General features: G+C 40.1%; 4 protein-coding genes across 17 annotated transcripts in view; 2 read left to right on the plus strand and 2 right to left on the minus strand.

Annotated features, from left to right (window-relative positions):
* Window positions 1-8,603: 8,603 nt before the first annotated feature.
* Window positions 8,604-53,239, minus strand: rlf (RLF zinc finger). Its single transcript, XM_048557720.2, has 8 exons — window positions 53,069-53,239; window positions 25,381-25,535; window positions 23,435-23,516; window positions 21,620-21,755; window positions 18,068-18,270; window positions 17,257-17,393; window positions 16,221-16,362; window positions 8,604-15,111 (listed from the first exon to the last, which is right to left on the minus strand). Exons 1-8 carry the CDS (start codon window positions 53,195-53,197, stop codon window positions 9,451-9,453), a joined length of 6,645 nt encoding a protein of 2,214 aa, XP_048413677.2. The 5' UTR covers window positions 53,198-53,239; the 3' UTR covers window positions 8,604-9,450.
* Window positions 53,240-76,683: 23,444 nt separating this feature from the next.
* On the plus strand, window positions 76,684-83,619 carry znf593 (zinc finger protein 593). Of its 3 annotated transcripts, XM_048558412.1 has the most exons (5): window positions 76,768-76,786; window positions 78,138-78,228; window positions 80,277-80,490; window positions 81,163-81,225; window positions 83,237-83,619. In XM_048558412.1, the coding sequence occupies exons 3-5, from the start codon at window positions 80,291-80,293 to the stop codon at window positions 83,367-83,369; spliced, it is 396 nt and encodes a 131-aa protein (XP_048414369.1). In that variant the 5' UTR covers window positions 76,768-76,786; window positions 78,138-78,228; window positions 80,277-80,290; the 3' UTR covers window positions 83,370-83,619. The 3 variants fall into 3 exon arrangements, with proteins under 3 accessions (XP_048414367.1, XP_048414369.1, XP_048414368.1); XM_048558410.1 differs by lacking the exon at window positions 78,138-78,228 and having other exon boundaries at window positions 76,684-76,786; XM_048558411.2 differs by lacking the exon at window positions 76,768-76,786 and having other exon boundaries at window positions 77,989-78,228.
* Window positions 83,620-96,099: 12,480 nt separating this feature from the next.
* On the plus strand, window positions 96,100-130,397 carry selenon (selenoprotein N). The gene is made up of 12 exons (XM_048558276.2): window positions 96,100-96,701; window positions 98,810-98,927; window positions 99,836-99,966; window positions 104,545-104,757; window positions 106,119-106,243; window positions 108,471-108,608; window positions 111,153-111,234; window positions 116,341-116,529; window positions 116,688-116,793; window positions 119,576-119,688; window positions 121,486-121,587; window positions 125,416-130,397. Exons 1-12 carry the CDS (start codon window positions 96,483-96,485, stop codon window positions 125,584-125,586), a joined length of 1,707 nt encoding a protein of 568 aa, XP_048414233.2. The 5' UTR covers window positions 96,100-96,482; the 3' UTR covers window positions 125,587-130,397.
* A 213-nt stretch (window positions 130,398-130,610) lies between these two features.
* The window catches only part of si:ch211-15d5.11 (nuclear receptor coactivator 7), a 342,600-nt gene continuing 329,031 nt past the window's right edge, over window positions 130,611-144,179 (minus strand). For 4 of the 12 annotated variants that reach the window (XM_059654362.1, XM_059654361.1, XM_059654364.1 and 1 more), the window contains 6 exons: window positions 137,222-137,381; window positions 135,168-135,290; window positions 134,386-134,538; window positions 134,199-134,294; window positions 132,114-132,187; window positions 130,618-131,485 (listed from right to left, as the gene is read on the minus strand). In XM_059654362.1, coding sequence (XP_059510345.1) covers window positions 131,353-131,485; window positions 132,114-132,187; window positions 134,199-134,294; window positions 134,386-134,538; window positions 135,168-135,290; window positions 137,222-137,381 — 739 coding nt within the window. In that variant the 3' untranslated portion in view covers window positions 130,618-131,352. Of the gene's footprint in view, window positions 131,486-132,113; window positions 132,188-134,198; window positions 134,295-134,385; window positions 134,539-135,167; window positions 135,291-137,221; window positions 137,382-144,179 lie in introns of all 12 variants that reach the window. The other 8 variants (XM_059654357.1, XM_059654358.1, XM_059654365.1 and 5 more) reach the window with 6 other exon arrangements.

The following is a 144,179-nucleotide window of genomic DNA, read 5'->3' on the forward strand; positions in this document are numbered from 1 at the left end:
CCCCTCTCTTAGGAAGGGTCTAGGCCCGAAATGTCAGCTTTTGTGCTCCTGAGATGCTGCTCAGCCTGCTGTGTTCATCCAGCTTCGCTTTATTATCCTACTTCTGATGCCACCTGACCTGCTGTGTTCCTGTAGTTCCACATTGCATGGACATTGCGTATAGGAGTCGAGAGGTTATGTTGCACCTATATGGGATATTGGTTAGACCACTTTTGGAACACTACATTCAATTCTGGTCACATTGCTATAGGAAAGCTAGTAAAACTTGAAAGCTTTCATAAAGATTTACAGCGATGTTGCCAGGGTTGGAGGTAAGCTATAGGGAGAGGCTGATTAGGCTGGGGCTATTTTCCTTGGAGCATTTCAGGCTGAGGAGTGACCTTATAGAGGTTTACAAAATCATGAAGGCATGGATATGGTAAATAAGCAAAGTCTTTTCACCAGGGTAAGGTGAGTCCAAAACTAGACAGCACAGATTTAAGTTAAGAGGGGAAAGATATAAAACGGAACCTAAGGGGCACTTTTTCACAAAGAAGGTGGTGCATTTATGGAAATGAGCTGCCAGAGGAAGTGTTTGAGGCTGGTACAATTACAATATTTAAAAGTCACCTGGATAAGTATATGAATGGGAGGGTTTGAGGGGGATTTGGGCCAATTGCTAGCAAATGGGACTAGAGATTTATTTCAGATAACTGTTTGGCATGGATAAGTTGAACCGAAGGGCCTGTTTCAGTACTTTAAATCTGACTGCAAATAGGCTGAAAAAGGAGGATAGTAAAAATTGCTTAATTTTGTGACTAATCACCAAGATGTCATTTCTAACTGCATAACCTTCTGGAAGGGATTCAAACCATGGAGTTCCAGCAAAGGTGAACATAAATTTGAGAAATAGCAACATATTCAAGAATCAGAAAGACAACTATGAAGCTGGATATGGGACAAGCATTTGCAGGGATGGTGGGACCAAGGGCTGGTTTTATTTTGAAGTGAAAAATGATGGCAGATTTGAACAGGAAACAGAATTGTAGAATATCTGATGGAAGGGCAAGTTGGCTGATTAATTTAATGGGAAACATTTCTTTTAGACACCTTAGATGATCAAGTCTATAAACTGGTACAAAACCAAACTGCTTTGAAGTTGGAGACTAAATATAAATCACTGTTGTGGAAATACTCAGCAGGTTAGGAATGTCTGAGAAGTGAGAAATAGAAATAGAGATAGAAATAGAAATAATGTTTGAGGTCAATACAGGATCTGATGAAAGGTCAGTGGCCTGTGACCACCCCCAGGCCTCCTACCTTCCCTCGACCTCTTCATCTCTAACTGCCGTCGAGACATTAACCGCCTCAACCTCTCCACCCCCTCACCCACTCCAACCTCTCCCCCACAGAACGGGCAGCCCTCCGCTCCAACCCCAACCTCACCATCAAACCCGCAGACAAGGGTGGCGCAGTGGTAGTATGGCGCACTGACCTCTACATCGCCGAGGCCAGACGCCAACTCTCCGACACCTCCTGCTACCGCCCCCTCGATCATGACCCCACACTCAAGCACCAAACCATCATCTCCAACACCATTCATGACCTCATCACCTCAGGGGACCTCCCACCCACAGCCTCCAACCTCATTGCTCCCCAACCCCGCACGGCCCGTTTCTATCTCCCTCCCAAAATCCACAAACCTGCCTGCCCTGGTAGACCCATTGTCTCAGCCTGCTCCTGCCCCACCCCACGCATCTCCACCTATCTGGACTCCATTTTCTCCAGGAACTCCCTACCTACGTCCGTGACACCACCCACGCCCTCCACCTCCTCCAGGACTTCCAATTCCCTGGCCTCCAACACCTCATTTTCACCATGGACGTCCAGTCCCTAGACACCTGCATTCCACATGCAGATGGCCTCAAGGCCCTCCGCTTCTTCCTGTCCGCAGGCCCGACCAGTCCCCCTCCACCGACACCCTCATCCGCCTAGCCGAACGCGTCCTCACCCTCAACAACTTCTCTTTCGATTCTTCCCACATCCTACAGACTAAGGGGGTGGCCATGGGCACCTGCATGGGCCCCAGCTATGCCTGCCTCTTTGTAGGTTACGTGGAACAGTCCCTCTTCCGCACCTACACTGGCCCCAAACCCCACCTCTTCCTCCGTTACATTGATGACTGTATCGGCGCTGCCTCTTGCTCCCCGGAGGAGCTCGAACAGTTCATCCACTTCATCAACATCTTCCAACCCAACCTTCAGTTCACCTGGGCCACCTCCAGCACATCCCTCACCTTCCTGGATCTCTCAGTCTCCATCTCAGGCAACCAGCTTGTAACTGACGTCCATTTCAAGCCCACCGACTCCCACAGCTACCTAGAATACACCTCCTCCCACCCACCATCCTGCAAAACTTCCATCCCCTATTCCCAATTCCTCCGCCGCATCTGCTCCCACGATGAGGCATTCCACTCCCGCACATCCCAGATGTCCGAGTTCTTCAAGGACCGCAACTTTCCCCCCCCCAGTGGTTGAGAACGCCCTTGACCGCGTCTCCCGCAACACATCCCTCACACCCCACCCCCACCACAACCGCCCCAAGAGGATCCCCCTCGTTCTCTCACACCACCCCACCAACCTCCGGATACAACGAAACATCATCCTCCGACACTTCCGCCATCTACAATCTGACCCCACCACCTAAGACATTTTTCCATCCCCACCCCTGTCTGCTTTCCGGAGAGACCACTCTCTCCGTGACTCCCTTGTTGGCTCCACACTGCCCTCCAACCCCACCACACCCAGCACCTTCCCCTGCAACCGCAGGAAATGCTACACTTGCCCCCACACCACCTCCCTCACCCCTATCCCAGGCCCCAAGATGACTTTCCACATTAAGCAGAGGTTCACCTGCACATCTGCCAAAGTGGTATACTGCATCCACTGTACCCAGTGTGGCTTCCTCTACATTGGGGAAACCAAGCGGAGGCTTGGGGACCACTTTGCAGAACACCTCCGCTCGGTTTGCAATAAACAACTGCACATCCCAGTCGCAAACCATTTCCACTCCCCCTCCCATTCCTTAGAATGACATGTCCATCACGGGCCTCCTGCAGTGCCACAATGATGCCATCAGAAGGTTGCAGGGACAGCAACTCATATTCCGCTTGGGAACCCTGCAGCCCAATGGTATCAATGTGGACTTCACCAGCTTCAAAATCTCCCCTTCCCCCACCGCATCCCAAAACCAGCCCAGTTCGTCCCCTCCACCCACTGCATCCCAAAACCAGTCCAACCTGTCTCTGCCTCCCTAACCTGTTCTTCCTCTCACCCACCCCTTCCTCCCACCCCAAGCCACACCGCCATCTCCTACCTACTAACCTCATCCGACCTCCTTGACCTGTCCGTCTTCCCTGGACTGATCTATCCACTCCCTACCTCCCCAAATATACTCTCCACCTATCTTTTCTCTCCCTCTTCGGTCCGCCTCCCTCTCTCTCCCTATTTATTCCAGAACCCTCACCCCATCCTCCTCTCTGATGAAGGGTCTAGGCCCGAAACGTCAGCTTTTGTGCTCCTGAGATGCTGCTGGGCCTGCTGTGTTCATCCAGCCTCACATTTTATCTTATATTAGCCTGAAACTTGGAAGTGTTTCTTTCTCTGCTTTTCTGAGTAATTCCAGTGTTATACTCCAAGCTGCAATTGAATATTTCATGATCTATTTGGAATACATTGAAGGATAATGGAACAAGGTTAGTAAGGAACCTAGGTTTATTATATATTTGAAGCTGGCTTTGGTAGCCCTGGGAAGCAGCTATCAGTGAATCCTAAACCATTTCAAAAGATCTTTCCTAACGTTTGGTATCCGAAACTGCTGCTGAGTTTGATATCTGCACCTGAGATTCACCCTGAACATCAGTTACTCCTTCAGCTCTTTTTCAGAGTTAACTTCTACGGTTCAGATTAAGCATGCAACACGAAGTATGCTGGAAAATGCTCAACAAACTGAGGTGCTATAGCATCACACAGCAATAGCGAGTTTTGAGAAGATTTGTAGCTCAGGTTGAGGTTCTGGATGTGAGATTGCTCGCTGAGCTGCAAGGTTAGTTTTCAGACGTTTCGTCACCATTCTAGGTAACATCATCAGTGAGCCTCTGACGAAGCGCTGGTGTTATGTCCCGCTTTCTATTTATCTGGTTAGGTTTCCTTGGGTTTGGTGATGTCATTTCCTGTTCTTTTCCTCAGGGGATGGTAGATTGATTTGGAGCCAATGTGTTTGTTGATGGAGTTCCGGTTGGAATGCCATGCTTCTAGGAATTCTCGTGCGTGTCTCTGTTTGGCTTGTCCTAGGATGGATGTGTTGTCCCAATCAAAGTGGTGTCCTTACTCATCCGTATGTAAGGATACGAGTGATAGTGGGTCATGTCGTTTTGTGGCTAGTTGATGTTCATGTATCCTGTGGCTCGCTTTCTGCCTGTTTGTCCAATGTCGTGTTTGTCACAGTTCTTGCAAGGTATTTTGTAGATGATGTTTGTTTTGCTCGTTGTCTGTATAGGGTCTTTTAGGTTCATTAGCTGCTGTTTTAGTATTTTGGTGGGTTTGTGGGCTACCCTGATGCCAAGAGGCGAGAGTAGTCTGGCAGTCATTTCGGAAATGTCTTTGATGCAGGGGAGAGTGGTTATGGTTTCTGGGCCGGTTTTGTCTGTTTGTTTGGGTTTGTTGCTCAGGAATCGGCAGACTGTGTTCATAGGGTACCCGTTCTTTTTGAATACGCTGTATAGGTGATTTTCTTCTGCTCTTCGTAGTTCCTCTGTGCTGCAGTGTGTGGTGGCTCGTTGGAATAATGTTCTAATGCAGCTTCGTTTGTGAGTGTTGGGATGGTTGCTATAGGACACCCACAAACGAAGCTGCATTGGAACATTATTCCAACGAGCCACCACACACTGCAGCACAGAGGAACTACGAAGAGCAGAAGAAAATCACCTATACAGCATATTCAAAAAGAACGGGTACCCTATGAACACAGTCCGCCGATTCCTCAGCAACAAACCCAAACAAACAGACAAAACCGGCCCAGAAACCATAACCACTCTCCCCTACATCAAAGACATTTCCGAAATGACTGCCAGACTACTCTGACCTCTTGGCATCAGGGTAGCCCACAAACCCACCAACACACTAAAACAGCAGCTAATGAACCTAAAAGACCCTATACAGACGAACAAAACAAACGTCATCTACAAAATACCTTGCAAGAACTGTGACAAATACGACATTGGACAAACAGGCAGAAAGCGAGCCACCAGGATACACGAACATCACCTAGCCACAAAACGACATGACCCACTATCACTCGTATCCTTACATACAGATGAGGCAGGACACCACTTTGATTGGGACAACACATCCATCCTAGGACAAGCCAAACAGAGACACGCACGAGAATTCCTAGAAGCATGGCATTCCAACCGGAACTCCATCAACAAACACATTGGCTCCAAATCAATCTACCATCCCCTGAGAAAAAGGACAGGAAATGACACCACCAAACCCAAGGAAACCTAACCAGATAAATAAAAAGCGGGACATAACACCAGCCCTTCATCGGAGGCTCACTGATGTTACCTAGAATGGTGACGAAACGTCTGAAAACTAACCTTCCAGCTCAGCGAGCATCTCACATCCACATCCATCACACAGTAATGTTTGAAAATCTAACTTTTCTCCTAATTCATATAAGTTAAAAACTATGTGTGGTAAAATGACTATGACAATTTGTTCACCTATAGCTCAAGGCAACAATGAATATAAATGACAAAACTATCCTGATTTAATCAACTGAAGCTTTTATCCTCCAATATATCCCTGAAAGTGACATGTCAGTTAAAATCAGAATGCAGATGCTGACTATTTAAATTTTGCTTTCTATGTAAAAATAACAAACAACAAGTCTAGTTTTCTTTTGGTACTTTTAAACTAAAACAGTCGAGTGAGAGCGAAAAGCCCGGTACTACATATCATTTGCAGGGTTCTCACACAGGTAAAGTATCCAGGCAGGAGAAGGAACATTTTCTCAAATTGGCACGCATTACCTTCTTTAGCAGTGAGAAAGATGATTACATTTCTCTGTCTGAAAAATCTGTGAAAGATCCAAGTGTCCCTGTTACTTGGTCAAATTATTTTTTTTCCAATAAAATGAAGGTGATGGATAAATTATCTTCATTATATGCCTGCTATGACTTTGTTTGTCTCTTGGATAAGCCTTTCGAAAGGAAAGATACAAATGTGCATGAGGATGCAGAAAGACAAAACAATTCAGAATATCTCAAAATGGTGCAAGAACGCAAGAGAAGTCCTCCCTTCACTTAACAGATGTCAAAAATAAAAGGGAGTCAGAATGAAAGAACAAGCAAAGGAGGTAAGTGATGGAAAGGAGTGGCAATGTAACATCTGTCTCATTCTACAACCCACACATAGTCTACAGCTACTGCTGTTTTTTTTCTCCCCCCAAGTAAGTGACACCCAATCAAAAAGAAAAGGCAGAGCTGCTGAAGATGACAAAACAAATTGGTGGGAGACAAAGGAGGAAGAGGAGAAACAGACACACACCAAGACAGACCAGCGATCACCTTAAGGCTAACTGTTGTGTAATAGTAGGTGAAATCAAGTATTTAAATTCCATTTAAATCAACTTCCTGTTATTAATCAAATCATGTGTCAAATATTTCCTTAACAGCATGGTGGGTGTACCTACACCACAGACCACAGCTGTTCAAGGCAGTAGCTCACCACCACTTGTTCAAGGGAAGTTAGGACAAGCAATCAATGCGGTCCAGCAAGCATCATTGTCAACAAATGAACAAAAATTTTAAAAAGCTCCAATTGTTAGAAAGTACCAGGAGGTGGAATTTTTTTTTGGGGAGGGGGGTGGTGCGAGTGAGAGAGCGGACTGAAGGAATGATGAGACAGAACGAACAGGAAAGAGAAAATGTGAAAATCGACGTGAACAGAGTAATTTCTTGTTTTATTAGTTTAAATGTCAGCCTCTTGTCCCACCAAGTTGGAGTTATCCTTTTCAAGCAGAGCACTTATGGTTTAAGGACAACGGTTTACGGTTAGGAAATCCAACTACCAAAGTGTTACTATACAAAGGCAGAATGTGGATTTAGTGAATTTTTACAGTCTGCAAGTTTATTAGCAGTAAAATTAGAAAGGCAGACAAGATGATTGACATCTTACAGCAAGGAAATAATTTGACGGCAAAGCTGGACACAGCAAAGACGTGCCTGAAATTTGTTGCAATGACATTTAAGATGCAGTGAAATAAATCACTTCAGTCTTCAGGTAAAAGTTAAAATACTAATTAGTGTCTTATTGTCCATTTGGGAGATTTGAAATTTTCATCTGCATTTTGGTTAAAACTTGGCAAAGCGTATATGATTGCATTTGTTTAAAGCTGGCATTTTAGTACTTAAAGAAATAAGCTATACAACTGGAAACAGAACAAGCATGGTAGGTCAAATAGTGCCCCATTTGTTGGGACAGCCCATCAAAATTTAATACTTTGAACTTACTAGGCTGCATCCCAATAGTTTAATGGATTTCAAAGTATGAGTCAATCCAACATTAACTGTAGTCTTATGAATTTAACAGAAAACTAAAGCTCAGTAGCTCCATCAGCTATCATAAAATTAGGTAAAAAAAACAGAATTCCACTCAAATTTGCATTAAGTAATTTTTTTTATAACTGATATACATGATATTCTGTAATCAAGTTAGCTTGTAAAAATCTTCAGTTTACTTTTTCATTTTGAAACTAGTTATCACAGATTTGATTTCCAGTCACAACTTATTCCTGTACTGCTTAGAATTTCCAGCAATAATCCAGGAAATTCATTTTAAGATTTCAAAGAAACCAAGATATTATTGTAGAAACAAGAGTAGGCTATTCAGCTGAGTCTACCATGCTATTCATTGAGATTGTGACTGATTTTCTACCTCAACGCAACTCTCAAATTCACCAGTTCTAAGCTGCTTGCTGGGAAAGTCCTCAAACATCAACTGGCATTCTGATACTGACTTTTACTTCCAAAAGCTAACAGGTTTACACAGCCAAAAAACAAAGTCATCATCCCCAAAACAAAAACTTCTGGATGAAGGCTCCTAAAAACAGGTGGAAAATACTGTACGCACAGATATGATAGGCAAGTTTGAAAAACTGCAATATATTATTGGCAATTCTGAGGAAGTCTCACCGGACTCGAAGTGTTAACTGTTTCTTCCGTCACAGATGCTGCCAGACCTGCTGAGCTGTTCCAGCAACTCTTTTTGCTCCTGAATATGTTATTGGCAGTATGTAGCATTCTTTATCAAGTTGCAATGTTTTGGAATCACAAAACCCCAAATGGTGCAATGCTTTCCAAGAGCAAAGAACATGTATTCAATAAATTTTGCTGTGCTTTAGGGGTCCACAGGATTAGTCTGATTTATCCATTTAGCATATGAGAAATATTTCAATAGAAGCGGATTAGAATCCCACTGTAAAATCTACACAGTAAGAATTGCAGTATTCAAAATCACTTATTAGGAAGGTAAGGTCCTTCCATTTTCTTACTATCCCCAACACATGTTCAACATATTTCTCTATCAAGACCAATAGCAGCAGGAATGGAATTGAAATACACAAGAAAATGCTGCAGTTGTCTACTGGTGCATTTTATAAGTGGAATCCACAAAAGAAGAGCTTCACATTAGTAAGCTAAGGGAAAATTCCATTTATAGCAATAAAACAACAGAGTCCATTTAAGATCAATTTTAAGTCAACTTCTGTAGAAAATCAAGTAAAAGTTGAACAGGTGGAAATTTACAAAAACAAAGTAAGCCACAGCATTTGTATAAATTGAGAAATTAGTTTCTATATCTTTGCAATAATATTTCAGAGTAAACAACAGATTTAACTTAAAATTGGGTTGATCGAAGCTCTATTGCAGCACAAGATATATCTTCTTTATTGATAACTTAACCATCAAGACTATATTGATCCCCAGAAATCAATTAGGTGACCAATGCGCTTTTTCTCCCCCAAATGCATCAATACAACTCAAAATTATGATAAAATCCATCAATACAATGTCTTGTGAAAAATTGCCATTTAATTGACAGTGTGTACTATCTCAAAACCCATACATAAAGGAGATGTAGTGTACAATATATTACAGAAGAGCACCAGTATGTGCACATTCAAGTCAAGTTCTCTTAATAAGAACTACTAATCCCCAATAAGTACCCTAATACTTGTTCCATATACACACACACACAATCATGCACAAAAACCAGAACAAACCAAGGTTTTGTTTCCCAAATGGAAGTTCCAGGTGTATTCACTTTTTATTCACTGCAGCACTGCTTTCACTGTTCTAAATAGGTTACAGTATAGTGATTTCAGTTTGCACAATAGATACACATAGTTCTATGAACTTCCCACACAGAGTTCATCACTCTTTTTTGTTGGAAACAGTTTTAGTAGGGGAGTGGAAAACTCCGATCTTTCAAGGACTACTACAGGGCGAAGAAAATGAAGTTGCTTTAAGGCTAGATCTCCACAGTCTGTGAGTGCCTTATCCAATATTGTTCGTAAGTTCTCCAAAGATGGAGACTGCCCAGGTGAAATTAGAGGCTCAATTGTTGGAAAACTGTTATGTACAGAGTCATTTTTGCTGCAGTCTGAGCTGTACTCTTTATAGGTTTCCATAGTCGATTCTTTCAATCCAGTGTTAACTGCTGACTCCCTCTTTTGCGAACTATACTTTTTGCAGCGCTTTGGTGGTTCCCAGTGCCACGTTTCATCAACGTCATTTTCAGTGTCTTCACTTTCTTGAATAAACTTCAGGAAAGATGCTTCAAATCCTATAGGCTTATATGTGGTCAAGTCAAACGGTTTCTGCAGAGCGTTCTGGCTCTGTTGGCCATCTTTGGTGCCAAAAATTGAGCCCTGTGTCAAAGTGGTATTTGTTCTCTGTGACTCCATTTCAGATTTTCTTTTCAGAGGCTGCTTCAATTTAGTGAAAACTGAATTATTCTGGCTTCCACTCTGTTTTGCTGAATTTGTAATTAACCCTCCATTTTTAGGCAGAAAAGCCCGATTTGCAACATTTTCTTTGAAGCTTGGACTTCGGTTCGTCATTCCTGTGGCAGAGCTACTACTTAAAGTTTTCCCAGGGAACAGGAGACTTCCACCACTGGAAAGACTATCATTTCCATTTCCTACACTACAGTTATGCAACTGGTGTCCTGCTCCAATTTGCTCATGCTCAATTTTAAACTCAGTTTTCACAGGAATTTCTCCATTTTGTTGCCTGAGAACACTACAACCTGGAGTTTCCTCTGTTTGCTCAGAGACCACTTTTTTGGCGAGTTTTGATGCGTCAGATCCCAATTTTTCACCGTGTGATGGATCAGAGTATTTCTTGCACACTAGGAGTGCATTAATGTTCTGCTCAATATATTTGGCAGTCATCTTGTGCTGTATCTTATAGTGTCTCAAAACACTACGCCGGCTTAGGACAACTGCTTGACAGTCATCAACCATGCATGGAAACTGATCCCTCAAAACTTCCACTTTGCACATGGCAAAACCATGCTCTATACTCTTCAACAAAAAATCTCGACACTTGCTCAATTTCCTGGGATCCTTTTCAGAGTCATTCACAAAAGAATCATCCACAGCCAGACACGATTCATTTCTCTCACTATCCACCTCATGTGGCACTGAGTCACTTGTGTTATCAGAATGATGTTCAGTAATGCTCTTTGCTAAATCAGATTCCAATCCAGCTGCTTTTCTCAACCCTTTGTGTTCAAGATTACCACTACCGTGATTTTCACAGTTAGATTCACGATTTATCGCTGAATTGTACGAGTCAAGGTGCTTCTGGTAACTTTCAAAATCAGGCTCAGCATCAGATTCAGTTTCGCTGCTGCCTTCATCAGAAACACGGTCTGCACTGATTCGTTCCAGGCTAGGCTGACTTAGTAGTGCAGAGCCACAGCTGTCTTCATCAGTGAGATGCTCCTGCCCAAAAAACTTAGCAGATTCAACCATAGATGAGCTATGGGCACCTGTATCAATCAGATGGCTGAGGTCACATCTTTCCAAATTAGGCTTATGATCATACTGAAAGTTCTTGCGAGGCCTCACTAATATTGACTTATAGTGAGCTTTGTGTTGTCTTTGGACATGGCGCAGGTAACTGGAGCGGATAGTATAAGTGCGGCTGCAACCATCTATGCTGCACTTAAACTGTAAATCACCCAGGGTTTCTCTTTTGACTTCAAGATTAATCTCATGAGCTTGCTGCAGATGGCGTCTCAGGTTGCTATACACATTGAAAGAGGCTAGACAGTCTGGTTGATTACAAGCATACTTTCCAGTTTCACTACCTGCAACCTTGTGAATTTCACTGTAGTGTCTCAGAAGTACTCTAGGATATTGAAAGCGTTTGGTGCAACCTTCAAATTTGCATTTGAAGATTTTCTTCACTTTGGTATTGTCTTTCTTGGCATTCCTTTGATCTTCCTCTAAACACATTTGTTCCCGGTTATACTGGTGCACAGTCTGGTAATGGCGTATCAAATTTGGTTGGCCAGTGAAAGCTGCAGAACAGCCCTTATGAATGCAATGATAGGGTTTGTGATATTTATTCAAGATGTAGCACAAGTTACTTTTAGCACCAATTCTTCGGCTTCCTCTACCTTCTTCCTTGGATTCTGAATCGTCTGCACTATCTGGCATCATACTAGATTCCATGCTACCATTCAAACGCATCTCCTCAGATTTTAAAGATTCTGTGGATTCAGAACATTCCCTTTCAGTAGTGAAGGATTCATTCATTGTATTCTCTGAATCGCTTTCTGTGTGGCGCCAACTTCCACTCACTGTGCCAAGGTGTGTATGGGCATCATCTCCAAATGAATTCAAGCTTTTCGTCTGGTGAGAAACATTCACTGGGTAACGGCAGCCCTCTTCATTTTTAATAGGCCCAGGATTCTCAGACAAACCAAGCCTTTCAGTGACATTCTGAGCACGGTTCAAAGTCTCTTCGGTCAAGTGCAAACTGTCATTCTCAGTTTTAATTATGATATTTGGCACATTCAGCTGTGGATTTGTATTGCTAGGAACAGAAACACAGTTTATATAGGAAAACTTTCCTTTCTGCATGTCTTCTTTACTGAATCTATGCATTTGTTTATAGTGAGTTCGAAGATTAGTTTTTCTTGTAAATGTTCTTAGGCAGATGTGGCATTTGAATGGTGCAAACCTGAGTTGAAACCTGCTTAACTGAAGAACCTTCTCCTTAGAATACTTGTGAGTTTTCACATAATGGTTTATGAGGCCATCTTTGGTCATTGCCTTAAAGGCACATCCTTCGTTGTCACAGACAAATGGCTTAATGATTCCAGAATCCTCTTTAGATGAATCACTTTGGAAAAGTTCTTGAGAATGTGGCTGCAACTGAGAATCATTATCCAAAGGTGCCGAAACAGAAGCATCGCTGGTGAGGATCGGTGTAGAAGGCTGCTTTGCCAGAGGTGAAGGTAAAGTGGAAGCACATGTCATCACTTCATTTCTAAACACTTCAGATTTATCTAACTGCAGCTTCTGCAGAGCTCTTACAAGTTCTTCCAGAGTTGGCACTTGAGAAGCACAGCTGGCACCACCTGCAGACTGGCCTTCATACCGCTTCATAGGAGTGGTCCCTGCGTTATTCTCAGCAAGTAATGGGCATTTTATTTTGCGAGCCAGATGGCCACCAAGTGATTTGGGGTTCGAAAACTCTTTAAAACACCTGGAGCACACAAACTTATTATCCTTAAAAATAGCAGGCCATTTGGCATTCCTGTTGTTCTTGGGCTTCTTAGCTCTCTGCGTTTTGAGCAAAGCACTTTGACCTCCAGAAATATCAATTACAGGGGGTACTGACTCACCTTCCAGCCCCTGTGAGGTCGATAATTGAGATGCCTGTGGTCCTGTCTCTGTTTTAATTTTGACTTGATTTGATGCAGAACTTTTCAGAACATCTCTGCGGTGTTTATCAATTCGTTTCTTAGCCTTGTAGTAGTTTGGATGAGCCATTTTGATGTGTTTCCTCAGGTCTTTTGTCAAGGCATACATCATAATACAGCCATCAATCCCACAAGCAAGCTTATTCAAGGCTGAAGAGCTACCTCCAACTCCAGTTGGGACTTTGTCCCTAGCTAGGCTCCTGTTAATTTCTGGATGAAGGGTAGCTGCTTTCATCATATCCTCAATGTCACTCAGTTCTTTAAATGATGCCAACTTTTCCAAGGGTACAAGCAGATTTTCAGAATATGCACTCTGTTGATTACTATCTCCAGATCGATTTTTGCTGACAAAGCCTAAATCTGCACTGTCAGTACCTTGTACCACTGGATAATGCGAATCACTTGGGCTGTATTGTGCTTCATTTTCCTTTTTAACCATTTCTTGGGGCAGAGAATAGCTGCAACTTTCTGAAGATCTTTCTGATATTTCATTCAATGTCTCACTTGCATTTTCCGTAGAACTGTCAGACAGGGGAATGAGTTGTTCCTCCAAAGTCACAAGCTTAGGGCCATCATCGACCAGACCTTCTGTTGCGTCACTCTCTTTTTTCAGAAATTTGGCCTCAAAATCTTCTAGTCTTGTTATGCCATGCGTTTGCAGATGATTTTGAAATTCACTTTTTGAAAAGTAGAATTTCTTACACCCAGATAAATTACAGGAATAGGCTGCTTCCCTGTAATGCTGAGCTTCATGGTGATACAACAAGCAAGATCCACTGAAAACCTTATTGCAACCTTTAAATGTACATCTCGATCGGAATTCTTTATGCTGTTTTCTGTGCTTCACTAGATCAGCAAAGGCCTGAAAGCTTGCATTGCAATCCATCTGAATGCAAATGTACGGCTGCAATCCAGAGTGTACCTTTAAGTGAGCTTTAAGATGGTAGTCACTGACAAAGTGACGCCGACAGTATTTACACAGTGCCTTTCTGTTATTCATTTCAAGGAAATGTTTCACATTTTCATCATTGTCCAAATGATCGTTTTTCAAATGGGCAGTGAGATTTTTGTAGTATTTAAATGATCTCAAGCAATCTGTTCCGGGGCATGGATAACTTTCTGTCCACTGTGATACAACAGTTCCATCTACTTCAGCTTTGGGCACATTGCCTTGACCTTCTTCCACTGAGTCAGTTCCGCTGAAGATTATGTAGTCATTTTCCTCAACTTCTCTTTTGGCCAAACCTTTCACTTCATCCATAGAAGGTTGCTGCTTTGGAGATGTACCTGCACTTAAGACCGGAAGCAAAGATTTTTCAGCTGCTTCTAGTTTCTTTTTCTGTTTCTTCTCTCTCTTCGGTTTTTTTATATGTTCCTTCACATGTGGAGTAAACTGTTCCTTTCTCTTAAACTTTTTGGCACAAACAGGGCAAGAAAATATCCCATCCCTAATATGTGTCTTCGCATGGTGTACAATTCTTGCTACAACATAATCTTTCTTGCACAGCACACAGAAAAACATATTTTGAAGCCATCTGTAATATCTCTCAGACATCACTCTTTCTTTCTTTTTGTTTAGATTTTCTCCATCTTTCTCTCTTCCATCAGTTGTCATCTCTGGAACTTTACTCATCTGATCAAAGAGTTCATTGCCATCCAACTCATCTTCACTGAGTTCATCTTCTGAAATGGCACCAGCCTGGTCTCCCAGATGCCCCCGACAATGACGTTTGAGTGTTTTCCAATCCCAGAACTCTGGATCAAAAGGCCAATGGGATTTCAAAACCAACAGAAGTTCACAGTGTAATGAATTGGGAATAGGGCCATTTTCCTCATCATATTTTTGATCAGGCTGCTTATATAACTTTTCAACTTCACGGTAGGCATCCACTGTAGGTTCCAGCAGGAACTGAGTAAGCTGACAAGCACGTCGGACTTCAAGGTCATCTGGCATTAAGCATGCAATGGTTTTACAGATAGAAATCTTCATCTCTGCATTTTCATTAGACTGAATACGAAGGGCTCCTACACACAGTTCAATAGAAATGGGGAGACCTGCTCCTTCTGCCTGCAAAAACAAACAAAAAACAGTTTCTTGCTTGACTAAAGAGATGTGTACTGTTCTAAAGTCCCCTGACAACACTAAAATGCATTTTACAAACATTATTATGCACTAATCAAGAATATACCAATTGTGACACTACTTTCTTAGTCATCAAGAAAAACAGCGCTTCACATGAGCAACCAGCCACCTTGTGTTTTCCTAACAGGCACTATACAAAGAATGAGAGTATATAATCTGTTGGCTACCTCCACAGCAGATATCCTGTGGGCTAGGAATGTTTTACGTACCATTTTAAAAATAAAACTGAAAATCCCAATATTAGAGACTATTCAATATTTTGGTACACTATTATTGCATACTCTGAAAACTCAGCATTAGGAATCACCCAATCAACTTGGGAAACAGTGTTTGAGAGGAAAACATCCAAATCATATACTTTTGAGTTTTGTTTTGTAGGAAGTCACAGAGAAAGGTGAGATAAGAGCAGGTAAAGGGGGAGGGGCAATGGGTAGGAACAGAAGCACATTGGTGAAATGGAAAGGGTCAGAACTTTTGAAAGAAAAGCGATACTAACAGAAAAAGTTACAGGAATTTTTCTTTTTGCATACGATGCATTCGGAAATGGATTATAAGTAACCATTTTAGCCCGTGTCACTCAACAGTTGCCTGCAGAGTATCTCTGCAACTTCTTCAGCTAGTTCAAGACCCTCTAGTTTCAATTAAGTTCCACAATATGGTAGCCAGCTAGCAGTACACATCGATTTTTTTATTAGGGTGACTGATTACTGAACAGGCTCCGTGCTCTAACATCCAATTTAAGATGCACTGACAACCAATATTTGTAGAAATCTTGGCTCAAGGCAGATCAACAAATCCATACCCAATTTCAGATTTATTGAATCAAAAAAGAGTGGCAACACTGGTTAAAGAACTATCACAAAAGAACTGATAAATATTTAACAGCTTACATTTTTTTTAAAATCAAGTAGATCAAGTCACAGGGACTATAAAGTGAGTGAATTTCAAGACAACAGTTAAGTAAGGCACAACAGAAAAAACCCAATTACCAAACAAATAGCTTCTCAATTTCAAGAAATCAACTGGTTACTTACTTCAGATTGGATAACTTTTATGAGGAAGAATATGTGGTACACTGTTCTTGCAATGATACCAAGCTGCCGGCAGCGTTCTAGAAAGGAATCCAAGGAGGGATCCATTCTTCGCTGCAACTTGCTCCAAAACAGTGTAAGTTCCCTTTACGGAAAAGGATTGAAAACAATTATTTCCTCTTCAAGCACGTTTTCAAATGGGACGTCATTTCTGGCTTTAAAACGTGGCAGCATAGCTAGATTCTATTCTATCATGAGAATTACATGCAGTCAAAACAGTATGCCTGCCTCATGTGGTTTCCTCATCAACACTGTAAAGAATTAAACTTACCTATGAATATAGAGGGCAGTTATTTACCAATTTTGATGTATTTTGGATAGGCATATAACTGAAAACGTGAGACGCTGAATTGTAACAAAGCCGCAAAAACTTTCTTCACGATTTCAGTTGATACCAGTGAGAAGTTAAACAAGCAGATTACACCATACTTGCTTGTACGGAGATAGCTATTCATAAATATTGCAGCAAGAATCATTACATTTGGCTTCAGATTCCCTGGGTTGAAGGAGGGTAAAAGGTCAACTCAAGTTTCTGCTTCGGTCTCTGGACAGCAGACATTAGTGAGGATCTGATTGGACTCAGTTGTGATGCTATGCATTGTGAATACTCCACCTAGCCTGTTTCAATTTTGCCTCAATGCACATTATGTCCAGTTGATAAAGAATCAGAGAGCAGCCATAGAACAAAATCTCAATGAGTTTATAATCGCACAACAGCACAGTCAGGGTGGCAATGAACTATGGTGACAGTTTCAAAACAGAGATTAAACACAAGTACTTAATTTAATCAATTTACAAATACACTTGCAGTCCACCAACCACTCCAAATTGCAGAAACAAAAGGGAAAAACAATCCCTCTACTCACTAGGTATTGTCACCAGGCTAAAATCCAAACAATAATTGTGCTCAATAAGTGTGAGCATAAAGACATGGTCAAATCTGATACTTCAAACAAGTATTAAAATATCTAAAACTTACCAAGAGCAATAGACACTTTCCTGCTGTAGCTGATGTGTAAGGAATGTTGTACACAGGACAAAAGCAGCACTATCCTGGCCATCGGACTCCAAATTACAAATAATATCCAGTACTTCCTTGCAATCAACACGGGCAATCTACCAGAAGCCAAATGTTTCAGATATTAGACAGGGTAATCATTGCAATTTAATTTAGATATACAACTCCAAGCTCATTTCAAAATGTGGTAGACAACTGAAATAGGAATTTGCTGAAACTGACATTATTCCTGGAAGCTCTTCGCACATATTCTCCATATGTAGTAATGTATTTAATCTAAACATTAAGATCACAAGATAGATACAAATGAAGGTCATTTAAGCAATGTTCCAGAATGACCCTTCGATCCAAGACCATAACAGAGGTCCTAAAAATTATTCCAGCTTTTTAACCTCAACATTCAAACTGACATTTACTTTATGCACTTATTGCTTTTTGCAATTCTTTTGAGTCTACCTTAAAGCTTTATGAATTTGCATGTTTCCTTCTTTTCTCCCCAATTATGATTCACAATCAAGTCAAGCTCCAGACTTGGCCCTTCTATACACTGTTTTGTTTGACATAGATATATCAGGACATCTTTCAAATCCAAAAACCTCAAGTTGCTTTTGCCTTCCTTAGTACTCTGTACTTGAACTAGAGGTCAGCCTCAGAGGTTCTCTCAAAATTGCGACCAGAGCTTGAAAGATTCCCTCAAGCCTTGGGAGCATAACACTGGGCTTCAATTTTAACCCACTAAGAGACAATATTGGTAACATGAAGGTTTATCTACCTCTTTTGCTGCCTCCTCATTGGGTCCCATAGCACAGAGACAAGTGAGGTAGATTTGTCGAAAAGCACCTTTGCTGTTAATTTCTGAATTTTCTGCACAACATTTCGCTAGCAGTGTTGCATCAAGCTTACGGTCTGTCTTCATCAGATGTTTAATGCGTATCTCAAGGAACAAAGGCCCCTCCTGGATCAAGTAATTGTTGACTATATTAACAGAGAAGGTCATTTGGTTATCATCTATACCTTGGACAACTGTATTGTGATATCAGATTAAAATAAAGATACATCAGAAATTAGACTACAAAATTAAAAGGCAGCATCTACCGTGCAGGGAAATTAATCCTGTCAGAGTGGTTTATGCTCTGTCACCTACTCAATTCTATTAGACACCTTTTTCTGGGTTGAATTAACTTTCAGTCTAATGTGGACAATAGCTGAATTTAGCAACAAAATTTGAGGGGCTGTAGTTTGAAAGACAGTCAAAAAGATTTTTCAAGCACATCATTTATATTAATTGAACAAGTTTGTGCGCATCAATAATTCCACATTAAACTGCAAAATTACAAGCATCTCAATGATAAATTTTCTTGAAAATTGAGTAAACATTGGTTTTCAAATAGTCCACTTAATTCAAAGTTTGAACATTAACACTTACATCTGACAGATAAGCTCTCATTTCAATTTGTGGTACTGGCTACAGGTAGGAGTTCCAGTACAATTATTCTGCTGGGTGCTTCAAATACATACTACATGCTGGCTAATTATTTCTGAAAGCCATTTCTAGACCCGAGATTGTATTTGACTTTCATTCTACATTGTCATTTTCTGATTGCATCCTATCCCCAAGACACCAGTCAAACTAGTCCTTAAATGGTTCTTCATAACAGCAACCTAGATTGGCATCATCACGTAGTAAACACCATTATCAATTTCACTTACAGGAACTACTCAGTCGAAACAAATTTTCCATTTACCTAAGCATTCCAATAAATTATACAGGGGCAACATGAAATGAAGGGCATAAACAAAATCCAATGAAGTGTTAGCATTACTTCACCATCTACCCAAAAAGATGACCCTGTCATCTGGAAATAGTCACCAAATGTCAAAGCTGCATCAGAAGGCAGTTCCATTTAAACAGGCAAAACACAGCCCTTCCAGAGCTTTCAACAATTGAAACTAAAAGCCCTTTTGTCTAAATTCTAACTTTGATTAGCATTGGGCGGGAAGAAAGCCCAACACGTACAAATATCAATAAGACTTTGTGAGAACAGATTCACTAAATTGAGATAAATCGCTCGACAGAACAGACTTAAGAATGATCTTAATGCAGTTCTATCGCCAGATTATCAGAGCAGTCCTCCAGGAGAAAAACGCAAGTGCCTTGTTTGAATATCAGCAAAGAGGCACATCAACCAAGCACTTACAATTCAATGACTCCTTCTAAAAACGTTGGTTTATACTTCAGTGGTACCAGACCATACCTGGCATCTATGACCACTGCTACCTACGACTGCAGTGTTTTCAAGACAGCAAAAGGCATTTTGTTCCATTAAGATTCTTATCTGTAGCACACCCAAGTTTTAGAAAGGAAATTAAATGCAAGTTAGAAAAGTGGGTAAAAAAGCAATGAAGCAAAGCTACCTGTATATTGTAAAAGACAGTATATTAATTTCAATTTAAACAAGCTGTTTTCTATCAATACAATTTTGCATTACAGAACCTGAAGGATATAGCATGGAAGACCATTCAGCACATTGTGCCTGGGTTAGCTCCAGAGGCCAGATCTCCAATTAATCCCATTCTCTTACTCTTATCACACCCCTAACATTCCTTTTCCTGAACCTTAATCATATTCTTGAATGTTAGTACCAAAGCTGATTTAAATTAGCTTTCAAACAAGATCATTCAGGCCACAACTCACTGCATAAAAATAATTCATATTACCTCTTGATCTTTGGTCAAAAACTAGTCTGTCCACCCTGGCTGCTAAACCTACTGTACTGCTGTTCATTTATCTCTAAATTGAGATTCTCCATTATAACTCCTCTTAACTCCTTTAGTCAATGCAGAACGCTATCTACTTTTGCAGTCAGTACAAATTCAGTTACCATTTATTCCTGGTACCACTTATGCACTCTCTTCAAAGCACAACACCGACCTTCAATTATCTGTGTTGCTGGATTTATCCTCAAACATCCTTTTGATTTTTAAGGCATATTTACTTCTCTCGATGTATGAGGAGGCATCCCGTGCACATGGGGATTATGTTCCACCTCGAACCCTGAACATTTTTAGTACCTCCTTTTCATCTATTTCCATTGAATCCAAAGTCAAATTGCCTCCTCCCTCACTGCTGTTTGGGCAGCATCCTCTTCAGGTGAAGAACAATGAAAAGCACCTCAGTTTCTGCATTCATGGATTTTAGTTTTGACCTTGAATCAGTCCCACCTTTTTACTATGTCGTATTGAGGCAATTTTGGATTCCTTTGTGGTAGCTATTCTATTCTAGTTCATTCAAATCTTTGAAACTTTTACTCCTTTAAAATATTTTTTCAGAATGTTCTATATTCAGATCACCTCTATTGTATCTTTAAAATTGATGCGCATTATTTTTGGCAATGAATCCTTAATCCTGTTTCAGACATTTAACCGTACAATTGAGTGTAACAGACGAGACAGTGAAAGCTGAAGGGTCACTCTGCTTCATCTCTCTGGAAAGACACCAAAGCAACCAAAAACTAGCTCCCTCAGTCTAGATTTTGAATAACAGGTTACGAAGAAAACTTCCCACGGGGTAAAGTCAGGTCCTCATATTTATGGTCAATTAGAGGATGGCATCTTTTCAGCTGAGAGAGATGATGGGCATGTAGTCTGAGAACTTTGGGGCAGTCAAATGAGATCAACTGCTACACCTCTGAAGGCTAAAGCCAATTCTGCAAAGGCAAAATTTGTTGAAAGTGCCATACATGAAACTGTCCCTTGTTAGTGATGCAGGAAGATCTCTACTGACCCCTTACTTGTAGTTTTGGTGCCTGATTTGCAGCTTCAGAAACCGTGTAATTGGGTTAGCAAAATCCTGCCCACAGTTGATGCTGCTAGTTTCAGCGACTACCAGGTAGCTTCTCATTGTTGAGAATACTGTTGATGTTGTTTTTTCATAACATTCTTGAATCAGAGAATGGGCTGTCTCCCATGTAGTATAGCTTGAGAGAGGCAGTCATTTTCCATCATCTGCATAAGAAAGCCAAACCAAGCCTTTTTTGCTTTATTACTGCTAGCATGGTCATCTGGAAAGGACTATTTCAGTGGTGACATTTTTCCTTCTCTGATTCCAAGGATGTTGAAACACTATACAGCCTTTGTTCTTCCTAAACGCAAGTTATCCTGTTCTGCCAAACAGCAATGAGAAGCTTCGCGGTTGTAAGTAACCTAGATTGGCAAGTAACCTAGATTAGCAAGTAACCTAGATGAATGAAGTTTAAATATATACACAGCATGAATTATTTTTGAAAAGGCAGTTAAGAAAATCACAAAACTACATCACGCATACCTTCTTCAATCCCTGCTGGTTGTTTGGAAAGAATGCATTGTAGGGCTGGATTTTTCCATGCTCCACCTTCTCTTGCAATAGCAACAAGGGCCTGCAGTTCATTATGCCCAAATTCCAGCAATGCAATGTGAGAATCCTATCAAAATGATTGTGAAAAGTTTACAAACACAAGATATTGTGAAGCTGTGCTGTTTGGCTTTAGCCCAAAAACAAGGTCGCTGATAAATGTATTCACAAAAACAATGAACATTCATTCTGCTTTTATAATTCACAGCGCATTTCAGTTACATGTTCATTTCAACAATTTCATAAAGCACGAAACCAACAGCAATATTACAACATCACCACCTTCTGCATGACTATATTGAACTTTCAAGCCAATTCTCAGTTCTAAAGTATGGAAGTGTTGCGATTTGGAATACAATGTTCTAATAATCTAAGTAAAACCAACTTCAGAAAACAAATATGTTAAGATGTAAATCAGAAACTATTCCAAATGGACCACTTCAGATTAGGCCCTTCATAGTAAACAGAACTTCCAAAAAAGGTTCATAATAAAATGTATGGTAACATGCAGCAGATTGACTTGTTAATCCATTTAGACAATTTCTTATGGTTACAAATAGCATTTCACTTCAGTGTTTTTTTTCCCTCCGCATATTCCATGGGAACTACACATGATAATGTTTTTCCAGGGATGACACCAGAAAGATCTCTGGGACAGATTTTTTTTTAGAAGGACTTAATGAAATAAAAGTTTGAGAATGACCACTCCTCCCAAAAGCAAACTACACAATTTTACTAATCAATGAAACCATCACTGCGACATTGTACTGCAAAATATTTATGGGAAAAATACCCCCTTCATCTGCCAAACATTACCCTCTTCCTCTAAAGTACAAGTAGTTCCAAAGGTATCTGTTACATCACCCATTATCTCTATGACATTTCATAGCACAGTGCTAATCGAGTATTTGACATCAGGAATTATCACACCCAAGCCAGGTCCTCTCCTCATATTTGCACTTTTTGAACAGTTGATTTCAAATCAGGAGTGGGATCTTCACAACAAATCCAACTGCAATGCTCCCACTGCTACCTTAGTTCAGGTTATTACTGGGGAATCAAATGCAGGAAATAGGTCAGAATCAGGTTTCAGTTCAAAAGAACAGTTCTGTTTCAGAAGAACAGCAGACAGTTTGTGAAGTCTCCAGGCAGGAAAGTAGCCAAGTTTTTTTTAAAAAAAAGATAGTCCCAGCACAAGTGCTGTCAAAACACTAAATTTCTCTTCTGATCCAGAGGAAGGAAATCAGTCAGTAGTTGTGTGCGTCTGGGAGAAACAATAACGGAGAGAATCACACGAAACCTTTGCAACTTGGAGAAATTACATAATTATAAATAGGAATGATATTTTACAGAGAATGAGTACCAGCAAATGATTGAGTTGTAAGAAGTGTTAAATCTTTCTGCCATGTTTAGATATTTCCACTTCACAATAAAACTTTTGTGGTGATAACTTGTTGGGTTTTTTATACAAGATTTATGGGCAGCTTAATGTTCAGGGATTGATGACCATGGTGATCAAACTATAAAGATACACTTTATGATTTATCAAGCTAGGTTTCACTGAGATGGATCTTGCCAATATTACCACTAGCTGGGATCAGAGAAACATCTGTATATTAAAGAATATTTGAGCACTCCAATGAATGAGATCAAGTTTTAGATCATCGCTGACTGGTGGAATTTAGAATCAGAACAAACAAAACTTAGATATTCCAACAAATATTCTGCTACTTCCAACTGATCACTCACCTGCAATGTCTGTTGTAGCTGTTGCCATTCCTCTTGTGGAATCTCATTTTCAGGCAGAGATAACAGAAGTTCGAAACAACTCCTAAAATTTAAACAGGGTTAATAGATGGATTAGCTAGCTCCTTTTGGAAGATTCAGAATTGTCCTACTGAAGATCTGTTGTCAGAAAACAGAAGTGGGCTTCAGGAAAGCCTACATTTATTCTGTTGCCAATAAATTCTAGGAATCTTACAAACGATTTATTCTATAAGCTGGAAGATACCACACAGTATTTCATCAAGGCTGGTCAAAAACCAATTGATAGATGCTTAAGTACTAAGTAACTAGCCAAAATGTTACAAACCATAGTATTTTCGGTCAAGTGACATTAAGATGGCTTTAGACATTGCACCATGATTAGCATGGGTGGTTAAGTTCCCCAAATAGGACTGTGGATTTCCTCCTGAAAGGCATTGAGTGTCTACCTACAAAACATGGACTGCAACAGATCAAGAAGACAGCTCACTATCATTTTTTTCTCTTTATTCATTCACAGAATGCAGGCACTGCTGGCCAGGCAGCATTTATTACCCACCCTAATTGCCCAGGGGGCAGCTCAGAGTCAACCACATTGCTCGGGGTCTGGAGTCACATGTAGGCCAGATCAGTTAAGGATGGCAGCTTCCTTCCCTAAAAGGACATTAGCAAACCAGATAGGTCTGCCCCCTGACAATTAACAATGGATTTATGATCATTAGACTCTTAATGCCAGCTATTTATTGAATTCAATTTCCATCATGGCAAGATTCGAACCCAAGTCCCTAGAACATTATCTGGGTCTTTGGATTAACAGTCCAGTGATAATACCACTAGGCCATTGCCTCCCCTTCTCAACAACAATTAGGGATAGGCAATAAATGCTGGCCTGCCAGTGATGCCTATGCCCCATGAGAGAATTTTAAAAAAACTAACATCCATTTGGTAGTTAATAATGACATTAGTAGTACAGGGCAAATTCTGCTGCAAGACACCAAAACGCTCAGTCCACAATACTAGCTACTCAAGTCAGAGTTATACGGCAGGAAAACTGACCCTTCAGTCCACCTGTCCATGCCGATCAGATACCCTAGACTGATCTAGTCCCATTTGCCAGCGTTTGGCCCATATCACTCTAAATCATTCCTATTTATGCCTTTTAAATATTGTAATTGTACATTCCTCTTGCAGCTCATTCCATACACCCACCACCATCTGTGTGAAAACATTGGCCCTAATGGCCGTTTAAATCTTACCCCTCTCAACTTAAACCTATGACCTAGTTTTGGGCTCTCTTACCCTGGGAAAAAGACCTTGCCTGTTCATCGTATCCATGCCCCTCAAATTTATGAGTCTGTATAAGGTCACCCCTCAGTTTCTGTCAATTTAGGGGGAAAAGCCACACAAGCCTAGTCAGTTTCTCTATAGCTCAAAGCCCAATCCCAGAAATATCCCTGTAATTTTTTTTCTGAACCCTTTTGAGTTTAACAACATTCTTCCTATATAGCAGGGAGACGAAGTGAACGCAGTATTCTAAAAGTGGCCTTACCAATATCCTGCAGAGCCACATGACCTCAACTCCTATACGCAGTCCACTGACCAATGATGGCATGCATGCCAAATACCTTCACCAGCCTGTCCACCTGCGACTCCATTTTCAAGGAACTATGCACCTGCAAACCTGCCGCCACCGCTCCCCCACCTCCCCAATCCAGCACCATCTCTTTGCTCAGCAACATTTCTCCAGGGCCGGAACATTAAGTGTATACATCCTGGTCTGGTCTGCCGTACCAAAATGCAACACCTCATTTACCAAAATTAAACTCCATCTGCCACACTGTCCGAGAAGTCAAAAAACATCCCAAACTTATACTTAAGATACTTGAAGTTCAATTTTCTTAAAGATAGCCATAAAGTTTAGAGACACTTACACTGCTAATCGATTCAGCACAAAATGAATATGGGCACATTCTGCAGTCAGGTAAGGCCTTGCATTTGTGTAACTCTGGATAGAAATCCGATAGACCTCCAATAAAGGTAGGAGTTCTTCAGAAGCTTTGCACTTCTCACCATATTGTACCAAGATCTATAGTGAAAGAAGATAACTCATTATTTCAGAACCCAATCACCAAATCAACTGCTCAAGAGACAGAGCATTTCTGTAATCTGCAGCAAAATGGAAACATTTATAAACCTGCCTTAAACTGACACAGTAAGGTCAAAGAGCAGCAGTGTATTAACTCTTTCCACTGGCAAGATTTAAAGCAATACTGCCTACTCAGGGTGCAGATTTCGTTCAGTGCATTTGGGTCACTATGTAAAGTAACATATCACCGGTGATGCAAGTAATCAAATCAACGTTTCATGTATGCCTCTAATTTTTTCTGAACCAACTTCCCCGATCACCAAAAAGGAAAACAAGCCATGCACTTTTCTTGAGGGCCCACTTTTAAAAACATGACAACTGAAATGCCTCTGACATATTCAAGCCAAAAGCAAAGAATGAAAGTAAAATGAATTATGCACTGAAACTGGCTCGCATTTACTTTTAGTTCACTGCAATTTTCATACCTTCAGGGACTGTTACACACAAACATGTGAATTAAGTACATTTGACCCCTAAAACCTGCTTTGCTATTCAATAACATAAGGCTGATTGAATTGCAGCTTTAACTCCACTTGCCTGCCTCCTGAAATCCTGACTTCTCCTTACTGAAGGAGCTCTATTTCTGCCTTTACAAAATTCAAATTCACTAATCTCTGGGGAAGAAACATCCAGACATTTGATATAAAAAGGGCTCTCATCTGTGCCTTAAATGGGAGAATCCTTATTTTAAATTGTCTCCCTTAGCTCTAGTTTTGCCCAGAAGAGGAAACAGAATCTTTAACGTATTAAAATACTCTAAGGTGCTACACCAGAGTGACAGAAAACAAAACATGACCAAGCTATGAGGAGATATTAGATCAGATAATCTTTAGCTCCAGTAAAGAGCTAGGTTTCATGAAATATCTTAAAGGATGAAAAAGATTAGAGTCACAGAGAGGGATTCAAGCCAAGAGTGCAGCAATTCAAATTGGGGATACTTGAAAGGTCAGAATTAGTTTAAAACATCTTATGTCAGAGGGATGTGGAGCAGGAGACGGCGACAGAGATGGGAAGAGGCAGAGGTCACTTAGGAATTTGAAAATATGGATACTGACTTTAAACTTGAAGCACTCCTTGAACAAGAACCAATGTAGGTCAGCGAGCAAAGGAATGGGTCAGAACTTTGGGTGATCTCAGACTTGAGAGAAAGAATCTTGAAAGCCAGCCAACAATGTCAATCTAGAGGCTAAAATGGCTTGAAATGAGGGATTCAGCAGAGACAGGGGCAAAGTCAGGTGATGTAAGGAGGAAATCTTAGAAATGGCAGTAGCGCGTAGGTGGAAACTGATTTTGGGTTAAATGTTTGTTTAGTCTTGGTCATTTCCCATGGAGTTAAAATTGTGGTGCAATCAAATTAGAACCAAATTAATTTATAGGTAGCCATTACAACATAAGCGAGGCATAAAAAAAGACACAGACATTCAATGCTTAACATTCCGGAAGTTCCAACCTAATATGGGCATCCAGTAAAAGTCATGGCAAAAACGGAATAAAATTCCCTTTAAAAATGGATTGGAAAGCATCCATTAGGCGCAAATTGCCGTTTCCTCTCCCGTCACTTGTGGAAATAAATACAACAAATATCAACCTTAACTTTGAGATGAATGAGTCATTTGGTTCCTTTGGTACTAAGTCACTAAATTTTAAGTGCACTTGACATGTCCCCACTTGCAGAATTTAGTTCATAATAGAAGAGTTCATATTTCTTAAAGTGTTTCCCACCACTAGCTACCCACATCTCAAAACAATTTTCTGTTCAAGAATTATACTTTAGATTCTGTACTGAAGATCACAGCCAACTAAAATGGGGTAGAACTACAAAAGACAGCAATGTAATAGGTTGTGGGCAAAACTTCTCATCAGATTCCATCTTTAATTTTTCCCACTTCTGATGGGAAATCATTGAACTAAAACATCCAGAGATGCTATTTGAGCTAAGAATTTCAGCAGGTTTTAAATCCAAGATTTCTGGAATAAACAGCATTCTGTTTTCTGATTAGAACCAAACTGCACTGACTTTACAAATGGTGACGACTTTGGGCAACCTGCCAGTCCCACAGAGGTGGTAAAATGTCCCAGAACATTTCGCAGGACGACTAACGTATGAAACCAAGCCATGTAAGAAAACATTAGAAGTGATCAACATGGAGCATCATAAAAAGGTAAACAGGTAGACAGGCTGAGTGTTTTGGGACCAGTGTTTCAAAGTTTAAGTAGATGGTATCATAGCTGCCATAAGTGGATTAATTGAAACCAGGAATGATCAAGAGGTCAAAATTAGAGCAATGTAAAATATCTTATTAGTTCTGAAGCAAGGTTACAAAAGGTTACAAAACATTGACGTAAAATTTAAATTTAAGCACCGCTTAACTACCCAATTGAACGCCGGTGTGTTGGTGACAGGAACTTGATAAGAGTTCGCTGCACATACACAGAGCTTCAGATGAGCTAAAATATACGCCAGGTACAATGTAGAGACCACAAAAACAAGCACTGAGTAGTTGTAAAGATAGGTGATACCAAACTCAAATCTGTTGAAACAGCTTCCAAGTTAACAATACAAGATTGAGAGACAAATAACGTACAACTATATGTAGGTTTCCACACCTGCAGCAATAGGTGCAGCAATAGGATACTCTTCTGTACTGCGATCAGTATAGTTGACAATAATGATAGTACTTTCCACGGATATAGCTGTCAGGAATGAATATAAAATACTTTGAGGCTATTTGCTTTTCAATTTAATCACAGGAAAGCACCAGAATTGACTCAACACAGCCCTTATGTTGCTACAGTCTGATCTCTTCACTACTTATGTGGTACAGCATTTCCTTGCTGCATTAGTGTTTATGTGCACACTGAGCAACATGTTTTAAATGCAAGACCACGCAGCCATGCTTCCTTCCAAAAGAGTGGACAGAAACCCTGAGTTGCTTTTCTTGCTTTTGTTAGTGATTTTTCCAAGATCAAAAAAGCAACTCTACAAGATGCAAGAAAAAAGCAATATACATTTTTAGTAATAGAGATTTTTTTCAGAACTGTATCTGCAATCAATGAAAGTAAATTTGAAGCTCACTACAGCAAAGACATTTAGTGCTAAAACCCAACATCTGTGATGCAGAACTTAATGCCAAATTAAAGACATCTGATGTGCAACACATTCAATAGGCATAAAGAAGCATCTTATGCATTTATTTGCAGTTTAATTATAGGAACTTTGCTACAAAGGAGAGTAATTAGTGACAGACAGTTGAATGACTAGTTTCCATTAGATGTACAGACATTAGCTATCTTAAAAATGAACTGCTGACAAAAAAAATCAAACAATGGCACATAAGCATAACTTGTTCATGCTACTTTTGATTCTAAGTGTAATACAACAGGAAATCAGTGAAGTTGCCCATTACATTGAGTAAACTACTGCTTTTCAGATTGGAAAAAGGTCTACACTGGGGTTTCCAAAGGGGAGGTAATAGGACCACAACTTTTGTGATATACATTACTGACTTAGGTGTGCAGGCCATGATTTCAAACTTTTGAGGTGACATAACTTAGGGAAGTGCACAAGCTGAGGAGGACAGTGGTGGACTTATGGTCATCTAGTTCATAACTTTAATACTACATTTTTTAGAAGTACTATTGACGGTCTGGATCTTGCACTCATCAGGACAGAAGGGCAAGAACAGAGAGTTTCAAGAGTGAACAACTGATACTACATAAGAAACATGGTGCTGATTTGGTTGAGATATTGTTGAGGAGAATGCTCATGCTATTTCTCATCCAGTATAAACTGTTGTTTTCTGAAATTTGGTATTCTTGCAACTCTGTTCTGATGAATGCAACACAATGCAAAAAAAACACTAAGCAATACCGAGGTGATAGATTTTAAGACAGCACTGGCAGACAGCCTGGTGGAATACACGGGCATGTGGCAGGTGAAATTTAACACAGAAATGCGAAATGATATATTTGGCATGAACAACGGAGAGAGACAAAGTGAGGAACACAATTCTAAATGAATTGTAAGCACAGAGGGACTTGGGGATACAAGTGCACAAATCACTCAATATGAAAGGGTAGAGACATAGCCATTAATCAGAAATCTCGGCTTTATAATTTGAAGCAGTATGTACAAAATGAAGATAGTTATGATCAACCGACGAAAATCAGACTGAATCTCAAGTTGTGTCTAATTCTAGGCTTTACACACTAGGAAGAATGAGAAGGCGCTACAGCAAATGCAGAAGGATTTACTCGATTCTCAGCTTAAAGATCGTCATTCACTTAGATCAATTGGAGAAACATGGACTATTATCCTTAAAAACAGAAGGTTGAGAGGTAAGTGTGATAGAGGCTTTCAAAATAATAAGTGGGCTGAACAGAGCAGATAGGAAAGAACTATTAGCAACAATAGAGGAAGAGAACCAGAAAATACAGACATGAAGTTAATGGCATAAAAATGTGTCAGGAGAATTTCAAAATACAGCCAGTGAATAGGTACTGAAATGCACTGTATGCGTGAAGAAGGCAGATTCAATTGTGGCTTTCACAGGGGAACAGGTAAAGAAAAAAAAGCATGATCAGAAAGAATGGCAGGTGGGACTAGCTGATTTTCTCTCAAATCTAGTATATTCCAAGATTCCACAAATGTAAACCAACTTCCGGTTTACACTGCTTGAGACAAAATTAATTCAGGATGTGTTTTATTATAGACATTTACAGCAGGAAGCAGAATGCAGTTAAGACCCAAATGACTTTGTTTTACATTTCAGGCAATTGCAGAAAAATGGTTTGGACGAAATGCATCCAGCAATGCAGCCAAAATGCGAAATAAAAACAAAAGACTAAAATACTTGCAAAATCTGGCAAATCTGTGGAGAAAATGATTGTTTGAATTTTAGATCATTATTGATTAGGCTTTTTTGGAAAAGAAACTGAAGGAAATAACCAAACTTTCTCTGCATTTTTGTGCAGATTTACAAGGGTTTGATAAGCCATTCATCTAAGTCACAGGTCACATCAACTCATTGTTCAATAGAGAAAACATGAAGCACAGATAAAGTGAAACTGTCGGGTAACTGTCAGAAATGCCTACCCAAGGTAGGGAATGTTCTTTGTTAACAGTACATGAAAAGGGTGATTGCTCTGGATAAGAACCTGAGATGTACATGTTAACACTGCAGGCTGTTTTAAATACTTACTAAAAAGTTATTGACTCTAAGTTAAATCACTCATGTTACTAGAGGTTCCAGTCACTTCACATCAGGTGCTCACATTCTTCACTTTAGGTTTTATTCCCCAAAATGCATGATCTGTTCAAGAACATATATCCCTCTCTATTCCTTTCTGATGCTGTTCTTGTAGAATCAGGGTGTCGATAAACACCAAGCACAAGCCTGACCGAAGAACATTCTAGGCTTTAAATTAAGAAAAAGAAAACAAAAAGCAGCCCAAATACTGCCATATTCCTCAGACTACTGTAGTGTCCCCATTACCCAACACATGGAAGTTATACATTTCAGAGTGGTTTCAATGAGTTAATATCAAATTACAAATGACATTGCTTTGCTTATTTGCACAAAAACAGCACATGGTTTCACATTATTTAAACATGAAAACAATCCATTCACTGAAGTAACACCATTTGATTTAATTTAAATGCAGACTATATAGCAGAACGTGAAGAAAACTTTAGAAAGACAAAAAACTTCAGCATTAAGAAACAATGAAACAAATTGCAGTGCAAAGCATAAATTACATTCCAAAAACTATTAGACTACATGTAAGCAAGTTAAGCCTTTATCCAGTAAATACACTCTCATTGTTAACTAATTAACTGGAGTTCAGTGGATTCATAACAACAGACAATGAAACAGAGATGAAGGGCAACAGCAAGATATGGATAAATGATCCCCATGAAATAACATGATACAAAACGAAGTGAGATTCAGCAATTTCCTAACTTGATTTTAAGAAAAGCAGTCAATTTTGTAAGAACAATTCTCTGGTAGAATTGTACAAAAAGTTGCATGAAAATATAGATACTTTATTTGCAACAGGATACTGAGAGTGGGAAACAATGTTTCCTAAAGATGGCCACAGACCAAAATAAAAGCCTAACTTTTCAAAACAGCTTCCCAATTGAGGTACCTATTCAGAAATGTTTGAACATACAAAGCTGCCAAGTTAAACAAATCAATAATGACACTCCTGCAAGGCTATCAGCATAAAATGCAAAGTTTGTCAATAATATGAATGAAACTTGTACTTGAGTAAGCAAAATACAGCAATGGAGATAAATTTGTATCACTGCTGGTGGCAGATGAGGAAGGATTTTACTCTTATTTCTTCCAGATGTATTATGACATGCTCCAGCATCTCCCAAACAAGGCATAATATAGCTAGTATTCATTACATTCTAGGAATGAAAAAGGTAAACATAGGGCCCCGAGAACAGTCTTGGAAAAAAAACGCAACTGACTCATTTGTACGCAGTTAGACTAAAGGCATATTCTATTAGCAGTGACCAAACATCCCAGCCATTCCCATGGCCTTGTAATCTTTGTTTCTTTCAGCAGTTTGTTTTCAGAATAGTCCCACCACTGCAGCTGGGAAAGTCCTTAAGTTCCAGTGACCAATCACATTATTAAGACAGAATCAAACAACAACTGCAGTCCAAGTCGTATCTGACAACCCATTTGCAAACTCAGCAACATTTCTGCATCCATAGGTGGTTGATTCCCATAACTGTCAGTGATGATGATAAAAGGTACACTGCATTTTATAGAATATATTAAAGATATAACCCAATGTAATAGAATATTGTTTCTTTTTTGCAATATTCAATTATACTGGTATCCATCCTTGTGAACTACCATGTGTCATTTAAAGTTGAATGTCAACATACATAAATTCATTGGAGTGCGGTTCAAGTATTTTAGAAGAGTGAATAATAGTTCATGCAGTAACCCTGAAACAAAGATATACATGTGCCACAATGTACAGCTAGGGTACAATACCAGTAAAGCCATGATGGGTGTCATGGTTGGCATCTTGGAGAATATCAAACATAAACATGTTGTCAAGAGCCACAGATTCAATGGACACACTAGGATTTAAGTTCTATCAAAGAAAAAGGTCTAAATTTTGGTTTCAACTTCTGTTAGACCAGTAATAAATGGCAAAGATTTCACGAAGTGTATGAGGTTTCCTCTTCTGTAACCCCATGATAAACTCATCTGGCTGCAATTAACATAGAAAGTTGACCAGGAACTTGGAGCCTGGCTGACTGGCAAGCTTTGAACAGTGTGGTATCGCTTTGTTCACCACATCAACTGTAAGGACGGCAGCTGTGTCAATTTCCTACATCTGCAAAAGCAGCACTTCCTCCTCCAGTTACATAGCTGAGAAAGAAACCCAACAACCAGGGCTAAACTTGAAAACATTGAACAGTGCCACATGCACACAATCAGAATTTAATACAAGGTAGAGTCCACTGGAATACCAGCTTAAGTACTGAAGCTGATTGCATCAGAAATGACCAAATGACAACTACGCTGAAACTATACCACATAAATCAAATTCTACAAAACATGCATAATATTAAATCTCCACCAATTCTCTGCCTCTCAAAAGTATAAAATTTTGAATTTTTTAACATACCTATTACAGTCAAAAAGTTAAATTTGAAATCAGATCAAGAAATTGGCATGAATCCAACTGAGTTACCATTCTCAAATTTTGCACGGTTTTGTTCTTTCAAAAATATTAAGCTAGGCCTGTAATATGTAGGTGCTATTCCAGTGATTGATCTCATGATATCTCTAATGTGTAGTAATAAAAAGCTTACAATTTCAAATGAGATATACCTCACTGAAATTTAACGATCACTGTGCACCTTACCAAAGACTTATATTTTCAACAGAATCACAACTCAGTTGATGTACATCAAGCTTCAGATAAGCAAGATGGACAGTGCTTCTTTACAAATTCCAAAAGAAAGGGGATTCCACAGGGCGTTCCAATGTTCTCAGCCATTCATCCAAACACTGGCAATCATTTGGAACTGTGGTGTAAATCAAAAACTATTACAGCAGACTACAGTTGAAACCACTTCACAGAAAGTTGCACCCATGAAATAGCAACTCAAGAAAATACACAGCCCATGCAACCTGGAGGTGATACTAACCAACTTAACAGAACCCAATTTACACACTGCCCTGAAAATAGTTTTCTACACTTAAAGCACTCTTCTTAGAAATTTTTTTCTAATGGTATTCAGACGTCACTCAATTTCAACACAAAACAGGATTTGAAAACACTCACGTTCATGCTAAAGAATGCTCTTCCTTCCAATTGAGATTTACTGGGGCAGCTGAAAATCACTTTTCTCGATTTACTAGAATCTGGATGTGAGTTTGCTCGCTGAGCTGGAAGGTTAGTTTTCAGACGTTTTGCCACCATTCTAGGTAACATCATCAGTGAGCCTCCGACGAAGCGCTGGTGTTATGTCCCGCTTTCTATTTAAGACCTAACCAGATAAATAGAAAGCGGGGCATAACACCAGCGCTTCGTCGGAGGCTCACTGATGATGTTACCTAGAATGGTGACGAAACGTCTGAAAACTAACCTTCCAGCTCAGCGAGCAAACTCACATCCAGAACCTCAACCTGAGCTACAAATCCTCTCAAAACTCACTTACTAGAATCTGTTTACAGAATGATGCACATGATTGTACAAAATCAGAAGCAAAAGATTTTGCCTCTCAGCAGAAAAAGAAGTTATATTTACCATGTGATGGCATCTTGTTGTAATACCCCTTCAAAGGAATAGATCAGTTTACATTAATGTAATCATAGGAACATTTGAGAAGAGTGTGAAAATTAAAGAACAAAGCAACTGAAAAATTATGAAGTCACTAATTCAGTGACTGTCACACACTGGAAAAGTCAGAGAAAATCTGTTGTAGAAGTTGCTATCAGAACAGTTAAATGTAGAAAAGAGGAGGAATATCCTATTTGGCCTTTCAAACTGCTCTGCCATTCAAAATGATCATGGCTGATCATCCAAAGCAGTATCCAGTTCCTGCTTTTGCCCCATTAAAAATTTCTTTGCATTGGTAAAAGTCTCAAAAAAGTATCACACTCAAAGAGTTTGAAATCTTTGCAAATGATCATTCATACTTAATGAATTGCCAAATTGCAGTTTCATTAATGCACCGACATATACCCTAATGAAAATACAAACATTTTGGCCTGAAAAAACTCATTGAAACCATTTTCTTACTTTTGGTCTCATGAGCAGGAAAAATTTTAATCACAGGCTTAAGCTTTCTTTTTCCAACTCATCCATGGTTAGTTGCAACAGCCCAAAGTATATTCCAGGATTAAACCAGAATTAGCAAAAGAACTGCAAATATTTACAAAATCTCAATTTTAATACAGTCATGCCTTCTATCCTTTTAGGAGATTAAATTTGAATTATAGTTTGCCTGTTGTTCTGAACATCTAATTATAGTGTAGTGTAACAAGTTTACATAGGTCATTTCTATTATAAAAGGAGATGTCACTTTTTTCATTCTAAATTATTGTGAATTCAAAGAAGATTTTACCAAACTAGATATCAGCCACTGGTTATGTATTAAAATCTACCAATACATGTTACAAACAGTAACAGCATAATCCACAGCTGCATGCAGACTGAACAATGTGAATTTACTTAAATTCTAAATCATTAAGTTTCATTTAAAAACTAGATGCACCTTCCAGGGACAATGGAGAAAAACCATTTTAAATCTACACAAACTGCAGGAGGATGCATCAGTATAAAGGGTTTGATAATTACTGTTGTGCCTTACACACTCCATTTCAGATCAAATATTTTAAATGTTTTGACAGATGATGAAAATGGACACTTTACCTGAACAAAAGAAAAATTACAATTCCAAAGAGAAAACAAACCATGAACCGGAATGGACACCACTGAGCATGGGAAACAAAGCTCCCCCTCCACCGCCACCCCTGCCCCCACCCATCTTAGTTTAGTACAATAGGAATTAAAGTTACACTGTGCAGTGGTTCCATGAGGCAAGCTTGCATTTAGTCATTAATGAAGACAAGTTAATAAGTTAATCAAGTTTTGTCATAAATTCCTTGAAATCACCAATGTAAATATACATTCAAAACCTACAGAGAACTTCCCTGCACACAGGCTTGGAATTGATTCACAATTTTAAGGCAAATGCTGTACTGACTTTTAAACACCAGGCTTAACAATACAATCTATTCTTACATTTATAGAATTAACTTGAATTCCAATGAAGGTCGTTCACAGTTTTCTAACTGAAAGGTTCAAAATAGCTTGTGGCCCCACTGTAGTCATAGATGTGTTGGAATCTAATGTTCAGACAGACACTCATCCCACTGTCATTTCTATATGATTCTCTATACTTAAGTTTAAATGTTCACAAACATTTGCGTATTAGAATTTGTTTTGATTATCTCTTCTTCAGGGTATTTGCAATAGAATATTGCAGATGTTTAGCATTCCATGAGCTATCACCTACACTAAACTAGTACGATAAAAGATTACTGCACTTAATTCAAATATTATTGTTTTAATCTAAGGAGATGTCATAATACTTCCAGCGTAGGTGGGATTTGAACCAGGGCTTTCTGGCTCAAGGGAGGGACACTAGGACTGCACCAAAATACACTCAATAACTGCACACATTTTTAACCAATCCGCTCAGACATGATCTGGCCTAGGCTCGGGGGACTACCACTGTGCAACAAAGTTATGTATTGGTGGTGGAGGTAGCAACTATTTAAAAGATGACTAAATCTACAGAATTATGGCTGTCCAATCTTTCCTGATTCTAGGGCAAACACACTACATAATTAATGAAACGTGAGGCTGGATGAACACAGCAGGCCCAGCAGCATCTCAGGAGCACAAAAGCTGACGTTTCGGGCCTAGACCCTTCAGAGAGGGGGATGGGGTGAGGGTTCTGGAATAAATAGGGAGAGAGGGGGAGGCGGACCGAAGATGGAGAGAAAAGATGATAGGTGGAGAGGAGGAGAGGTAGGGAGGGGATAGGTCAGTCCAGGGAAGACAGACTCACATTTCATTATCTTGGATTCTCCAGCATCTGCAGCTCCCATTATCACTCTCACTACATAATTAGTTCAGTCTCATCTGTTACCATTCGCTGATCCACATTCAGCAACTTAAAAAGGATATCCCAATCTCTTCTGTCCTGCTCAACTCATTTGCAGGGTAGTCCCACCACCTAACAATGGCAAAGCTTGCTACAGCATACTCCTATCAGAATCTAATCAAAAATACATGACTACAAACCTAAGCGGTGCAAATATTGTATGCAGCAATGACTCTCTGCGCTAAGTGACATCCGCCAACCTTCTGTCAAGCTTAAATACAGAGACACCAGAGGAGATACAGAAACAGAATCCAGAAGTAAGGCTAGGGGCTAGATGTTTAGAGCTGAGATAAATCTTGTTACCCAGAGAGTAGTGAGTCAGTGGAATTCAATGCCACTATGTGATTGAGGCTAAAACATGGATCCTTTTCAAGGAGTTACATATATTTCTTAGGTCCAAATGCGCTTGAATTCTCTTGCTATGAAGGCCAACAAGCAATTTGCATTTATCACTCACTAGTAACTCAATTAGGTAAAAGTAAGCCTAAAACACCCAAGGGGAAATCATTAATTTTGTTGAAGAACAAAGCGGATAAAGACTCAACATGTTCGGAGGTACCAATTACTCAAGTCTCAGCATATCAGCTAAATTCTCTAAATATTTGTGCTAGTATAACTTTACTAGTTAGGACATTTCTTAAATTTAGCTAAATGCTGTCTAATCAGTTCTATTTGCTGATTATTTCCAAAACAATGTTGCTACTAATGGTTCTAATATTGACATTACAGTACTGTTTGTGGGACTTAGCCAAAGTTCACCCTGGTTGCTGGGTTCCCACATAAAATGGGCATACCAGATAAATCACTGTGCTAATTGCCTCTCCACTCATCTGAGCAAAAATAGTCACAGAACAGAAAAATTTTATCCAGCAATTATAACAATTAAACTACCTGTATGTACTTGTCCTTTAAAAACACCATTAACTTTCTTGCATTTACTATATCATCTCAGCAACACATGCCACAAACGTAAGCCAAATCCTTAATAACACTGGGTCATTTATTTTACAGAAAAGTCAGTTGTTAAATGTTGCAGAGATAGTAGGAACTGCCAATGCAGGAGAATCTGAAATAACAGTAGAAATGCGATCTGCTGCTACCCTGCAATAATGATATTATGGGCTACCTTTTCTAAATCTCTGCAGTACGTATCACAATATGGCAACTTTTTCAGTCCTGTCCCTCAAATGCTGGATTTGTAATCATGGATCAAAAGTCTATCCTCACCTCCAAAGCTTCTCTCATCCCATTTGCATTAAAGAGCAAATCACTACCTTGCAAGAGTAAATAGCTTTGAGTCAAATCTCAACCACTCAAAAGCGATGGAACAAGCAGAACTACAAATGTTAGCTGTCCTATCAAAAGATCAGCCAGCACAACAACATTTGCTTAACAACATTAAGAGGTCTATTCTTGCTCCTGTTTCAAATATTTTATGCATGAATGCTTCATAGTAACTTAGGGCTTGGAAGAATACGGACATACCCTTTCCAACTCGATAGGATCATATCTTACAACTGGATTTGGTCTTCCCAACTGACAGTTGGCTCCACAGCAGAATCAGTGTACAGACTGCCGCATTTCAGCAATGCTACGATACTCATTGTCTGATGTCATACATGGTTCCTCAATAGGTTGAGGACTGCACTGTTGAGGTTTTGGATGTCAAATTGTGGTGATCCGCCTGTTCCCAGATCACTTGCAGCTATTGACTCTTGGGACACTGGGCACTGACCAACAGTTGGGTAAACAGTTCAGGGTCTTTGCTTTCTAGTCGAGCAATCATATCGTCATTGCTCTAATTCCAAGCTTTGGTTAATTCACTCTGTACAGATATGATGTAAAAATTTTTCATATGTTCCAGTCATTAAATAATAGCACATTTTGCAGTTTCATTTGAACAATGTCTACTAAATCGAAGATGTTGTTGTAAACATTTTAGCATTGAGATTTAACATTATCTGTTCAAAACCTGTCTTCATTTATTGTGCTTTTTTCAATACAAAGGCTCAAAAATCAGACATTTCTCTAAATTTTAGCATTTCGAATTGAAATCCATCCTTATCAATTATATATTTTCATTATGCTGAAAAAATCTTGGTAGTATTCACCTCATTTTAAGTTTCACTCTGGAAGCGTGAAATCAATAGCCCATCACTTCTGGATTTCTATGAAGTCCCTTATTTTGGCTTTTTCAATTTACTGAACTATCTGTTGGCATGCCTCAAATCCATGGTCACGGGAATACAACGCTGACATCCAAGCAAATTCTCATAACATGCCGCAGGCGACATAGAAATTTTGTTTTGGAGGAATCTATCTTCAAGAAACTTAATGCCATATCAGACCAATATTCAAGTTTCAAAATTTTTGAATAAATGATGATTAGGAAAACATTCACAATCTGCCAACGTTCATCAGCACATCATTTACAATGTTTTAAACATAGAAAATTCCATGCTGGTTTCACCTTCAGATTCAATAGTCAGTCAATACAGAATGAAAAATAAGGCCTGCAGGAAGGTAATTAGCATAATGCAAATTGCTACTGGAACAGGCATTAATGCAAATCTTGACAAATGTTGACACATGCCAAGGAGAAACATCAAGACAAGTCTTCAGAAATCTGAAGATGTGTTACCATCAACAGCTTAATGCTTTCTGTAATGCAGGTAGGAGGGGGACTTTTTTCACTTGGTTTCTATGTATTTGACTTGCCCAGTAGTTGATTCAGATACCAGTCATAGATGCACTGAAGGCAGGTAAAACCACTTTGCACCATAAGCTACAAAAGTCTTTGATCATGCCAACAGTCCTTGTACCACAGTAGCAGCACTTCTGTAGGAGAGGCTGAAAAGTTGTTACAAATATTAACAATGGCTGCACTTGCCTCAGTGGGATTAGGGCTCTATAACACTAAATTCAGCTCCAAGGACACCAATGTCCTTATTAAAATAGGATTTCCAACACAAAGACTTTCAAATTCAAGCTAGTTATGTTGAATTCCCTTAAATATTTGACACACCTGCACATTGCTCCTGAATTTATCACATTATATGCATCAGTAAGTAATTGTTCTGGGACATAGAATGCAGAAACCAACAGGTTTAATTGAACGAATTGAACCATTTCCACTCCCCCTCCCATTCTCTAGACGACATGTCCATCATGGGCCTCCTGCACTGCCACAATGATGCCACCCGAAGGTTGCAGGAACAGCAACTCATATTCCGCCTGGGAACCCTGCAGCCATATGGTATCAATGTGGACTTCACCAGTTTCAAAATCTCCCCTTCCCCTACTGCATCCCTAAACCAGCCCAGTTCGTCCCCTCCCCCCACTGCACCACACAACCAGCCCAGCTCTTCCCCCCCACCCACTGCATCCCAAAACCAGTCCAACCTGTCTCTGCCTCCCCAACCGGTTCTTCCTCTCACCCATCCCTTCCTCCCACCCCAAGCCGCACCCCCATCTACCTACTAACCTCATCCCACCTCCTTGACCTGTCCGTCTTCCCTGGACTGACCTATCCCCTCCCTACCTCCCCACCTATACTCTCTCCACCTATCTTCTTTACTCTCCATCTTTGGTCTGCCTCCCCCTCTCTCCCTATTTATTCCAGTTCCCTCTCCCCATCCCCCTCTCTGATGAAGGGTCTAGGCCCGAAACGTCAGCTTTTGTGCTCCTGAGATGCTGCTTGGCCTGCTGTGTTCATCCAGCCTCACATTTTATTATCTTGGAATTCTCCAGCATCTGCAGTTCCCATTATCTCTGAGGTTTAATTGAACCTCAGGTGGATCACCATGGAATTGGAATCAAAAATAGCAATATATTCTTTAAAGAATGAGTTAAGCACACTATAGAGTATTCGAACCAGAAATCAACTCATGTTGAGCAATTATTGTTATGGTATTACAGCGTAGCAGGGGCGATATATAGGTCATGTGTCATACCCTCATCTTTGTAAGCCAGCTGGCTCCATCTCATCAGATCACATCACAAGTTCATATTGTATATTTCACAAGTACACATTACTGTCTCAAGGGCATGCCATGAAAACATCCGAGATGGTACGTAGGTGGGAACTTTAAAATACAGATTTTTAAGCCCAACTACACTGGCAATAGCAGCGTAAATGAGGACTGCTTCAATTGTTTTGTTTTTAAAATTAAAATTGTTTACAATGATGTGAACACTGCTTAATCACAGCTCTATCTAGGTGCGTGCAAATAGCTTTAAAATTTTTTAAACCAGCTTGCTCAGTGAAGTCATTACTAATCTCTGGACCAGGTGGGACTCAACACTGCATGTCCCACATTGTCCACACAAAATCCCTGGTCTTTTAAGGTTCAGGCAAAGTTCTAAACTTAGCATGGCAAGGCTATTTCTAAGCCAGCGCTTCTAATTTGCCAAGTTTCATAGATGTCTTCCATTAACATAACGGCATAAAGTAACAAAACGCACAGAGCTGAGATTACATCAGTCGAGCCAATCAAGGCTAATCATAAAGACAAACAAGCTTAATTGACTGTAGTATACCCTCGTTCCAATGGGTCAGCTAATATCAATCTTCATATTCTAACCATAACCTTTGATAATAGAACCAAAGTGGCTCAAAATTTACTTAGCATGAAACTAGTTCAACAACGCATGCAGGAAGCATGGATACACATCAAGTTGTCACCATAAAGTTGACAAAGTCAGAGTTGCACGTGACATCATCTTTAAAAAGCTGAATCTCCAATGCTGTACTCCTTCTCAGTTTCGTGTATAACTACAAGGCCATAAACCTTTTAAAGGCTTTGTGTAAAGGTATTAAGCAAATTCCATGTGCATCACCTGCAGTTAATGCAGCATATCAAACAGTAAGGCAAGATCAGCATAGCAAGTTTCATCATAAAATACAACTGCCGATTTCAGTTTGATAGCAAGCACGTTATTGCGATAATTGCAGTACAGTAAAGAACCAGGATATAGCCCCTTGAATTAGCACCACATCAAACTGCAACTGATCAACTATGACCCCACTTTCCCTCCTATTCCTTGCTTTGAGCGCCTAAAGATCTGTTGTTCTCAAACACGCACAAACTCAATTGCCAGAGCCTTTTCAACACTGACATCATGACTTCAAGGTAAACAAAATTCAGATTACGGTGTTTTCTCATAATCAGACACCATCTGATCATACAAACAGGATAAGATGGATCAGCCAAAATGTGAAGTTCAGAACCCCACGTCCACAAGGACAGAAGTGCAAGAAACCATGAGAAAACAAGAACTATCTAATTACACTGCTTACATCTAAATTTAAATTCTATAGATTTGGTAATGCAAAGTTTGCTTAACAAATCATTTCAACAGAACGTCAGCTTTGGTGCTGTGAAGATGGTGGTGGCAAGGTGCCTTATATCACTGCAATCCTTGTGATATTTGTACAGCCACAGTACTGTTATGAAGAGTGTTTCAGGATTTTGACACTGATATACTTCCAAGTCAGGATGATATGCAACTCAGGGGGAACTTGAAAGTGGGTGCTCCCACTCTTATGCTCCTCTTGTCCTTCCAGATGGTAGTAGCTGCAGATTTCAAAGGTGTTGTAGGAGCAGCCCTGGTGAAAGTTTTCAATGAACCGTCAGTAAAATCTTCCAGAATATGATGAAAAGTTCTAAGTGCTGTCTTGCAACTTAAGTAAACAAGGTGACTGGCCATGATTAACAGCAAATTCTTTAACTGAACTTCATACATATCAGCAATGTTAGAAATTGTTCCATGTTGATTAACAAAGACAGGTGTTGGGTGTTACAAACTGGAACTGCTCCATCGCATTCACAAATATCTTGAAGTGGGGTAAGCTACAATGGAAGTTAACATTAAATATACTAGCTAATACTACAAAATTACTAGGCTTCATTTTCAAAGCAATTAACCCTGTTCTTGGAAGCATGAAGATGAACTTCGACAGGCACAGCAACATACAACTGTTGTACTCAATGAAGGAAGAAAGCTGTCAAGCATCCGTATGTGGGCAGATAGGGAGTACCAAAAGCGACAGCTGCTAAGGTGACTCTATGCTGCTCTGCTTAGCAGCAAATTATAAAATCAAAATGGACCAGTGCAGAAAACTGAAATTCAGTACAATATCTACAGCAAATCAAGACAGAACTAGACACTTAATGCTAAGCTCATAAGGAGTGCTGCAAACAAAAAGGCCTTGAAGTACAGGTTTATTGTTCCTTGATAGTGAAGTCGCAGGTAAGCAGCATAGCAAAAGCAGTGTTGGTATGCTTGCTTTTATTGGTCGCTACATTGTGTAAAGGAGTTGGGAGGACATTGGTTAGGACATTTTTGGAGTGCTGTGTGCAATTCTGGTCTCCCTGCTATAGGAAGGATGGTGTGAAACTTGAAAGGGTTCAGTAAAGATTCACAAGAATGTTGCCAGGGTTGGAGGGTTTGAGCTTTCGCATAGGCTGAATAGGCTGGGGGTATGTTCCCTGGAGTGTCGGAGGCTGAGGGGTGACCTTAGAGGTTTATAAAATCATGAGGGGCATGGATAGGGTGAATAATCAAGGTTTCTTCCCCAGGGTGGGTGTACTAAAAACTAGAGTGTATGTTTAAGGTAAGAGGGGAAAAATTTTATAAAAGGGACCTAAAGGGCAACTTTTTCCACACAGGAAGTGCTGTGCGTATGGAATGAACTGCTAGAGGAAGTGTGGAACCTGGTACAATTACATCATTTAAAAAGCATCTTGATGGGTGTATGAATGGGAAGGGTTTAGAGGGATATGGGCCAAATGCTTGCAAGTGCAACTAGATTAATTTAGAAAACCTGGTCAGATGAATGAGTTGGACCAAAGGATCTGTTTCCATGCTGTACAGCTCTAAGAGTTATTCAATCACATTACCCTTGCCAATTCTACATAACCTTGTAAATGTCACTCCCTAATGCAGTTAATACCTTTTCAACATCAATTTGAGAATTACCCATTGGAATCCATCAACATTCGTTGAGCCAATGCATTTTACACTGCATAAAAAATTTTCTCATCTGATTCTTTTGCCAGATACCTTGACAAAACCTTTCACCGGTGTAAAGGTACAAGAGGGTCAAGGGCAGTTTATTGGACCCAAGGCCTGTGGCAAGTGGTTTTCCACAGGGATCAGTACTTTGCCATTCATTTAACGATTTGGATGAGAGTACAGGAGTTATGGTTTGTAAGTTCGCAGTTGACACCAAAATTGGACAGTGAAGGTGGTTACCTGAGATTATAAAGAGATCTTGATCATTTGGAACAATGGGCTGAAGGGTGGCAGATGGAATTTAACTTGAATAAATGGAGGTATTGCATTTTGATAAAACAAACAATGGCAGCACTTATACAATTAATGAGCGCGCTCTGGGTGGTGTTGTAGAACACAGAAACCTCGGGGTCAGGCACAAAATTCTTTGAAGTTTGTATCACAGGTAGACAGAAACATTTAGTACACTTGCCTTCATTGCTCAGCCTCTGAGTATAGGAGTTGGTATGTCATTGAGGTTGTACAAGACTTTGATGAAGCCTCTTCTGGAGTACTGTATGCTCTGTCATAGGCAGGGTGCTATTAAAGTGGAGAAGGTTTGGAAAAAGATTTGTCAGGACGTTGCCAGGAATGGGGGTTTGCTTTATGAAAATAAGCTCGATAAACTGGGACACTTTTACTGCAGTGTAGGAGGTCAAGGGGTAACATTTATAAAATCATAGATAAGACCTAGGTAAAGTGAATAGCAAAAATCTTTTTCCTAAATGTCCAGGGCAGGGGCTCAAAGCTAGGAGATACGTTTTTAAACAGAGTGGAGAAAAATGTAAGGAGGACATGTAGGGCAATTTTTTGAGGTTCACGTTTGGAATTGGAGGATGCTGATACAGCTACAACGTTTAAAATACATTTGGATAAACACATGAATAGGGAAGGTCTGAGAGCATTGTCAGCATTATCCCTAGTTGGGTCGAAGGGTCTGTTTCCATGCTGTATGACTCTTCAGTTTAAAGGCTTTGACATAACTTAACCATTTCTCTTTGATAGAGAAGAATTTCCCTAGTTGCATCACATAACCGAAATCCTCCCCTGCATAGTCTCCAAGGTCTCAAAATCCCTTTTGAAGTTTGATGCTAATAATTGGCTACAATACTCCACTTGGGCCAATTACTTGATGAATGTTCCTTGACCTATGCACACTCTGCCTTTATACAATTAGGGAAAGGTTGCTTATCACAACCTGCCCTGCAGACTGTTCTTGCAGAACCTTGCAGGAGAAAACGTACAATTGGTAAACTGGACAATAGTAAAACAGTCTCAAAAAAAACAATGGGAATGGAAAGCTATCATACTATTGAATTGAAAAAGTATATTAACAAGTTTTAATTAATCAAAATAATTCATTCATGACATCTAACCAGTTTAAGACTACAGCCACCTATGGGTGTTCTAATCACAATGATATTAACATGTATGACCAGTTCAGAATTTTCATTCCAGACAAAACTGATATTTCGAAGGAAAAACATAAAGCTGGTGATTTACACTGTTCAATGCAAGTGGTGCAATACAACCCTGGGAATGTCATGGCATGATAACCAAGTTCCACAGCACATTTCGACATTCAAAATGGCAAACTGGGTTGTCACGTACAGTTTCTTTAACCTCCAATTCTTCCAAACATATGTTTTCAATATTTTAATATATCAGGTCCATATTCAATAATTTCCCCATCTGTAAATTTTGTTCAATTAAAAGTTATCAAGATGACAATGTCGTACCTCCATAAATGATGATAGCTTCATACCATAATCCTCTCTCCCCAACAATGTGGTATATAGGTGGAAGATAAGTTATTTGAAGAATTGTTCCATCCACAAATTGAAAAACAAATACATTAATGGATTCAGAGACAGCAGGAACTGCAGATGCTGGAGAATCTGAGATATCAAGGTGTAGAGCTGGACGAATACAGCTGGCCCAGCAGCAGAGGAGCAGGAAGGCTCACGTTTCAGGCCTAGACCCTTGTTCAGAAAAAGGGTCTAAAGGCGGCTCTAGGCCCGAAACATCAGCTTTACTGCTCCTCTGATGCTGCTGGGCCTGCTGTGTTCATATAGCTCTACACATTGTTATCTTACATTAATGGAGTCATCTGTTATTTTATGGTGTCTTCCACCCACGTGGAATACTGACAGTGGTAAGCAAATTGAAATCTCTAAACAAATCAATTTTATTTAAACCATATACATATGCTTTAAGCTAGCAGTGGGAATCAAAAACATGCTACTACCATTTACAGTTAATGAAAAATTAGAACCTAAGGAAACAATCTCTTCAGAAACAAGTTTGAAGTGTACAGCAGGTTTTTTTTTAAATCCAAAGCTACAGTGAAAACAACCAACTTTAATACATCAAATCTCAAAATTTAAAGAATGAATGAGTAATTTTATTGCCACACATCTTGGAGAGTGAAAAGTGCTCCCAAAATTCTAGTAACAGCAATATGCCAGTAGTTAGAAATTAAACAATTGAGATCAAGCTCCAGTTTCAACGAGCCATTACATCCTGAAGTTTAAACAAATGTAGATGATTTTCATTGCACAAATGACAGACATTAAATAGTGCATCTCTCATACCAAATGAGGCATAGGCCATTAAATGCCTCCCACAATTTATTGCCACATACAAGAAGTGAGCCAATTGCTTCAGAATAAAAAAAATCATGGAAACGGTTATCTTCAGTCTCAATTTTACCAGTCCCCTCTGGGTGATCTATTTATACTTACGCCAGTATCAAGGTCTGAAGGCAAAGAACTTCACCCCTTAACTTCATCCATCCCATGTTCAACAACCTCCTTGAGACTGATTTCTCCTCCAATACCCTTTGACTGTAACCAATTGAGCAGAATTCATTTAATCCATTCACGGTTTTGCAGCCTTCAGAAAACTGTCTTACCCTTTGCCTCTTCATCTTTGAGAAACAGCTCAACTTACGGTATTCATCAGCTCTAAACCAACCAAACCATAATCTCCCAGTGATGGCTCCAAATTGATTATTATCTATGCGTATAACAAAAATGAAACTCAAAACTACAGTAGCCATCTGCAGTGACCAATCCCAATAATGGACGTACACATTCAGGACAGAATCATGTATTTTTAGAAAAGGGAATCATGCGATTATTAACTTCACGCAAGGCAGGGGAGGTCAGATAAGTCAACCTTCATAAATGGCGGTACAGCCTGAAAGTCAAGTGATTAATCAAAATGTTGTTATAAAAAGGTACTGAAGTGCACAGTCCAGAAAAGTTGAGTCTGTTTCATTACTCTTTCATTGCGATGTGAGCATTGGGAGTCTCGTTATGGAGCCAGTGCTGGAACTACAAATTACTTGTGGACTAGAGACAGTTTGCTATCTGGTTTTAATCCGACGACTTTCTTTAAAGAAATACATGACATACATCTAAAAATTAAAGTAACGGAAATCCAATAGCATGGAAATGGATGAGATGGGCAGGTGAAAGGGAAAAGGAAAAGAATGGACAGCTTGAAGAACTGGTTGGATGATCTTCACTTTTATATATCCATTTTACAAATTTTAGTTCAGATGTTCTTTGCTAATTCACAAACAGGCGAATCACACTTGGCATACAAGGAATTACATGTTTTACTATATTCACTTTGTAGGTCATAGAACAACCATCATTAACAATAACAAATGTACCCAAATAGGGACCAAAAGGTAGCCAAGAATGATGTTGAAACAACTAGGGTTGTCCTGAGTCAATACTCAACATATCCAATTGCTGCAGGCCAGAAATCAAAGCCCACAGATAATTCAAAAATCTAATTAAAATAAAACTGCATTTCATTAGAACAATGTTCAAGTCAAATAAATTCTCTATTACTATGCCTGAATTCTGGTCACCGAGATACCAGACAAGATTTCAAATACTTGTAGCTGGCTAAAGGAGAGCTACAAGGCTGAGCATCAGAAGACCAAGACATGGAGACAGAGATAGCTTAGTCAGTTCAGCCTTGAAAAGGAGGTGATAACAGGAGAGGGTACACAAGATTAAAAGGACTGTAAAGGAATGTGGTAACACCGCTGCAAATAAAAGCCTGACTGCAGAAGGTGGCATTGGATAAAATAAACATGTCTGAAATAGGTTTTCAATTATCCTTCAGTCTGAAAAAGGGATCTCTGGGTGGGTGGAGGGTGAGGGAAGGAAATAGCAAAAGCAATTAATTTTAAATGAAATGAAGTGTGAGAAGAATGGAGGGAGGAACTGTTTCGGAGCTTCAAGAGAATAAGTTTGATAAGCTGAGCGCCCTTCTCTCATGTGCATTTGAAATAATGCCCATAACTGCCTGTGTAAAGGATTTGGTTAAGAATATAATCAAGATCAATTTTTAAATTGGCACCCACAGAACACTGCACTTTCTTAGCAGATTTCAGAATGGCCTTTTGGGGAAAAAGAAGGCAGCTGACATGAGCTGCTTTGTAACCTAGTAGAAGTCAAACATTATTGGTGGTGTCCGAAGAAACATAATTGATTGGCCAGCATTCATACCTTTGCTTAAGTGGGTATCATAACGGCCAGCTGTCTGCTTTTCTAGAACCAAATACCTGCTCCAGAGGATGTAAAACAGATCAGAAGCCAGGTCACTTCTGCACTGTGTTGAATTAACTGATCTCAAAGTAGGAAATTGATCCTATCACTTTCCAAAATCAAACCTCTCCTATGGCACCTTGCTTAGCAACCACTTTGCGTTGAGTCATCCGTCTGGACCTCAATCTGGTCCTTATTTGATGTCTATCTTGGATCCAAATAAACCTAGTCCATAACTATGAAACTATATCATTTAGTTTCAATCTATTAAATGGCAAATGTCCTATACTACAACAAGACTCAATATACGCATTCTCAGTGAACCATTACCCACAAAGTATAGCTGAAGAAAAATTCTTCTCTGTTGGGAAATGGAAAAATATTTCCCAGGAGCATTATTGCCATTTAAAAGTAGTCCCAACAAATGTGTTATGTAAGGACGCAAGTTCATGCTGTAAATGGGAAACTGAGTTGTTTACACATGAGGGACACTAATATATGCATAATGGTATATTAAAGTCATTAGACAAACCCTGAGACAAGGTCTACCTTAACATGAAGGAAACTTGTATCATCAAAACTGCCCATATAATTGTAACATATTTTTTGCTCCAAGTCATCCAAACAACATATTGTTCCTGCAAAATATTCAAATTTACTATCACAGTCAAAATCTCCCCAAGCATTAGTATCATGTTATCTCAAAGCAAAACAAGTATCTCTTGCTTTATTATCACTGACACCTGATGTCTGATAGCCATTAGCAAAGATAAAACTTGCCAGAATCACTAAGGGCAACCAATTGTTTTACTCATGAGGTATTCAAACTTCTATGATGCCTGTAGCTGTATCTATTATGAGCTAGCAAAAGTAGCATGGAAGTACAACATACATTGGTTCTTTGTTTGAAAATTAGCAAATACTAGATGCTGGATAACACTGAACAATTAGAAAGGATGATCAAATGTTAGATCAAAAAGGTAGGTTTTCTGGAGCATTATAAAGAGAAGTGAAAAAAACGATAAGGGAATCTCACATCCTCAAGGCATTCACTACCAGCACAAATTAATTAAAATCACGATACCGAAGAAATCAGAGTTAGAAGAATACAGAGGGTCTCAGATGGTTGCACAGATGCAGTAAGTTTAAGGAGGGTTAAGGCTGTGGCAGGATTAAAAAAAAATTGACAAATTAACTGAAGTGGTGGATAAGTTGTTGGAGGGGATTCTGAGGGACATGCTTCATAGGTATTTGGAAAGATATGGACTGATTAGGGATAGTCAATATGACTGTGTGGGGACACCATGTCTCATTAACTTAATTGAGATTTTTTTTGAATGAAGAAAACTGATGAAGACAGAGCAGTGGACATTATCTATATGGATTTCAGCAAGATATTAGACAAGGCTCCACGTGGTAGACTGCTTAGCGAGGTTAGATCAAATGGAATCCAGATAGAGCTAGCCATTTGGGTACAAAATTCGCATCAGAGGGTGATGGTGGAGGGTTACTTTTCAGGCTTGAAGACTGCGATCAGCAATGTGCCACAAGGAATGGTGTTGGGTCCACTGCTTTTTGTCATATATAAATGATTTGGATGTGAATATACAAGAGGTATGGCTAGAAAGTTTGCAAATGACATTAAAAAAATGGTGTCGTGGACAGCAAAGTTTACCTCAAAACAATGGGAGCTTGATCAGATGGGTAACTGGGCTGAGTAGCAGCAGATAGTTTAATTTAGATATACTGAGGTGCTGCTTTTTGGTAATGCAAATCAGGGCAGGACCTCAATATTTAACGGTAAGGTCTTGGAGAGTTTTGCCAGATAAAGACACCTTGGAGTGCAGGTTCATTGTTTTTTGAAAACGGAGTCAAAGGTAAACAAGGTAGTGAAGGCAGCATTTGGTACACTTGCCTTTATTGCTCAGTGCATTATCAGGGTTGGGAAGTCATGTGGTGGTTATACAGGTCATCAGTTTAGGCCACTTTTGAAATACTGCATTCAATTTTGGCTTTCCTGCTGTCGGAAAGACACTGCAAAAAACTTGAAAGGGTTCAGAAAAGAGTTACAAGAATGTTGCCAGGATTGAAGGGCTTGAACTATAGGGAGAGGCTGAGGTTATTTTCCCTAGAATGTCAGATGCTTGGGGAGGGGGGAACCTTACAGAAGTTTATAAAATCATGAGGCATAAATACTGTGACTAGCCAAGGTCTTTTCCTCCATGGTAGGGGAGTCCAAAACTATAGGACATCAGAATTATAGAATGCTAGTTTTCACGATCTACTTTTAAGATTTGAGACAGTACCTTTCTCCTAGAAGGTTGCAAGTCGAAGCTGGGCTATTCGTAACCCTCAAATCCCATGTTAACTTTTTTTTTTAACTACCTGCTCCATCAGTAATGTCTGAGATAATAAGGTGGACAGCTGGATGAATACAGCTGGCCAAGCAGCAGAGGAGCAGGAAAGCTGACGTTTTGGGCCTGGACCCTTCTTCAGAAAATCAGTAATGTCTGGTTTGTATGCATATTGGCAAAAAGAGAAGCATGTACACCTGAATGAAGCTCCAAATTTAGATGAACGAATCAAGTGAACAATATTATGTACATTGTCTTAAAATGTTGGAGACCTGTATCCACTGGAATTTAGAACAGTAAGCAAAAACTCTATGAAATACATAAGATCCTGAGGGAGCTTGACTGGCAGAATAAAGGACGTTTCCAATTTTAAATAAAACACGACTTTCAAAGGGGTTGCCCACATAAGACGGATGTAAGGAGAACATTTTTCCAACAATGTGAAATCCTTGGAAATCTCTTCCAAAAATTGAGAAAGGAAAGGCTTTGAATAGATTCAATGCAAAGGCCGGGTGGGGAGGTCAGAGGTTATGAGAAATAGAATGAAATGTGGAGCAATCAGCCATGGTTTTGAGTGGCAGAGCAGTCTCAAGGGCTACGCGGTGGACCCATGCTCCCAATTCATGTGTTACAGCAAAAAAATAAACAAGCAGCTCCCATTGAAATGTATATAAATTAAGACATTCAGAGCAATATCTTCCAGAATATTACGTGTCATAAAATGCCATTTACATAACTTTTTTAACCTTTTAAAACTTTTATTGCAAATAAGAGAACTTGTGTTACACTCCCACCTATTGTGATCTCATTAAATTCTACTCCTCAAAGTTCCAGAATTCAGACACAATAATCCCCTTCAACATACCAGAATTTCACAACATTTCTGTAGCAGAATTTTAAACAACACAAAATAGGATTAAATACAAATAATTTAACCCAGGTGTGATGCATAACATTTGGAATTGTGCATCACTGAGATCAACTTACTGTTCTGACAATACACATACCCACTTATGCTGGTATGAGATTACTTTATTTTAATCTCAAATGCAAACCTTAAAGTCTAAACAGTACAACTTCCTGTTTCTACCAACAATTACAAATGAATCAGAGTAGTGATCTACACTGAACTATATTCAATTTTACATCCATCCTTATCTTACAAACTGGAGGAAACTCAAACACGATGAGAAGTGCAGGAAAAAAAAAGGACAAGCCATTGAAAAAACTAAAGTGACAGTAAAACAGCAAAATTAAAATTAAATGCACAATTAAGATTATTCAAATAAAACAGAACCCTAAACAAAATATTTAAACCTTTAGTAATTTTAGTTAGGTATGACATGACCAATTTGTATGATCTTGCACAGAATTCGTGCCAAGCATTTATTTGGCTGTACTCAACACTACTAAATAAACGAGCCACACACATGCATGAACACACACGACCAATAAAATTAAACACCATTACCCCAACACGACATAAACAAACCACTACAGCTTCATCGTTTCTAAATGAAGGCTCAGGATTTCAGTATTTTTTTGACTTCATGACAGGCTAACTTCCTACAAAGTTAAATTGTGCAAAACAAAATTCACAAAACCAACAGATTTGGAGCATTTAAGACACAATCAAATCTGCAAATGTCAACTTAAATAGATAGCATTTGAAGAAAGGTTAACATATCTGATCAGTCAGTGCAGCTCCAGATCTACTTACATCTAAATTATCTCATAAAACTCTAGTCTTCACCACCAGGATTTACAATTTGAGATGGCACCCATTTCGTGCAAAATGACAATATATACATTTGAAAAGGTGGATTATTTGGAAACCTTATTTGCCCCTGTTGAGTGTTGGCAAGGTTGTTCTCTCAGGCCATTGTTCGGTGTTGAAGCAACACCTGGGGTGGGGGGGCAAGAATCACCATTAACTATTCGAGACTGGATGCGTGAGCTGAACATTTTTTTTAAAAAGGACTAGTTTAACGGTTAACTTTTGAACTACAATGATTATACACTGAGAAGCCAGACGAAGTAATTGGGACAGGGGTGGCGAACAGAAGATAGTTATAATGCCCTCCCACACATTCGGGCCCAGTGAGAAAGAGAGAAAAACCCCACTAGAGTACATCCCTTCCCGTCCACTCTGCGTCCGTCCCCGGCTCCGAGTCTCCCAAGAAAACAACCCTTCGTCTTCCCTCCCCGCCCCCCAAACCACCGCCACCATCCGGCTATTCGCTCTCATATACCACGGCAGAACTATCCGCCCACCTCGCAGAAATGCTGGCAGTACTGCACCGAGGACTCTTCGGACAGGCCGCGCCTCCTCAGCTCGGCTTGGGCTCTCCTTAGTCGCTCGGTGAAAGGCTCAGGGGCCTGCTCGCTCTCGCCATCCGCCATCTTCGCTCTCCACTGTTGCGCGTAGACACCACTCACGTGATCAACCCCGCCTCCCTTCTTCCGCCCGCCCCGTAGAAGGGAGCGACCGCCCTCATTGTGGCGTCATCGCGCACACTGGACGTGCCTATAGCTCCGCCCCTCGCAACACTGACGCAAAGGCCTGTGACAGTTTTCCTTGTTTACATAGAAAAAGCATACTGCTCACAGGTTGCTACTCCTTCATAACAAACACAGTAGTCATACATCTCTGATGAAGGGTCTAGGACCGAAACGTCAGCTTTTGTGCTCCTGAGATGCTGCTTGGCCTGCTGTGTTCATCCAGCTCCACACTTTATTAACTTGGATTCTCCAGCATCTGCAGTTCCCATTATCTCAGTCATACAATGCACACTGGATTATATTCCTTCATAACACTTAATGTACAGTTACTCACTGCCCACAAGTAAGTATTCCTTTATAATTCATAGAATATAGCCACACACTACTCAAGGGCTTAGATAACACATTGTAGAGCTAGATAAACACAGCAGGCCCAGCAGTATCAGAGGAGCAGAAAAGCTGATGTTTCAGATCTGGATCCTTATTCAAAAATTTACTGAAGAAGCACCCCGACCTGAAATGTCACCTTTCCTGCTCCTCTAATGCTGCTTGGCCTCCTGTGTTCATCCAGCTCTACACCTTCTTATTCTCAGATTCTCCAGCATCGGCAGTTCTCACTGTCTCCACGGGATCAGATCCCTTTATTACACGTAAAGCACATGGTAGGCGGCAAGGTGGCTCGGTGGTTGGCACTGCTACCTCAGCGCCACGGATCTGAGTTTGATTCCAGCCTCAGACACTGTGTGAAGTTTACACATTTTCCCCGTGTCTGTGTGGTTTTCCTTTTGGCGCTCCGGTTTCCTCCCACAGAACAAAGGTTCAGGTTAGGTGGATTAGCCATGCCAAATCACCTTGTATTGAGCAGGGGGTGTGAAGACTAGGTGGGTTAGCGACGGTAAATACAAAGTTACATGGATAGGGTAAGGGGGTAGGTCTGGATGAGATGCTCTTCAAAAGAACGATGTGGACTCAATGGGCCAAATGGCCTGCTTTCCACACTTTACGGGTTCTATGTTACACACTGGCCATGGATTGATATTCCTTCATAATATTTATAATGCAATTTTACACAGTTAATGGGTTGATATTCCTATATAACATTTGGAGCACATTCACCCTCAGGTTGATTTGCCATTTATAATATTTATGGTGTAATTATACACTGAAGGTCTGCTCTCTCAAGAGACAATCATCATTGGTGGTGATTTAACCTGAGTGTCACTACATCGCATGTGAGGGGAGAAGTTGAGAAGGAGATTCCTTCATGGTAACCGTAGCTGGCACATAAATTGAACCCAGGCTGTTGGCATTATTCTGAATAGCAAACCAGTCATCCAACCTAACCAACTTATGGGCAGTGCTATAAATGGATTTCAAACTGTGGGTAGTGAACGATTTTTACAGCAACTTCACTTTTACTTTTATAGTACGATCACACACAGCCTGCAGGTTCATATTTTTTTCCAACGTAAGATATAACACATAGAATTAAATAATGTGAGCTGATTGTGTTGCAGAAATATATTAGCATGTGTAAGGGATTGGCTAACCAATAGTGTTGAGGTAAAGCAGATAGCTTCAAAATGGCAAGCTGTAACTACTGGAGTACCACAGGGATCAATTTTAGAGCCAAAATTATTTACAAGATCTGTTACTTTTAGATAAATTGGCGAGTTGGGCAGATAAATGGCAAATGGAATTCAATATGGGCAAATGCGAGGTGATGCATTTTGGAAGATCTAATTCAAGAGTGAACTATACAGTAAATGGAAAAGTCCTGGGGAAAATTGATGTACAGAGAGATTTGGGTGTTCAGGTCCATTGTTCCCTGAAGGTAGCAACATAGGTCAATAGGGCGGTCAAGAAGGCATACAGCATGCTTTCCTTCATCGGACAAAGTATTGAGTTCAAGAGTTGGCAAGTCATGTTACAGTTGTATAAGACTTTGGTTCGGCCACATTTAGAGTACTGTGTGCAGGTCTGGTCGCCACATTACCAAAAGGATGTGGTTGCTTTGGAGAGGGTGCAGAGGAGGTTCACCAGGATGTTGCCTGGTATGGAGGGTGCTAACTATGAACAAAGTTTGAGTAGATTAGGGTTATTCTTATTAGAAAGACAGAGATTGAGGGGGGACCTGATTGAGGTCTACAAAATCATGAGGGGTATAGACAAGGTGGATAGCAAAAAGCTTTTTCCCCCCGCAGAGTGGGGGACTCAATTACTAGGGGTCATGAGTTCAAAGTGAGAGGAGGAAAGTTTAAGGGAGATATGCGTGGAAAGTTCTTTTCGCAGATGGTGGTGGGTGCCTGGAACGTGTTGCCAGCGGAGATAGTGGACGCAGACACGTTAGTGTCTTTTAAGATGTATCTGGACAAGTACGTAGATGGGCAGGGAGCAAAGGGATACAGGCCCTTAGAAAATAGATGACAGGTTTAGACAGAGGATCTTGATCGGCGCAGGCTTGGAGGGCCAAAGGCCTGTTCCTGTGCTGTAATTTTCTTTGTTCTTTGTTCTTTATTACTGGCTCGAATGATATAAGTGAGTGCACAAAAACCAAATTTGCAGATTACACAAAAATAGTTGGAAATGGGAATAATGAGGATGACCAAGGGGTCCACAAAGAGATATGGACAGGTTAAGAAATTAGGCAAAAACTTGGCAGATTGGAATATAATGTGGGAAAGTGTACACTTTGGCAGGAAGAATAGTGGAGCTGAATATTATTTAAATTGGGAAAAGCTGCAGAAAGCTGCAGCATAAAGGGTTTGCAGGTTTCAATGTATGAATCACAAACAACTAGCATCTAATTTCAGCAGGTAATTGAAGGCAAATGAACTATTTATTTTTTATTTCAGTGGGAGCTGGGCTGTAAAAATAGGGAGGTCAAGGTGAAACCATATAATACACAAGTCAGACCATATCTGGAATACTGTGAACAGTTTATTGACATTGGAGACACTTAGAGAGAGACAGACCTCAGACGTCTACAATCAACAACCCATGAGGTAAAAATATGTGTTTATTTTCTTATAATTTCTTTGTGGAGAAATGCATTGTTAGTGTAGTGCAGAGCTGGGAGGAATTAATCAAATTCCAATCCATGTGTGTTGGCATGCAGATCAGTTTGGATTTCAAGTATATAATTATTACTCCATTATCTTCAGCTACAGCCAGGTAAACTTTTTTTATTCTATTTGTAGAAATTTATTGGGAAATAAAGAGTGAAAGTAGTTAATTTACAGGACAGGTTTGCATTATTGATTTGCTTATATGCCAATTGTTTTGTAGTTTTAGAAGAAAAAACTCAGTGGAAACTTGTTTTTTTTCCTTTTTTTCTTTCTAACCACTGACATTTTGATTTGATTTATTTTGATTTGGTTTATTATGTCACATGGAATGAGGTACAGTGAAAAATATTGTTTTGCATACTAACCAGACAAATCTAACCTTACATAAAGACATCAGGGTAATAGAACAGAATGCAGAATATAGTGTTACAGCTGCAGAGAAGCTGCAGAGAAAGATCAAATCTAATATATGAGAGGTCTGTTTAAAAGTCTGAAAACAGTAGGGAATAGGCTGTTCTTAAATCTGTAAGTACATGTTTTCAAACTTTTATATCTTCTGCCTAATGGAAGAGAGTATAATCGTGCTGGGAGGTGTCTTTGATTATGTTGGTTAATTTCACAAAGCACCTGGAAGTATAGATGGAGTCAATGGAAGAAGGCTGGTTTTTGTGATGGACAGAGCTGCATTCACAACTCTCCATAATTTCTTGGGATCTTGGGCAGAGCAGTTGCCATACCAAGCTGTAATGCATTCGGATGGGATGCTTTCAATGCTGCATCTATAACAAAGAGAAAGGTCAATCACTTGCGGCTGGCAAAGGAAGTAATGGATTGTATATGATTAAAAAAAGTTTATAAAGCGGTCACACATAATAATAAATAATAAATATAACAAATAATAAACGATTTGCTTGGGGATTACCACTTTAAGAGAAACTTGAGGAGTGACAGGGTCATCAGCTTGCTCTGAATTGCCCCCAACAAAGATTGATGGCTCAGTTGCTATGGGACATGGCAGGCTCAGAATGACTGACTGGGAGGAAGGCTCATGATGCTCAGACCCATGAACAATGTCAGATGTCTGTTCTGAGGAAGGGGTCACCAGACCCGAAACATTAATTCTAAGTTTTCTTAACAGATGTTACCAGACCTATTGAGCTTTTCCAACAACTTCTGTTTTTGTTCAAATGCATCAATACTGATTGGAGCTCAATTGCTAATTGCCATTTCTCAAACAGAGGTACTAGGAACATCAGGCTTTAGGTACAGTTAGATTTAAGCTGACCGTTAAATTCCATGATGGATTAGAGTTGGGATCTAGAAGTTAACTAATTAGCACTTCTACCTAGACTCACATTGCCAGAGAGATGGGCTTTGAGAGGAGAAAAAGTTAATAGAAAACTATTGTGATATCAGGTCACAGTTTCTTTCTAGTTATCACTGAAACTCACAGATACTCACCAGGCTGTAACAATCTGACTGGCAGGAAGAGTTAGAGGCAGCCAGTCCTGCTGGAGAGAAAATGTTGACTCTGTTGGTTAACATTCAAAATGTGGTTGGGAGATTGTGCTCTAATTGAAAAGATATTGTTTGCAAGGTTTTAAAGAGACTGACAATTTGCCCATCAAAGGCTGAAAAGAAGGATTCTCCAGTATAACCCTCACAGTGAAAGTCAGTTGTGGGATTCCGGGGCAGAAAGAAAGAAAAGGAAACAAACCATCAGAAGCTAAGAGTTATTTTGGTACTAGTTCCTGGAGAATGAACTGTGTCTTAAGGTAAAGTGTGAAGAATAACTGTAGCAGGCAACTTTCTGTCATTTTAAAAGCTAAATTTGGAATTTATTGTCTGTAAATTGTCTAGTGAACACTGTTTAGATGACAAGGAGATACTTTGAAGAAGTTACCCTCCTCCCTCCCTGAGAAAGACCTCAGTGGATCTATTGGCTCCATCCCCGCCTCCTTGACCTGTCTGTCTCCTCTCATCCTATCTTCTCCTGTATCCATCTTCCATCCGCCTCCCCCTCTCTCTCTCTTTATTTCAGAATCCCCTTCTCCTCCCCCATTTCTGAAGAAGGGAGCAGGCCTGAAACATCAGCTTTCCTGCTCCTCTGATGCTGTTTGGCCTGCTGTGTTCATCCAGCTCTGCACCTTGTTATCACTGTTTCGATTATGTTGCTTTTAGTTTGTTTGTTACAGTAAAATTTTTAGTTCTATATCTCTTTTTTATGTCATTTCAGTCACTGGATATTCAACTTTTTAACTGTCTTTTTTCAGTCTATTTGGAATCATTCCACAATCTAATTCTACTAATGGGTCTTTGCCACAGAGCCCTTCTTATCTTCATTTAATAAAAATTGATTGATCGCATTTAAAATTAATGTCTGATCAAGCATCAATTTCCATTTTCAAAACACAATTCCAATCTACTGCCACATTTTGAGAGTGCTGCAGCTTCCTAATTGCCCTTATGAAATGTTTGTTTCTACTTTTTGGACACTGTCCCCTGGTCAGAGACTTCCTAACCAGTAGAAATAGATTCTTGCTTTCGAAACTATCTGTTTCCCTTCATATCTTTTTGAAACTTTGATCACCAGTCACATCCTACCAACTACAGTACTTACCTATTAGTCTTGGTCTATGTATCCTACTGCTGAGTAAATTTAAGCTGTCCATTAATTTGTCTGCAATTCCACTTACTTCAATTTTAGCAATCAGTCTTTTATGAGGGGATTTATCAAATTCCTTCTGGAAGTCCATACATATTTCCATTGTGGAATCGAATACCTTCCTCAGCTTTCCAAAAAATTCAACTAGGTTTGTCAGGCCTTACCTTTAGAATTTCATGAAGATTGAAAAGATGTGATCAGTTGTTTGTGTACAGCTATGGGCTCCGCATTGTAGGAAAGATGCAAAAACATTGAAGAGTGCAGAAATGTCTTACTAGAACAGGTTCCAGGTATGAGAAACTTCATGCCATGTGGACAAATTGAAGATGTTGAAACTGTTCTCCCTGAAGAAAAGAAAGCTGAGAGGAGATCAGATCGAGGTTTTCAAAATCATAAATCAGCTGGTCAGAGTAGATAAGATGAAGCTGTTGATGCTGGTAAAAATAACAAGGCAAGGGCACAAATTGAAAATGATGCACAAGTGAAGCATCAGTTATGTGAGAGAAAGATTTTTCAAACAGCTATTAGGGCCTGGATACACTGCCTGGAAATGTGGTCGAGGCTGGTTCACTTGAGGCATTCAAGGGGGCAATAGATGGTTATCTGGATAGTAATGGTATACAGTGATATGGGGAAAATGCAGGAGATTGTCAGCTTTTCACAATTCTTTGTTTGAATCTGTATAATCAGGTTTGTCAAAACTACCCTTTGCAACGTTCCAAATTTCATCCAATGTGATTGTGGTAACTACCCCCACCTCCCCCCCACCCCGACAATCTTTAGACCCTGTTTGCAGCCTTTGATGTGGTTGATTGGCCACGCCATCCTCCATCAACACCTCACTCCCATACATGTGGGTGACTCTGTACTACTCTTATATAGCTCTTCCTCTGTTTTACTCTTACATAGCTAATCTTTGGGAGAGCAAGGCTTCCCATAGCAAAACATAGATTCAGATCTGACTCCAGAAATTTGAGCACAAAATCAATGCTATAATGGAACCAGTACTGTGGGAGTATTGCACTGTCTTTCAAATCTAATATTGAACTAAGGGCAGATGGATATAAAAGATCCTATGGCAATACTTTAAAGATGGACAAAGATGATTTTCCCAGTCACTTGACCATACCTGTGCTTCTGTGTGCATAGTAGAAACAAAATACTCCAACATTAAACAGGAATTTTATGAAAAGGGAGAAACAAAAGTTGTGTTCAGGGGAATTATGGTCAAAGGATTTGAGAGATTTTTGAAGACATGGAGAGAAAGATTTAATAATCATGTTCCAGAGAAACAATATAAAGTAAGAAGAAATGAGTATTTGTTTTTTTATTGTGTCTTTAATATACTTCCAAAAGCAACTTGCATCTTTTGTGGGACATTGCAATGTGACAATGACCAAGCAATCTATTTTAGTGATAAAAATTAGGACAAATTTGCTTCCTATCTTAAACTGTAAAAATATAAAATCAAAGACTCACATAAAAACAAGGATAGAGGCATATTTTTAAGATATGGCATTAAATTACACCTGCATGTGATTTCCAAATTGCCGGTTCAATCTGAAGACTAAATGTGGAGCATGATTTCTGCTGTTCAATGCCATGGGAAATTAAGTTGGAAGGCTCCATGTATTGCTTATGGTTACACTATTGCAAAGGCTGGGATGTATGAGTGAAAATGATGCCTCCACTGAGGGGAATTGGATTTGGAAAGTAGTTTGTGAGATGAGCTCAGAAACTGTAAAGTAACTGATCTTTGATTTAACCTTGGAAAACAAACAGTGGTTTCAGTTTCCACTGAAGGAAGATCAATAAATAAATACATTTGTTCCACAATGTAGTCCAGATGCAAAACATATTTCTCAGGGAACCGCTACTTTATCTAAGCTGGCACTCTGTTGTCCTCTACATCCATAACAAGTACCCTGTATGTTCATAAACAGTTCTGCTTCAAACAGTCTATTTAATTTCAACAACAACATGTATTTATACAGAGCTATAGCATAGTAAAGAATTCCAAGGTGCTTCCCAGGAACAAATTCCCAAACAATATTTGACACTAAACCACATAGAGAGATGTTAGGATAGTTGATAAGATGCTTTTTTGAACACGGACCACAATACAGACCTGCTTTCCAGATTTAAATAAGCATACTGTTGTAGAATGTGTGGTTTATACTAATCACCTTTGTTGGTTTTGATATTTTAGATACAAGAAATGCAACTGATGTAGCCATTCAGAAGTCATTGTAAAATATAAAGATTAAGCAGTGCTACTCATATTTTAACTGAATTGGAGTAGGTTTATTATCACATTCAAATGAATACAACAACAAGTTTATTACTCGCCACTTACAGCACCATCTTAGGTACAAGGTACCCAGGTACAGCTTTTTCAGTTAAAAGATTAATTACAGTGTAACAATATCACCAACACATGGCACCGTCTTAGGTACAGAGAACCTAGTTACAATTCTTAGTTACAGAATAGAGAAGAGGAGAAAAGAAAGTTACATCTGTACACAGTATAATATTGGTCAGAAAAACAAGAAGCAAAGTTAAAAGGACAAACATCACAGTCTCTCTCTCAGGTCTCCCCGCAGCTGATCAGCGCAGGGGCCTCCACGTGGTCTGACTGCTGGCTGCTGTCAAACTCTGCATGGGGCTTCTGTTGCCATAGTTCGCACAAGGCCACTGGATGTTGACATCCCTGCACCACGTCACTGATCACTGGCATTCCTGCTTTGGTTTGCCGGTCCCTGGTGTCCCCACTCCAGGCCGTTGGTTGCTGATGTCCACGATCCAGGCTGCTGGTTACTGGCATCCCCGTTCCGGGCTACTGACTTCGCATCGCAGGCTGGGAGTTGGAGGCCAGGGCTGGGTGCCTGAGGCTGAGAAAAGGGACGAAATGATGTAGAACAGAAAGGAAAAGAAGAAAAAGAACAGGTGGAGTGGATTAGCTCCGGCTGGACTGTCCTACTCTGTTGCCATCTTACCCGAAGAAGGCACTGTCATCGATACATGCTGGGAATTGTAATGTACTACTTTTGGCTCCCTTTAACCAGTTGAGATTTTTTGAAAGACGGATAAGCATATGGATAATGATGGGATGGTGTCGGAGAGGGGCTTAGCTTAGTTCACAGGTCGGCACAACATCGAGGACTGAAGGGCATGTTCTGCACTGCATTGTTCTATGTTCTATGTTCATGAATGTTTGCTACAAGGTCCTCAACAAACAACAGTGATAACCAAAATATTGTTACATGCGTTTTGAACATAGGACATTACCTTATGCACTTGTGTAAAGGGTGAGTTTCTAAGGTTAAATTTTTTGTCAAAAAGTAGGCTGTTGACTTTTACATTAGGAACATTTTTGGAAGAATTAAGATCCACCCTCTGCCATCACATTCTCTGTTGTGGTTGCTCCTGTCAACCCTGACCCTGAAATAACTCCACAGAAGCCAATATCCCATCATCAAGTCAACCTTTATTTACACATGCATAGTACTTGACACTGGTTCATCTTCCTCAGTGCCAGGTCTGAGTGACCAGAACCTCTGAGACTCCTGTTTTTGTCTGTCAACCTGAGGTCCCTGATTGGACCAGATTAATCAGGTAACTCATATACTATGAGGTCCACCTGGCTGTTCTTGTTACAATCATTACATCCCTCCACCCCTGAGTCAAAAGACTTTTATTTTGTAGCTCCTTCTGGGGCATTTTAGCACGGAGTCGATGTTCCTCCAACTCTGCCTCTGATACAGATGGCGTGTAACACACAGTAGCTCGCCTCTTGCACCTTGTGCGTCTTGGAAGATATTCATTCTCCTCTTTAGATGGTGAAGGTATTGAGGCAGTGACATCCAATGTGTCCATCTTGGTTTCTGGAACAGTCAGAAAGGCAGTTGAATAGCCAGGCATGTTTTGCTCCTGCACCGTTTGTGAGAATGCAGCTTTCACATGGTCCACGTGCTTGTTAGGACAATCAACCACACCCCTAACCCTAACCCTAACCGTTATAGAGTCATTGGACCTGTCCTTGCTTCAACCATGCCTCTTACCCATGCAGGGCTCTGCTGGTGCTATCCCTGTACGAGGGGTGGTCCTATAATTAAAAAGGAACCAGGACAGTTTGGTTTCTATTGAAATTGTTTGGTGTCTTTTTAAGCCTGCCTCCAAAGTTTGGACTACTCTTTCTGCCAGGCCATTGTATGATGGATAGTATGGAACTGTCCTTACATGACAAATACTTAATGTCCCTGCTGGTTAACAGAAGTGTGACTAACACTTCTGGGAGTCTGTGCATTCTAAAAGACGCGTGCAGTTTTACTATCATTGCACATCCAGCCACTTTGAGTGAACATCCACAGTGACTAAGAACATTCAGTCCATGAAAGGACTTGCATAGATGATGTGTAACTGACTTCAGGGTTTACCTGGCAATCCCAATGTGGGGGAGCTGCAGGCTGTAATTTTTGACCTTATTGGCACTCTGGGCACTGCTCCACCTACGCAGCTATTCTTGCATCCAATCCTGGCCACCAGACAAAACTTCTCACCAACACCTTCAACTACTCGGCTTCCCTTACGTGTTGCAACTTGTAATTATACGCTTTTGGTATTCGAGCCCACTGCGGAATTTGGCCTGAAGTTACGAATGGCACTGGCTTGTGCTCTTTAAGCAGACTTAGCTGGGGTTTGTAGTCTGTTGTTATTACAAATTTACATCTGTAAAGTTATTGATGGAACTTCCTGACTCCAAATATGACTGCCAAACCTTCCTTCTCTATCTGGGGATATTTACAATCTGCATTAGCCAAAGTCCTGGATGCATACACTATTGGGCATTCCTCTCCACTGGGCCACCTATGAACTAATACTACCCTCATGCCATAAGGGGAGGCATTGCATGTCAATATCGGATCTCGCTTGAGATCATAGTGTGCCAACACCTTAGTGGATAAAAGCTGTTTCTTCATTTCCCTGAAAGTTATGGCTTACCATTTCTAAGGCTGACCCTATTTAACGAGTTGATGCAAGCATGTCAGGATGGATGCCAGATTATGTATGAATTTTCCATTATAATTCACCAACTCAAGGAAGGACCTAAACTCCGGTACAGTGTGGAGCCAGGGAACCTAAGATTGGTCTCATTTTATCTTCCAGTGGGTGTAACCTGGTCTCATTGAATCTGCGGCTCAAGTAGTCCACACTGGGGGCCTGGAACACATATATTTCCCTTCTTAGACATTTCCCTGCCTGGGAGAAACTTCTAAGGTCGATGTCCAAGTTCTTTAAGTGCTCCTTATTGGTCTTTCCTGTTATTAGCACATCATCTGGATAAATGTAGACCTCGGGTAGACCTTGTGAAATGTTCTCCATCATCCGCTGAAAATATGCACAGGCTGTCAATACCCCAGTAACAGTCACATAGATTGGTACAAATCCTATTGATGTTAATTGTAGCACATTTCTGGGAATACTCATCTAATGTCCAATGCAAATGCACAAGCCTCATATCCAACTTCATGAAGGATAGCCCCCTGCCAACTTTGCATATAAATCCTCTATGCAACGGATTGAGTACTTGCCCAGCTGAAAAAAAAATGGTTTATCGTTTGTTTAAATCCCCACAAAGGCAAACCAATCCATTGGACTTCACTATCGGTGCTGCCCATTATGTAAACTGCAGCGTTTTCATGATTTCTTCGCTTTCCAGGCCTCTGATTTCTGCCTCTACATTGCCCATGAGACAAATGGCACTGGCTGCAACTTCCAGAACTGTGGGTCCGATTCCTGGTCAACATTCAAGGTGGCGTTGTCTCATTTAATACTCCCTAGACCTTCCCAAAAACCATACAGGCATTTAATTGGGACATCAGTCAGGCAGCCATTTTCTAATTGAAACAATGTTGAGCCAATCTAGGTGAATCTTTCTCAACCAATTTCACCCTATCAAGCTTGGGCCTAAGCCATTTAACAATGATCAGTGTTAACTCCACCAGCTGCTTTTCATAAGAGACTGGAACTTAAGTTGTACCCTTTCATCTGTAAAGGTTCCCTGGTATAGGTTCTTATTTTAGTTGAGGTCTTGTGCAAACTTATAGGTTTTAGTCCAGAGTGAATTTTGTTAAAGACTGGTTCTGCGATCACTGAAATGGCCCCGCTGGTATCGATTTCTATTAGAACTGGGTGACCATTTAACCACATGTTTATTTTGTTTGGTTCTGATTTGGATGCTGATAGGCAATTTAATTGTTCGAAGACAGATGTAGGTGGACTTTCCAGGGTGTGCACTCTTTGGGGTACTGACCTATAAGTTCTTTTACTCAATTTAGGTCTAGTGAAAGTCTTTTGCTGTCTCAAGTCTGCACACCTGCAGTAACTACAATGGCTTGCTGTCCTGGTTCCTGAAGAAACTTTTAACCGTTTAGTTGTGGCTGGGCTTTGTTTGGGGTTTTGTTGTGTGCTGACCCAAAGTCCCTCTGTTCAGGTTATGTTCTCAATGAGGCTATGCTCCTGGTGTTCCCCAAGTTCAGTTGAACTGGCAAGGGTGTTCATTTCCATCCGAATACACTGCAACTCATATGCTCCACTTCCCACACTTTCCAATGATGAAGCCAGTTATAATGCCTGTTTGAAGTACATTTAGGCTTCAACTAATAGGTGTATTTGCATGATTGCATCATTAATCCCAAATTCCAAATGTTCTGACAAAATCTCATTCAGGGTAAACCAAAGTCACATGCCTTTGCCAGTCATCTTAAACCTAATTAAAAGTCTCAATACGGATTCCCCTGGTTCTCAAATTGTGGAGTAAAACCAATAGTATCTCCAAATTAGAGGAACCTTGGGGTCATAATATTCCTTAACTATATCTGAGGGCTCTTAAAAGGTTTTGGTATCTGGTGCTCAGAGAAACTTAGGCTCCTCATAACCAAAAAAGTTACAGATCCACAAGCTGTCAGAAGAATTGCTTGTTGCTTTTCTTCCACGCCAATGTCACTTGCCCAGAAAAAAATACATTTTTTCCACATACTTGACCCAGTCTTCAATGGTAGGATCAAATGATGGCAAATAATGCTTCCCAAATAATGGCATGATGCCAGAAATGTTTACCTCAACTCAAAATGAATTGTAAGTGAATTTCTTCAGGACGGTGCTTTTATCTCATTGCCACTGAAACAACTCCACAGAGGCTGGTATAGTGTCACCAAGTCACCCTTTATTTATTCATGGACAGCCCTTGACACTTCCTCAGAGTTAGGTCTCAGAGTGAACAGAACCTCTGATATGAGATCATGGGAACTGCAGATGCTGGAGAATCCGAGATAACAAAGTGTGGAGCTGGATGAACACAGCAGGGCAAGCAGCAGCCTTTTGTGGTCCTAAGATGCTGCTTGGCCTGCTGTGTTCATCCAGCTCCACACCTTGTTATCTTAGAACCTCTGATACTCCTGCTTTTATCTGTCAGCCAGGGGTCCATGATTGGACCAGATTAACACCCCCAATCAGGCAAGTCATATTCTCTGAGGTCCACCTGAAGACCTAGTTACAATCACTACAAAACCATATAGTAGTTCCGTTCTTGAATTATTATTCATAACTAAATAATAATATCCATAGGGACAGACAGTAATTTCAGTACATAAATTCATGAAATGTTTTAATTTAATCAAAAACAAGCCATATACATACAGATTTTTAAAATTTCACTTGTTTTCTCACAGAAAAATAATCCTACTTTGCATCAGAGATTGTACCAAATGTGTATTAAAATGAATACAATGACTCCCTCCTTGTCTTCAGAAGCAAATAATTCTCCCCTGCTTCTTAATCAAAACATCATGTGAATCACCAACATTCACATTAATGTTGGCCATTTCATTCCATAAATAATTACCTCTGTGCCATTCAGCATAAAAGCTTACATGGAAGTATGTAAAAATGAATGATATTTTTGGCCGAGTCAAGGGTCAGATTTTACTCAAGAATGACCATTATTTGAGGACAAGCTGTATATTGTTCTGTCATTTCTGGTTTTAACATGTCTAACTCTAAACTTCAAACTAATTTTATATTTTAAGCTGGATATAAAAGACTGAAAAAGATGTTTGCCCAGGGGTCAAATGATTTCTTTTCTTGATTCACATCAGTCCCCTATCTCAAGAATAAACAAAAGAAACATTCCAGATTGATTTGAATTAATGTCACTCCAAGGAACCAATCCAAAGAGTAAATTGAATGGATCTTCAAAATCAAATATTGAGTATCTTAAACTCTCAAGGTGTAAAGCAACAACACAGGATTGGAATCAACACATACACCACCCTTTATTTGCAAAAGGCTTTCAAAAAACTTGTAAAAAATCACATGATGAGGAAGCCACGCTTGGTCTACTTTTAAAATCAGCCATTGAGATAGCAAGAACTGCAGATGCTGGAGGCAGACATAACAAAGTGTGAAGCTAGAGGAACACAGCAGGCCAGGCAACATCAGAGGAACAGGAAAGCTGATGTTTCGAGTCGGGACCGTTCCATTAGCCATTGTTATCAAAAAGCTAGACCAAGAGCTAGTTATGAGTCACCAAGCAGCCACATAATAATTATCTTGAAAGCAGGAAATCCCAACCTGTTCCAGTTAAAGTTCACTGGAAAATCAAGCTCTTAGAAAATTTGACAATGAGAAACCATACAAACTACTGAAATCTTTTGCCTTACAAGACCCTCGTTTCGATCTAAAGCATTGAAACCATCTAAGAAACTACAGGAGGGAGATTAGAGATCAATAAATAAGAGAGCACATCACTATAATCTGCAACAACAGATTACTTTCCGCTGTATCTAACCTTTATGTGTGTGAGACACCTTGCATTCAATTCAAAATAAATGTGTGAAAACAAATAACCATTCTTATTTTAAAACTTACAGAAGTTTTCTTCCAGAATTATTTCAGTGGGATATGCAGCCTGATGGGGTTAAAAAAAACACATTCTTTTCACATCATAAAACATGCTGATCACGGATTGAAATGGAACACATTAATTCTGACCATGATTATCTAGAAAGGTACAGTCCAGCAGAGTCCTCAATTTTAAATCCCAATTTCCTGGTCTTCAAAATTTAAATGATACGATGTAGATCTCATGTGGCATTGCCCATGTTAGCTGATATGCTGGTTTATAATTAAAGGAGTATTAGATCAGGTAATCCTGCAAACTAGATTTTTTGATGGTGTTATTTTTAATGTTGCAATAATCCAGTTACCTTAAGTGGATCAATATGTATACATCATCTGTAAGACTGATTATTCTGCTCTAACCTCATCTGTTTTATAATTAAAATGTATTTTAGCCTTTGTCTGTGTTGGCTACATGAATAGCTTAGACCACATGTAAAGTTAAAGAAATGAAGACTTGTGTTTATATAGCACCTTTCACAGCCTTGGATGTCAAAGATTGCTTTGCCATCACCTGAGTAATTTTCAACTGTTGTCATAATGTATAAAATGCCAATTATCCCGCAGAAAGCTCCCATAAACAGCAGTGTGATCATGACCAGTTAACCTGTTATTTTGTGATGCTGATTGAGGGATAGATATTGGCCAGGATATCTTGGATAACTCCTTTGTTTTTCTTCAAAATAATACCAAGGAATCTTTTTATATCCATCTGAAAGGACAGAGTCTCTGTTTAATGTTTCATCCAAAGATGGAATTTGCCACAGTGCAGCATTCCATCTGCACTGGAGTGTCAACCTTAAATTTTATACTAACATCCTGGAGGAGACTTTGGACGCACCACACTTTAATTCAGAGGACAGAGTGCTAGCACCTGAGCCAAGGGTGAAAAGAATGTTATTCATTTTTCTACCTCTCAAGTTCTTGACACAAAGAAATGTTAATGTTTTTATTTTGATGTATTCTTTAATGGAGCAGCAATACAACAGCCCTTGCCAAATCTTCAAACCAAAGAGCTAAGAAAACGAATGATAAATAAAACACAAATAAGAGTCATTGATTGACCCTAATCCAAATATTGAATTAATTCGATAATACTTGCTTTTTGGGAAATATTTGGATCTGAAGTTGAATAGCTGATATATTGTTGCAAACAAAACTTTCTATAGATTTTAATAACATCTTTAAGTAATACAGAAATTTGCATTTCAGGTTAAGCTGAACATGAAATGGAGTACACTTATTAAGAAATTTATTTATATATAGACAGAGAGAAACAGAGAACAATTTTGTATTGTCACATTATTACACTTTACCTTTATGATAATTATCTGTAGAGTCTTGGAATAACAACTTATGCTTATTCCTATCACAATTTTGTGGACTAGGAGATACCAAACCTACTCTCATCTGTTGGAAAGTTAGTTGGAAAGTTAAGCTGTGGTGAGGACACAGAGAGGGTGCAACAAGTGACTGCGCGACCAAATAGCAGATGAAATATAATGCAGGGAAGCTTGAAGTTATAAAGATTGTGACAACAGAAGGGCAAAATATTTCTAATAAGGTGAAAAACTAGTTAATATTCAAAGGGATTTGTGCATGTTCGTTCATATAAGGAATGTAGAAAGTCAGCATGCATGTGCAGCAAGCAATTGGAAGGACAATTACAATGTTGGACTTTATTGCAAATGGCTTGAGATCAGGAATAAGGAGGATTGGTAAGATTGTACAGGACTTTTGTGAGGGCGCATCTGGAATACTGAATGCAAATGTGATCTCTATGTTTAAGAAATATACTTGTATTTGATGGTGGTACGTCAAAGATTCACTGGAATGAAAGGGTGACTGATGATGAGAAAGGGAGTAAATTGTGCTCAAATTGTCCGGCAATTTTGTTGAGAAATACAAAATTCTGAACAAACTTGAAAGGGTAGCCATGAAGGGATTCTTTACATTGGTCAGAGAAGCTGAAACATGGGGGCACAGTCTCCAGGATAAGGGGCCAATCATTTTGGACTTAGATAAGGAGAAATTATTTCACTCAAAGAAGTGTGAATCTATTGAATTCTATCCCAGAAGGCTTCAATGCATTTAAACTGGGATACATAGATGTTTGGTCCTCATAGAATCAGAAATATAGGGACTGGACAGGAAAGTGGAATACAGGCAATTTAACACGGCTAATCCATTAAACCTGCACAGGTAATACCAGTTGCTAGAGGCTTTTGGGCAATTAAAGCCAGCCATCTTTTGTGTCTTGAAGGCTACCTGTTGAGGCTAACTCCAAATGAGATCAGTTGTGAACAAGGAACTCTTTTTTCCCTTTGTGTCGAGGGGTGACGGTCCTAGGGGGAGAAGTGTCAGAGGGTCAAAGGCAATGATATGGCGCCCACTTTATCTTCCATCTTTGCCTCTGGGGAGGCAGGAGGTTGTGTGTTCAGGCCCTTAAGCGTCCAATAGTTGACTACTTAAGGGCTTTAATTACTGCCAAGTCAAGAAAGTTGCCTAAGGACTTTCTTGTTCAGCATTTACTTGCAGAAGTGGTGAGAGGGGAATGAGTTTCTCTCTAGTTTTTCTGCCCTCCTCGTCATTTCCAGGAAAGAGGAAATTCTGTCCTATGTCTAAAATATTTGCATACAGTTACTAGTGCATTGTTATCGTGGAGACAGAGTTTCTGACATTCTGTCTATTAATTTATATTTTTTTGTCCTGATTGTTACTGAATCTGGCCTCTGTTAGCATGCCTACTAGTAACCTCTCCATATTTAAATTTATAACTTGCATACAATTTGGGATAAAATTAATGCAAAGGGATTTAAAGAATAATGATAAAAGACATTAAAATATCGAAAAACACAACTGCAGAGGACAGATTACAATATTAATAAAATTCATAAAGACAGAAATGAATATCCAGAATCAATTTTCATTGGCTTCAGTTTATCTGTCAAATATTTTGCAAACACACTTTTAAATTGAAGCATTATTGAAAGATGAAACATCATCATAGTGGGTTAACCCATTATAATCAGCAACTTGGCATTCCGTATAGCTTGCCATTTTTGTTGCCACTCTCTTCCTGAATGTATAGTCATTGTTGGCACTTGAACATACAATTGGGATTATTCAATTCTTTCCACACCTAACATACACTTTCCAATGACATCAATTGTAGATAATCAGCAATCTTAGTCCATCAAGAATGCAGCCAGCTGTAAAATGCAATAGGCAGAATCTTACTGAGGTAGTATAGATCTTATTGGCAGACTGGAAAGCCAGGAAGAGTCCTGCGCTGCAGCTTCCAGGGAAGGCTCACCAAATCTCATGGGAATCAGGCATTGACGAGGCCATGGATAGTCCTCTGATTAGAATGGCCACCTAAAGGTCTCAATGGTATCAGAGGGCATACATCAACAATGAACCTTCCTGCCCTCGGCTTTATTCCAATGAAATGGATTGGATATGCCACTAGCCTGGCTCATTAAATGCCCTTCCTACCTGTACGTTACACACCAACAAGAACAAGAACATTCTGCCCAATCCCTCTCCTAAATCGATCATCACTGTGCAGCCCAGCCATTGCTTCTGGAAATCTTTGTTTAAGTAAATCACTAAGAAGCACTCAGCCATGTATTACCAATGAAACCATCAGAGGATATCATGATGATTTGGCCATTAGACACATGGCTGAATTATTTTATTCTGGTCACTGATATTTCCCCTCATCTTTTTAGCCTTCACCAGATCTGAGAAAATTTCAGAAATGGCTGAATTTCCTCATGAGTATAAGTTTCAGGTCATATTTGTTGTATAAAAAGGGTAGCTATTTTACCTCCTGTACAGAATCTAATTTGCATCTTGAATTGAAGAAGGAATAATTTTAAGCCCTTTGGCATAAGTTAAATGATGGATGATTAGTGACATTAAATGTTTCCAGGCTTAATTTAGTCATTGGAGAATCTTCTTTTCTCCTGAGGCTTTCAAAATATGCCACTATGGAATTGCTGCTATTATTGACCGATTGAATGTAAGCCCATATATTAATAAAATGTGAGGCTGGATGAACACAGCAGGCCCAGCAGCATCTCAGGAGCACAAAAGCTGATGCTGCTGGACATGCTGCTGGGCCTGCTGTGTTCATCCAGCCTCACGTTTTATTATCTTGGATTCTCCAGCATCTGCAGTTCCCATTATCACCCATATATTAATATATCAGTTTGACAGCATTAAGTACATTTGTATTATTTTCTTTACAAAATCCACAAAATCTCATGATTGAGCTCAACAATATGTACCACTTTACAGTTTTATTTTTGGATAATTTGCAAAGAATTCAAGGGAGCACACAGTCAATGATACGATTGGTACCTTGGGATAGGCCTGTTGGAGTGTAATGCTCACTGGCTAAACCAAAGCATTATGGCTGGTCAAGAGTGACAATGGTCCAGTAGTATTAACACTACATTAATTCACAGGATTAATCTGGGGACTCAGGTTCTAATCCTACCATGGCAAATGGTGGAATTTGAATTCAATAATCACAAAAAATCTGGAATTATGAGTCTAACAATGGCCATGAAACCATTGTAGATTGCCAGGAAAAACCCATCTGGTTTACTAAAGTTGTTTAGTGAAAGCCGAACTCACCTGGTCTGCGCTACATATTACTTCAGACTCACAGCAATGTGATTGAATCTTAACCATCCTCTGGGGACAGGAAATAAATGCTGGCCTAGTTAGTGACACCCACATTCTGTGAAAGAATAAAAAAAGGTATGACACAATACATTTTCATTATTTAGCACATTTTGACACCCTACTGCCAAATAAGAAAAAGCATTTGTTCACCAATTGGTACTGTTGTCACAATTATATGGTCAGAATGATATTGTAACAGGAATAAACAGGAACCATAAATTGTAGTGGTTCAAGAAGGCAAATCAACACTATCTTTTCTAGAGCAATAGAGATGGCCAATAAACACTGGCTCTGCGAGTGACACCCTCATCCACTTGATTGAATGAAAAAAACTCTCCTGTGCTGAAAGTGTGTGAATAGGTAGACAGAGTGGAGGTCCAAAGACACTTGGAGGGGTCTTTGTTCGTAAAATTATCAGAAGGCCTATCAGAATGTGACCTTTTATATCAATTGAACCAGAACAGAGGGGTGTGAAAGTTGTGTTGCAGCTACACAATATCTGGTTTGATCAAATCTGGAGGAACTGCATTCAGTTCTGGGCACTACATCTCAGGTTGGATGTATCAGCTTTGAACAAAATGTAACAATGATTTTCCATAATAATAATTAGCAAGTGAAATATTAAAAAGTGATGAAGCTGCCTTCTTGAACTGCTGCAGTCTTTGGGGTGAAGGGACACCTATTGTGTTTTAGGGCGGGAAATCCAGGATTTTGACTGACATTTGGTTGAGGAATAGTGATATTGTCTGGTTCCTCTTTAAACAAGTTGCAGTCAACTCCAACCAGAACATTATGAATGAATAAATTCGCCCAGGTATCCCACAATATCAATGCGTTCAAATGAATATGAACACAAGTTGGTACCAATACAAAGCAGTCCCATGTTATAAGGAAAAAAATTACAATAATCTTCAATACTAAAAATACTATCCCGAATCCTATTTGGCCACTTACAGTTCCAATACTTCCCAAGCCTCTTGTAAATTTGCACAGTTGCTGTCACTGTGGTTCTTTTTCTGGATCTGTGAGACTGCTTTCTCCCTCCCTCTCTCTGGATGATCAGCTGGTCTCTGCCTTTTGCCATGCTGGTCTCCTCAGAAGACCTCAGACGATTCCAAGCGTGATTCCAAGACAGGGGTCCAAAACACTCATTTGCAGGTGAATTTTGTTTTTACACATGGTTTCCTACAACTTTCTATAGTTCTGGCCAATCTTGGAGATATACTTAAGAGTTTTAAACATGAGTCAATCATTTCGATGGTATGCTACTGTCAGTTTATTTGTGTAGCAGGACCCAGGCCTTTCTGTCTAGGTTGTCCTTTGATCAGTGGATAAGATGTCGGGGTGTCTGTGTAGAATAAACTGTTGTCTTTTACATTATGCTAATATCATTAGCACCTGGCTGTTTTGTTTACACTGTGTCTGGTGTGTGGGTTTTGTGATTTCAGATGTACCCAGTATCCCTTGCTGTTTGAAAGATAATAGGAACTGCAGATGCTCGAGACTCTGAGATAACAAAGTGTGGGGCTGGATGAACACAGCAGGCCAGGTAGCATCAGAGGAGCAGGAAAGCAGACGTTTCGGGCCTCTGCCCTTCTTCAGAAATGAAGGGTCGAGGCCCAAAACGTCAGCTTTCCTGCTCCTCTGATGCTGCTTGGCCTGCTGTGTTCATCCAACTCTACACGTTGTTATCCATTGCTGGTTGGTCAAGTTAGCAATCTATCTGTATTTCAGCAGCCAGGAGGCTGCAACAGTGATATATTTCCAAGTCAGAATCTTTTGTAACTTGGAGGTAAACCTGCAGGTGATGATGTTCCCATGAATCTGCACCCCTTGGTCTTCTAAATGGTAGTAGTTGCAGGTTTGAAAGGTGCAGTTGATGGAGCCTTGGCACTTTGCAGCAGTAGATGGTACATTCTGTTACTGTTGTGTGTCCATGGTGGAGGTGCTGAATGTTGAAGAAGGGTGTGGGTTTTCAATCAATTGGGCTGCTTTTTCATTTCAGAGTTGAGCATACTGGAGCTGCACACATCCAGACAAGTGGAGAGCATTCCATCCAATCCTGCATAGGGTGTGCTTCATGGATGATGGAAACACTTTGGGGATTCAGAGAGTGAGTTACTTGCCTCAGAATTTCCATCCTCTGACTTGCTTTTGTCACCAGAGAAACTGTACAGTTAGTCCAGTTAAGTTTGTGCTCAATGGTAACTCCCAGGTTATTAATAGGAAGGGATGTAGCAAAATTAAGACCATTGAATGGCAAGCGGAGATAATTTGTCTTCTGTTGGAATTGGTCGTTGCCTAACATTTGAATGGCCTTCACGAAATAGTAATAATGGGACTGAAAGGCCACAAGAGTATGTGACGGCAAAATTAAAGAAATACAACTGCAAAGCCTACAGTGAAAAAAACATTGGATCTTAATGACATGCATCTCAGCATACAGAGAGATTTAGGAAAGAACTAACAGAGACTTTCAAAAGAAAAGAACTTTTATTAATTTAGTACCTGTAACAACCTCACTATTTCTCAAAAGACTTTCAAGCACTTCTAAAATGTAACCACCATTGTAATATAGGAAGCGCACAGACAACAGACATATTCAGCAATCTGTACGTGAATGGTGCAGTTGTAATCTTTTTGCATTCACAGACAGGATTACAATGCCAGGCTAGCAACTCCTCAGAAGTACAGCATTTCCAACACACCATCACTTCTACAGTATTGCACTGAATTGCCAGCCTACATTTTATGCTGAAGTTTTTGTACCGGGATTTAAGTAAAGAAATGCTCCCACTGAACCAAGGTTGATGCCATCGAGTTGTCCAATAATCATTGAAAATTATTTGTTCTATCATTGTATCGGTTTAACTGTTATATTCATTTGTGTTATTTAATTTTACCACATTCTGAAACTAGAATGTTGTCAATGCAACATTTTTGTTTAAAATGAAATAAGCCGAACGTTTTAGTTTTTAAAACTTTCTCTGATATGACAAGCTACAACAGCAACATTAAGGCATTTGCTTTTTCACGAGTTGTCACTTTGAAGTGTTAATAAACCACTGAGACACTGATAAAATCTGAGACCGGAGCTGCCCCGATCAAACTGCATCATCAGTGCTTTAATGAAAAGGATTGACAAACGCATTTGTAAACGGAAGTAACATTCCGTTCACAGTACTTACTAATGGTGCTAGAGAGAGGAAACATTGTAAATACAATTAATGCAAACTTTATTTGGTAGAAATAAATCAAAGGTCACCTTTTCCATCGATATGAGTGGCCTCCAAAATGCATGCAGTTCCAATTGCATCTGTTTTCAACTTTTGTTTTTGGTTAAAAATAACTTGTAAAATCTTTGATTATTTTTTAAGGTTCAATTTTTTGGCTCAATTAGGAACACACTTCTCTGTGGCAGCCAATTGTATTTCAGTCACACAAAGGACTGCGCACAAAGATACAAGCTGCCAAGCCTGTGCAGTTTGGGTAAACTTCTCTGTTAGAGATGCCATATTTTAGATGAGATGTTAATCCAAAGTCATTGTGGGCTTTTTTGGGTTTTGAAGTAGAGAAGAAAAGTTTCTAAGAATGGTTGTCGCCTTATTTCCTCATGCCCAGTGGCTACAAAGTGCTTTGGGAGGTCCAGTGACGTATGAAGCACTGTAATAAAAATAAATTTTGAGGGCTCCTGTAATGCAGCGCTGGTGTCTCTAACTATGGATCTGGAGACCTACATTGAAGTCTTACCTGTTCCAGAGGTGTGTAAGTAACATCTCGGAACAGTAGAAAAATATATAAATGCAAATATTAGCTTTGCAGAGGAAGCAGTTCCTTGAAGCTAAAGATTCACGAATTAAAGTATTTGAAACGTACGCCGAATAGCAATCGATAGGGTTTATTTCTCTCCCTGAATAAAGAACCAATTTGACGTTGGAGCCTGTTCGCTTTCATGACTCTGCGACTCCCGATTCAATGAAATTGCAACATCTGGAGGGGGATCACGTGATCCACACCAACCTTTTGAAGTTCTCGTACGTTAACAGATGATCCCGGAACTAATTCCTCTCAATTCCGGTTGGAGAGACGGTGGTATTCAGGGTGAGGCCTAGGACGGGATAAAATTGGCGTGGTGGGGAGAATCAGGGGTATTGGGCATCGTATTCCCTGTGTCTTCCTTTGTTGTTAACAACCTTCAAGGTTACTTCGACTGTGGGACGTGGCACGTTGCTGATTTTCACTCCCCGCCCCCGTATCTTTGCTTTTTAGATTTCAGAGATCCGGACAATGATTGTCATAGTTAACCGATGGTCTGTATTTTAAAAGTTTAAATTCTGGTAGCTAGCAGCCAAGAACACAAGAATTAGGAGCAGCAATAGGCTATTCGGTGCCACGAGCCTGCTCTGTAATCATTTAAATTATGGATGATGAGGTCATGGCCTCCAGTTACTTGTCTGCCCACAGCCCTGACCCTAATCGATCAAGCAGCTACTCAACTCAGCCTCTACTCCTCTCTTCGGATGTGAATTCCAGAGATGAACAACCCTCTGGAGGGAAAAAAGTCTTAAGTATTTCTGATTTTTAAACCGCATCCCTTACTTAGTTCTAGTTTCGCCCAGTATCTTTGCAGTATCTATTCCTGTCAAATAACCTCAGGATTTTTTTTCAGTAAGGTTACCTCATGCTATTAAACGCCAATGGATATAGGTTCAACTTGCTCAACTTTTTAAAAAATAAGCTAGCCCCTTTGTCCCACTAATCAATTGAGTGAATCTTTTCTGATTTACCTCTAATGCAGTTCCTTACTTATTTAAGGAAGGAGACCAAAACTCTGTTGTTTACTTCAGATGTAGTCTTGTCAATGACCTATACAACTGTATGAAGGGGTTGGTTAGCTGTTGGCTTGACAGCTGTTTTGCAATGTGGGGTGACACCAACAGCATGAGTTCAATTTATGGTGTAGCTGAGGTTACCACGAAGGACCCACCTTCTGAACTACTCCCCTCCCCTGAGGTGAGCAGAAGGATGGGAATGGAAATTACAAATGGCATGGTGGCTCAGTGGTTAGCACGGCTACCTCACAGCACCAGGAACCTGGGTTCAATTCCACCCTTAAGCAACTGTCAATGTGGAGTTTGCACATTCTCCCTGTGTCTGCATGGGTTTCCTCCAGGTCTCCAGTTTCCTCCCACAGTCTAAAGATGTGGAGGCTAGGTGGATTAGCCATGCTAAGTTGCCCCTAGCATTAAGGGATCTGTAGGTTCGGTGGGTTATGGGGGATGGGTCTGGGTGGGATGTACTGGGGTTTGGTGTGGACTTGTTGGGCTGAAGGGCCTGTTTCCACACTGTAGGGATTCAATTATGAAATCTAATTTCTAATGCAGCCAAATTAGAAAAGTTCATATTTTTCTACTTTGTACACCATTTGCCAAATTTCTGTCTACACACTTAGTGTTCCCCCTAACTATGCTGCTGTACATTTGTGCCATCCCTACATAACAGTAGCTTCAGATACTGGCATCAGATACCAGAAGAGAGAGCAGGTAAGTAACTTGGCAAGCAGCTTCCTGGCTACGTTGCTTGTTTAACCACCTTAAATGTGTTTTATAGGCCTTTTATCCTCTTGACCACGAATGTCATAACTGTACGTTTGGTCCCTTCATCCAAGTCATAGATATGGATTATTAATGGTTGAGATTTCTACATTGATCTCTGTGGCATTCTGCTGGTTACAGTTTGCCAACCTTAAGATGACCCATTTATCTTAATCCCTGCTTCCTATTAGTTATATGATCCTTCATCCATACTACTAGTATTAGCCTCACACCACGAACTACCTTGAGTCACAACCTTTGATGTGGCATCTTATTTGAATGCCTTTTGGAAATCCAAGTATGCTGCATTTACAGATTCCATTTTGTTGTTTGTCACTAAACTATAATAAGTTGGTCAACGTGATTTCCTTTTGACTAAACCACGTTGACTCTGCCTGATAACAGGACTTTGTTAAAATCATAATGTAATTACCTCCTCAGTAATGGATTTTAATATTTTCTCTAACTAATGTAGGCAAATTGACCTGTACCTTATAAGTTCACAAGTTTTGCATCTACTATGTCTGCAGCCACACCTTTTATATCTCTGCGATGTAAGCCAATGGGCACAGGGAACATGTCAGCTTTTAGTTGAACATTTTCCCATTGCCTTGTCCCTACTTACTCTATTGTTTTTAAGGTTTCTCCTTTTGTTTTACCTTGATTTTATAGTTTTCTTCTCTTCCCCAATGAAGACAGACATACTAAGTGTTAAGTGCTTTCATCATTTCCTTGTCTCCCATTGCTTATTCTTCAGCAGGGAAGCAATGCTCACTTTAGTTACTCTTCTATATTAAATACTTTGTCATTCTCACTATCTATTTTAATATTTGCAGCTAGCCTTCTATCATATTGTAATTTATTCCTTTTTTACAATCATACTTTACTGGTTTTTAAAATCTGCCCAACATCTGGTCTGCCACTCATCATCATCATGTTGTACGCTTTTTTTTCAATATGAGAACATCCTTAACTTCCTGAGTTGACCACAGATGGTGCATCCATCTTTCTTAACGGAATATGTAGTTATCTAAATAGATCAATAAATAGTGGCTAGCTGTTGTTGGAAGTTTTCCAGATTGCTTCCTATAAATGCAAATAGCAAAGTTTGCAGATCCTACACACATAGGGGGCATAGATAAGTGTGGAACTGAGAACATGAGGGGATTGGATGGATAAGTCAACCTTAACTGAGAAATCTTGAAGAAGGATGTAGAAAAGAGGTGAATTTTACATGGAGTGAAAGAACTGAAATTCTGAAATGCAAATCTTTAAAAGTGGAAAGGTCAGTTGAGTGTGCGGGATCCTTGGCCTTATAAATAACAGCCAGGAGAGAAATAGGAAAGAAATCTTGCCAGTGGCTTACACTGCTGTAAAATCACTTGAATTAGAGTCAGTCAAAAGGCTCCAGGCAAAACCTTCGGTCAGTTTCAAGTGCTGTATGGCCTGAACTACCCAGTGTTCATCCAAGGAAGTACTAGTTGCTTAGACTGTCTTTCTTCATTTTATATCCCTCTGTCTCATGCTTGAAACAACTAAACCATGGAAAGTTTATGATGTTATAACCATTTCATAGTTTCATGTAGTAATCCAGGCTTTAAGCTCAGTGGTGAAGCAAACTAACTTTTCTGACGGTGTTGCGTAAATGTTACTGTAGTCTCTTGTACTGTTATGATCAGTATTGTTATGTGTTTATCTTTTGAATGTTCTGCCGTAAGGAAGCAAAAACTGCTCACGTCCAAAATCTTGAAACATGTTGATCATGATCATTTGAGAAACAGTTACAAATTTTTCTTCATCCGTATTTTCCTCCATACCTCTCCATTGTCTCTACTGTCCCTCCCCCCGAGCTGTGGCAAGGTGAAATACATTAATGCAGCTTATATTTGCAGTTAAAGATATTCCAAACTCTTTAGATAGCATTCCACCTTTAAAAAAATTTTAAATTTGGGAATATTTGAAGTGTAAACAGGTATTTCTATTATTTTTTGTTTCAGGATCATTGGTGGAAATGACTCGATCGAAGAGGATACGCAATCACAACAGCGACAAAAAGAAAAGTGTATCAAAACAATGGAAAACGAAAAGGCGAACGAAAGATTTAGACCAAATTCATGAAGATATGAAACCTGAAAACGCAGACAAATTATTGCACCAGGAAATCGATTATGATGCCATAGGAAATGCACAATTCTATTGCTTACACTGCGCGTAAGTGAACAAATGTGATATCTTTTGAATGAATTAATATTCCTGAGAAGGAGTATCTAACTTATTGCCTGTTGGCATTTGATTGAATATTGTACACCTTTGCCACTACCGACGTTTTGTATTTTGGAGCTTCATCGGCTCTTTCTCCATAGCTCATACATTGGAATTTTTGGTAACATAACTGGTTTGAGTTGACGATAAAATTGCAATGCATGAGGCCAAAAAGACACAAGGAGTGGGATATTGATTAATTGAGTAAGTGCTTTTGATAATTTGCAACTGTTATTCTCTACAAAAGGGTTATAAATAGTCATTTTTCAAATGTTTTTAGAATTTTTTATTTTGGGGGATGTGCATGTTGCTGACTAGGCCACCATTTCTTGCTAATTCTGAATTATTGTTGAAGGTGCTGGTGAGCCAATTTATTAAACCACCATTTGATATGTAACTCCAGAGTATTAACAACATAGATGGTTTTTAACTGCCTTCGTAAATGGTCTAGCAGCCTCTCCGCCACATTCGAAAAGGTGACTTGCCATCAGCATCTCAAGGGCAGTTAGGATTTTGGCAATAAACAGTGCCCTAGCAAACCATTAATATGTTTTGATGAGCATCCAGACAAGACTTTCAGTCCTTTTCTTTTTTAGTGACCGTCTTTTGCTTTACTTATAGGCGATACTTCATTGATCAAAGAAGTCTCAAAGAGCATTTTAAAACAAAAGTTCACAAACGAAGGTAATGTCAGTTGTTATAAAATTCAATCCAGGACTAACTCATTTTTTTTATTATAAAAGTCAACATAGTGAATGGTAGACATTTTTGGCAATTTTTACAATATATGTAGTGGTGCTCCAGAGAGAAGACAGTTTACTGCTTTATTATTGAGATTAAGCGGTCTTCAAACAGTAGGATGGGGATATGATACAGTTACTCCATTTAGTTTTGATTACAGTCAGTGACTATAACTGGAAAAGTGCCAGGAGGTTATTAGCACTCATCAAACTCCAGGTGACCATTCTTGATCCACAAAGATGGATTGTAAACCTTGGCATCGTGGGATTATCATGTACTGGCTGAATAACTCTGTACCTATTTGCTATATAAATGCACTTCTCAACAAGAGACAGTGGATACTTATAGCAGTAAGTGCCCTGGTTAATTTGTACCCTAACCCAGATCTATGTGATACATTTTTGTTTTGTTTGGTGGGAGATCCAATTATACATTACAGACCCCTGCAACACTGGCTTGTAGGAACTTTGTCCAAGAGTACTGGCATGTTATTGACCTGTAGGAGGCTTTATTCACAGTCAAATTTTGACTTTTTCTAATATGTGATCCTTAGAGGTATTAATTAGTGGTCAGTTATAGGGTCATATAGAATTGAAATAGACTCTTTGATCCAACTAGTTCACACTAACTGTAATCCCAAACCAAACTATGCTCATTTGTCTGTACTTGACCCACTATCTTTTCAAACATTTCTTATTCATGTATTTATCTAAATGTATTTTAAACATTGTAACTATATCCAAATGCAGCATTTCCTCTGGAAGTCCATTCCACACTCCAACCATGCTGTGTTAAAAAATCTGCCCTTCATGTCGTCTTTTAAATCTTTCTCCTTTCACCTTAAAAAAAATGCCCTTAGTCTTGAAATTCCTTCCCTTATCTATACCTCTCACTATTTTATAAACTTTTATAAGGTCACCTCTCAAATTCCTCTGCTCCAGTGAAAGAAGTTCCAGTGTATTCAGTCTCTTCTTATAACTCAAACCCTCCATTCCCAGCAACATGGTGGTAAATCTCTTCTGAACCCTCTCCAGTTTATTAATATCCTTCCTATAACAGGGACTCCAGAACTGGACACAGTACTCTAGAACAGGCCAAACCAACATCCTGTCCCTCCCCATAAAGTCCCAACTCCTGTAGTGAAAGCACTGAGCAACAAAGGCAAGCCTGCTAAACATCTTCATAACCACTCCATGTATATGTTATGCAAATTTCAAAGAATTATGTACCTGAATCACTAGGTCTTCCTGTTCTACAACTCTGCCCAAAGCCCTGCTTCTAACAGTATAAATCTTGTCTTTGTTTCCAACATGCAATATCTGACATTTAGCATATTAAACTCCATTTGTCATTCTTCAGACCATTGGCCCAATTGATCAAGATCTCATTGTAATCTTAGATAATCTTCTTCACTGTTCACTATACTAGCAATCTTGGTGTCATCTGCAAATTTACTAACCATGCTTTCTATATGCTCATCTAAGTAATTTAAATGACAAAAAAGTGGACCCACTACTAGTCCCTGTGAAACACTGCTGGTCACAGACCTCCATTCTGAAAAAACAATCCTCCACGATCACACTCTGACTCCTGCCCTTAAGCCAATTTCATATCAAATTGGCAAGTTCACCCTGAATCCCATGTAATCTAAATTCGCTAATTAGTCTACTATGTAGTTCCGGGAAAGTTGCACCAGTTCTCCTTTTCCAAAGTTAGGTTTTTCTGAAGCCTGTTACAGCGCCTAAGCAAAGATCAGGGATCTAGCCAGGTCTATCACTGCTAATCACCAGAATCACCTGCTGAACTATTGAGCTAGCCTGCATAAGTTTTACCTAATTCATGATATCTAAATCGGAACAAAAGGCCTGTTTTTAAAAAAAAAATCAACAGTATATGTTCATTTAGTCATTTGTTGAATTTTCATACTGATCTTGTGGACTTGTGTATTTTCTAGACTAAAACAATTAAGTGAAGAGCCATACACTCAGGAAGAAGCAGAACGAGCAGCTGGAATGGGATGCTATAAAGCAGCAAAGAAAGTCAAAGTTGAGACTCAAGCAGTAGAAGAAGAAATGAAAATATCATAATATGATTTTTGTTAAAAATTAACTCCTCTTCAAAAAAAACGCAAAGCTGTTCTAATATGGTTCAGAGCTTTAAATAATTATTCAATCTCAAAGACTCGGTGGCTCTGATCTTATTGATTCAGCTGACCATCTTAAATGCTAGCATCATGTTTCTTAAGTCATCTAAAACTGGTAACTTTATTCATTTGATAGGATTTGTTGTAACCTTCCAAATAGGCCATCTAGAGAAATAAAGAAATTCCAAAGAGAAGCTAAATGGAGTACTTTTAATTGTTCTTTGAATTGCCAGAAGTTGACTAGACATGCTTTCTTATTTATAGTTTACAATTTAGACTAAATGGATGACAGTTGACAACAGAAGCAGAACTTTGTTGCTTTTTGAAATTACACTGCCAGGAAAAAACTTAGTGAAATTGTCATGAGTAAAATTTGATAAACTGAAATTCTGGTAGTGTTGAAATTATCAGGCATTCCTGTCTGTACAGTAGGAAATCCATTAAAATGATGTCCATGATAAATCAAAGTTCCAGACTGGTAACTTTGGACTAGCTGACCTTGCACCAGTTTATCCTGTGATCATATGAACCAATTGGAGCAGGGTTAGGCCACACATGAAATTGTGGGTAACCCATCATTTGACATAAGATCTTCCTGTGAAAGCCTGTAAGTAGGGATGAAAATAAAATGTCTGGTCAAAGTCATTACAGCAAGTGGAAAGACATTATACAAAGTGAAAAACTGATATCACTAAGGAATGGGAGATTCCACTATCAAGTTTCTTAGCACTTCTGAAGCACAAGGAGAAAATCAGGAACAATTTGACCAGGTGGACATCCTCTTCAGCAAGGAAGAGGATGGGAAACAGTTGCTCATCTAGACATTAGCAAAACTTCTTCAATCTGATTTAAGGCAACTTGAGCACAGAATGTTCCAATCACTGGTCCAATCCTACAAGAAAGGGGTATTATCCTTGCAAAGAGGCTAAGTCATAAAGAGCTCCCCTGCAATGATGGATGGCTAGACCAATTCAAGATGAGACACAACAATATGTTTCACCTAGAAAGCAGTGAGTGTTTACAAGTTATGGCAACACAACATATGATTGGCTAAAAAATAGCCTTAGTCATATCCTGAATGAGTATCCCTAAGAGACATTTTTAACTGGGATAAAATTAGACTGTTTACTATCTTTTACCAGATCAGTCTCTACTATTTAAAGGTGAAACATGTAATTGTAGAAGGTTAAGTAAAGAATTTGTAACTGCTGTGGTCTACATAAAAAAGAGTGGTGCTGAAAAGCTGCTGCTTTTTGTGAGCAGAAAGCCCAAAAGCTATATTGCTCTGCACGTTTAAACATTACACTGTAGTAGGTGATTTACAAAACCGCCTGCACAGCCTTCAGTGTTTCTGAAATACAGAGCAGTAAAATGGATAAAATGCATCAACAGAAGTAAAGTAAGATTATCATCAATGTAGGCAACTGGGCCACGCACCCTTACGTCACTCGCCTCAAAAGCATCAAGCTAAAGTTCTTGCCTCCCAAGATTATTGCATTTTTCCAAAGTTAACTCCCAACATCGTGCATTGCCTTTTGTTGTACAAGGCCGTTAAGGTGTAAACAATTGGAAAATAAAGACACTATTCATACATTTACTGCATCACTAGTTTTAAAGCATGCAATATGTTTGTCGGCAATTTTACTGCATTGATCACTTAATGAAAAGGTTTGGTGGAGGAAACCTGCACACAAATTTCAGTAAGAAAGACTTGATCAAAAATATCCTAGGGTATTCTGGGAAGCAAGAGAACAAATTGCAGGGCCCTAAGCATAGATATTTGTATCATCAACACCCATGGGTGAGGTGCTGGAAGACTGGAGAATGACTAATGTTGTCCCATTATACAGGAAAGGCTGCAAGGAACTATAGACCAGTGAAACTAGTGTCAGTGGTGTACATGTTGTTGGAGGGGATACTGACAGGTAGGATCTAGATGCATTTGGACAGGCAAGGACTATTTAGGGATAATCAGCATAGCTTTGTGCATGGGAAATTGTGCCTCACAAACTTGTTTTGAGATTTTTTTTGAAGAGATGACCAAGAAGATAGATGAAGTCAGACATAAGCATAACCAAGGTTCTTCATGATAGATTGGTAAGGAAGCTGAGATAACATGGGAACCAAGGAGAGCTAGACAATTGGAGTGCAGTGTAGGTCCACGAGGTCAATTCCTAGAATGGCGGGACTATCATATGTTAAAAGATTGGAGCGACTGGTCTTGTATACACTTGCGTTTAGGAGGATGAGAGGGGATCTGATTGAGACGTATAAGATAATTAAAGGATTGGACACACTGGAGGCAGGAAGCATGTTTCCGTTGATGAGGGAGTCCAGAACCAGAGGACACAGTTTAAAAATAAGAGGTAGGCCATTTAGAACAGAGTTCAAGAGAAACTTCTTCTCCCAGAAAGTGGTGGATATATGGAATGCTCTGCCCCAGAAGGTAGTGGAGGCCAAGTCTCTGGATACTTTCAAGAAAGAGTTACAGCTGTTAAAGATAGTGGAATCAAGGGTTATGGGGATAAGGCAGAAACAGGATACTGATTGTGGATGATCAGCCATGATCATAATGAATGGTGGTGCTAGCTCGAAGGGCCGAATGGCCTACTCCTGAAAATAAAGACATAGTTGGCTCAAAGATAGGAGACAGAGGGTTGTTTTTCAGACTAGAGGCCTGCAACCAGCGGGGTGCCACAAAGATTGGTACTGAGTCTACCGTTGTTTGTCATTTATAGGAACAATTTGGATGAGAATATAGCAGGCATGGTTAGTAAGTTTGCCAAGACTGACGCTATAGTGGATGGTGGAGACGGTTATCTCAGAGTACAATGGATCTTGATCAACTGAGTCAGTACCCTGAGGAATGGTAGATCGAGTTTAATTCAGATAAATGTGAGGTGTTGCATTTTGGTAAGATGAACCAGGGCAGGACTTAGACAGTTAATGGTAGGTCCCAGGGGTGTTTTGTTGATTAGAAAGGCCTAGGGGTGTATGTACATTGTCTACCCATTATGCAACTTTCAAGGAATAGAGTGGTGAAGAAGGCATTTGACACCCTTGCCTTCATTGGTCACAGCATTGAGTACTGGAGTTGCGTTGTCATGTTACAGCTGTACAAGAATTGGTAAGGCCACATTGGAGTACTGCATAAAATTCTGGTCGCACTGCTATAGCAAGAATGTTATTAAACGGGAAAGGGTGCATAATAGGATGTTATCAAGATTGGAAAGACTAGGACTTCTTTTCCTTGAGTGTAGGAAGCTGAAGGGTGATCTCATGGAGATTTATAAAATCCTGAGGGGTATAGATAAGATGAATAGCCAAGATCTTTCCCCCAGGGTATGGGAGTCCAAAACGAGAGGGAATTGGTTTAAGGTGAGAGGGAAAGATTCAAAAAGGGATCTAATGGACAATGTTTTCAATAAGGTGGTGCATATTTGGAACGGACTACCACAGGAAGTAGTAGAGGTGAGTACAATTACATTTAAAAGACATTTTGACAGATGCATAGATAGGAAAGGTTTAAAAAGATATAGGCTAAACACAGGCAAATGGGATTAGTTCAGGTTAAGAAACCTTGTCAGCAGGAGCGAATTGGGCCAAATGACATGTTTCCATGCTGCATGAATCTGATTCTAAGATGTAGAAACAAGGAATAGTGCTATAAAGATGAGGGAACTTGGTGAAGGGAGTGAGATCAATTCCTCAAATACATACAGGAGAATTTTCTTCATCAAAATGCAAAGGCGCACATTTATGACGGGGAGCAAATTGGCAACAGTGATCACAAAATATTGAGTTTGGAGTGGTTATGGAAAAGAGAACAATCAAAGGGTTATATATAAAAGTGGAAGACAGGATAAAAGTGTGAAAAGGAATCGATGGATTGGAAACAAAGATTAAGCAGCAAATCGGTAAATGAGACAACCGGAAGCCTTCAAGCAAACAGGCAATTCAGGTACAGACTAATCATATTTTAAAATTGCAGCAAAACTAGACCTTGTTGGATCATGTAAAAATTGTAATTAAAATAAAACAAAAAACCCTATAATTACTGTTAACAAAAAAAGTGAAGAGAACAAAGTGAAAAGTTGAGAGAAAAACCTTATGTCTTTTATAGAAAAAAAGAGGGATAGTCAAAGTAAAGGTGGATCTAAATAAGATTAAAAAGGAAATCTGGTGGAGATGTGATATATGGTAAGATACTGAATTAGTATTTTGCATCTGTCCTCACATGGGAAAAATCCTGTTTATGTCAAAGGAAAAAAGTGGAGGCTCAAAAAAGGCTGAGGACACTCAATAGGAATATCAACTGATTTTGGTGGAACATATGTGAGGTTGTTTCGGGAGACAGAATGAAGATATCAGAGGGTCTTCCCACAATTTTTCAACAGTCTGTGGATATGGAAATAGTGTTGATACTGAAGGAATTCAGAATAGCTCTGCTGTAAGATGAGAGGAAAATACCAGCATCAGTCCTGAGGAAACTTGTAGAGACTATAATCATGAATTGCTATTTGAAAGACCATAATTTGTAGCCAAAAAGGATTTCTTATAAGCAAATCAGCTTTAATAATTTGAAGTTCTTCACTAAAGCAATGAAGGCTTATAAAAATAGCACAGTTGATGTGCACTTGAATGTTTAAAAGGCATTTGATAAGATAGATAATAGACAATAGGTGCTGGAGTAGGCCATTCGGCCCTTCGAGCCAGCACCACCATTCATTATGATTATGGCTGATCATCCACAATCAGTATCCTGTTCCTGCCTTATCCCCATAACCCTTGATTCCACTATCTTTAACAGCTCTATCTATCTCTTTCTTGAAAGTATCCAGAGAGTTGGCCTCCACTGCCTTCTGGGGCAGAGCATTCCATATATCCACCACTCTCTGGGTGAAGAAGTTTTTCCTCAACTCTGTTCTAAATGGCCTACCCCTTATTTTTAAACTGTGTCCTCTGGTCCTGGACTCACCCATCAGCGGAAACATGCTTCCTGCCTCCAGAGTGTCCAATCCCTTAATAATCTTATACCTCTCAATCAGATCCCCTCTCATCCTTCTAAACTCAAGAGTATACAAGCCCAGTCGCTCCAATCTTTCAACTTATGATAGTCCCGCCATTCCGGGTATTGACCTTGTGAACCTACGCTGCACTCCCTCAATAGCAAGAATGTCCTTCCTCAAATTGGGAGACCAAAACTGCACACAATACTCCAGGTGCGGTCTCACCAGGGTCCTGTACAGCTGCAGAAGGACCTCTTTGCTTCTCTACTCAATTCCTCTTGTGATAAAGGCCAGCATGCTATTAGCTTTCTTCACTACCTGCATGCTTGCTTTCATTGACTGATGTACAAGAACACCTAGATCTCGTTGTGCTTCCCCTTTACCTAACTTGACTCCATTGAGATAGTAATCTGCCTTCCTGCTCTTGCCACCAAAGTGTATAACCACACATTTATCCACATTAAACCGCATCTGCCATGCATCCGTCCACTCACCTAGCCTGTCCAAGTCACCCTGAATTCTAATAACATCCTCCTCACATTTCACACTGCCACCCAACTTTGTGTCATCAGCAAATTTGCTAATATTACTTCTAATGTCTTCATCTATATCATTAATATATATCGTAAATAGCTGCGGTCCCAGCACCAAACCTTGTGGTACCCCACTGGTCACTGCCTGCCGTTTATCACTACTCTTTGCTTCCTGTCAGCCAGCCAATTTTCAATCCAACTCAGTATTTTGCCCCCAGTACCATGTGCCCTAATTTTGGTCACCAATCTCCTATGCGGGGCTTTATCAAAGGCTTTCTGAAAGTCCAGGTACACTACATCCACTGGCTCTTCCTTAACCATCTTCATAGATACATCCTCAAAAAATTCCAGAAGATTAGTCAAGCACGATTTCACCTTCGTAAATCCATGCTGACTCTGACCTATTCTGTTACTGCTATCCAAATGAGTCGTAATTTCATCTTTTATAATTGACTCCAGCATCTTTCCCACCACTGACGTCAGGCTAACCGGTCTGTAATTTCCTGTTTTCTCTCCCTCCTTTCTTGAAAAATGGGACAACATTCGCCACCCTCCAATCCGCAGGAACTGATCCTGAATCTATAGAACCTTGGAAAATAATTACCAACGCGTCCACAATTTCTAGAGCCACCTCCTTAAGTACCCTGGGATGCAGACCATCAGGTCTCGGGGACTTATTAGCCTTCAGACCTAACAGTCTATCCAACACCATTTCCTGCCTAATATAAATACCCTTCAGTTTGTCCATTACCCTCAGTCCTTCAGCCACTACTGCATCTGGGAGATTGCCTGTGTCTTCCCTAGTGAAGATAGATCCAAAGTACCTAATCAACTCATCTGCCATTTCCTTATTCCCCAAAATAAATTCACCGGTTTCTGACTTCAAGGGCCCAATTTCAGTCGTAACCATTTTTTTTCTCTTCACATACCTAAAAAAGCTTTTACTATCCTCCTTTATATTTTTGGCCAGTTTTCCTTCATAGCTCATTTTTTCTCTGTGTATTGCCCTTTTTAGTTATCCGCTGTTGCTCTTTAAAAGCTTCCCACTCATCTTTGCTATGTTATACTTCTCTTTTATTTTTATACAGTCCTTAACTTCCCACGTCAGCCACGGCTGCCCCCGCCTCCCCTTAGGATCTTTCTTCCTCTTTGGTATGAACTGATCCTGCACCTTCTGCATTATATCCAGAAATACCTGCCATTGTTGTTCCACTGCCATCCCTGCTAGGGTATTGTACCACTGAACTTTGGCCAGCTCCTCCCTCATAGCTCCATAGTTCCCTTTATTCAACTGCAATACTGACACTTCCGATTCTCCCTTCTCCCTCTCAAACTGCAGATTAAAACTTATCATATTATGGTCACTACCTCCTAATGGCTCCTTTACTTTGAGGTCCCTGATCAAATCCGGTTCATTGCACAACACCAGATCCAGAACTGCCTCCTCCCTGGTAGGCTCCAGTACAAGCTGTTCTAAGAATCCATCTCGGAGGCACTCTACAAACTCCCTTTCTTGGGGTCCAGTACCATCCTGATTCTCCCAGTCTACCCGCATGTTGAAATCTCCCATAACAACTGTAGTGATACCTTTGTGACAGGCCAATTTCAACTCTTGATTCAACCTGCACCCTACCTCCTGACTACTGTTTGGGGGGCCTGTAGATAACTCCCATTAGGGTCTTTCTACCCTTAGAATTTCTCAGCTCTATCCATACTGAGTCTGCATCTCCTGACTCTATGTCCCCCCTCGCAAGGGACCGAATATCATTCCTCACCAACAGGGTTACCCCATCCCCTCTGCCCACCAGTCTGTCCTTTTGATAGCACGTATAGCCTTGAATATTCATTTCCCAGGCCCTGTCCACTTGAACCCACGTCTCAGTTATCCCCACAACATCATACTTGCCAACTTCCAACTGAGCCTCAAGCTCATCCACCTTATTTCTTATGCTTCGTACATTCATATATAATATTTTTAATTTGTTTCTCCCCTCACCCTTCCTATCAATCCCTATTTCACTTGGCATTACTGTACGATACCTTCTTGAGTTTTCTGCTTTGTTGATTCTGTTGTCCTTCTTAACCTCTCTTATTCTCACTTTCCCTTTAACTTCATTCTTAAATTTCCAGTTTGGCCCCTCCCCCCCATTACTTAGTTTAAACACACCTGTGTTGCAGTGGCAAACCTGCCTGCCAGAAAGCTGCTCCCCCGATTATTAAGATGCAAACCGTCCCTCCTGTACAATTTATTCTTACCCCAAAACATACCCCAGTGATCCAAGAATTTAAATCCTTGCTTTGGACACCAGTCCCTCAGCCACACGTTCAGGTCCATTATCTCTCTGTTCCTGCCCTCTCCAGCCTGAGGAACTGGAAGCAAACCAGAGATAACCACCCTGGAAGTCCTGCTTTTCAGCCTTCTTCCGAGTTCTCTGAAGTCCCACTGTAGAATGCTCCTCCTTTTCTTCCCGACATCATTAGTGCCGACATGCACCACCACCTCTGGGTCTTCACCTTCACCCTCGAGGATTCTCTGCACTCTATCAGTAACGTCCTGGATCCTGGCACCAGGAAGGCAACACACCATCCTCAAATCTCGCCTGTCGCCGCAGAAACCCCCGTCAGTCCCTTTCACAATGGAGTCCCCTATTACCACAGCTCTCCGAGATGTCTGACTTCTTGGCTCTGCCTCTACAGCAATTTTTGACTTGCAGATCTGTCCACCTCTTGGACTGGCAGTTTCCAAGACAGTCAGCCTGTTTACAATAGGTGCTTCCCCTGGGGTCTCTTGTACTTCATTCATGTCTTCCTTTGTCATCGACATCCCCCTTCTCTCTTCACACCTACTTAAATAGCACTCTGCTGCAAAAAGGACCCGCTGGCTTCGAGGTAAGATGACAAAATGAGCTTTGACTTTGCCAACAAATTTATGATAATAAATGGAGTGTGACTGAACATTAAGTTGACTAAGAGATGAAGCAGATAGTACTGGGGAATGGCTGTTTATTAGACTGGATGAAAGTATGCAGTGGTATCTTTCATATATATTTGCATTAGGAGCAGTGTTCTTTATGTCTTAATTACCCAGATTTGGATATGCAAGGAAAGAACTTCATGTATTCAGATACTACAAGCCCTGGAAATGTAGGAAACACTGGGAAGGAAAGTGTTATTTTTCAGGGGACATCAATCATGAATGAAATGGGAAGATAAAAGAAGAAATTCAGTCCTGCAAAATGTGAGGTGATTCATTTTGTTCAGAATATTGAGGAGCGATGATATAAATGCTACAATTTAAAGAGATCACTGGAAGAGAACTCCAATGGGTTGTAAGTCTTTGGGGGTATCAGGAAGAGTCAGGGAAGATTCTCAGGCTGATGCAGTCTTTCTCAACACAGCGGACCACCATAATATCTTCGTTTGTTGTTCTGATAATCACATTAAGTCATTTTATGTAAGGAAATACTGACAATCAGAATGAAGAACAATAGACAGCAGGATAATACAGTGCACATGGTCAGCAGAACATAAGAGACTTTACACCATGTTATGGCATAGTCCAAAAGGAAGGTGGATTGATTAACTGAAGGATGGAACTGGGTTTAACCAATCAATACCTTTAATATATCTGCTCCAATAGTTGGAATGGACAGCTGTTTAAATAGATATATCAAGGGCCAATATGAGAGTAATTGTTGAGGGACGTTTCTGTGCTTGGCAACTTGATTTCAAGCCTTTGGGCAGAAATCAGGTCATCAACATCAAAAAACTCTACCAAAGATAACTCTTCCCTTTTTACAATGTTTATCAGATTGCTTGGTTGATGTATGATGACTGGAAATGATAGGCATGTATTAAAAAACAATGCTGTTATATTTACATGATAAATGTTAACAACATCCATATTCTCACTTTCATTTCATGAGCTTTGATGTTCAGGTTTTCATTCACAAGCCATCTGGATTAACCCAATATAGAAATGCAAATTTGATGGTTAAGTTAGACTTGGCTACAATCCTTCTGCCTGATCATAATGGCAAAAAGTAGTGAAACATGAACAATTAAGTACCAACAATGTACTGTCTGAAAGATCAGTGGAAGGAAATTCAGATGTACTCTTCAAACATGATTGGATAAATACTAAATTTAAAAAAGAACATTAGGCAGGGTTATGTAGGAAAAAGAGGGGATTAGTTTGGTTAGCTGTTCCAATGAAATGGTATAAGGTGTTGAATGGCCTCTTCTGTCTTATATATTTCTGGGGTTGTAAAGAAAATTGTACTGTACATTTATTACTATTTATACATTTTTTTCTAACATAGCCAGTGCGTGTCACCATTAGAGTTAGGCAAAAAACAGCAACAGCATTTGTCTCCCTCCATGCTCAACAGTTATGACATTCAGATTCTTCAGCATAGTCAAGACCATCTGAGGCTCAAGCAATTACAGCTAAGATGAGAACGCAGTCAGCACTCACTGGAAGGAGCACTTTGAAGATTCTTCTCATTTGAGTCTCAGTCCTCAAGGTGAATGCCTCCAACTCATCCCAAAGCATGCTACCTGCCACAATCTTAGCACAACCCTATCATATTACAAGGTTGTAAAGGAATCTGTCAGCTATCTATCAACAAGACTGACAGCACAAACACAATACTGGCCAAAGTAGTAAACCGAGTAATCCAAAGTTCCAGCTCCTGTACACTCACCACAGATCATTGTGTAGATATTTTCCTAACCAACCTGTTCAGATATGATATTGTACAACTCAAAAGCCAGTGGGACTTGAAATCAGACCTTCTGGCTCAGAGGCACCACAACAGTCCATGGATGGCAAATGGTACGTTGGCTTTCACGGTGAGAGGATTTGATATGGAAGCAGGAATGTCTTGCTGAAATTGGGGGCGGGGGCTTGGTGGGACTACATCTGGAGTATTATGTGCAATTTGGCTGCCTTATCTGAGCAGGGATATTTTGGCTATGGAGGGAGTGCAACAAAGATTTATTAGATTGATTTGTGGCATGGCAGGATTGACATCTGAATGGACACAGGACTGTAGTCACTGGAGTTTAGAAGAATGATGAGGAGCCTCAAAGAAGCCTATGAAATTCAAAAGTGACTAGACAGAATAAACACAGAAAGAATGTTCAGATGACTGGGGATTCTAGAATACAGGGTAGGTTATGTTGGATTGAGATGTGCAGAAATTTCTTCACTCAAGAGTGGTGAACTGTGAAATTCTCTGCCACAGAATGAAAGTGAATCTAAAACAAGCAATTTCAAGAAGGAGATAGATATAGTCCTTGCAAATAAAGGGATCAAATGTATGGGGTGAAAGTGGGAACCAGGTACTGAGTAGGATGATCAACCATTATCATAATGAATTGCAGAGAGGCTTAAAGAGCTGAATAGCCTACTCCTGCTCTTATTTTCTATGTTTCTCAATACAGAGATGGTTGCCAAGATCTGCTGTCTGTGTGCAGCTGCACCTGTGCAGTCACACCAGCAAATAAAAAGAATGCTATACCAGTATAACAAACAGGCTATTTAACAGTCATCAGAAGCATCAATTTGCAAAGAAATTTATGGACTGATTATTATTGTTAATTGCTGCTGTGTTCTCTTGGAACTTATATTAATGTGAGAAATTGTGGTCTGTTTACTTTTCCGGCTTGGAAGGTGTGTTTGTTTTTGTTACAGTCAATCAAGTGCAACTCTTTCACCTTTCTCGCTTATAGATTGTAATACTCCTAGCGGTGGCCAATTGCAGCCAATTCTAAAATACAGTAAAGGACCACTCTTGGCATGTATATATAACTTCATCTCGCTCATCTGGAAGGAGGAGCACATGCCTGAAGATCTCTGAAATGCTGCAATTGTGACCATCTTCAAGACAAATTGTGTTAACTCCAGAGGTAACCCTTGCTGTCTGAGCTCCACTGCAGTAAGCAATTACCAGTACAGCCGAGTGTGTCGACTGGTGGGGATTTTGGAGAAGAAGCATCCATGAAGGTAACAACCATTTTGAGTGTTTTTGATTGGTTCAGACGGAGGTCAAGCATAAACAGCAAGAGTAACGTGTTTAAACCTAAACATCCTACCTATGTACTTCTTTAAATTCCTCCTGCCCCCGCTGTGGCAAGGCCTGTCAGTAGAGCATTGGGATGTTAGTCACCTCAGGACCCACAACTCTAGAGTGACTCTAAACCATTTCTATTCAAGCAGTCGTGCAGATGCCTTAAAATGTTTTAGTATACCAGCCTCCACCATTTTCTCTGGCAGTTCATTCGACACACACACCATCCATCGCATGATACAGTTGTCCCTTAGATCTCTTAAATCTTTTCCCTCTCAATTTGAACCAATGCTGTCTAGTTTTGGACTCCCCTACCTTGGGGAAAACATCTTGACTATCCACCCCATCCATGCCCCGCTTGATTTTATAAACCTCTATAAAGGTCACCTCTCAGTCTCTGACCCTCTAGGGAAAATAGCCCCAGTCTAATCAGCCTCTCCCCTTAACAGCTCAAACTCTCCAACTCTGGCAAAATCCTCGCTAATCTTTTTTGAACCCTTTCAAGTTTCACAACATCTTTCCGCTAGCAGGGAGACACTATTTCTGAAGTAGCCTAACCAATGTCTTTACAGACCTAAAGTGATCAACCTTCAGCATTCTGTTTACCAAGGAAGAGCTTTGAGCCTCTGCATGGTTGCTGTTAAATTATAACCACTCATCTCTGAAAATGTTGTTAGCCAGGAGACCATTCGCCCTGTCATGTCTATAGTCTCTCTTCAAATGATCATTAACCTAGTGCCCATTTCCAGCCCCATCACCTCTTCCACACACCCCTGTCCACTGTTTTTCCCCAAATAATCATCCAATTCCCTCTTGAATATTTCCATTGGACCGGTCTACAAGGCATTTCTAGGCAGGGCATTCCACACTCATGGAAAGAGTGCAGAGTCTGCTCTGAAGAGGAGTCATCTCTCTCAATGGATGCCTTCTGACCCGCTGTAATCTCCAACAGCATTTGCTGTTTTCAGTACGGTTACAGATTCCAGCATCGTCAGTAATTTGTTCCTACATTCCATAATCATCCTTCCTAAAGGTATTTTTTTGTTGGCTTTCACAGTCATTAAGACCGGTAGAATCGTTAGCGGAGATCAGAAAGTATTGAAGGGACTGGAATTGTGCTTTTGAGGGAGGTGCATCAAAAGCGATGGCTTACTTTGGGGAAAATGAGTATTCGTTCAAACAACTGTGAAGTAGTGGGGCCTCGGTTTGTTGACAGAAAATCATTGGTTCCCGAGGAGCGGTGGCTCTCGTTCTGCCAGAGTTTTCTTCATACTCCGGCCGGGCGGATCGAAAACGAAAGAATCTGATTTAGTGGAGGAGACCCCCAGCTGGGAAAGAGGAGGAGTGTTTTCCTCAGCCAGGGCAAAAAAAAAGAGTGTTTTCCGTGGGCTGGCGGCCATCGCGGTTCGGAGTGAACCGCCGCCACGGTGGAGACTATCGGATGGCGCCTGAGGTGAGGCAGCGGAAAGGTACTGGGGTTGAGGAGCCGGTGGAAGCCTCACCCGAACGAAGGAGAAGCAGGGCTACGAAAGCCAGACGGGAGGGCACGGAGAACTGCTTGCCGGTGTTGTTGGGAGCCGGGCTGCTCCTGGGTTTGGGCCTGATCCTCGGGTCCGCGCTCTGGAACTATAACCTGGACCGCCAGCTCGCGGAACGCCAAGTAAGAGACCAACCGTCATAACGGTCATATCATGGCGGCGCCGATTGTCAGGCTGAGTGCTCGTTCAGGAAAAGGGCGGCAGTGTTTATTATTGATGGAATGAAAACAATTTTTTAAAAAAGTTCAAGCCATTCTCATTTGGGCAAACCTGCTCCCTTAGAGAAAGAAAAATGTTTGTGGGGGGGAGGGAACCTCACGTGTAGCCGGCTGAATGTTCGTGCAAAGGTTCACGTAGCCTCCGTGACTAACCTATTTCTCCAGAGATTCAGCAGCTTCCGCCCAACTCCCAAAAACCAAAACGAAAGCCCTAGCAACAATGTGCAGGGTTTGGGCGGGGCGACGGCTGCAGTTTGGCACAGTTAAAATGCTTAGTACAGACATGAAGGGCTAAACAGACCCCGTCTGCACCGTAATAATTCTGCGAAAATTTCTGTTTACATTAGCTCATGTGCTGCCTTTTTCATGTTTTGTCACATTGGAACGTTCTTAAAATACGGATCGTGTTTATGGAAAAAGCTGGAAGCTATTGTTTCTGTCTGTTCCCTCCCCCACCTCGGTCCTTTGGCCATTCTGAGGTTCGCTTGAACTGTTTGATATCCTGTTCGATCCAGAGTTGAATTTGGCAGCGCCACAATTCAACCATTCATCAACACTGCCTATTTTCACCTCTGTGATAGTACCTGGTGCTGATTTTGACATGACTCCCTTGCCACTAGAACCTACCAATGTACATGGTTACTCCTGGACAAACCTGTGAGTTGAGAAATATTTTCTAAGCTGGCCTAACTAGGGGACAAGAAGGGCTTTGGTGTATCAATCACCTGCCACCCAGAGCCATACAACTCTGAAAGAGGCCATTTAACCCACTATATTTGTACCACTCTTTTAATCCCATTTACCAGTACCTGGCCCTTATAGGTTACAGAGATTCTGATGGGGAAATTAGTCTTTTCTACCTGCTCAACCTAGGTCTCACTATTTTGTTACTGCTCAGTATCCTTTGTTCGAAGAAAATCAACAGCAGCCTATTGGATCTTTCGCATAGCTGCAATTTTCAAGTCCTGGCAACAACTTGTAAACCTCCTGTGTACTCTCTCTAGGGAAATTAAATCCTTCCTGTATAGTGATGACTAGAATGGAACACAAAAGTCCAACTGTGACCTAACCAGTTTTTTACTTAGTTTCAGCATTACATCTCTGCTCTTGTGTTCTGTGTTCACTGCCTTTTTATTGGGCTAATATGTCCTTTATTTAGTTTATTTTGCTGGATTGAGTTGGTGGGGGGGACGTGGGAGAGGTGGCAATTGACTTTAGAAAAACGAGAGGTGATCTTGAAATTTATTAGACCATAAGTGGACATTAGGAGAATACAACCTCTTCTGTAGAAAATGAGAGCCAGTAGACAGTTTGAGGACAAGGACTTCCTTTTAAAATGGAGGTGAAGTTTTTTCTTCTCTCTTGGAAGACCTTTGGAGAATGGAATCAATGGAGGCTGGGTCATTGACCCAACTCAGCTTTAAATTAATTCAATGTTTTATAAAGAAGGGAGTTGGGAGTTAGACAGGAAATTTAAGTTTGAGACCACATTTGAATCAGCTTTCATATTGAATGGCGGAGCAGCTTTGAAGGACAAGATGACAAGATCATGCTTCAAAGTAACATTCTTGATGATTTGTGCAGCCGTATAGCTGTCCCAAGGGTCTGCACTTGCCAGTTGGTGAGTTGATGTCATTTCCAGCATTGACTTCCGGTTTGGGAAGTCACTGCCTTGCAGTCCGCACAGCAGAAAAAAAGGTGGAATATAGCCCCTAAGTCCTATGTTCCTGTGAGTGTGCAAAATTTTCAAGATTATTATCTACTGGTTTACGTTGGTGAGTAAGTAATGGAAATGTAGCTGGGACTGACCACATATGGCTGGAAACTCCTCAATGTTGTTAAAACATCACAGAAAGAATCATGATGTAGCTGGTAAGAGATTTGGAAGGAAGAACCCCATGGTTTTGTATGGAATTTTGTTGCAAAATGTTCAAAACTTAGTTAATTATGTTCAGTGGTTACAGTTTATGGTTCAGTATTCTTTACATTTTTAAAATATATTTATCTTCCAGAAAGATGCTCTGAAATCTCTTGGCAGTGAAGGACTTTTCTTATTTTCCTCATTCGACACCAATAATGACTTGTACCTCAGTCCAGAAGAATTCAAGCCTCTAGCTGAAAAACTAACAGGTACTGTATAATGAAACTTTAGATTAAATGTGCCTTGTGAATGAAGGCTGAATGGGTTGAGACTCTTCTCATTGGAATTTAGAAGAATGTGATTTGATCTCTGAAACATAGGATTTCTAAAGGGCTTGACAGGATAAATGCTGAAAGGATGTTTTGCCTCATGAACGAGTCTGACTAGAGGGCATAGTCTCGGAATCAGGGGGTGCCAAGTTAAGACTGAGGTATGAGGAATTTCTTCTCTGAGGGTTGTGAATCTTTGGAGATTCTTGTGACACAGAGCTGTGCGGTCAGAGCCCTTGTGTATTTTTAAGGCTTGTCTAGGTAGATAGAACCATAGATTCTTGATCAGAATAGAATACAGGTAGTTCTGCTATAATGCATGTTTTGTTAACGCAAATTGACTATAATGTGATTGATGAATAGTGGATACTGTTTGGATAACCTGAACTTTGCTGAACAGGTATAGCAATTTTCTATAGTGATTTCCCTGTAATGTGATTTTATGTGGCGTGATTTTTATAGCATGAGGTCACACAAGAATGCAACTATTGTGTTAAAGGAGAACTACCTGTATCCTTTTTTTTAAAGAATATATCAGTCCCGGAATCAAGCGTTACACAGGAAATTTTAGTCTGAGTAATGTCAGATCAACCCAGATCCTATTGAATGGCTTGAGAGGCTGAATGGCCCACTCCTATTTCTTAAGATCTTATGTGGAAACTGTTGTCTAATGTGGGTTTTTCAGTAGTTTAATTAAGTGGTATTTTGGATCAAGGTAAAAACTTCTCATTAAAAGTTATTTAATTCTTCTCTGATGCAAAAAATAATATCCTTAAATCCACACGAAAGTAGGGGTTGATCTAGAGTTTTGTGCTAATTACATCAGGTGTGCTTCTTTGTGTCTGCAGGTATTGCCACAGCCCCAGACTTTGAAAGCAATGAGGGGCCTGATCCAAATTCAGAGGTGCTGACAATTGAAGCAAAATTCCAGCCTCTGCTGATGGAAACTATGACCAAAAGCAAGGATGGCTTTCTTGGAGTGAGTGAATCACATCTTCCCTTTTCTACTGCACTGATCGTGACTGTTGGTTATCTGACAGATGTTTGGATCTATGCTACAAATGTGAAACTTAGCCAAGCGAGTGTCTTTTTCTGGAAATTATTTTCATTACAGGCATGATTGTAAAGAAATTTTTGTTTACGTACTATTGTCATCAACTTCTGCTTTCAATAGCTTTAAGTCATGACGATTTGTAACCTCACGTAACTTTTATTTAATGTTTTTGTGGTGGAGTGGATAACTACCCTGCTTCTGACCCAGGGGCAGTGGATTCAGGTCTCACCTCTGGATTTGATGGCCAAGGAAGCTGCATGAAAAACATGTCCAAATATGTTACTTTTCAATTTGTAAATCCTCCCAACCGAGGTCAATGGCTTATGGTAAGAGAGGGAGAAATATATAGTTAGCCATGTGACAGAAGAAAGATTGAGCCTTCCCCATTATTATCCATGGCTTCAAGCTACAACATGCATGTAAATGCAGCAATGCAAACATCTTTGGGGCTGATTTGCTCAGTTGACTGGAGGCTGAGTGGAACAGATCAATGCCAACAGCATGGGATTCACTCCCCATCACTGAGTGGATTCAGGATCAGTTTCCCTTGTGCTGGAAACATGGTATTCAGTTAAGACCTGGCTTCTCGCAGAGAAAAGAAGTTAAAAACTACTTATAATGTTTCAGGTTGCAGATTGCACAAGCATCTTTCTTAATAAGATATTTCAAAGCCATATTGAATGGAAATTTTGATGTTTCTTGCTTTTTGTGCGAGTGTTACCTGTCACTCTGTATACATTAGCTGTCTCTTAATACCCCATGTATTCTTCATTGTGAATGATGATATTGGCTGTTGGCAGTCTACGTGGTTGGGGATATCATAACTAAACTCAATCCCATCCTCAACTGAATGCATTTTTCTCCTCTCTGATTAGAAATTGGAAGTTTAAATTTTGACTTATTATTTCTAGATTTGTGCCCAGGCCTTGATGATTGATTGTTTTGACCAGGGAGGAGAGGTTGCCTTTTTACCCTCATCAGTCAGTTATAACAAGAGTTTCTTTTATCTTGCAGCAATGTCACACTTCAGTTAAAATGCTGCTTGGTTGATCAACATGAAGGAGGCAATTTACAATTTAAGTGAAAGAAAGGAATTTCATTATATGCTAATCTTGACAAAAATAACAAAAGGTGACACTAAACCCAGGAATTTTTAAACACCTGTGCAAAAGGAAGTGTACAAAGGAAGAATAAAGAATGTGCAGTTTAAAAGTTTATAAAGTCCTTGAATTATGAGAATTGAGACTGAGATGACAGCTGTTTAGTTGATGTTTTGTATCCTCAGCAGTAGCAAAATTTTAGAACCCTTGGTTGGGTTCTAGGTGAAGGGATGTTTTCATTTTACCAGAGATGCTTCTGAGAATTTTCTGAGAGGCTAGGCAACAATAGGAGAAAGTCTTCCAGTATTTACTGTTACTAATCCATTTTTCTTTCATTCTATCTGTTGCTCTGCCAAACAGCTAATAAAACAGGGTTCATTTGTGTATTCCTGAGTCTGGCCTCATTATTTTTCCAGACTGGATTGTTGCAGGCAACCTTTCAGGTCCAGTATGTTCTTCTTATTTAGGTGTAAATTAATACAGGAGATGCAGATCTCTTAAACTTTTGATGAGGTTGACTGATTCAGTGTTCTTCAATAAAATAATAATTTCAGCTAAGACAGTTTTTAAAAATTCCAGAGATAATGGGAACTGCAGATGCTGGAGATTCCAAGATAATAAAATGTGAGGCTGGATGAACACAGCAGGCCAAGCAGCATCTCAGGAGCACAAAAGCTGACGTTTCGGGCCTAGACCCTTCATCAGAGAGGGGGATGGGGGGAGGGAACTGGAATAAATATTTATTCTAGTTCCCTCCCCCCATCCCCCTCTCTGATGAAGGGTCTAGGCCCGAAACGTCAGCTTTTGTGCTCCTGAGATGCTGCTTGGCCTGCTGTGTTCATCCAGCCTCACATTTTATTATTTTAAAAATTCCATATTGTTTTCTCAACCTGCCTCCCTTTTTGGTCAGGTGATCACTGCAAGTATTTTAGGTCTGTGTTTCTTCTTTTAAGAACCATTTTGATTCTTGAAAGTCTCAGGGATTAGGATCTGAGGAAGAAAATTTAAAAATTGATTGTCTATATTTTATTGCTTTTGTGACATGATGATAATGATGCTGCATCCATCCACTCTAACCCAGCCGAAGCCAGGTTTTGAAGCTGGGAATGTCATCATTTACAAGTTTAACGAGACATGGTGCAGTTTATCCGCTGAATGATTGAGGTATAGAAATCTTTAGAACATTGAGTGATAGTTTAGAAAGTTTAGCGATTAACAGAGATGTACAGACTGGCAAATCCAGGCCTGATCTGTACTGGGTGTTAAATCACACTTAGGAAGGTCAAATGAGTTTGAGAGGGGACAATAGGGCAGATTTCTTGTTCCTTGCTACTATTCATTGACTTTGACAAGGAGTGCCCATTGAGATATTGAACATTGACTGAATTAGATGGCTTTGGCTGTTGAATAGCAGGCTAGCATACATCAAAGTGAGTATGTGACTAATAGCTATTTGAATGAGGCATTTAAGGGCTCATTGTGCTTGTGGAATTCATCAAGGAGTCAATGTTTTAAAGAGAACTGGAGAGAAAAATCAGTCAGGACAAAACAAAATTGTAATTTGCAGTGTTCCCCTGCCTCCCATGTTTTGAGCTTGGAGAGGGCGAATCCTTTTTTCCTGCCTCATACCATTTCCCTGATTGATGGAATCTCACTTGCTGTTAATTACTATATTGTATATTTGGTCAGGGAATGGGTTCTAAAGAATGGTCACTAGACTTGAAACATTAACTCCACTTTCTCTTCACAGATACTGTCAGACCTGCTGAGTTTCTCCAGCAATTTGTTTTAGTTTGATTTCCAGCATCCATGGTTCTTTGTTTTATTTTAATAACTCTCAATTCGGTCTTTTCTAATCTTGTTGCCTTCCACAAATAACCAGCCAACAGGTTTTGAAATATGCACCTTTCACTTTCCAGTTCCAGCTAATAAATCTGTAATTTACTTTTCTGAACTTAAATAGGATTCACAGTGCAACAGCTCTCTGTAGAGCTAAAATATAAAATACCATATAATTTCACACAGGCTATAGCTCCAAATGCCAACGATTTGCAATTAAGTATTTTACACAAACAAAGGTTTTTTTCATTTACTCATGGGATATGGGCTTTGTTAGCTGCCCATCATTTATTTGCCTGTCCCTAGTTGCCCTTGAGAAGGTTTTGAGCTGCCATCTTGAACCACTGCAGTCCAAGTGCTTTAGGCAGATTCACAATGCCGTTGGTGAAGGAATTCCAGAATTTTGGCACAGTGACAGTGAAGGTATGGCAATATATTTACAAGTTAGATGATAAGTGGCTTTGAGTGGAACTTGCAGGAGGTAGTACTTAGTAAATACTTTACAGCACATTGCATTTTTACTGGTTAGACTCACATTCATTATTGGCCATGAAGCACTTTTGAGCATGCTGAAGACAAAAGATGCTATAAAAACAGCCAACACAATCTTCAGTAGACTTTAAAGGCTTTCTCATTGATGTAGTAATTCTACAATTTGTCATCATGCTCATCACATAAAACTTATAACATCTTAGCCAAATGCTAATGAATTCCTGAGTTCTCTACATTAGAACATAGGACAGTACAGCACAGTACAGGCCCTTCAGCCCATGATGTTGTGCCAACCTATTATCCTACTCAGATCAATTTACCCTGGATACCCTACATTTTACTATCTGCCATGTGCCTATCCAAGAATCGCTTAAAAGTCTCTAAAAGTATCTGACTCTACTACCACTGGTGGCAGTGCATTCTATACGCCCACCATTCTCTGAATCTCCAAACAAAACTGTTAAACATTGAAAGATTCTATATCATATTTCTAATTGCTTAAAAGATGGAACTGTTGAAAAAGCATGATTAAAGAAGCAGTACTGCAGGTTCGTGTAATATTTAATTAACAGTTTTTCAGCATGACCAAGTGAATTATTAACGAGAATATTAATTTTTTTTGTGGAATCTGCTGTTTTAGTTCATATTTATCTGTGGTTACAGTAGATTGATTTGAATTTATCATATAATGACCAGTCTTTGTTAAAACAACAAAAAATACACATTTATGTCAGGTATCAATTCATTAACCTTGTATAAAAACGTCAAACACCACAATAGTTCAGCTAAGATAGATTCAAGGAATGATTTAAGGTAAAACTTCTTCATTATACTTTGAGATGAGATTAATCAACCTTTTTGATTCCATAACTCGATACTATAAGTATGGAACCTTAATTGACCTTCAAATGGCCGTGGTATATAGTATTTTAATACATAAATCTTGGGAAGGATGCCTTTGAATAACACTTGTTATACTGTAACTAAATAATATTTGTACAGTTATTACACAATATGTTAGCATATTTAAGACCAGAGTAAGAAAATTCCATGCATTTATTCTGTGTTTCAGGTTTCCCATGGCTCCCTGTCAGGACTGAAAAACTGGAAGACTGCAGAAATACCTTCTAGTATCTTCAGTAGCAGTCAATTTAAAGCTTTCCTCCCTCTTAAAAATAAGGTAGAGCTGGGTGAAACATGGTGGATGATTCCCAGTGAGCTGACTATCTTTACTGGGTACCTCTCCAATAACAGATTTTATCCTCCAACGCCACAAGGGAGAGAGGTAAAATATTGCATATTAATATGGCTGAGTTGTGAAGTTAGCACACATTTATAACGTTACTTATTGACGATACATCAATTTTTACAAACAATGTACCATTTGATAATTCATTTTCGTTTATTTAGTATTAAGTCCAGAATGGAGCCAGCTCAATTATGAACTCACTATCTCTTGTGGGAACGGTTAGCACTGCTCATCATTTGCTTCTTATCTGTTTGGCAAGCAAATAGACCTCTTTTGTTGATTTCATCAGGTTGACACCTCATTTTTAGGTATGCCTGTGCTAATCCTGGCATGCTTGCCTGCACTGTTCGTTGAACCAGGGTTGATCCCTTGGTTTATTGGTAATAGTGGAGTGGGGATACACCAGGCCATGAATTTGCAGGTTGTGTCAGAGTACAACTCTGCTGCTGCTGATGGCTGACAGTTGCCTCAGAGATGTTGAGACAGGATTTATTTCCACAAGGACTGTGCAGTGATTACTCTTACTGATATATCTGCAGCAGGCAGGTTGGTGAGGCTGAGGTGAACTGCTTCTCCCTCTTACAGCTTCCCTCACAACCTACCAAAGACTCGGTTTAGCAGTTAAATCCTTGGTCAGTAACAGTGGTGATGAGCCCCTCTTGGCGGTGGACACTGAAGTCAACCAGCCAGCGTAGATCTGTACCTTTATCGCCTTCTGTGCTTTCTCTAAGTGTTGTTTAACTTTGAGAGCCTGTCCCTGGTCCTTAGTGGGATAATCTGTGGAAAATTGCTGATGGGAGATTATTCCTCACATGGTATGGGGTTGTCGCCCTGTTCAATCCTAATATTGAGCTCCACAATAAAGGGCAAAATCTTGCTGTATTCTTGGGCATGTTTAGTCTGGTCTTAGTTTGTGACCATCCCGTTTGTCAGCTGGCTGTTAAGTGCATTGCACAGGGTTGCTGAGTATTCTGGGGGGGGGGAAATAATTGAGTGGTTCAGCAATACTTTGCTATGTGGATAATCACTTATACAGTAGAAAACCCCTCTGATTTCCCCAAAACAAAAATGATAAACTAAACAAATATTAATCAATGTTAAAAATGAGAGAATATTACCATTTTTCAGAGAAATATGTTCAAAGACGTTCTTTGTACATCCAGTGCTTAAAGTCAGAGTGTGAGAATGAACATCAGCACCTGGGATTTCTGCACAGAGTTTCTGATCTTGGCTGTAACTATTGGTTGAGCTTGCTGACTGCACCAGGAAAGAACTTTTCGTTGTCCACCAGCACCTAAATTGAGTACGTTGATTCTTAATGTTACAGTGAAAATGATATAGCCCTGTAACCAGTATTACAGTGTCTCCCTTTTTACTTGTTTTTCCCTTTTAAACAGGTCCTTATCCATAAACTTCTAAGTATGTTTCACCCACGGCCATTTGTGAAGACGAGGTTTGCACCCCAGGGTGCAGTGGCTTGCATCCGTGCAGTCAGTAACTTTTATTATGACATTGTCTTCAGGTGGGTACTTTTCCTGTGTCAACTCCACAAATTATTTCAGAGCTTTCTCTCTGAGTATCTGCTTTAAGGTTGTATCAGAGATAATGGGAATTGCAGATGCTGGAGAATCCAAGATAAAGTGTGGAGCTAGATGAACAAAGCAGGCCAAGCAGCATCTTATGAGCACAAAAGCTGATGTTTCGGGCCTAGACCCTTCATCAGAAAAGGGGGATGGGGAGAGGGTTCTGAAATAAAAAGGGAGAGGGGTGAGGCGGATCGAAGGTGGAGAGGAGACAGACAAGTTAAAGGGGCGGGGATGGAGCCTGTAAGCGGTGAGTGTAGGTGGGGAGGGGATAGGTCAGTCAGGGGAGGACTCTTGCAGTGCCACAGTGATGCCACCCGAAGGTTGCAGGAACAGCAACTCATATTCTGCTTGGGAACCCTGCAGCCCGATGCTATCAATGTGGATTTCACAAGCTTCAAAATCTCCCCTCCCCTCACTGTGTCTCAAAACCAGCCCAGCTCGTCCCCGCCTCCCTAACCTGTTCTTCCTCTTGCCTATCCCCTCCTCCCACCTCAAGCTGCACCTCTATTTCCTATCTTCTAACCTCATCCCGTCCCATTGACCTGTCTCCTCCCTGGACTGACAAATCCCCTCCCTACCTCCCCACCCACACTCTCCTCTGCAGGCTCCATCCCCGCCCCTTTTAACTTGTCTGTCTCCTCTCCACCTGTCTTCTCTTCTATCCACCTTTGATCCACCTCCCCATCTCTCCGTATTTATTTCAGAATCCTCTCTCTGTCCCCCTTTTCTGATGAAGGGTCTAGGCCCAAAACATCAGCTTTTGTGCTCCTGAGATGCTGCTGGGACTGCTGTGTTCATCCAGCTCCACACTATTTGTTATCTCGGCTTTAAGGTTGTCTTCCTTTTGTTATGTAACAATATTCAGGAATAATTCTTTGGTGTAACACATCTTGGGATCTCATGAGGGTCTGTTATACGTGCAGCTTTAGCTGTCGAAGTTGCTTATCACTGACATAATTCATATTGGACAATTCCTTCTTCATTGATGCTTGAGGTTTGAATCACATACAAATGTGTATGCTTCCTGCAACTTTTTTCATTCTATCTTAGTGCAACTGTTGTAATGGTTTCAGAGATCCCTGGATAAACCCAAGTGTAGACCCGACACAACATTGTTCTGTGTTTAAGAAGTCAAAGAAGGCTAACACTGGTAGACTTCAGCTTTTGCATTTATTCCCTGTGAACCCTTGTACTATTTTGAAATACAGTCCTATTCCTTTGCCTCCACCTAATAACTTTCAAGATAATGGTACAACAGATCTGAGTTTTGCATACAATCCAAGTGACTGATCTCCTTGATTATTTCTAAGATCTCTACTTTATTGTTGATTTACTTTATACTCCCCATTTAATATTATAAAATGATTAAATATGGTTAAAGAATCCCCACCCCTCATGTTAAGGGCTAGGGTTGGCAACTCTTTAGGAAACTTGGCAACTCTCCTGGACATTGTTACTCAACACCTGGGGAAATATTGTATTGCATTGGAAAGCATCTTGCATCACTTTTCATTTTGTTTGAATATTTTTAGAAGCAACAAAAATATTGGCGAATACTGTGTGTAGTTTTGGTCACCTTATTTGATGCATGGTTGCATTAAAGGCAGTTCAAAGAAGATTCACTGATTTCTTGAATGAAGGGATTGGAGTTTAGACAAATGAGAGGTGATCTTATTGAAGCAAATCAAAATCTGATAGGATTTGACAGGGTAGATGCTGAAAGGATGATTCCCCACATGGCAGAATCTGGAACAAGGGGCACGTAAGAGTTGTCCCATTTAAGATAAGGCAATAAGGCATTTTTTCAGAGGGTTGTTGGGAAATTTTCTATGACAAGGAACAGTAGAGTATGGGTCAATTTTTAATTGACAAGAGAGCTTAGGGTTATGTGAAGGTCTGGCAGTATTAAATCAGCCAATCTTATTAAATGATGGAGCAGGCTCAAGGGGCCAAATGGCCTACTCCCACTCCTATTTCCTTTGTTCTAATGCGGTAGTAAAAATGCCGATTGAGGTGGGGTAGTTGGAAGCTGGAGATGCTGTGATGAAGCATTGGGGAGTGTATTTAAACCTATATCAGATGCCTAATACTGGTAGACATTCATTTTACCCTTTTGGCAGACTAGTAGAATGGCCATGAGCGTGACCTATGTTTCCATTTCAGGATCCATGGAGAATTTCAGTTGAATGAGCTGCCAGATTATCCCTTTTGGTTCACTCCAGGGCAGTTTACTGGACACATCATTCTTTCTAAAGATGCATCTCATGTTCGGGATTTCAGGATGTACGTTCCCAATGACAGGTTAGTGGGATTTTGAAAAAAAAGTCTTCTCTGCGTTCCCAGATGATAAACATTGAATATTTTTTAGGAATGTTTTATTTTGTCCCATAATTCAATTTCTGAGTCAGTTTCTTTATGTGGAAAGATTAAACTTGATACAGTGGGAGCATGGTCAACTTTGAATTCAGATGGTCCTGGGTTTAGAGCCCATTCCAGAAACTAAACATGTAATCTCACCTGACAGTTCAGTGTGGTAGTTGGAGGGTGCTGCACTGTCGATGGAGAAGTGAACTGAGGCAGTGTTTGCCTTCTGGGTTGATATGAAAACATTTCATAGCACTTTTCAAAGAAGGATTTTGGAGTTGGTGTGATGTCCTGATCAATCTGTGTTCTACACGATATTATATAGTCTTTGTCAGAGCTTGTTGTCTGCACGTTGTCTGCTGCCTGCCTTTCTTGCAGCTATTTTCCTCTCTCACTCTCATTTCCCCTGTGCCTCCCTCTTGCTGTTTCGTTTTTGCTTTTTTTTTCCCCACTTTATCCTTTCCACTTTAGGAGACTCCAAGACCAGAAGGCATATAGTCAGAGAAAGGGGTCACCCAGTTAGGACAGAGGGATCACCAAGTTAGGACAGAGAAGAAGAATTTCTTCTCCTCAAGGGAGTCAATTGGTGGAATATTTTGCTGCCAACAGCTGTAGAGGCTGGGTTGTTAAGTATATTCAAGGCTTGAGATACAAATTTTCGATCCTTAAGGGAATCAAAAGTTATCGGGAATGGGCAGGAAAGTGGAATTGAGGATCGTCAGATCAGCCATGATCTCATTGAATGGTGGAGCAGACTTGATGGGCTGAATGGCCTATTTATGCTCAATATTTTATGGTCTCTTCTGAGTGTAATCATATTGAAGAACTCCAGAAACTTAAACTGCCAAATATATTTTTGTTGGGGAGATGAGTGAATGATTTGCGTATTGGAGAAAACCTACAGGAAATGCACAAAACTATTCAGTGTTGTCAAGTATTTGTCAAATTCTTTGACATTATTTCTGTTGCTTTCATTGTTAAAATCTGGAATGTACTGCCTGAAATTGTGTTGAATGCAGATTCAATTGTAGCATTAAAGAGGGAATTGAATTATTATTGGAAAAGAGAATATGTGGAGTTACAGGAAGAGGGCAGGAGAAAAGCGCTCTCTGAGAATTTTCATTCAGAGATGTGGTGCAGAACTGATAAGCTGAATGGCGATCCCGTCATTATAATAATTGTGATTTTGTCATGTTAGTTCTGAGTTGTGCAGTGTATTCCTTGGTACATTTCCTTTAGCTTATTTTATTCCTTCTGCTGACTCCTTTTTATTTTGAAGTGAGGAAAGCATGTTTGTTCCACTGTCTGCATATATGCAGTAGGCCTCTTTAAATTAATTGTACAGAAGCAGACTGGACAGTAATACCCAAAGCTGATTATTATAGCATTGCACAGCTCAATAGGAGTTTAAGAACAAATAAACAACAAACGAGAATGTTAGCTGCCAAAACACTGGAACTTTGACCAGCAAGTAGCACACAAAGAAACGTGGACTGCTGCAGAACAGTAGAGTTTGTCAAGTTCTAGTTGACACGCAGGTTTCCGGTAGACGACTTATCATTTATTGGACCCCCTCCCTCTGTGGATCTGGGAATGATGCCCATTCCTTCTACTTTTTCTATTGTTATAAATCCTTACAATCTCCCTCTTCCAGAGCCTGTCAGATTTTAAAATCCAAGTTTGGTATCTCCTACTTGTTTCTTCAATCATTTCATCCTCTTTTTATTCATTCAGGTGACCTGCTTTTCATGTTGATTTTTCCAAATTTTCCCAAATAAAAATACGTTGAAAATTAAATCTCTTTCTGCTTGTCTGTCACTTTGGAAATTCAGTTTAAGTGTACATTTTGTTTCCTATCGCTTCACGGTTTCAGCCCCATTCTCTGCTAAGTTTGATGTTCCAATCCAGAGTTTTGTGGTCGTGTTGGTATAGTTGGATTCTCCATTCTCTGAACTGGGAGGTGGAGATGATTAGAGTTGCAGCTGCAAGTTATCCAAATATTCAGTATCGACCACAAAACAGATTGGCTGTGATGCTTTCCTTGGTTGAATTCCCTGATTTTTGTGAATAAAATGTGACAAGTTTCTGTTACTTAGATTCATAGTCAAATGATAAAAATTGAAACTTGACACAATTCCTTTTCTTGGTAATGGGTTTAGTCACAGAATGTAACACAACATATCATCTACTGCCTTCTAATGTGCCAGCCGGCTTTACTTCGTAGTGCTCTAGAAACTTAAGTAAAAAATTAATTTAACTCATTATTTCAGCAATATGCTTAACATACCATTTCTGGTTGAGCTTTACAGTAGCGTGGTGCCAATATCTATTGAGCTGTACCTAAAAAGAGTGCTTGAGTGCTTGGTAGCTCTCTCCAAGCCTCAGATGTTGGTAATTTGATCACCTGATGACTATGTGGCTTTGAGTATCTCCAGAAAGTCTGGTGAACCACTACTAAGTAGTACATCTGATCTGGACTAGGTCTCTGAATGTGGACATGGAGTGGCTGTATGGGGCAGGTGAAAGTGGCAACATGGAAGTCGACATAGGCTACTTACCTCAGGTTTGTTGTGCTCTTTACTTTGTAGCTTTCCAGGACACCCACAAAAGATTTAATATGGGGGTTCTAAATTCTGTGGATTTTGAATAGGTGAATGAGGGGAAACTATTTATAGACAAAAATAGAAATTGCTGGAAAAGCTCAGCAGGTCAGGCAACATCCGCAGGGAGAAATCAGAGTTAACGTTAACTGGTGATGGTGCCAGATGGCTTTTATTTAGAGAAACTATTCATGCTTGTGAGTGATCAATGACCAGAGAATGCCAATTTAAGGTAGTTGAGGAAAAAACCTGAAGGGAGATAACATTCCTAGTTTTGCGCAGCTAAATATGATCTGGAATATAAAATGTGAGGCTGGATGAACACAGCAGGCCAAGCAGCATCTCAGGAGCACAAAAGCTGACGTTTCGGGCCTAGACCCTTCTTCAGAGAGGGGGATGGGGGGAGGGAACTGGAATAAATAGGGAGAGAGGGGGAGGCGGACCGAAGATGGAGAGTAAAGAAGATAGGTGGAGAGAGTGTAGGTGGGGAGGTAGGGAGGGGATAGGTCAGTCCAGGGAAGACGGACAGGTCAAGGAGGTGGGATGAGGTTAGTAGGTAGCGGGGGGTGCGGCTTGGGGTGGGAGGAAGGGATGGGTGAGAGGAAGAACCGGTTAGGGAGGCAGAGACAGGTTGGACTGGTTTTGGGATGCAGTGGGTGGGGGGGAAGAGCTGAGCTGGTTGTGTGGTGCAGTGGGGGGAGGGGACGAACTGGGCTGGTTGAGGGATGCAGTAGGGGAAGGGGAGATTTTGAAACTGGTGAAGTCCACATTGATACCATATGGCTGCAGGGTTCCCAGGCGGAATATGAGTTGCTGTTCCTGCAACCTTCGGGTGGCATCATTGTGGCAGTGCAGGAGGCCCATGATGGACATGTCATCAAGAGAATGGGAGGGGGAGTGGAAATGGTTTGCGACTGGGAGGTGCAGTTGTTTTTTGCGAACTGAGCGGAGGTGTTCTGCAAAGCGGTCCCCAAGCCTCCGCTTGGTTTCCCCAATGTAGAGGAAGCCGCACCGGGTACAGTGGATGCAGTATACCACATTGGCAGATGTGCAGGTGAACCTCTGCTTGATGTGGAATGTCATCTTGGGGCCTGGGATGGGGGTGAGGGAGGAGGTGTGGGGACAAGTGTAGCATTTCCTGCGGTTGCAGGGGAAGGTGCCGAGTGTGGTGGGGTTGGAGGGCAGTGTGGAGCGAACAAGGGAGTCACGGAGAGAGTGGTCTCTCCGGAAAGCAGACAGGGGAGGGGATGGAAAAATGTCTTGGGTGGTGGGGTCGGATTGTAAATGGCGGAAGTGTCGGAGGATAATGCGTTGTATCCGGAGGTTGGTAGGGTGGTGTGTGAGAACGAGGGGGATCCTCTTGGGGCGGTTGTGGCGGGGGCGGGGTGTGAGGGGTAGGGTGGTGTTGATGACATGTCCATCATGGGCCTCCTGCACTGCCACAATGATGCCACCCGAAGGTTGCAGGAACAGCAACTCATATTCCGCCTGGGAACCCTGCAGCCATATGGTATCAATGTGGACTTCACCAGTTTCAAAATCTCCCCTTCCCCTACTGCATCCCTCAACCAGCCCAGTTCGTCCCCTCCCCCCACTGCACCACACAACCAGCCCAGCTCTTCCCCCCCACCCACTGCATCCCAAAACCAGTCCAACCTGTCTCTGCCTCCCTAACCGATTCTTCCTCTCACCCATCCCTTCCTCCCACCCCAAGCCGCACCCCCCGCTACCTACTAACCTCATCCCACCTCCTTGACCTGTCCGTCTTCCCTGGACTGACCGATCCCCTCCCTACCTCCCCACCTACACTCTCTCCACCTATCTTCTTTACTCTCCATCTTCGGTCCGCCTCCCCCTCTCTCCCTATTTATTCCAGTTCCCTCCCCCCATCCCCCTCTCTGATGAAGGGTCTAGGCCCGAAACGTCAGCTTTTGTGCTCCTGAGATGCTGCTTGGCCTGCTGTGTTCATCCAGCCTCACATTTTATTATCTTGGAATCTCCAGCATCTGCAGTTCCCATTATCTATGATCTGGAATATGCTGCTTTTTAAGGGTGGCAGAAACAGATTCAATAGAAACTTTCAGATGGATCATGAATATGTACTTTAAAGAAAAAAAAGCACTTGCAAGGATATACAGGAAAACGTGGTGGGAATATTCGGATATCATCTTAAAAAGGCAGCATAGCATGATGAGCAGGATGGCCTCATGCTGTTTACATAGAACTAGGAGCAGGAGTAGCCCATCTGACCCCTCAAGCCTACCCTGCTATTCAATAAGATCATGGCTGATCTTTTTGAGACTCAACTCCACTTACCTGTCCTCACACCACATAATCCTTAATTCCTTTCCTGTTCAAAAATTTATCTAGCCTTGCCTTAAACACATTCAGCGAGGTCGCTTCAGCCACTTCACTGGACAGGGAATTCCACAGATTCACAACCCTTTGGGCGAAGAAGCTCCTCCTGACCTAAGTGCTACATCTGCTTCCCTTTATTTTGAGGCTTTGCCCCCAGTCCTAGTTTCACCTGCTAGTGGAAACAACCTCCCTGCTTCCACCTTATCTATTGCCTTCATAATTTTATATGTTTCTATAAGATCTCCCCTCATTCTTCTGAATTCCAATGAGTATAATCCCAGTCTACTCAGTCTCTCCTCATAGTCCAACCCTCTCAACTCTGGAATCAACTGAGTGAATCTCCTCTGCACCCCCTCCAGTATATCCCTTCTCAAGACCAAAACTGCACACAGTAATTCATGTGTGGCCTCCCCAGGACCCTATACAGCTACAGCATAACCTCCCTGTTTTTAAACTCCATCCCTCTAGCAATGACACACAAAATTCCATTTGCCTTTTTAATTACTTGCTGCACCTGCAATCCTGCTTTTAGCAATTCATGCACAAGGACACCCAAGTCCCTCTGCACAGCAATGTGCTGCAATTTTTTACCATTTAAAACATAGAACATTACAGCGCAATACAGGCCCTTCTGCCCTTAATGTTGTGCCAACCTGTGAAACCAATCTGAAGCCCATCTAACCTACACTATTCCATTATTACCATATGTTTATTCAATGACCATTTAAATGCCCTTAAAGTTGGCGAGTCTACTACAGTTGCAGGGAGGGCATTCCACGCCCTTACTACTCTCTGAGTAAAGAACCTACCTCTGACATCTGTCGTATATCTATCACCCCCTCAATTTAAAGCTATATCCCCTTGTGCTAGCCATTTCCAAACGAGGAAAAAGGCTCTCACTGTCCACCCTATCTAATCTTCTGATCATCTTGTAAGTCCCTATAAGTCACCTCTTAATCTTCTTCTCTCTAACGAAAACAGCCTTAAGTCCCTCACCCTTTCCTCATAAGACCTTCCCTCCATGCCAAGCAACATCCTGGTAAATCTCCTCTGCACCCTTTCCAGTGCTTCCACATCCTTGCTATAATGCGGCGACCAGAACTGTACGCAATACTCCAAGTGTGGCCGCACCAGAGTTTTGTATGGATGCAACATGACCTCATGGCTGCGAAACTCAATCCCCCTACCAATAAAATCTATCACACTGTACGCCTTCTTAACAACCCTATCAACCTGGGTGGCAATTTTCAGGGATTTATGCACATGGACACAGAGATCTCTTTGCTTATCCACACTGCCAAGAATCTTACCATTAGCCCAGTACTCTGTATTCCTGTTACTCCTTCCAAAGTGAATCACCTCACACTTTTCTGCATTAAACTCCATTTGCCGCCTCTCAGCCCAGCTCTGCAGCTTATCTATGTCCCTCTGTAACCTGCAACATCCTTCCGCACTGTCCACAACTCCACTGACTTAAGTGTCATCCACAAATTTACTAATCCATCCTTCTACGCCCTCATCCAGGTCATTTATAAAAATGACAAACAGCAGTGGCCCCAAAACAGATCCTTGCAGTAACCACTAGTAACCGAACTCTAGGATGAACACTTCCCATCACCCACCACCCTCTGTCTTCTTACAGCTAGCCAATTTCTGATCCAAACTGCTAAATCACCCTTAATCCCAGGCCTCCGTATTTTCTTCAATAACATTAGCAATAATATAGTCCATCTTGCTGTTATTCAAAATGGATGACTTCACACTTATCAACATTGTACTTCATCTGCCAGACCTTTGCCCACTCACTCAGACTCTCTATATCCCTCTGCAGACTTTAAGTGTCTTCAGCACACTTTGCTCCACCACTCATCTTTGTGTCATCTGCAAATTTTGACGCATCACACTTAGTCCCCAACTCCAAATCATCTACGTTTGATTGCATGAAGTTAGTATTATTTCAAGGGTAGGGGTAAAATGCTGTTTCTTTAATGTTTGCTTTCAGTTTATAATTTTAGTTTGTGTGGCATTCACTGGAGAAACTTACTATTTCAGGGTGAGAATTCTGGAGACATAAATCCCATTTGTACTTTTATTAGGAAAGTCAGGATTCACCTTTACCGTCATGTCCTGACTATATGGCAATATGACTAAATATGTTTGTAGTGTGTGGGGAAGAAACTGCGAGGAAATTTTAAGCATTTTTAAAAATGAATGGCTTAATTGTTTCATCAGAGAATAAGCAAGAAACCCTTTTCTATGAAAGTATGGCTGAGGAGGGCTGAGCATCCACTCATGTTTTGGAGGCGAATGGAGTGATTATGGAGGTCTCTTGTTCAAGCTTACTGAAGCTCCTCATGGAGAGCTGCTGAGAGCCACATTCTACTGAATACCATACAGTAATTGTTGTCTTTGTCAGTAATAACGTGATTAATATTAGTGCATTCTGCTTAATAATAACACAATTCAGTGGATTGAAGTCTAATGTAATTTAACCCATTGTGGGTTGGGAGCAAATTCAGAAATCTGGAAAAGAGTGAGCATTTATTTGAAAGTTGAATGTCAGTGTAGCAGCAAGAGGGCATCAAGCTGGAACGGAAGCAGACGGCTTTGTAGCAATGAAGAATATTTTGTCATGTCTCGGATGGCTGCTTTTGCTGTATAATGGCATGTGCTTCATTTCCTAAGTGCCTGTCCATCTGTCTGTGATGCAGATGGAGCTCAAGGCTGTGGGTCCGTCTACTCCGAATATTATCCTTGATGAAAATGGTAATGTGATCGACACTGCAGATGCTTCAGGGGAACCCATTCAATTTATTTTTGAAGAGATTGTCTGGCAATCAGAAATCGGCTTTGAAGAAGCTACAAACAAGCTGGAGACAACCATGTATCCATTTAAGAAGGTAACTAGTGAATAAAATGCGGGAATGTTGGGATGGTGGAGGGTGGCTTAATGCTTTTTAGTCGTTTTTTCTTCTTGCCTGCATTAATGACTCAGCTGCCAGGCTGGAGACAGTAAGCCTGATCAGACTTTTTCTTCCCTTCCCCCCCGCCCCCGCAGATTTCATATCTTCCATTTACTGAAGTTTTCGACCGTGCGAAGATGGAACATAAACTTGTGCATTCCATATTACTCTGGGGTGCTCTTGATGATCAGTCTTGCTGAGGTCAGTCCTGCCTTTCAATCCTGGATGTTTAAAAGTTGATACATTCTTGGCATGTGGGTACATTGACACTTGTTGCATGTCCCTTTTGCCCTTGGGAAGACAGTGGTAAACACTGTTCCTTCTAAGCTGGGCAGGAACCCAGACATTTCCATATGCAAGTCTATGCCTTTAAATTACCACACACGCAGGGCTGTGTAATAGATTATAAAGAATCTGTACCACAAAATATTGCGCTGCCTTCTTAAACATTGAACTACAATGCTGTTAGAGATTCAAGAAATGCTTACCTCATTGTGAAAGAGTAGGAGAATCATGGATATAGCAATGACTTTGGATCAAATTTGCACATCTCCCCGTCATGAAAAGAGCTTATTTTCTCCTCCATTCTTAGATGTTTGCATAATTGTGATGACCAAATGAGGGTGCAAATTATATGGCACAGAAGAGGTCCTTTGACCCATCAAGACAGAGCCGTCAAAACTATGCTAAATTTACGCCAGTCCTACATTCTAGTACCAGGCCCATAGCCTTCACTGTTGTGACATTTCAAGTGCTCATCCAAGTACGTTTTAACCAGTTGTGAGGTTATGTGCCTGAACTACCCTCCCAGACAGCAACTTCCAGATTCCCACCACCTTCTGGATGTAAAACCTTTTCCTCAAAACTCTTCTAAATCTCTATCTTAAAAGTCTGCTCCCTTGTTTATGACCCTTCAACTAAGAGGAAGTGTTGATTCCTATTCACTTTGCCCATGCTCCTCAATCTTTTAGACCTCCATCAGGTCCCTTTGCAACCTTCGCTATTCCAAAAAGAATGTGAGTTTATCCAGCCTCTCTTCATAGAGAAAGCAGTCCATCCAGGCAACATACTGGTGAATCTCTTCTTTACTGGAGGGTTCAATCTTAGAATCCCTATGAGCAGAAGAGGCTGTTTGGCCCATTGAATGCACTGACCCTCCGAAGAGACCTTCCTGTCCAGACCCTATCGCCTGTAACCCTGCATTTATCATGGCTAATCCACCAAAGCTGCACATCTTTGGACTGTGGGAAGAAACCAGAGCACCTGGCAGAAACCCACGCAGACACAGGGAGAACATGCACGTGCCTCACAGACAGTCACCCAAGGCCAGAATTGATCCTGGGTCCCTGGCACTGTGAGGCAGCAGTGCTAACCAATGTGCCATCCTCTTCTGTACCCCCTCCAATGTAATCACATACTTCTTAGAGTATGATGATTAGAACTGCATGCAGTCCTTCAGCTGTAACTTAACCAAAGTCCCGTACAGCTCCAACATGACCTCCCCACTTTTATAATCTGTGCCTTAACTGACAAAAGCAACTGTTCCGTTTCCTGCTTTAACTACTCTATTAACCAGTCCTGCTGTTATTAGGGATCTGTGGACAACATTCTCTGCTCCCCTGATCTTCCCAGCATCTGACCATTCATTGAGTACTCTCTTGTCTTATTACTGCTTCCAAAGTACTTCATTTCACACTTATCAGAGTTAAATTGTATCTGTCACTGATCTGCTCATCTGACCAATCTGTTTATATCCTTCTGTGACGTAGAACTTATTCCTCACTGTCAGGTACGACTTGGTCAACTTTTGTGTTATTCACAAACTTACTTGTCAGTGCCCCGTCTTCCCTGACAAAAAACCCATCTATATATGCATATCATATATCAAGAACAATAAGGGACCCACATTGATCCCTGTGGAATGCCACTTGACATTGGCCTCCAGTCACACAAACAGCCTTCTACCAATACGCTTTGTCTCCTACCACTAAGCCAATTTGGATCCAAGTTATTCTGGATCTGAAGTGCTTTGCCTTTCCTTATCGACATCCCACATGGGACGTTGTCAGAGGTCTTGCAGAAGTCCTCATAAACCACATCAGTTGCACTACCCTCTTTACACACTTTTTCATTTCCTTCCAAATTCAGCTAGATTTGTTAGCTATGACCTCCATCTGACAAAATCATTTTGACTACCCCGATCAAATCTTGTTTTTCTAAATGGAGAAATGCATTTGTGTTTGTCAAGTTTCTGTGAGATACATGCAATAGGTTTATTGTTAAATACCTAGTATTTACAATATAGAAATAAGCAGTTCAACCTAACCAGGCCTTGTTGCTGATTAAGTTCTGACTGAGACTCCTCCCATCCTTTCTCACCTGTACCTAACAACATAATCTGCGCCCCCACCCCACGCTGCTCTTCACTTCTCCCTCAAATGTTAATCAAGCTTCCTGTCAAAAATATCAGTCCTATTCATCATAACCAGTCCCTCTGCAATCTTTGTATTCTGCGAATAAAGACTTCTTCTGAACTCCCTATCAAATTTTTTGTTACCTATCCTATTTTGATGACTTCTGGTTTTGCTTCTCCCCCACATCAGGAAACTTTTTTTCAATAATCTGCTTTATCTTGACTTTTTTTATTATTTAAAAGACTTCAGTTAGGTCACCGTCTCAGCCTTCATTTTTGAAGAGGAGGAAAAGAGTTCCAGCCTGTCAGTTGGTTTCTGTTGGGTATAATCTTGCACCTTTGGTGGCATCTTTGTATATTTTTTGTACCCCTCTCCAATGCCTTCTTGGAATGGGCAGACTTCCTCTGCAGGAGTACAAAATGGTTTACTTCCCAGCTCTGGTGTTTTGTGGGATCAGATTTCAGTGTTTTAATTTGTGCGAAATGAACTTATCTTTTATCAGCACATTGCCATCTGCCCATCATTCTATTAACAAATTGAGTCTCTTTTTATTTCTTCTGTCTACACAGGTTCAGGGCGGACTCTGCGGGAGACTGTTCTCGAGAGTTCGCCTGTCCTCTCACTGCTGAATGAGAGTTTTGTCAGCAGCTGGTCCCTAGTCAAAGAACTAGAGGATCTTAAGGTAAATCATCAAAGAGCTCGAGGAGATGAAATGCTAAGACTTAGTCGGTGAATTAGCAGCAAGCAGTATCAAACCTAGTTTCAAGCTAGACTTGTAGATAAGGAATGAATGAACACCATGTTTAGTGATGCTAGTAAATTAGACTGAGTAGGCAAAACATCTGAAAAACTGTTTGTCAGAATTAAAAAATATTGAGGCCGTGAAGAAAGAGCATGGACGTGTTTTCAGTCGATCACTCTGATGGAGCTAGTGTGAGCAGCATCAATGCAATAGGCTAAGTGTCCTCCTTCTGAAACAAAATATCATGATTTATAACAAAAATAGAAATTGCTGGTAAAGCTCAGCAGGTCAGGCAAGCGTTGTGGAGAGAAATCAGAGTTAACATTTCAGATTGATGGACCCTCCTTGATGCTGCTAGACCTGCTGAGGTTTTTCAGCAATTTCTAATTTTGTCTCTGATTTGCAGCATCTGCTGTTTTTTTTGTGTGTTTTTATCATGATTTATGAATTCATATAAATATTAAACTGTTCATCTGGAGTAACAGTACGTGAAATTGTCATTTTTCCTTGGTGTTTCTTCACCATATGGTCTAACTTCAATCAAGAAACCATTTAGGATTATGTTGAGACCAGAGCACCGAAGAGCTTGTGGGACATTTTCATTTCCAAGAGAGAAACTGACACTCTTTATCCCATTGGTTTCAAGTTTTCTTCAATATATTGAAACTGTTCACAATTGCATTTGTTTGTCAGCACTGTATGCCAGTGCCCTGTGTATTATCAAATAAGAAGACTGGAATGTTTCAGTAGGGGTGTACTTGGGAGCAATAAATGTCATTGCTGTTATCTTTCACTCAGTGACTTCTCCGCTGTCAAGTCTGAATGATGCACTTTTCAATAGGTTCAAATAAAAAAACTTTAAAGCCTGTTAATGATAAAATCTGATTTTAAATTATCGTGAATGTTATTTTATGTCCTTTCTGCACTTCACATTTAGAACATCTTGATCCTGTTTAAATGTTTTTTAATGTTACAAAATTCATACTTGCTTGAGTTTAAGTTGATGTAATATGTTCAGATTCTTTGTTCAAGGCTTCACATTTCTGAAGGAATAATATTCTAAATTTTAGAAAACTAATTAATTAGTATAGAAATCATTCTTTATTTAACATTTTTTTTCCCTTCTAAATTCTGTTCAAATCTCACACCATTTCAATGATTTGGGTGACTGTTCATTAGTGTTACTTTGTAACGTAGGGCTCAATAGTTTGGTCCTGTTTAACACTCCTCCTTAATCTCCATTTCTTTCCTTGTATGGAGATACCAGACTTATCAGCTTAATGTCGCCACTTCTTCCCCAACCACACCAATGCCCCACCACCCACCATCATCTGAACTAAGCTGCAAACTCATTTGGGAATTGACAGCCGACACAACATCACTTTGCTGTAAATTTGCATTTTGTCACAGGATGACTCAACAAGGTCTGCTGTCAGTTAGGCTGGGCAACATTAATTGCATAATTTTGAAAGAAATTCCAGTCTTCAGTATTTGAGTGAAGGTGCTAATTACAATAGCAAAGGAGTTTTTATGCAAATGTGTCAGTACTCAAGCTGTGATCTCAACTGAGTGCTGCGAGTGGAAAGTTCTGCTCTTTGCATCTTTAATGTTTGACTGAGCAATCAGTTCTTTTGGTAGTGGTTGGATTGATTAATGTGTTTTAAATTGTGATGGATCTTTCCAAAGTGTAGGCAAATGTATTGATGTTTGGTAAACCAACATTTTCATTCTTGACAGAGAAATCAAGACAATGAACGTCATGCTGGGTTGGCCAGCCTGCATTTAGAACACTACAACTTTCCTGTTGAGATGATGATCGCTTTACCAAATGGCACAGTGGTAAGTCTGTTATGTTTATTTAAAAGCCGAGCTGGTACCTGAATGTTTAAATCTTGTGGTCATTCAAATCCAATTATCTCTGTTGGAGGGAAAGAAAATCCAGAATTCTCTTTGTTGCATTGCAATTTTGGGAAAAAATACCTTTAAATGTTCACTTTGTACCTGGGCTGACAATCATATCAACCAGGGTAGAAATAAAGTTGAATCTGTTAGTGTCGTGATATTCAGTCATTATGGTTTGAATAGCTTTTTGGAGTTCCTTGTGACTGTTTCATACACTGGTACCTGTACGTTGAATTGGGCAGCAAAGGACATTCTGAGATTTAGAAGGATTTTACTACATATTTTTAGTGTGTACTTCAGTTTCCAAATATTTTCTTGACTCTTTCCCTGTTCAGAAGCCAGCAGCACACTGGAGAAGAAATTGCCTCTTTAAGCAACCTGTTTGGACATGTTATGACACTACTGCAGGGCAAGTGGGATTTGAATATCAGCAGGTCTGACAGCATCTGTGAAGAGGAATCAGGAGTTAACATTTTGGATCTGGTGACCCTTCCTCAGAACTGATGGTGGCTAGGAAAATGTCAGTTTATGTGCAGAAGATAGGGTGGACAAAGTGGATAAAGAGCAAATGATAGGTGAGGATAGAGCCTAAAGAGAGCGAGGACAGTTGGATAGACGGGCAAAGCAGCACTTGACCTGCACTTCACACAGTCTTGTCTACTGCTTTCATTGCTCACGACATGTTCTTCCCTACATTGGGGAAACGAAGCGTAGACTGGATGACCGCTTTGCAGAACATCTGTGTTGTTCTTGCAGAAAAGATCCTGTGCTTCCAGTTGCCTGCCACTTTAACACACCATCCTGTTTGCTGACCAACATCTTTGTCTCATGGTGAGTGTTCATTTGTGTTACTTCGTAAAATAGGGCTCAATAGGTTCTGTTTAACACTCCTCCCTCATCTCCATTTCTTTTTTCATATGGAGATATCAGGCTTTTCAGCTTAATATCACCACTACTTCCCCAACCACACCAACGTCCCACCACCCACCATCATCTGAACTAAGCTGCAAATTCATTTGGGAATTGACAGCAGACACAAGATCACTTTGCTGTAAATTTCAGCATTTTGTCACTCAACAAGGCTTGCTGTCAGTTATGCTATGCAACATTAATTGCATAATTTTGAAAGAAATTCCAGTCTTCAGTATTTGAAGGAAGGTGCTAATTAGAATAGCAAAGGAGTTTTCCACCAGTATTCCAATGAAACTCAGCACAAGCTGGAATAACAACACCTTATTTTTCACTTGGGGGACCTGCAGCCCTCCAGACTCAATATCGAGTTTAACAATTTTAGGGCCTGAACTCCCCGTACCCTAGACCCCAATCCCACTCACCAGGCCTTGTTGTCACATAATCTGCCATGACACACTACCTATAGTTAGTCACTAACAGTCTCCATTAACAGCTATTCACTTTCCCACTTAGACCCCTTGGTCTGTTAACTGTCTTATCTCGTATGTCTTAATATTTTCCTCTACCTGTCCTGAAAGAGTGACTTTTACTCTGGACATCCACATCCCAATAGGACAGCTAACGGGCCGTCAGTTCTTTCCTCTCCAGAAGACGCATGGGCCCCAGCTATGCCTGACTCTTTGTTGGTTTTGTCGAACAGTCCTTGAGTACGTACACCAGTACTGTTCCCTAACTCTTCTGTCGTTACATCAGTGACTGCCTGGGGGTGCATCCTGCACCCAGGCTGAACTGGAGCAGTTCACCGAGTTTGCTAACAACTTCCACCCTTCCCTCAAATTCATTTGGCCGATCTCAGACACCTCTCTCCCCTTTCTTGACTTCTCAGTTTCCATTTCTGGCAACAGTTTGTGGATCAAAATTTACTATATACCCACAGACTTCTGTAGCTACCTTGATGACACCTCTTCTCACCCTGTAGTTTGCAACAATTCCATCCCATTTCCCAATTCCTCTGTCTCCATTGCATCTTCACTGACGAGGAGATGTTCCACTTCCAAACATTAGGATGTCCTCCAATTTCAAACAAAGTTCTGTTCCCCCATCTGTCATCCAAACAGCCCTCCACTGTGCTGCCTCCATTCCCTGCTCCCAAAATAATAAAGAAAGGGGGCCCCCCTTGTCCTCACTTCCCATTCCACCAGCCTTTGCATTCCAACGTATCATCCTCAAACACTTCTTCCAATTCCAATTAGACCCCATTACCTGGAACATCTTCCACTCCCCACCCTTCTCTGCCTTTTGGAAGGACCATTCCATTCACCACTGCTTAGTTCACGCCATGTTCCCCACCAACCACTTCAACCACCTTCTTTCCGCCACGCCCACCCCTGTACCTTCCCCTGTAACTGTAAAAGATGCAACGCCTGCCCATAGACCAGCTCCTTCACCTCCTTCCAGGTGAGACAGAGCTTCACGTGCATGTCCTACAACCTACCTAGTCTACTGCTTCTGCTGCTCCTGATGTGGTCGTCTTTATATTGGTGAAACCAAATGTGGACTAGGTGACTGTTTTGCCAAGCATCTTTGCCTGGCCCGTAACGGCCAGCCTAACCTTCTGGTCACTGCTTATATCAACTTTCCACACACTGTCCCCGCCCCCCCCACTCCCCCTCCTCCCACTGTTGCCCCTACCTGCACTCCCTCCTCCACCTCGCCACACTCCCCCTCCCTCCCTTGCCATTTCCTCCCCTCCCCCTCGCTGCAGTCTCCCTCCCCCCCTCACCGCACTCTGCCTCTCCTCCCTGCACTCCCCTTCTCTTGCCCTCCCCTGCCCCTCCCCTTCTTGCCCTCATACCCCCCTCATCCTCCCTCCTTGCTGTCCCCTCCTCCGTCACCCTCTACCCCCTCCTGCCTTCCCCTCCCACTCTTCTACACCCCTCCCCCACCTTGCCCTCTTTCCCCCCCATTTCTCTTTACTCCCTCCCCATCCTCTACTCCCCGTTCCTCGTTCTTTCCCCACCCACTCCCCTCCCCTCCTCTCCCTCGCTGTGTTCATCGCTCCTCCCTTGCTCTCTCCAATGCTCCTCTGCCCCCACATTCCCCCCCCTCCCCCTTGCCCTCTCCGCCCCTCCCTCTTATAAAAGTAAGATTGTAATTAATGAATACTATAACAAAGTCAGGAAGACAAATCTTTACCCAGAGATTGTAAAGATGTGGGTCCAACAACCACACAGAAGGATTGAGATTAATAATGTTTGTGTGTTTAAAGGGAAATTTACAGAATTACATGAGGCAGAAAAAAATAACTGGATAGGTTTATGTAAGTTCAGGTGGTAAAAGGCTGGTGGGATGAATAAACACTACCATGGAACTGTTGGGCTGAATGACCTACTTCTGCACTGTAAAATTCTCTGCAATGCTTATTTTACCAGCACTAATATTCCTCCCTTTTTAATAAACAGAAGTTTTCTGTACCTGTAGTTTTTTAGAGATGTGCAAAAGAAGCAAGGGATGATGTGGGAATATAACTTTTTCACTCAACAAGTAGTTGTGGTGTGGAATACACTGCCTGGAAGTGTGGTGGATGCAAATTCAACTGAGACATTCAGGACAACATTGCAGATTACTTTTATCCAAATAATCATCCAAAGGTTTGAAGAGTTGGTGCAGGCACAATTGGCCAAATGGCCTCTTCCTGCGCAATAACAGTTCTGATTCTGTCCAAACCTGCAAAGTTTCAGAGGTATTTTCCAATAGAGTTCATCTTTTAAACATTTGATTGCACTTTCCGCTATTTGTTGCTAATATTGTGTCCAGTTGAATTTGGCTGTGATTTGTGATTATTCTTGACAGGTTCACCACATCAATGCAAACTACTTCCTGGATATCACTTCAGTGAAGCCTGAAGAGATGGACAAGAGTCTGTTCATTAGTTCATCACACTTTGAAGACCTCTCAGCTACAACTTATGTTACATTTTTGAAGGAAGGGCTTGAAATTGCCAAACGGTTTGCACCATCTTAACTTAATGGAAATCCAGCTGAATGAAACAGATCCTCCCTCCATTGTCAGTTTCAGCTGTTTTGTTATTTGGGTTTTTCACTTTGCACAGAGAATAAAATTGCCTCCGATCCCAAAGCCTCATTGAGGAGGGTATCTACTTGTTACTTCCTCAAGAAAACAGCTTCTGTTGACAGAGCTTTTGTGATGTGGGGGAATGACTCTGTGTATGTGTGAGTTTTGACATGTTCCTCTGTTGCTCCTCATCCCCCTGAATATGATCGTGTATTGATTATTGAGAAAGGACTGTTTCCTTGGATATTGGTTGGGATGAAGGAGGAAGAAAGTGACCAGTTCTGAACCATAGCTAGCTATTTTTTGAGCGTTATTGGAGTCTGAATAGGGAATATGTCACTATTAGCATAGTTGGTTTTTTTTAAAGGTATTGTCTAATATGCTTGCCACTACCACATGTGGAAATCTGACACAGACATGTGACAAATTGATACCGTTCAGCAAGTGAGAAACTGTCAACAGTTCTGTGTAAAAAGCATTACTTAGCCCCATTCACCTTTTACAGTTGTTTTGCAGTTTTATTTTAAAGTCACTTCCTTCTTGAAAGATATTACTAATCTTGTTTCTGAAGATTACAAAATCCCTGATAAGGTGTCACCATCAAAATATTTTTCTTCATCTCTCCCTCATTCATTTGAAAATAATCTTAAATTTGTGCCCTAAAATAAAGATAGGGAAAATGTTGCTTCCTATTTTATTCATTTTAATTCATTCATTTATCTCTTCACTATAACAATTTTGAAAACCTCTATTTACACTCCTCCAAGTTTCTGTCCTGATAAGAAAATACCAAAAATCTCCATAGAATCACAGCTTAAAAAACCATCAGCCCATCTTGTCTGTACTGGCTCTATAAACGTGCCATCCACCATCCATATTCTGCCTTCTCCCCATACACTGCACCATTCTGGGTAACTGACTGATTCTGACCCTGCTTCTACATTACCATGGTCTCAGTGCATTACAGACTTTAGTCAGCCACTGTGTGAAAAAGACTTTTTCTTTGCTTCTTTGACAAATTACTTCAAATACGTTTCCTCTCATACGCAAACCTTTCAAGGATGGGAACAGTTTCTTCCTGTTTGCTCTGTCCAGACCCCTTTTATGATTTTGAAAAACTTGATTAAATCTGTTCTCATGTAACGAAGTGTGAAGCTGGATGAACACAGCAGGCCAAGCAGCATCTCAGGAGCACAAAAGCTGACGTTTCGGGCCTAGACCCTTCATCAGAGAGGGGGATGGGGAAAGGGTTCTGGAATGAATAGGGAGAGAGAGGGAGGCAGACCGAAGATGGAGAGAAAAGAAGATAGGTGGAGAGGACAGTATAGGTGGGGAAGGTAGGGAGGGGATAGGTCAGTCCAGGGACAAGAGAGTTGCAGTGGGAGAGAGATTCCCTGAGGTTGGTCCAGAGGGAGGAGGGTAACTTCTTCAGGTTAGGCATCCCTGGAAGAGGCTTCGCAGTGAGGTTAAAATGGTGATCAGAGATAATGGGAACTGCAGATGCTGGAGAATCCAAGATAACAAAGTGTGAAGCTGGATGAACACAGCAGGCCAAGCAGCATCTCAGGAGCACAAATCACAAATCTGCTCTCGGCCTTTTTTCTGTCAGGAAAACAGGCCTGACTCCTCCAATCTGTCTTCAATATTGAGGTTCCTCATCCCTGGAATTATTCCATAATAGATGTTTATGCATGTTTTCTTTAAGCAATTGACAATGTTTAGAATTTTCTGCTGGAGAGAAGCTGAGTTTCTGAGGAGGGTCTGCCGCTTTTAAGGGTCAGGTTACGCATCCCTCACCCCAAGGGCAGAAACAACATTTCACAGCAATCTCCAGTTTCCTGTGCGAACTTTAAACTGTTAATGTGACTTCACTGGTAGGAGGAGGATTGTGTGAGTATTTAGAATCCTGCAGATACAAAGTTTCATAAGCTTGTTTCAGCTTGCTGTTTGCATAAGTGACAGTGCCTTTGTTCTGAAGGATGTTAATTTGCTGTATAAAAACGGCCACTTTCGACTTTCAAACTCTTGCGTTACTTTACAAATCCTGTAAAAGCTTTAAATATTTAAGGATAAATTATATGAAGAATAGCTATATTCGCCAGGAGGGATTTTCTGCAACAAGAGGACACTTGAGATAATTGGCCAAGGAACAAGCCGAAAAACTAGATGGTTTTAATATAGTGATTTTTTAAAAAAGTGATGTACAGTACTTCATGAGGTAGAAACAGGCTTAATGATAGCTAATCTCCTCTTGGAAGCTATGTGTTGAAAAAGGATATGGTAGAAGGGTTATGGGAAAAGGTTATTGGGAGTGAGGCTAACTGAACAGCTGTTTTTACATGCACTGTTATTACATAATCTGCCATTTCACACTATCTATTGTTTGTTGCTGACAGACTCCATTAAACAGCTATTCACTCTTCTAGCCAGATTGTTATCCACTCCTTTGTCTGTCCAACTTTTTTTCCTCTCTTTGGGCTCTATCCCCACCTATCATTCACAGCTTACTTCCTCCCCCTACCTGACTTCTGCATACACAGCGACATTTTCCTAGCTAGCCACCATCAGTTCTGAGGAAGGGTCACCAGACCTGAAACATTATTTGTGATTTCTCTTCATGGATGCTGCCTGAGCTTTCCTAGCAATTTTTGTTTTTTTTCTGATTTACAGCTTCCACAGTTCTTTGTTTTTTTTTAAGCTGTTTTCACACTCGAGGATGATGAACTAAATGGCCTGTACCATTTTTCGTTTGCATTGCCTCAAATAGTGTGATTTAATTACCTTTGCTTAAAAACATTTGAATTGCTAGATGGAAGATGATGTTGGCTGTTCAAGTTCATCTCCTACTTTACAACTGAGCTGTGGATGATCAGAGAGATTCTTGACTGCTAGGGAAATTAAGGATTACAGGCAAAGGGCAAGAACGTGGATATGAGAAATGTCAGATCAGCCATGATTTTATTGAATGGGGGAAGCAGGCTCCACCAGCCAAATGTCCTATTGTTCTTATTTCTTTCAGTCTTTATAACAATCAGTCTGTATCAATTAGCCCCAGATTTGATGTGAGAAAAATCCAAGAGGTTTTGAAACCCAAGTCCAATGTTCGTGTTTGACCCGAACCTGATACATCCATATGTTACGCCTCATTATTATATAGTGTCTCACAGTGCTGTTTCTTAATTAGCTATTTTCACCAGCTCTCTAATGCATTCATATTGTTAAAACATGAAAATGTCAAGCATGATGAAATAACATGTTTTGAGTGATTGGCTGCCAGCTGTGTTAATTTACTTTCATGACTGTTATTTACATTCATTTAGATGGTAGCTATTTTATCCAAGAGTGTTGTCAAACATCAGCATGCATTCTGTAATGTAAGTACATGGTTCACTTTCTTCTGACAAGCCAAATTCCAGGACCAGCTCATCAGCTATTAATGTGGGGTTATGAAAGCAGGAGAGCAAGAGATAGACATCACTCTTATGGGAATGGATGAATAAGCGTACAGATAAAATGCTGTTGGTCTTGATAATTTTTAAGAATTATTTTCTTAAAGCAAATATCAGTGCATCAAGCCATTGGAGATGCCCTCTGTGATATGTACTCCAAATAACTTTTGTGTATGTTTCAGGTGAAATCTGATCATTCGTTTGCTGGACCTATGCAAAGTGTTGTGGTTTGTTTTTGTAATTAAAGTTCTATTTTATCAACACTACTAAATCCGTATAGTAGTAAGAAAGCAGATCAATATAGTATGCCACCATTGACTTTTATACTTATTTCTGTTTTTATATATTTACAGCCTGGATTTCCAATCAGCATTATTTTTATACTTGTGGTGACACTGTGTTAAAATTATGGCTGTGGGAAACAATCAGGGCCAGTTTGTAACAAATAAGAGTGGTGGAGGGTGGCAAGGATGGTTTTTGTTGTCTAAAGAACTGCATTTTGTGAAGGCTGAACCCCAAAGCCTGGGAAAGGACTGGGTTCCGCCTGATGTTACGTTAGTTGTTTAGAAATAATTGCCTAATCCTACCCTCCTTTGAATCATTATTGCTTCCTGGTCTTAATTTTATTACATTGTTCATAGATCTCCTGCACTGGTTTGCATTGATTGGGCAAAACAGATAATGACGAAACAGTCACTGGAGGTCAATTATTGCATTGAAAAATGTATACGGCTTGGCAATTTAAGATTTATCTTTTGCAATTCATTCAGGAGTCTAGTTCCATTTGTACTGTCCTGTCTCAGTAGTCTGGTGCCAAATTTAGTGTATGCAACATGTTTGAGAACATAACTAGCCATTTAGACGTATATTGTGATCCAGAGATTTGTGCAGTTTTTCTTCCTGCTTAAAAAGCTGAAGTCCTAGAAATTGCATTGTTATTTTGCTGCGTAAAACATCTCACCTCCACCTCCTATTGGAGGGGATGTGGGTTGTGTTTTATTAGTGAGTGGTGATCAGGCTCTTGACAATCCATGAATCGTAAGTTGTACTGAAGTCTAAAGGAGCTTGCATCTTCCTACCAATTGACAGCTTTCTAATTTTCTCTTGAGCTGTGAACTGCAATTAGCAGTAACAGTTAATAGGTAACTTCCAGCTTTATACAACTCATTTCTATTACCTATGCTTTTGGTTCTTCTAAATAAAAAGTTTTGACCCATTTTTAAAAAAACCTAGTTATTTCTTATTTTGAATAGCAAGCATGACACTACGTATTTGTATTTTTTTTCCCCTAAATAAAAACAGTTTAAAGAATTGTTGTTTTTGCAGATTTGGGGGAAATGTTAGAATTCTAGTACGATAAAATTTACTTACAGTATAGTAAGAGTTTAAGTATCAGCATTCAGAAAGTGGTGGAATACTTAAGGTTGTTTTTATATGCTTATTGTTCCTCCTCCTCCTCCCCCTCCTCCTCCTCCCCACAGCTGAGAGCAGGACGGTTATTAAAATAGATTTGCCCTAGGCTGTTTAAGAATGCTAATAGCTTATTTTCATTTCAGGAGCATCTATGCTTCATGAATTAAAAGCTGTGACATATTTTGAGATGTCATGATAATTAACATTGTTCTTCACCATTATAGCAAGATTTTTAATGAATTTCTAACATGAACTTAAGCAAAGAGCTCCATATGTAGAGATATATACACAAACAATAAATATTTGATCCTCTAAGCATATATTCCAGTTTTCAAAGTTAGCAGCATAAAATTTAAGGCCATATAATAAACATGCATTCACACCAATAGGTGTGCAGGTTAATACAAAAAAAAAGCACTTGGTGCAAGATTGGTCTGGACCATGGCTGATATCATTCACTTGTATGGGATTGTGGGTAAATTTGCTTTCCCCTATACGTGGATTGTCAGAATTGCACAAGTAGCTTTAAATGGATATGTTGGAATAGTTTAGCAGCAAGATAGTAATTAAATGAATATTATTCATGACTACACCTCACTTACATTGGCAATGCATGAGTGTCTAAAATGGCTCTGGACAAAAGTACAATTTAAAGGGAGCCTTGGGCTATAAAGCTTCACTGCTGTCAGGTTAGCAACTGTTGTTACAGGTCATGCAAGCTTCCTTAAACTCAGGCCATATCAGACATGATGCTGCACTTGTCTTGCTACAACTTTACAAACTGTCTCAGTACATGCATTAAATCAGGACTTAAGAATGTTGTTTAGATATAGTGATCATGACTAGACAGTTATCAGAATGTCCACACTTCAAGATCCTGCACCTTGAAATCTTCGTTTTTGGATAGTACAACGTTGTTGAATGTTTCACAAGGATTGCTTCTTCCATGATTGAGATCTTCATCCAACCATAGACCAAAGTGTCCACTTAATACAAAAGAAAAAAAAAACACTTTTTTCACAAACATCCAACATTCTTTAAACAAAAACATCTTCAGCAAACCAAGTTCTCTAGCTGCATAGAAGTCTCGCTGATTTTGGGCACTGACTATTGTGCCAATGTGATTTGATTTTATTATTGTCACGTACCAGGGTACAGTGGGGAAAAAAAGTGTTTATGCTTTACAGGCAGATCATATTATACAAGTGCATCAGGGTAAAGGAAGAGTGCAGGAATAGAATAGATTCAGTATTGTGCTATTTATAACAATTAACTATCCAAATTCTCTAAAAGATATCTAGTTATGGTTAGTGTTTAAATGTTCTTGAAATACATAAAAGTCATTGGAAGAAACAGCTAAAGGAAGAATTTATAGAAAGCAAAAAAATCTCAATTTTTATAAATATTTACAGTATAGAGGAAATAAAGTGTACAAAGAATCACAAGTTACAATTTACTCATTCTGGAATTAGTTAAAATGTATGGACTTCGTTTGACTACAAGTGTTAAAATCTTCTACCTCCCAATCACCCATAGGCATTTTTTATAACAAAATTGTGTGTTCACAAAAAAATTGGAGGGGATTCTTCTCTTTCATGAAAATGAAAAAAATACCTTCCTCCTCCTATTGCAAGTGAGTCTGAACTTCCTTTTGTGAAGAAAGAATTATTTCCAGTCCATTGGAAGATCTGGTGGTGAAAAGAGATGAATCAGAAAACTTAGTTGGAATAGAACCAGAGTCAGTCTGGCTTAAATACCTGTTGAATCCCAGGTTTATATTAGGATAATTGGAGCGGACTCGATGGGCCGAATGGTCTTACTCAGAATGCGAAGAGGTAAGGCTAAACCTAGCTCATCATTGGTTAGTTTGAAAGAACAGTATTTTTAGTGCTTTTTAATGTAGATAGGCTATCATGTTCATGGACAAGTTGTACAAGAGAAATGCTACTAAAGCCTCTTTTGAAGTGAGGCCCAAGGAACACTAAGATGTATTAATTATGACAAAGCCTTTCAGCATTTAGACAAAGTAAATAAGCCTTGTTAACCGGGCATGACATGAAATAAAAAAAGAAGAGCTGGAAATACGCAGGTTGTTCACCAGAAAAATCTTTCACAGAGACAGTGGCCAATACTTTGTCTTGTAAAGAGAAGACAATAATACCATTTCACTTAACACATACCATAGAATGAGAGCCCCATCTTTTTACTGTAAGACTATCAGCAACACAAACATTCAGCAACTTGGCCTTCCCTGCTACAGTAACGTACAAAATTCATCCTCCCTTGCCTTTTTCTTTCCCTCCACTTGATTCTGATTGCTGAAAGAAGAACATGGCTCCAAATTTCCTTACTGTCCACATGGAACAGTACAATGAAGTTTAAAAAAATTGAAATCTGAGCTCATCCCAAATTCTGCTGCTGCCTGTTTGCACAACACCTTATTCACTTATCATTCATGATCAACAATCTACTTTGGTACCTGCTCCACCAATACTTCAAATTTGGCCTCATTAACCCACATTTTCCTCAGCTCTCAGGGCCTCATGCATTTTCTCACCATTTGTGGTAATCATTTCAACTACCCAGATTTTAAGTTCTGGAATTCCCTTCTGAAACCTCTAACCAAACATTGATCACCTGTCTTCATATCTGCTTCTTTACGTTAGAAATATCAAAAATTTTGCTACCAAACTACCTAGGGAATGTTTTCTTTCCTAAAGTAAAACAGGTACTACATAAAAAGGAAAAAAAAGTAAGGCCCTTTTTACCATCACCAGTCTTGTGTTGCTATTAAAAGCAACTCCTCTATTTGAACTGAAGTTTTAAAGTCATGCTTTTTAAAGTTTTAGGACAGCTTCACAGATTCCAATCCCAATTTGAAGACGTTCACCATTTAGCGTCATAGAGATACACAGAGTGGAAACAGACCCACCACTCCCACTTGTCCATGCCAACCAGATATCCTAAATTAATCGAGTCCCATATCCCTCTAAATGCTTCCTATTCATATATCTGTCCAGATGCCTTTAAAGTGTAGTAATTGTACTTGCCTCCTCCACTTAATCTGGCAGTTCATTCCATACACACACACACACCTATTGTGTAAAAAAAAAAGTTGCCCCTTAGCTGACTTAAATGTCTATCCTCTCACCTTTAACCTATGCCCTCCAGTTTCGGACTCCCCCACCCCAAGGAAAAGAAAGTAATAAAAGTCCTTTGCATCTGGGTGGTTTCAAACCACTGACCATCTGGTTAACAGCCAAACGCACTAACATATTGCACCACAGATTATATGAGGAATCATTCATAACACTATCAGAAAATATTATACATTCATTGTGATTTTTCGTGGCATATTTATGTTCAGAGCAGTGGTACATAGAAAACTTGTCTAAGTACTTAGTCTCCATGTACACCCACACGTGGTAACTAGACAGCAGTGTGCTGTCTGAGTTCTCACCTAACAGTTGGAGCTGAAAACAGTGGGCTCATTTGTAATATATTCTACAACACAACAGCCTAATGTGAACTAAAACTGACATAATTGCCATTAGGGAGTAGTGTCAGATGGCTGTCAGAGGCCTTTGGACCACACCCAGTAGAGTGTGAAAATATTGAAGGTGGATTTAAAAAAAACTGTTTCCATTATGGTACACAATTAGCTCAAAATATTTTGTTATTAGATCGCTTGAAACATACCTTAAAATCAGGATTGAAGGTGTATAGAAAGGTTTCTCCTGTCCCATTGAAACGATCACTAGGCCTTGGTGGATGAGAAGTTAAAGCACCAAACACCTGTAAAATTGACACACGATGGATAAGGAGTTGCTGGTAAGCCTTTGAGAAGTTTACATAAAATAATCCAATACCAATGACTCCTCCCTACCTGACCACATGTGTCCTTTAAAACCAGTAGTACTGGTGAGTCAGCATTGGCCACTTTGCGGTATAGGGTTTTCAGACTAAAGCCATGCAGGGATGTGCTGTATGCCAGTAGCCATGGATGCCCCACTGTTCTAGGTGGTAAGTATTTTGAAATCTAAAGAATGAATACAGAAGAACAATTTAAAAGCTGTCAATCCAAAGAGGTAGTTAGCATAATGATCTTAGCTGTTATTAGTATAGAAACTAATCCTTAACTCCCCCCCCCAAATCAGAGCTAATTATACATGTGCCAATATTCAGCTAGATCAGGAGTAAGTTTGTAGATTTTTCTATTGGGGGAGACTTACTAATTTAGTCTCCAATATTCTTATTGCTTCTAAAAAAAAGTTCCTTGGGAATCAAGCTAAAATGTATGTTTAACTTGATCATCAGCTCTAGAGAATCTGAGCAGTTTAATCTTTAGTTTTGTCTCAAGTTATGCAGAATCCAAGTATCAAAAACAAGTAGCACCAGCATGTGAAATCTGCCAGGGACTCAAATTTGATACCTTTCCAAGATGTGGAACGAGCAAAATCAGGACCAGCATACAACCTTTCACTACAGTACAACTGATGATTACAATTGGTTAGAAGGAATGTGGTTCAGGAGACATTGCCAGTTTAGTTTAAGGATAGATTATAGCAAGAACCAATTTACAGGAGGCGAAGAGTAGAATGAACAATGAAGTCCAGAAAGAGATAGGAAAGGACTTGCATAAATAGAGGGCAAGAGGAATTCCCTTACCTTGTCAATATGAAAAGGTTCCAGTAAGTTGCTTTTCCCCTGAAGGATAGGTGCCATATTCCCAAATTCTGAATCAAAGATTTCTTTGCAGTGTTTCATTGGGTCATCCTCCACAGATATAATCTGGAAATTATATTATGGGTGAAGAAAGTCAGTTCTAGAACAGAGAATTGAGCTGTTACCTCTTTGCTGATCAACCCACATTTGATAACTGTTTTTAAAAAAAAGAAACAAAAACATTAAAATCTAAACAATGAGATTCCCAGGCAACTGCTAACTACCCAATTAGAACTGGAGTAGGCCAAAACATTTGGAACAATGCAGAGATTTGTCCTGAGTGACCAACCAGCAAGGGCATCACTACTTGTATCACAACAAAGATTTAACATTCCCTGGAATTACCTTTCAAAAGTATTGTGGTATATTTCCATTGTAAACCATTGAATTAAATAACTCACTTGTAAATCAATCAGGCTGTGGTGAACATCGGCTTTTGATAAAAAGCTTGTCTCAACTTTTTTTTGGGCGGGAGGGATGCAGAGAAGGAAGAGGCACAGCGGCGTGGTGATAAAGTCACTGGACTAGTAATCAAAAACCTAACAGTGGGAGCTTATGTTCAAATCCAACTACAACAACAACTGGAGGAATTTGAATTAAAGTTTAAAATGCTACAACTCAGAACTGACTCGTTAGTTCATTTACAGTGATCACAAAGTTATCATGATTGTTTACAATCATCTGGCTCACATTAAAGGAAATATGCCAGCCCTACCAGGTTTGGCCTATATGGCTACTTCATACTCTCATCCATGTGACTGAGTCTTAATTGGCTCCTAAAATTGAGTAGCAATCAATCAATCATCCATCCAGTTCAGGGGGAATTAAGGATAGGCAGTGAATGCTGGCCTTGACATTGTTGCCCATATCTCATGATGAAATATTCCAGGTGCAGAGAGTTGATGAATGATATGTCCAAAATATTAATTGGCCAGTTTTTAAATGCTTATCCACTGTACAGCTGAAGCTTATTTACCTTGAAAGAACTAAAGACTCCACAATTAAACTAGGGACTTCAACAAAGGTATGACTTATTCAAAGTTAGTTTGCTTGATCTTTAGCACAAAAATTCTTAGTGCCACAACAACTACATAAGGAATCCATTATAAACATCTGAACCACTGGTTCACATTTATTCTAGAAATCACTCAATTTTCCTCTCCAAATGAATGAGGTAGCTGTGATACTTCATCCAATATGATGTTGCATTTCCCTATGCACCAGAATCCAATCATATTAAACAATTCTAGACTGAAAGAAAGTCAGCTGTCCATAGTGTTCTAGAAATAGGCAGGCAATCAACATAAAACAACACTGAATAGGCAACAAGTTGCATGAAAAAAAAACACACACACACAATCAGCATTTCCTTAACTTTAAAAAAAATTCTGGCCACCATTTGTCTGTCAAGGAGAGAAGGTGCAAATCTAGTTTTAAAAGATGGTTTAACAATATTTGTGTCTCAATCTTTTCTATTCCCCCCCCCCCAACAGACTTGGTGGAAGTGCTATATGGGGGTCAGGAGTGGAAAATAATCGGGGGGGGGGTTACAGTCATCAGTTCTTTACACTTCAAACTGTCTATTAATCACATACTCAGACTTGAAGTATTGTCAGCTATTCATCTGCAAATATGATTAGATACATCTCTAAACTTGTTACTCAATGATTCCAAAACATTCTTACCTGGTCTGGCCTACAAGATTCCAGAAATAGCACAATGTGATTCATTTTTAATTGTCCTCAAAAACAACTTTGCAAGCCTCAAAAAATTCAGGACACACAATAAAAACCTGCTTTATGGGAGATGGTGATCACTAGCAAAAAGAAAAAGTTGACTGTTTATAGTGCACAATGGAACATATGAAAATGGGCAAACCAGAATGGATCCGAATTAACTCAATATTCATAACTGAAGACCTGAACCAAGGCCTAGTTTGTCAATATAGTGAGTTAGTAAGTCAAAGATCAGCTTCTCAAGTTTAAAGTTTAACTTACCTCCCATTCATCAAAAACTCCATCAAAAAACTTCTCATTCAAGGGGAATGCACACTTCCCATCGAGGAGAACAAAGTCACTGAATTGCATGTCACCCATTGCTTCAGGTAAATAAATATCAGGTCGCCAATGTTTCAGGTATTCATGTAATTCAGCCACTCTGCAATGATAGAACAATAAATGAAAGGACGCATCTGCATTTACATTGTACTTTTCATAACCTCAGGATAGCCTAAAGTGCTTCACAGCCAAAATAACACATTTTGAACAGTACTCTTGCAAGGTAAGGAAATTTGGTAGATAATGAGATAAATTCCCACATCGGTTTATAAGTGTTGGGTAGGATATAAAAATGTTAGCCATGCATAGGGAGAACAATAAAAAGAAAAGAGTAACACAGGATTCTTCATGTCCATGAGTTAGGGAAAATCTTGTCAATTTCTCATCCAAAAGATGACACTTCCAACCTCATGCTGAAGTGCTCACATCTCTGGAACAGGACTGGAACCCAGTCAAGTGTTAAGAATTCAGCGAAACAAATCACGCTTTCAAAAGACAGTGCCCATTACAAACCGTAACCCTTTCTTACCCTGCCGGGATAGTTTAGCTTAGATCTAAAAGCCCTGACAATTGTAAACTAAAATTGTGAGGATTCTCATTATTTGCACAATTACAGCCTATTAACAGCTTTGTCTACACAAAGTTAGGTACTTATATACTTTGGCACTTGAAAGTGAATGAAGTAAAAATGCACGTGCAATACAAAGCGTGTGTTGGGAGCTTACTGCACCATGTTGGATTTTAAGAATTAAAAAAAAATCAGTCCTTTGGCAAAGAATTTCATTTATTCAAAAACAAAAATTAAAAAAAAATCACTGAAGGCTTAACTTATTAATATGCTCCTCAACTTTAGGACAGAATAATTTCAAATGCTGGAGAGGCCATACTTCCTACACTATGACAGTAGGAAATATCAGTAATTTGCTTATAAATAAAGGATTTTTTTTCAAAATACGATCAAAAGCAATTAAATAGTCTTCAATTTTCTTACTTTTGGAGAAGAAAAATATCCAATTGAATATGTACTCAACATGAGGATGATGGTGAAAAGAAAACTAAACAGATGGTTCTTTGTATTCTGCATCAGCATGTAATACTGTACCAGGTCCAGTGGAATGCAAGTCAGACATAAGCCATTCATCTACACTGTTCTAAATAGTGTAAAATTACTTCATGGAAGATTCCTATCTCCTGTATTAACTCTTTCTTGTTAGGAAGAAGATTAGAAAATAATACGTTATTAAAGTGTTGGGTTCCAGTTCACTCGAATAGAGAACATTTCTCCAACTGCCTATACAAGACAGAAAGCTTTGATTTAAGTTGGCATCAACAAGATTTTACAAAGTAGAAATAAAAAGACAACATGCCAGTCATTATTGTACTTCAACTTAGATAAATTTAAACAATTAATACAACTGATAATTCACCAATACTGAGCTGCTTATCAAATTAATTGTCATTAACTGGCTAAATAATCAAATTTCAGAGATTAATTTTGAAAAGACCATAACCCTGCAAGAAAATCAAAGTCAGTAACACTGGTTCCACAACCATTACATCTCAACTGCCCTTAACAATTCGCTCTGTATATAATCACCCTCAATTCAAATATACCCTTGAAACCTAAAACAGCCTTACCAAAAGCCTCACCCATCCACATTAGAAAGATTCATACTCACTGATTGGATTCTCCCTTCATGTGCTAGCCTCTCCAGTCAGAAGACTGAACCAATCTGCACAACAGACTCAGCTTTTAAAGTGGGCTGTAAACACAGTTATAAATCTTGTCTTGACTAATTAGGAGCCAGCCTGGGTTAACATTGTGATAATGTAGATAATCATTCGCAGTCTCCATTCTCAGGTTCCCATTTAGATATAGCAGTGTTCAACCAGTTCAAGAAGAAGAGTGGTCATGTTAATTGTAAAAAAATAGTTACATCTAATATTTTAATCAACTTAGGAATGTTTTATGGTGATAACTATATGTTGTTCCTCTGTATCGATGGTGTAATCTGTTGGCTCTCTTCCAGCATCATAAAACTGCGTCACTGACACTGTCAACAATAAAAACCTAGAACTTTGGCCAGCAAAAAGTATGTAAATTTAGGTTTGTGTAGCTTGAAATGATGGTCAGAACAAATGCTATGAGAGATGCTTAAAACAGTGATTTATTTTTCATTTGCTGAAAGAATTGTAAATACTTATCCTGTTTCTGCTACAACGAACAGCCAAAAGAAGATAAATCAGGCAGACCTCATGTGTTGGTCCCTTGACATGGTTATTGAGATATGGTGGGTTGGAAATAGCTGCCCAGAATAACCAGCAGCAATCTTATCCTTCACGTATAGCCAATTCAAACCCTTAAAACTGACTTTAAAAACTCAGTCTGTCCCAGGCTGATTTAGTCTTCTGATTGGCTAACTAGAATAATAGGTCTCTTTGGCTATGCTTTTGTTAATTTTGCTTGAGGATTAAGCACGTCTTTGAACTGAGCATGATTTGTCATCGATGGTTACTCAAAATTGAGGATGTTTCTCAGGCTAGATGATGGAGAAGCTTCGTGTTAGATCCACGAGATTTTCTTGTGTTGGGAGATGTTACTGTATGAAGAAGTGAAACTCGTGGCCTTGGGTTGGTTTCTTCCTCCTTTCTCTACCACTGCTGCTACACCTCACAGTTGTGTTTTGATGAATCAGTAAGTGCCACTGCTGAGTGGTCAACAGCTTTCTCCTCCCAGTGATGGGCCCTTGTGATTTAGCTTGACCTTGAGCATATCTTTATACCTTTCCCTTAGATTGCTCTTTGAATGCCGACCAATGCAGAGCTAGGACAGAGAACCTGCTGAGGGAAGCAGGTTTCGGGCATCCAAATGCAATGACACATCCATTGGAGTTGGTTCTTCAAGGTAGGCCTTCCATGATGGTAGACACAGCTTCATGGAGAATGCTTACATTGGTGCACTGGTCCTCCCATTTGATCCCCAAGATTCTACATAGGCATTGTTGGCAGAAGCTCTCAAGCATGTTAATGTGACAGTGGTAGACAGTTCAGATTTTGTCGCACTAGAGGGGGATGGTCAACACAACAGTCAATAGACCAGGACAATCATTGACTTCCAGAGGTCCTTGTTGTCAAAGACACTTTGTTGCAGCTTGAGGAAGGCAACACTTGCACAGTTGATTCAGCACTGGCCTTCTTAATTGCTGATAGTCCCTTGGGAGAGGTGGCTGCGAAATCTGGGAAGTACGCACATATTCCAGAGCCACCCCTTCTACTTAGTGCAGGGGATTCCCACCAGGTCAGGGAGTGTTGGTGCAGGACCTTTGTTTTGGTGACACTTAAAGACAGGCCGAGCATCATAAATGACGTATTGAAGAGGGTGAATGTCTTTTGTACGTCCTGTGCAGAATCCATCTTGCAGCAATCATCTGAAAACTGAAGGATGTGGATGTTCATGGTGGTGAGTTTTGTTTTTCCACTCAGAAGCAAGCAAGGTTGAAGAGCTTCCTGACTAGGATATTAGACGCTGAAACCATGTGGCAGATCATCTTAGATTTGGTGATTGATGACCCTCAGATAGATGAAGAAGAAGGAGGAACAATAACACAACCTGATTTGACTCTGGTCTGGATATAAACATTGTCAGTTTTAGATTGGCCTCACGATAGTAGCTGTCATAGAATCATAGAAATGCACAGCACAGAAACAAACTCTTTAGACCCACACATCCATGCTGACTAGACATTCTAAATTACTATAGTCCCATTTGCCAGCATTTGGCCCAATTCCCGCCAAACTCTTCCTATTCATATGCCCACCCAGATGCCGTTCAAATGTTGTAATTGTACCAATCTCCATCACCTCCTCTGGCAGTTCATTCCATACATGCACCACCCTGTGCGGGAAAAAGGTGCCCCTTAGGTACCTTTTAAATCATTCCTCTGTCACATTAAAGCTATGCTCTCTAGTTCTGGAACTCCCCTACCCAGGGAAAAAGTCCTTGACTATTCACCTTATCCTTGCCCCTCATGATTTCATAAACTTCTAAAAGGTCACCTCTCAGCCTCCGACACTCCAGGTAAAATAGCCCCAGACTATTTAGCCTCTCCCTATAGCCAAACCTTCCAATTCTGGCAACATCCTTGTAAATCTTTTCTGAAAGCTCTTAAGTTTCACAATATCTTTCCTATAGCAGCACGACCAGAATTGAATGCAGTATTCCAAAAATAGCCTAACCAATGTCCTGTACAGCTGCAACAAAACCTCCCAATTCCTATATTCAATGCAGTGACTAATAAAGGCAAATGTACTAAATGCCTTCTTCACCTGTTCTGAGGAAGGGTCACCAGATCTGAAACATTAACTCTTGTTTTTCCCTTCACAGATGCTGCCTGACTGGCTGAGTTGTTCCAGCAACTTTGTTTTTCATCACTATCCTGTCTACCTGTGACTCCACTTTTAAGGAACTATGAACCTGTGTCCCAAGGTTTCTTTGTTTGGCAACACTCCCAGCACCTTACCATTAAGTGTATAAATCCTGCCCTGATGTGCCTTACAATAGTACAGCTGGATTTTTAGGACGGTGACAACCTTCAACGGGCAGTCAAAGCTCTGGAGGACGATCTTGTGATTATCCATTGTTGAGGATGGTTATTGATACTTGCTAATCTACCAGTTCACAGATGTTATTGACACACCTCTGGAACAGGTGGGATGTGGACCCGGACCTCCTTCCCCAGGGGTAAGGAAATTACTACTAGGCCACAAGAGCATTGTGTGCATGGCTATATGCAAAATGGGTCACTGAGTGTTGTTGAGTTGCATGGATTGTAGAAATTATGTTACTGACTTTTACAAGTTTGCAAGTTGGCTTCTCCGAGCTAAATCAGTTGTTTCTGCTCTTCTGAGTGACCTCCCATTTCCCTTCCTTTTTGCTGTCAATGTCAGCTGCTGACTTAAGTTTATTCAGGTCTGCACATGGCTTAAACTAGAATAAGTAAAGCAGGCACTGCAGTGGGTTTATCTGGCAGAATAAACAGGACGTCTTTCTAAATGGCATCACCCTCAGCACAAATTCTCTAGGAGATCTTAATGTATTGACAATCTTTCTGCCAGCATAAAGTAATCAGAACGAACAGTGGCTTCAAATATTTCTATATAATCTTGAATAAGCAAACTTGAATAAACCTCCTGTTCTGGTTCAATTACCCAGCTTTCACTCACTGCAAATAAGGTAATGTTATATCATCTAGACAGCGATGATTGCAATCTGGAATGAAAAACAGGCTCAATGTCATCCACAGCCAAAGAAGCAGTGTTTTCAATAGAATAGGACAGCAGATTCCATTCAGGACAACAATATACACACACATCCCTGACAGATACCACAATGACATTACTAACCGAGCAGTCAGTTCTCTAAAAACAAATTTCTACAAGCACGGGCTTAACATGACTAACATTGTTGAGTTTTTCTATTTGCAACAAAACAAGATTTTGAGTTTGTTCACGTCACATCTTGCAAAATAATTCCAAATTATTTCAGTGATTCTTTTATAATATGGGAAATCAAATATTTGGTGTACAGGGTGTTGACAACAACTGCAAATATGGGGGGCAGCAAGGAAACTTTGACCTCTGTTGTAACTAAAAAACACAAACATGTGGTGTGAAATTGAAATGCCATATATTTTGTTGGGAATAAAATGAAGAAACACTGAAGTATAATTAAATATTTTCAAACTCGCTTTTGATTCTGACCTTCTTGTAAGATATGTCTTTTATGATATCGCCAAAAATGTATAATTCTAGTTACTATATTTAAACTCTTTACAAATCTATGAAGATGTACATCTACCGCTGTATAAAGCTGCTTTAAGACAACCTGGGCATAATGAAAAACATGAGTACTTTCAGAGATCAGTAACTAGAAAAAGATTTCTCATTATTATAGGAGAGCCAGCAATTGCAGTTAGCTAACCTCTCCTCTGTATATCAGTGACAATAAACAATAGATAATAGGTGCTGGAGTAGGCCATTCGGCCCTTCGAGCCAGCACCACCATTCATTATGATCATGGCTGATCATCCACAATCAGTATCCTGTTCCTGCCTTATCCCCATAACCCTTGATTCCACTATCTTTAACAGCTCTATCTATCTCTTTCTTGAAAGTATCCAGAGAGTTGGCCTCCACTGCCTTCTGTGGCAGAGCATTCCATATATCCACCACTCTCTGGGTGAAGAAGTTTTTCCTCAACTCTGTTCTAAATGGCCTACCCCTTATTTTTAAACTGTGTCCTCTGGTTCTGGACTCACCCATCAGCAGAAACATGCTTCCTGCCTCCAGAGTATCCAATCCCTTAATAATCTTATACGTCTCAATCAGATCCCCTCTCATCCTTCTAAACTCAAGTGTATAGTGATAAAAGAATCTTTAAGATTTTACCCAGGATGATGTTAAAATGATGCATTAAAATGAAAACGGTACCTCCACTAAACTGTTCATGCAACTGGGAGAGAATCATGCTGAAACAATTTGGTTAAAATAAAGTAATTCCATATTATTTGACATTACGATTCACAGAAACGAGTGTAGCAGTGAGCAATAGTTTGATCACTATTTTTCCATAAAGACATTAAGAAATTACTATAGTAGATTATTCCCACATTAAAAGTGCAAGAATTTTACAATTTGCAAATTTGAAAGAAATGAACAGCTGATTAAATGTGCTGACATTTTTGGAAATGAACAGAAATAAGAAGTGCAGCTGCTTCTCATTCCCTTATGTCTCTGTTAAATTTCCATAAATAATGTTCAAATTGACAAGACAAAGGTGGTTTAGTGATTGGGTACTAGTGGGATCATGAGCCAGAATCTTGGGATTGTGACCTCCAAG

Source organism: Stegostoma tigrinum, chromosome 24 (genome assembly GCF_030684315.1).
Source record: "Stegostoma tigrinum isolate sSteTig4 chromosome 24, sSteTig4.hap1, whole genome shotgun sequence".
NCBI classification, from domain to species: Eukaryota; Metazoa; Chordata; class Chondrichthyes; order Orectolobiformes; family Stegostomatidae; genus Stegostoma; species Stegostoma tigrinum.

Bases quoted from the DNA above. Each gene is read 5' to 3' on its own strand.
- rlf (XM_048557720.2), bottom strand. From the start codon at position 53,197: ATGGCGGATGGCGAGAGCGAGCAGGCCCCTGAGCCTTTCACCGAGCGA. The intron at 25,536-53,068 runs GTGGGCGGATAG...CTTTCACTATAG, and splicing joins ACTGCCAGCATTTCTGCGAG to ATCTTGGTACAATATGGTGA. The intron at 17,394-18,067 runs GTAGATAAACCT...GGCTTCTGGTAG, and splicing joins ATGAGGAGGCAGCAAAAGAG to ATTGCCCGTGTTGATTGCAA.
- znf593 (XM_048558410.1), top strand. From the start codon at position 76,732: ATGATCCCGGAACTAATTCCTCTCAATTCCGGTTGGAGAGACGGTGGT. The intron at 76,787-80,276 runs GTGAGGCCTAGG...TTTTTGTTTCAG, and splicing joins GAGAGACGGTGGTATTCAGG to GATCATTGGTGGAAATGACT. The intron at 81,226-83,236 runs GTAATGTCAGTT...TGTATTTTCTAG, and splicing joins ACAAAAGTTCACAAACGAAG to ACTAAAACAATTAAGTGAAG.